General features: G+C 40.9%; 1 protein-coding gene across 1 annotated transcript; it reads left to right on the forward strand.

Annotated features, from left to right (window-relative positions):
- Positions 1-53,953: 53,953 nt before the first annotated feature.
- Positions 53,954-117,666, forward strand: LOC114649979 (neuropeptide Y receptor type 1-like). Its single transcript, XM_028799392.2, has 2 exons — positions 53,954-54,189; positions 114,785-117,666. The coding sequence occupies exon 2, from the start codon at positions 114,912-114,914 to the stop codon at positions 116,037-116,039; it is 1,128 nt and encodes a 375-aa protein (XP_028655225.1). The 5' UTR covers positions 53,954-54,189; positions 114,785-114,911; the 3' UTR covers positions 116,040-117,666.
- The last annotated feature ends 21,464 nt before the right edge of the window (positions 117,667-139,130 follow it).

Below are 139,130 nucleotides of genomic sequence, written 5' to 3' on the forward strand. Positions count from 1 at the left end.
ACTGAGAAGAGGGGCGAATGACACGGCGCGCATGCGTGGAATGAGGAAGGGGATGTTTCTGACGGTAAAGTGAACGACAGCCGTGCATCATTTGCGCGAGCGACCTGATGCTATGCAGATCGGTCTATAAATGATAACCCTGTAAAACGACTTAGCTTCACAGCAAATCTTTCGAGTGGTCATGCTTATGTTTCACAAAAAAAGTATCCTCTTCTGAAAGTTTCGACTTCAAAATATGCCAAAGGTTATTATTACCAGAAAAATAACAACACAAGGATTAAAAAGACCCGCATCTCTGACGCCTGACACTGACGCCATATTTTCATCTTCGTCAAACCAAGAGTTACATCAGGTTTTACCAACTCAAACACAGAAAAAAATAAAAAAACGCAGGTCTCGATACACAAATAACATCCAAAAGAATCAAATAAAAAAAATCTTCTGAAAAGAATCCTACTGTGCATCGAGAAAAACTTTGAAATACGCTGGCGTAGATTTAAGGGAAGATTGTTTCTCCCATGGTCAGTTTTACGTAGCTTGCTCACGCGTAAGTTCACCCACGAGCCTGGTAATATTAGTGCCGCCCAATAAACAAACAAAAAATATTGTTTATAAAGAAATCCTCTAAAAACCAATTAAATATTTACACTCCCACGGCGTCAGAAGTTCCATGCAAATAAATTCACAGGCAATAACTATAACTTCATATATATATTTATGAAAAAAAAGTATATTAAAAGAGTCCCGCGCGGACGAAGTCGCGGGTAAAAGCTAGTTTTTTTATATGACAGAATACATTTTTCTTTCAGTCACTGTATATTTTTCTTGGACTCTGATTTTACTTTTATTTTTGTTTTGTGTTTGTGACGATGCAGGTTCCACTTCATGCTCCCATCTCCTTTTTAGGAGCTCTTGAACCCGACATCGTCGGTAATGTAACCATATGAGCTGGACAGTGAAGACATCATGAAGCAAGGGGGTGATGCAAAAAGGTGCAAAAGTGCTTTAATTTAAAATGTCAAAACCAAAAACAAAAGTGTTCAAATAAATAGTGCAGTGTTCACAACGGTATTAAATAAATAATCCATAAAAACAAATAAAAATCCCAGGCATTAAAACAAAGCTAAAATGAGATTAAAATCCTGCTGACAACATTAGGGTCAGACCAGCCAATCTTTGTTCCTTCCCAGTCTCTCCAGCTCACCCAAGGTATATTCAGCAGGAGAGACTTCAGCCTCCGCGGTCCTCATTCTACCGATCCCCTTCATGGCTGCCTCCGCCGGCGTCTGCCTGACTGCTTGGGGTCGGTTGTCCTCCCATCTTCCTTCTCACACTCTAAATCGTCCCTCAGATCCCTAGGGCGGACTTTTCCCTGATCGTACTCACTCCTCTATTAACTCTGTGGGTACAATTCTGTCCCACGAACGCCGATCACTCGCTCCATCTGGGACCCCTGACCGCGCTGACCTCTCTCTTTCACAGCGGGCTGGCTCATTCACTCTCTTTCCCCCAGTGCTGCACTCTTGCTCTCCACCTCTTCCTTTCTTTTACCATTTTCCCCCTTCCGCCTTGCGCTTCTCCTATTTATTACGGAGACGTGGCTCAGGTGTGGCGATTAGCAGCTCCTGGCTTTAATTATGGATGCAGACAATTCCTCACCTGTGCACATAAGTAAGGAAACGCCCGCCTCACGTAGCGTCCAGGAACCGCTCTGGCCACAATACCACGCGCCCCTCTTTAAGCCACTATTATTTATTTAAAAACTGGGCTTTTATTCTGAGCCGTGGATCCGCTTTATCACAGTATTGTTGTTCACAACACTATCTTGTTTTTCTTTTTGTTTTTTTTTTTCATGCCGAGTTGAAGCAGAGCTGAGAGAGGAGTAAAGGATAAGAAAATGGATGACCAAGTTTGTAGTCAATAATCAGCAAGGATTGGAACCAAAGGTTAAAAAAGTAAAGTTTAGATACCAAAAAGTTAATTAAAGAAACAGGCAGAGATGCTTTCTTCCAAAACATTATCCACAAACTCCCATGAGGGATGGCTGCCAGCGCCAACTGATATACCCTGTCAAATGTCACGCCCTCCATGGCCACGCCCCCTGGAGTTGTGTCTTGGCAACAGGATTTATAAAACTGCGGCCTTTATAAAACAAGTCACTAAATAAAATGAAGCCGTAAGGAATCAAACAACCCAACAAGTTCCTTGGTAATCCAAACCAAGAATAAACTATACATAAAACTCAGGTAAAAATATGTCCAAAGAGAAATTATACTGTTAAACGTCCCTAACCATTATACCCATGTTGCATGGCAGCTAATCAAGAAAAGGATTAAGACGTTTTATTTCTTTTGACTTTGAGTATTGATGATGTGCAATTCTGACTTTCTGGTTTTCACCTTCTCCTGCTTAAAGGTTTTGTTTTTGTTTTGCCCTTTGTGTTATCATCTCCTCATCCATCTTGTTTTTGCTTGTCTTTCAGGACGTGATTTTCTTCTATTAAATCACAACACAATCGAGCATCCGACTGTGAGGGTGTCTTTTTCACAGCAGGCTCTCTCCATTTCAGTCTTGCTACAGTGACACAGAGAAACATTTACATGAAGAAATCTCCATTAGGTTAACATTTGTTTATATACATCTCATTAGCATGGCTTCCCTAAAACATAAGCATACAAGATTCATTTTATTTAGTACCATTCTATACTGGCAACATTTTGTAATAATTAAAATAAATAATCAAGTTGTGCCCATCATATTTAAAGGATGTCATTGCATACTAACAGATCACATGGCCGGGCAGTTCAGGGGAAGAAGAGGACTCACACGGTGTGGTAGTGGATGCCAGATGTGTTAGCACAACTGTGTCCTCCCTTGAAGGGTCTTCACATATCACATGTAACCAGTTTATGAAAACAGGGCCATTCACACTGGGTATTCTCAGGAAGGGTGGCTTGGTGGCTACAGAGACCCCTTAAAGGCCATGTCACACAGCATGATTTTTCCAGGGAAGTTCAGTCACAGACTTCAATTGCATAACCTTAATGAGTCCAGGCAGTCATGGTGCACTCCTGTCAGCACAAGTTGTATAATTTGGCATTTTATGGCACGATCCGACTAACTCAAACAGTTTTATTTTATCTTAAGTCATAATGGCAGGCTCTATGTGCATGACAGCAGACAACCAATCAGCACTGAAAGTACAATGTATAAAGGTACAAGGAACAAAAAATGTGGGTGTTTTGGACCACGTGAACAGAAGAGAGGTTCGTCTGTGTGATGTCTTGTGTTTTACATACACAGAATGGAAAAGGGCAGAAATCCCCATACCTGTAAACGTTGCGGTCAGGCACCATGTTATTGTCTATCAGAAAAAGTGTTGTTTGTCATCTTCTGTGATTGCTGTTGTAACACTAGGAGTCGCTGTTGCTCCTCTGACCCAACAGCCAAATGCTCAGGACACCAGGTAAAAGTACTAAGAAGAGTTTTAATTCTTACTCTTTGTGTTAATATTATTCTAAGCACCACAGCCACCATAAACAAGTAAATAAATAATCACAATTCTCTCCTCCAAACCTCCCAATCAAGCTCTGTCCTCTACCTCCCAACTCTGGCTCCCTTGCTGGGTTCCCATCAGTCGTTTAAATAGTCCTTGATCCGGAAGTGCTTCTGTCCTTCCAACCACGTGACTGGCTAGCACTTCCGGGTCTAATGAAGAAATGACATTTTCTTCAGCCTGGAAGTACTTCGGGGCTTCCGTCCTCATGACTACCTTGTATTTCTGGGCTATAAGTAAAGGATAAGTCCCCAGGTCCTTCAACAGCTCCACCTGGCGACACCCACGGCACCTAACAGGGCTGAGAAACCAAACTCCCAGGATGCCCATCCTTCTCTTCTTTGGGCGTCCTGGCCGGGTTGAGCAGCTGGCCGACCGCCACACTAGTCATGTAAGCTCACATTCTCAAGGTGACGAATCAAATCAGACATCACCTCCAGACAGAAGTCATGTAATGTTAGGCTGGCTTGAAGCTGAAGGATGAAATCCTACCTCTGGTTCACTTTTCATCTGAATTTTCACTATGGTGATGGGTAAGTTGTATAATGATGTCTACATATTGCAATAATAGGATGGTAATCATTTTGTAAGGTCCTTTAGATGGTAAAGATTGATGTAAAAACAAAACAAAACAATCCTTCAGAATTTAAATGAAAACAGGAAGTCCACTTGTTGCCTCTTGGACGGAGCTCTCCAGCACAACAAATGATCTGTACAGCTATTAGTAACCGTTAGGCCTTATCTGCTGATTCATGTCCGGTTTGAGGCAGAGATGCACCTGGTCAGCATCTCCGTGTTTAATTAAGTTGAAAACACTCTATTTATAGCTTTAAATTGAATAGAGTTTCATTTGGTATTTGTTGTACACAATTGAATTAAGTGGTCCATTGTGATGCATTATCAGTACTGAGCTCTCAGTCAGGGAAGTTTGGGTCTCACGTAGATGAGTTCAGCCACCTGCTTGAAAATCTAAAAATAGGGTGTGAGGGTGGAAGTGGGAGCCTCAGCTATGGAGACGGATTTGGGTTTGGAAACAGGAGTGAGTGGGTGGAAAGAAAGAAAGAAAGAAAGAAAGAAAGAAAGAAAGAAAGAAAGAAAGAAAGAAAGAAAGAAAGAAAGAAAGAAAGAAAGAAAGAAAGAAAGAAAGAAAGAAAGAAAGAAAGAAAGAACTAAAACAGCATGTAAATGAAGGACCCCCTAATGATCTTTCAGTTCACTTTTGAAGAAGCCTTTGCAGATCGCTTGTCCTATTTCAGCATTTGTTGACCAGTCTTTTCCCTCTCCCCACTCCAGGCAATGTGGTCCAGAGTATAAGGCACTGAAATTTGAACTCCAAGATTTGAATCTTAGCTCTCGCTGTGACTTCATGTGTGACCCCGAGCACAGTCACTCAGGCAAACAGACACCTACACAATACCTCTTTAGCTTTTACATTTTAAGGCTAGTTGGTCCTTGACTGTCATGCCTACATGCTTTCAGAAAGTCAGCACACTGACATTTCACAATAATACTAAAATAAAACTACAGAAAGGCTCCTGCTTTTTACTCTAAGAATGTCTAGGATAGCAACAAAGGTTATTTGGTCTGCCAACATTTGTGGAACACTGGACTCTGTGAGTGAGTAAATCCGGGTACTGTAATGGCATTAACGCGGTTTGTAAACAGCATTCTGATATCCTCTGATGAAGGAAACTCCACTGTAATTATGCTGTTAGACTTTAAGTGCAGCATTTGACACCATTGACCATTCTGTCTTACTGCACAGGCTAGAAAATGATGTTGGGCTTACAGGCACTGTGCTCGCTTGGTTTAGTTCTTATTTATCAAATCGATTCCAATATGAACAGAAATGTGCTGACAGTACTCCATCATTATACACAGAAATTAGATATGATGTCCCGCAGGGCTCAGTACTCAGGATCTTTACTGTTTTCACTTTATATGCTTCCACTGGGATCTCTCATTAGAAAACATAATGTTAATTTTCACTCGTATGCAGATGACACCCAGTTATACCTTTCTTTTTGATCAAATGAAGTTTCTCCAATGTTGTCTTTAATTAGTTGTGTTAGTGAATTAAAGGAGTGGATGGATGAGAACTACTTGTCTTTAAACACAGATAAAACAGAGATGTTAATTGTTGGAGGGAATGACGCTGATCACAACAATATTTTGTCATCATTTAACTCAGTTGGAATCCCCATTAAATTTACTGAATCAGCTCGCAATCTAGGAATTATCTTTGACTCTAGCATGTCATTTAAAGTGCACATTACAAAGTTGTCCAAATCATGTTTCTTCCATCTTTAAAATGTTAGAAAATTAAGGCGCTTTCTAAATAAACAGGATTCTGAGAAATTAATTCATGCATTTATTTCTAATAGTACTGACTACTGCAATGTTGTGTTCACTGGATGTTCAGATTGTTCTCTATACACCCTCCAGTTAATCCAAAATGCTGCTGCAAGAATTATTACAAGGACAAGAAAATACGAACACATAACTCCAGTTCTTAAATCCTTACACTGGCTCCCGGTTAAGTTTAGGGCAGATTTCAAAATCCTCCTTTTAACATATAAAGCATTAAATGGCCAAGGTCCGGCTTACTTGTCTGAACTCATCATGACTTACAAACCACAGCGCACATTAAGATCTCAAGATGCCGGTCTGCTTATGATTCCAAGGATTAATAAAATAACAATGGGAGGTCAAGCTTTTAGTTACTGGGACCCTAAACTGTGGAATGGTCTGCCTGCTACTATAAGAGATGCCCCTTCGGTCTCAGCTTTTAAATCCCGGCTGAAGACTCACTACTTCAGTTTAGCATATCCTGACTAGAGCTGCTGATTAACTGTACAGACTGCATCTCTGTTGTTAGTCATTAGATAGATAGATAGATAGATAGATAGATAGATAGATAGATAGATAGATAGATAGATAGATAGATAGATAGATAGATAGATAGATAGATAGATAGATAGATAGATAGATAGATAGATAGATAGATAGATAGATAGATAGATAGATAGATAGATAGATAGATAGATAGATACTTTATTAATCTCCAAGGGGAAATTCACATACTCCTGCAGCAGCATACTGATAAAAATAATATTAACTAAAGAGTGATAAAGACACAGTGCAAGTTAAAAAGTGCAAGATGGAGAGTGTGAGGCAGGTATAACAGTCAATAACTTTGTATAATGTTAAACTTTAGGGTGGGATTGAAGAGTCGCATAGTGTGGGGGAGGAACGATCTCCTCAGTCTGTCAGTGGAGCAGGACAGTGACAGCAGTCTGTCGCTGAAGCTGCTCCTCTGTCTGGAGATGACACTGTTTAGTGGATGGAGTGGATTCTCCATCATTGACAGGAGTCTGTTCAGCGCCCATCGCTCTGCCACAGATGTCAAACTGTCCAGCTCCATGCCTACAATAGAGCCTGCCTAAAACATAAGCACTAAAACATAACTAACATGATAGTTATACTTTGTTACTAACCCTCACCTATTCTGTTTCTCTTCTTGGTACTCAAATGTGGCACTTGGTGCCATGGCCCACCTGCCAAGTTGTTTTTCCTGCCTATGGTAAAGTCATCCCTGATGGAGGATCGCAGGAATCGTGGAGTAGAGGGGTCCTTTCATCGGATTGGCTGGCCCAGCACTGGCCAAATGGGGGAGGCAGCTTGATGGCTGAGGTCTCCAGGACTCTAAACAAATTCAAATCATATTATGTGATATCATCTATTGTTAAATTCAGCTCTGTACTTGTCAAATTTTTATTTTTATACTGTATTGAGGATTACTTGTGTTCTATTCTGTGTATTGTATTGTATTGACCCTATTATTATTTTTGACACCCACCGCATGCCCAACCTATCTGGTTAAGGGGTCTCTCTTTGAACTGCCTTTCCCAAGGTTTCTTCCATTTTTTTCCTACAAGGGTATTTTTGGGATTTTTTCCTAGAGAGTCAAGGCTGGGGGGCTGTCATGAGGCAGGGTCTGTTAAAGCCCATTGTGATTTTGGGCTATACAAAAATAAATTGTATTGTACTGTAATGTATTGTATTTCTTGCCTTGCACCCAGTGCTGCTGGGATAGGCTCCAGTCCCCTGACCCTGAAATGGATTGATTAAAGGGTAACTGTTGGGAGGAAGAGGCCAAGGCCATGTGAGAAAGACAGAAATAGAGACAGAGATGGGCAGCAATACAGGACAGTATAGCCCACCTCACCACAACAGGCAGGTGTATCGTTCATTTCATACTTTGAGTTCTTCTCTGTGCGTTCCTAACAAGATAAAACACTTTGATTTGATATCTGTGATTTTCTTGGCATTACTCAGAATGTGGAGAGACGCCACAAGGGCACTGTACGATGACAGCTCACTTGTATTCCTGCAAAAACAAAATAAATCAATCCACTCAATAATTCATAAGTTTGTCTCTTCAGCATTTTGCAGAGATTTTTCTAGTTTTCATTTAATGATACATACAGTATATACACTTTATATCAGCCAGGGAGGTCAGCCTGACTGGCAAAGTATTGTTAGGGTCAGAAGAAACACCAGAGTGGCATGGACCAGGAGAAGGTACAACAGGGGTGAGAAAAACAGAAGACAGCCTGCAGGGGTAAGTGCTGAATCTATCTTCATCCTTTGTGCTATGTGTGGTAGGAGGAACCCTGCAGCTCTAAATGGGTGGGCCCTTTAAAAGTCACTCAGGGTCCAGAGTTTAGAGACATTAGGAGTCAAAAAGGACCCTCTGTTCTGTTATCTTTGCAGCTTCATGGAACCACCACAGAATCTGAAAATGATTCTAAGATCAGACTGGAAGGAACTCTGGGTTAGCAATCTATCTATCTATGTATCTATCTATTGTAAGAGATGTCCGGACACAGACAGACACACAGACAAAAAATGTTTCAAAATACACACTTTTACTGCTGTCTCCTGTACACAGCACCAAACACTGCACAAATCAGCGCACAGTCCTCTCCTTTCTCTCTTTTCTTCTTCTTCTTCTCTGTCGCCCTCACTCCTCCTCTCACAAGCTCTGTCTTCTTCCTCCTGACTCCGGCTCAACTAATGGAGTGAGGAAGCCCCTTTTATAACACCCCGAATGTGCTCCAGGTACTTCATAATGATCTTCCAATGCACTCCGGGTGTGCCTGGAATTTCTTTTGACGGCACTTCCTGGTGTAGTGGAAGTGCTGCAGTCCAGGGCTCTGTAATCCTCTGAGCGCCCCAGGGTGGCTGCCCTCTCATGGTCCAAGAGAGGCATTGTCCCTCTCCCAGTCCTTCCAGGCGTACCATACCATATCTATCTATCTATCTATCTATCTATCTATCTATCTATCTATCTATCTATCTATCTATCTATCTATCTATCTATCTATCTATCTATCTATCTATCTATCTATCTATCTATCTATCTATCTATCTATCTATCTATCTAATGACTAACAACAGAGATGTAGTCTGTAAAGTTAATCAGCAGCTCTAGTCAGGATATACTAAACTGAAGTAGTCTTCAGCCGGGATTTAAAAGCTGAGACCGAAGGGGCATCTCTTATAGTAGCAGGCAGACCATTCCACAGCTTATATACTATATTATAATAATTATAGATTATACTATATTATAAAATATAATCACAATATTCTGCGGTGGGTTGGCACCCTGCCCAGGATTGGTTCCTGCCTTGTGCCCTGTGTTGGCAGGGATTGGCTCCAGCAGACCCCCGTGACCCTGTGTTCGGATTCAGCGGGTTGGATAATGGATGGATGGATGGATCACAATATTATAATAGGCTGACTTTTATATAATGGCTCTGCAATCTATCTACCCAGTGCAGTATATAGTGCCTTTCCTTTCTACCCCTCTATCTATTATATAGTGCCTTTCTTATCTGTCTGTTTATACTTTTTACATACAACAATAGAAATCTATCCTCTATTGCAACCTACTCTTGTCTGAGACAGCAAAAGTCATCTTTCTTCAGAAGCAATTTTTTACATTTGAAATAAAAGAATGGTTAAATCTCAAGTTTTATTTTTCATAAATTTTATTTCACAAAATTTGGCAGAATCAATGTGAACTCATTTAAGTTAAAAGCCACTTTGAACTGGTGATCACTTATTCTCCATCTAAGTGAAAATCTAATTTGAGTTATAAATGATATAATTTGATTTTTTTTTTTTTGTTTCTTTTTACCATTTGAGCATCTTAATACAATTCTCTCCATTGGAAACACACAAGGTCATCGTTGTTGCAGAGAAACACACACTTGAGTAATCTTTTAAATCTCCGGCCACATTTCAGCCCTGACGGATATAATTAACACCACATTCATCGGTTAGTGACAGTGAGAATGGCGCTCGCCTTCTTGTAGCCGGAACCAGACGGCCGTTTGGATCATCGTGAAGGATGTGGTTTATCGAGTAGAATGTCAGCCGGCTAGTGCTCAAATTTAAAAATGCTGGGGTGGTGGTTATTTATTACCTGCTGGGGAAGCAGCGTCTAAGTAAAAGCATCAGCACATGCAGGTCTTCTGTGTTTTGTTGCTTTCAGAAATTGTATTCTGTTTTAAACAAAAGCGATATGGTGATCACACTCAACATTTCTATAGACAAGCTTGGGCAAAATATCTTATAAATGTATTTTAATGTGAAACACAAAATCTAGCCATATAACAGCTTTAATTTATTTTTCAACACTGACATTTTAATTTTAAAAATGTAATTGTAAAAGACGCAGTAGCAGAAAATTCAGCACTGCTGCATCGTAAGTCCAGAGACCTCTATTCAAATCCAGGACCACTCACTGTGTGGAATTTGCAAGCTCTTCCTGGGTCCACCATTCTTTCCATCTGTTATCTCAAAAAAATATTAGGGTTAGATTTACTGGTAAAAGGTTCTCCCTCAAGTGCCTTTCCAAACTGTCCTGGCCAATGTTATTATGGGTTTGCATGGAAAGCAGAAGCTGCTGGGTGGACAGCTGTCCTTGTGTCCCTGATACAAATGGGGAAAATCCCCTAGCCTGGAAAACATTCAGAGAGAGCTGGGAGAGACCTGCAAGTGTTCAGCTGTCTGAACAACCTTTCTGGCTATATACACTTTGGGCCTGTTATCAGGTGGATGAGGACTGGCATAAAATATTAGGAGTGTTTAGTTATGTACATTGTAAGTAAGGGTTGTAGGCACTATGTGGGCTAGTCAAGAGGCTTTAACCCATATAAGAATACCCACTTGGGCACAGGTTATTGGTTTTCTCTTTAATTGTGTGTTTAATCCATTGAAAGGTTGGTTGGTTTGTTTTTTCATCTCATACAATAAAACAACACTTTTTTGTGCCTTTTGGTTTTCTTGGTACTTTTTAGTTTCAGGGCCACCTCCAGTGTGCCCCCTACAGGCTACTTTAAATTATCCTTAAGCTCTGTGCAAAAGGGAGCCCTGCATTGGAGCAGTGTGACACTCAGGATTGGTTCTGGTTGCACCCAGAAGCCATCCAGATAAACTTGACCCTGTAGTGGATTTAAAAATTTAGAGAGCCAACCAATGGATGGATATTTGTATTTGTGTCTATCTATAAACTTGTCACAGTGCTCTGCATCTGCACTCACTGAAAAGTGCTATATAAAGATAAACTGATTTGAACTGAATATTATCTTGATGCATATGCACTAAGAGAGCAAATTATTAGGAGCGCAATCCTAATACTGGGTAGGGTTTTCTGTTGCTCTCAAAACAGCCTCCATTCGCAGTGGTGATAGATTCAACAAGATGTTGGAAGCATTCCATTGAGATTCTGGTCCTTGTCCACAAGATTGTACCCATGCAGTTTCAGCAAATTTCTCAGCTTTACATTCATGCGGCACATCTCTTGTTACACCACATCCCAAAGGTGTCTTGTTGGATTCTGATCCAGTGACTGGGAAGGCCACCGAAGAACACTGAACTCATTGTCATGTTCATGAAAAGTCATTTGAGATGACTTTTGCTTTGTGACATGGTGCATTGCTGCGCTGGAAGCATCCACTAAAAGAAGGGTTAATTGTGTCCATAAAGGGATGCACACGGTCAGCAGCAATACTCAAATGGACATTAAGGTGAGGATTGGTTTGTATTAATGGGTCCAAAGTGTGCCAAGAAAACATTCTCCACACAATTACACCACCAGTCTGGACGCATGTCAGATTGGACACATGGATTCATGCTGTTGCCTCCAAATTCTGACCCCATCATCTGTGTGCCTCAGCAGAAATTGAGCTTCATCAGACCAGGCTATTTTTTCCCAGCTTTTAGCTGTCCTATTTTGATGATCTTGTGCCCACTGCAGCCACAGTTTTCTGTTATTGGCTGACAGTAATGGAAGCCAAGATGTTCCTCTGCTGTTGTAGCCCATCTGCTTCAAGATTCAACATGTTGTGCATTTGGAGATGCTTTTCTACTCACCATTGTTGTACAAAGTGGTTATCTGAGTTACCATAGTCTTTCTAACCAGTCTCGCCATTCTCCTTTCATCAATAAGACATGTCTCTTTGCAGATCCGTAGCTCACTTGATGTTTTTGCACCATTCTGAGAAACCCCTAGAGACTGTTGTATGTGTAAATTCCAGGTGATCATCAGTTATAGAAATACTCAAACCAGCTTGTCTGACACCATCAATTACTGCACAGTTGAAATCACTGAGCTCACATTTCTTTCTCATTCTGGTGTCTGATATGAACTTTAACTGAAGCTCCTGGCTTGTATCTGCAGAATTGTATGCATTGCACCGCTGCCACATGATTGACTGATTAGATAATTGCAGGTGGACAGCGGTTCCTAATTGTTTGCTCCTGAGTATATTTATCAAATACCACAAAACAGATTGTTGCCTGTTTACTACACTCAGTAAATCACCTTTACCTTATATACGGTAGCACCTTTGAAACACCACAATATCATAATGTGCTTTATGATTTATGTTTCATTTTCTACTTCTGTTCAGGCTTTACTTTTTACTGCAACAGAGAATTGTGACCCATTATTGTGACAACAGAAACCCTTCGATATAAATTCATTTAATTTATTATTAGGTACTAGCTGTGTAAGCCCGTGTTGTAAAAAGCATGGGGTCCCAAAAACTATTGAAATCATCAGAAAAAACAAATTAAATGTAGAGATGTCAGGTAATTGAAAGGAACTACTCTGAGCATGTCTGTCCTAGGAGGATTCATTTTGCCAACGTGCTCGCATTGCTTTTGCATTAGTGGCTAAGTGAGTGTGTCTTCCTTCAGAGGTTTCATTTTGCCGATGTGCTCACATCGCTTATGTATTAGTGGCTAAGCGAGTGACTCTTTCTTCAGAGGTTTCATTTTGCCGATGTACTCACCTCGCTTCTGTATTAGCGGCTAAGCGAGTGACTCTTTCTTTGGAGATTTCGTTTTGCCGACGTGCTAGCTTCGCTAGTGTATCCTCAGAGGTGGAGCCCTTACCCCGACTCCACCTCTCACTTCTGGGCTGGACAGACAGACACACACACTTCCACGCATAGACATTTATATATAAGATAAGGGATTTTCAAAGAGTGCTTTAAACATGTAAAAACAGCAGTAATATTCCATGTTTACTCTGAAAGTGTATAAAACCTGCGTGTATCAAATATTTCTTATTAGACCTATTTGATGCTTTGCACATTTCTAAAAGAGATGGTTTAAGATGAAGGACACCCATTTTGTCATCTTGACTCCACGTAAAACTAGCGATTCCTTCATCACTCCAACTCCAGAGGTGTTGTCCAGAGACATCCTGACTTCATTTCTGCTAGTACAATTAAATTTGAAGATGAGATCATATATAACATTTAACTTTATATTTTGTTCTCTGACAATAGTTTACATATAAGAAGTTTTATTACATTTCACCACATATTTATCTTAATAAGCAACTATTTTGGGATTTTACATAATACTTAGATAAAGATTGATATTTTTCAAATCAAAGTTATTGCTTCACAAACATGCTATATATGCATTTGCCATAAAACATTGTGTTCTAAAATTAAGAATTTTATATAAATTTAAGAAACTATGTTGCCACACTGGTGCTTTACCCTGGAGGCTATGGGGCACAAAATCTTAAAAATGTAAGAAATACGTCCATTTTTCATGCTAAGACAGTTGTCATATTTAGGACTCTCAAGTAACTGCAGCCCATCTGACCACAGTACCTGAGAGCCCTGATTGCTAATTTTGACTTTTACAAACAAAAGACATACAGTAAGTGAATGTAAAGGACCTGGAAAAATCACTAATGCAAGAAAACAGTAAACTCATGCAACAATATGGGAATGTAAATAAACTATAAAACTGACAAGAAAAGAAAATAATTCAAATCTAACACCTGCAAAGAAATAAAAAATGACAATGCTGTGGTTTTGACATCTTTAACAATTTTTACTGTTAATTCTAATTTTTAGAACAATTAGTTTTCTTTATGTAGACTCTATTTCTTTCATTATGTTTTTGGTGTTTCAGACTTTAATTCTGATGTTTATTTTATATTCTCTGTTTAATTGTTGTCTGTTATTTTAGGCCATTTTGCATAATGTTTTGCATTCTTACAATCGCTGTTATTTTGGACTCCCGTTGTCAAAGCAGCGTCCCGCATTGTTAAAGTTGTGACCTCGAGGTTGTTGACCTTCGGTTAATGTCGTGATGGGTTAACAGGTCACCCTAGTATTCACTTCCTCATTTGGCTGTAGAAAACTAAGCCCTTTTTCTTACAATTTTTTGCTAAAATCTTCCATTTGAAACTTCCTGTTTTTCTGAATTTTTCACTTGAAAAATTTTTACTTTGGTTTTTGTCTCTTGTTTTGGGTTTGATGCTCATGCTTTTTGATCTCTCGGTTTTGACTTTCTTTTCTCTTTAAATGTCAATTTCCTAGTTCTATCTCAAATCTTTGTCAGTTTGCTGATATAACAGATAGCAAAGATTGTACACTTTCTAAAGACAGAAGTGTAATTTGATCACTGCTTGAAAAAGTAAAGAAATACAAAAAAGTGTAGGGATGTAGTGTAATGCACGTTAAACCAGTAGGTTGCTGGTTCAGTCCTCAGCTCCATCTTTCTACATGACCCTGCGCAAGACATTTAACCCATCTTTGCTCCATTTATGTGGAAGCAATTGTAAAGAGTTCTGATATTGTACATTGCTTTAGATAATGGTGTCATTCATATATAAGTTAACATCATGGTATCTTTACTGACTAACATAACCCGGCCCTAAGCTTAACCAGTTTGAACATATTTTTTGGAAAACACAAAGGGCATATTTACATTTTATCAATAATTCAATAAATAGTGCTTCAATGTGGACATAGTTTGCCTCTCAAAATGCTTAATCTTAATACCCACCTGCACTTATCATGAGCCTACTAGTCGACACACTTGAAATAGGTGAACACAGTCTGTTCAGTGGCCAGATCACAGGCAAAGATGAGAGCTTCATGGAGAATCCTATGTCACAATAAGACAGGGGAAGCATCAAAGTTTTGGGGAAGCCACCCGTATAATATCTCTAACTGCAAAATGGGTATTTTTTAACGAGTAATGAATGGTACAATGTCCAAAACAGAATTTGTTAGTGAGAACATGGCAGGTCAGTACAGGAAGTGACGTCTTCAATAGCACCGGACCTGGAAGTAACGTTTTTGGGGACCAGAAGTGACATCTTTAATGGCTCTGGTACAGGAAGTGATGTCATTAATGGAGCAGGTACCTAGCGAGATTTCCTGTGGATGGTCTGCAGAGGATTGAGAAAGAGAGAGTTAGTGCAGCTCGCCACCCCCTGGTCTGGTGTGGTACTACTATTAGTCAGGCTGTCTAGCTGCCTCCCAATCGCACATGAATGACACCTATTCCAACTATATATGGGTGAAGGTAAGGATAAAACTATATGATCAGTTAGTCGACCTCCATCTGTTACAATACACAACCTTGTCTGAAATCTTTGTCAGCAGTTTTTTTCTCTGGATCACTGTAGGTATAGTCAGGGACACAGAAGAAATAAGGCAAAGACAAGTCAAAGCAAGACAAGAAGCCACCCGTAGGTTAATGAAAGACTCTAATACAGTAAAATGAATATATCGATGGATTGACTTTTCATGAAATATATTCAGAGTATAAGACACCATACAGGAAGGTGGAAGGAGCTGAGCAGGCCATCTTTTACCTTTGCCTCAGAGCGCCCTTGCCCCCTCACAGGCTGTCTCTCCTCTCCTAGACTTTGTAGAAAATGTGTATTGGGAGGCATCAGCACTTACAAAAAATGTCTTTGTTTGGAGAGCATGCTGGAGAGTCTGAGAGCAGGCAGCGGTGGTATAGGCAGGTCACTCCAATGCTGAATTATTTTCAAGTGTTCTTTTTTCTAATTCATTGCATCGCAGAATTCAAAGGACCCAATTGCGTCAAAGATGTCTAATTTGTGGCTACTGCCTCACAGGTTGTCTTCTCATTCCTAAATAAATCTCAAAGGTTTGCGACAGCAGAGTCCTGTATGATGTATGGGAGCCTTAACTTGTTTTTACTGACAATAGTCCTTCTGCTACATTCTTCACTAAGAATTGTTACTTTCCTAGAATAAAAAATATTGTACTCATTCTAAGGTTCAAATAAATAATGACACACGGCACAGATGCAGACTCACTACAAAAGTAGAGCATAATTCTCGTTCAGCCAGGCAACAAAAGAAAATCATCCATCTTTTGAAGTTTTTACCAGTGATTGTGCTTCATTGTGTCCTGTATGACAACACAAACTCCAAATTACCACCTCTTCAAAATCCATAAAGTCAATATTCCTCATTTTTAGGAAGATATGCTATAACGGTAAGTGGAATAATAAATAATATCTGTAGGTAAGTGTATAAAAAAGGGAACAAAATCTTCACATGAATGCTGCATTTTCTTTGTGAGTCATTCTAAAACCCACAAAAAAGCCATGTTTTAATAATTAGTGAGTTTTGAAGATTTGTTGTTTAGCCATTACTTATTACCCGTCCATTAATTCCTTTTATTGCTAACAATTTATACTATTTTCAGTCTGTTAGTCAAGGCTTTTTTGAAAACACACTAAGTGTATTGTATATAATTGTATATACAGTATGTGTCACTCTAGCTACGCTGTTATCAAGGCCAGATTAAGACCCCCACACGCCCCCAGGTGACTTAGCTCTTTTAAAAAGTATTGATCATACTCTTAAAAATGCAATGTGTTGACACTGAGTTGTGCAGCACAATTTTTCTCAGTTTTGATTTTGACGCACATATATTCAAATGTTTTATTAAGTGAGGGAAAGGGGGTTGTGCCCCCATTGATTATTTCAGCATGCAGATCATGGGTGGGGGTCCCCCTTAGATTTAGATTATTATAGTGGGTGCTGTAAAAAAGAGGAGGTGCCACTAAGACACACCACACTAAAGAGTTCCAGGTGTAAAATAAAGGTTATTATTGCACACAATACCTTATTTCCAGGCCAATTCAACTTTCAATACTACTTTTCCTCTTCCAAGTAAAATTGCCTTCTGCCTCCCAACTCATTGTAGGAGGCTTGATGGCTCGCTTTTATGTCAGACCCAGACGTACTTTTGGTACCAGGGCATAGCCCTTCAGAAGCACTTCCAGATCAGACAGAACGCTCCTGGAACAGGGAGTCCCTGTCCCTGCAGCACCCCCTGGTGGCACCCTCGGACCTCAACAGAAATGTGCTTCACACTACGACTCCCATACACCCCTGCAGACATCCCCACTGGGTCCATGCAGGTTGAGCACGGCCATCTATTATACTGGGGGAGGAACTGCCCTGCATGCACAAGCTCTCCCACATTATCCATTAAGTTATCCCTTAGTATGGGATTTTGCTTCAGTTTCATCCCAGCCAGTAAAGGGTCCAGCACAACAGTAACAGTGGATAATCCATTGTTTCATTGAGTTGAATTAGGGAAAAGGACGCTGCTCATCATGAGCCGCTGGGCGCAAACCCAGAACACACTGACAGTAGATCCGCCCCTGGCTGTAATTTATTTTGAGTGTTTTTGGTGTTGTATTACTACATGAAAGAATTTTATTTTATTGTGAGCCAATGGCAGTTTTGGCATGAACATTCTGGTGGAGCGCATGATGCCCTGTGCTACTTAACCCCAGTATGATTACACCTTGGGCATCTTGTAGTTCATTAACAAGCACCAGTTAGGGAGTGAGATATACAGACCTCCACAAAATTAGCACAAAAAGCATTAAGTTCTATATTGTCTTCAGTGCCAATGACCTTCTTCACAAGAACTATAAAAAAGTCATTAGTGACACATTCAAAAATAGAACAAATATAAATGTCTAGATATGTCTAGACATATATCAAAAGTACAAAACTATTAAAAATCAATAAGCTAACAATCTATCTGTTCACCTCTTCCTTGGCTCATATTCACTCAGAGTCAATACCAAAGCATTCTCTTGAGACTAGTTCATTTCTTCATCTTCTTCAGGTTAATCAGAAGACTAATCCCCAATATGCTTTCTTATCTTCATTCCTGTTCCCCCACCTTGACCAGATCCAGGGCCAACCTCCAGCTACATCACTCACATAAATTGAAGGTTGGTTCATGCATTCCTTATCTTCAATACTTTCTCCGCCATGTTTAACAGATTTGACTTATCTGACAAAACTGGAACAACTTGACAAAAACCTGAAAAGAATGAATACAAACTGATATGCTTTCATACAAACATGCCTTTCTAGTACTCATTCATTCCCTTCGACTCTCAATTGTCACGGCAATAACTCACATGCTAGAATACTTACGACAAGCCTTGTCTCTCACCAGCACCCACACAGACTCATCAGGGCTGGATTAACCATTAAGCAAAATAAGCATGTGCTTAGGGCCTTAAGGGAAGGGGGAATCCAAAGAAATTTTCTGTTGCCGGATTTACCAAGGACCATATGGTGCAAAACTGCAAATGGTACAGTAGAACCAGGTTCCAGAAAAAGGGGCTCTCACATTAAATGAAAAAATTACATATTATATATATATAATATATATATTGTGGAATATGACCCGGACACAGACAGGCAGACACGTTGTAAGTACCCCACACACGTTTATTATGGTCTTCCATCTCTATACACAACAATGCTCTCTTCAACCCCAATACCCCACAGTTTGGGCCAACACAATGCCTTATCTTCAGACCGCCTCCTTCTCTCCTCCAGAGACCTCGTCCACTCTTCTCTCCTGATATAGGCCTATATATAGGCACCCGGATGTGCTCCAGGTGTGTCCCCGGCAATCTCCCACCGAGATGCCCCAGTGTGGCAGAAGTGCCGGCTGTATCCCCGGAAGCACTCCGGGTGTCCCTGCTTTTCTTCTCCCCGGCACTTCTGGGTGTGGCAGAAGTGCTGAGGTCCAGGGTCCTACAGGTATTGGGGTGCCCCCTGACGGTGACCATGGGCCCCTACAGGGTCGAGCTTCCCAGCTCTGTACCCGTGGCCCCCAGGGCAGTCGCCCCCTCGAGGTCTGGAGGAGGCACAAGCCCTCCTCCGGTCTTCTTGGGCGTCCCGGCTGGGTACCACCCCCATCCGGGTACCACTATATATATAAATATATATATATATATATATATATATATATATATATATATATATATATATATATATATATATATATATATATATATAATAATAATAATGAAATAGTAATAATAGAAGTTAAAGATACTGTACAGTGATCCCTCGCTATATCGCGCTTCGCCTTTCGCGGCTTCACTCCATCGTGGATTTTATATGTAAGCATATTTAAATATATATCACGGATTTTTTGCTGGTTCGCGGATTTCTGCGGACAATGGCTCTTTTAATTTCTGGTACATGCTTTCTCAGTTGGTTTGCCCAGTTGATTTCATACAAGGGACGCTATTGGCAGATGGCTGAGAAGCTAGATTGCTTATTTTTCTCTGTCTCTCTTGCGCTGACTTTCTCTGATCCTGACGTATGGGGATTGAGCAGGGGGGCTGTTCGTACACCTAGACGATATGGACGCTCGTCTAAAAATGCTGAAAGATTATCTTCACGTTGCTATCTTTTGTGCAGCTGCTTCCTGAAACGACATGCTGCAAGGTGCTTCGCATACTTAAAAGCTCGAAGGGCACGTATTGATTTTTGACTGAAAAACAAACTCTGTCTCTCTCTATCTCTCTCTCTCTCTCCCTGCTCCTGACGGAGGGGGTGTGAGCTGCCGCCTTCAACAGCTTTGTGCCGCGGTGCTTCGCATACTTAAAAGCCAAACAGCCCTATTGATTTGTTTGCTAGAGATTGTTTTCTCTATCTATGTGACATTCTGTGCTCCTGACACGCACTCCTTTGAAGAGGAAGATATGTTTGCATTCTTTTAATTGTGAGACAGAACTGTCATCTCTGTCTTGTCATGGAGCACAGTTTAAACTTTTGAAAAAGAGACAAATGTTTGTTTGCAGTGTTTGAATAACGTTCCTGTCTCTCTACAACCTCCTGTGTTTCTGCGCAAATCTGTGACCCAAGCATGACAATATAAAAATAACCATATAAACATATGGTTTCTACTGCGCGGATTTTCTTATTTTGCGGGTGGCTCTGGAACGCAACCCCCACGATGGAGGAGGGATTACTGTATATATTAATCTTGGAAATACAACAAAATTAAAATCTGGTAACTGCCACACGTTCCACTGAGGCTTACGTCATCGTTCTTGTCTTGGTCATGTTGGCTGTCCCATTCAGTCATCCACTGAGAGTGAGTACAGCTCATATATATGGGGGCACCAAAATGTTTTAAGTATTTAGGGCCTCGAAAGCTCTTAATCTGGTCCCACCACTAACCCATGTACACCTCCATGCCTGCACGACCACACCACTCTCACATTTAGGCCATTTATTATCCATGCTCCATGCCACGCCGCATCAAATCATGTCACTGCTTCAATGTCAGAGTAACTTCCTGCATCAAGGTAAGTGTACATCTTAACTATTTACACCTCTGTCTCTGTTCTATAAATACTTAAGCACAAAACTCAACCGACTTTAAGCTATTCTGTGACATTCTGTCGCAGGGCCATGTGGACATTGAAGTCTGGGGTGGAGCCTCCTAAGAAGCCTTTGCAGAGAAAAAGTGAAATAGAGAGAGAGATGATTAAGCACTTAAAGAGCACAACTCACTAAAGGGAATGTAAATGGTCTCAACTCTGAGCACAAGTGTTCAGTGTGAGGTGGAGCTGGCAGCATGAATGAGCAAGCAGTGGAGGTGGCAGAGAAAAGATCCTCGCATCCATGGAAGGAACCTTGGAAGATCAGTCATGTTATCAAGCAAGCAGCAGGGTTTCACAATGTATTAAGCTGCTAGTACCAGTGATGATAAAAAGGCAGCAAAATAATCAAAAAAATTGGAGATCCATATTTTCATCACCAAAAGAAAGCATTAAATATATCACAACATCAACTAATCAACAGCAAATCAGAATTGAATATTCCTAATAGTCCAATTTCTTTTGAATTGTATTATACACAAGTAGATGCGCAAAATTTCCCCTAAAATTCATTTTGCATACATTTTTGCAGTTGCTAATGCAAACTCACTAGAAATATATTTTGCAATTTAAACATTTTTGACAGTTGAAAAGCAAGGAATATTGCTCCCTAAGGGTTAATCTCTAGTTGATACCTTTGGCAGCTCTCCCATGCTGCTGCTGCTGCTGCCCCAGTCTTTCAGGACTCCTTCCATGAAGCCTCAGATGCTCTTGTTTACCTCTTGCACTACCTGCCTGCTCATTCACAATGCTGATTCCACCTTGCACAGTTTATTTGAGGTCAGAGTTAACACTATCTGTGCTTAAGTGTCCTAACACTGTGAGCTGATCTAAGCCAGGATCATTCTGGAGATTTTCTAGTAGCCACATACCAAGGCAAATGTATTTTAGCAACAGAGAACACCTCCAAAGTGCCTGTGGGCAAGTGCTCTCTACGTATGCTCCTACCCCTCCTTTAACTCACTCTGCACCACACTACTTTACCAAGATTTTGTGCATGGAGAAGAAGATGCAGATGAGATGAAAATACATGTGCAAAAGCCACAACCATTTTGTGAAGTAAAGCACTACATTTTGCTACAAATGTAATTTCTCACAAATCATTTCTCACATCACTAATGAGAATAATGATGACTACTCCAAAATAATGAGATGTAACAAGTTCATGTATGCGTTAAATTGCGTCACAAAAAAATTGTCACGTGTGCTCATTTGCAACTTGAATTCTTCTGTTCCACTTTGGGGCTTGAAGGCTAGAGCCCTTTAAGTCAGCCATTGATTCATTTTTTTGTGAAGTAGTTTAAGGGGTGCATGAACTTCAGCATCTCACTGTTTTGGAGTTGTTGTCATTGTTATCATTAATTACATTGATTGCTTATATATGCAAAAATTGGAAATTTATGAATATTCATTTGTGTTTCTGCTTTCACTGTTGAATATTTGATGATGATGTTGCGATATCTTTAAAAATACTGCTTAGAAAAATAAAAGGAACACTTTTTAATCAGAGTATAGCATCAAGTCAGTGTTAATCAGTTTCAGCTGCTTGGTGTTAATGAAATTAACAACAGATGCACTAGAGGGGCAACAATGGGGCGACTCCCAAAACAGCAATGGTTTAACAGGTAGAGGCCACTGACATTTTTCCCTCCTCATCTGTTTTTTCACTAGTTTTGCATTTGGCTACGGTCAGTGTCACTACTGGTAGCATGAGGTGATACCTGGACCCTACAGAGGCTGCACAGGTAATCCAACTTCTCCAGGATGGCACATCAATATGTATCATTGCCAGACGATTTGCTGTGTCTCCCAGAACATTTCAAGGGCATGGAGGCAGTTACTCTAGGAGAGCGGGACAGGACTGTAGAAGGTCCTTAACCCATCAGCAGGACCAGTATCTGCTCCTTTGGGCAAGGAGGACCAGCATAAACACTGCCAGAGCCTACAAAATGACCTCCAACAGGCCACTGGGGTGAATGTCTCTGACCAAACAATCAGAAACAGACTTCATGTGGGTGGCCTGAGGGCCTGACGTCCTCTAGTGAGCCCTGTGCTCACTGCCTGGCACCGTGGAGCTCAATTGGCATTTGCCATAGAATACCAGAATTGGCAGGTCCACCACTGGCGCCCTGTGCTTTTCACAGATGAGACCAGGTTCACCCTGAGCACATGTGACAAACGTGAAAGGGCCTGGAGAAGCCGTGGAGAATGTTATGCTGTCTGTAACATTGTTCAGCATGACCGGTTTGGTGGTGGGTCAGTGATGGTCTGGAGAGGCATATCCATGGAGGAATGCACAGACCTCTACAGGCTAGACAACAGCACCTTGACTGCCATTAGGTATCGGGATGAAATCCTTGGACCCATTGTCAGACCCTATGCTGGTGCAGTGGGTCCTGGGTTCTTCCTGGTGCACGACAATGCCCGGCCTCATGCAACGAGAGTATGCCGGCAGTTCCTGGAGGATGAAGGAATTGATACCATTGAATGGCCCCCACGCTTGCCTGATCTAAATCCAATAGAACACCTTTGGGACATTATGTTTTGGTCCATCCAACGCCGCCAGGTTGCACCTCAGACTGTCCAGGAGCTCAGTGATGCCCTGGTCCAGATCTGGGAGGAGATCCCCCAGGACACCATCCGTCATCTGATTAGGAGCATGGCAAGACATTGTCAGGCATGCATACAAGCACATTGGGGATATACAAACTACCGAGTACGATTCTGAGTTGCTGCAATGAAATTTCGGCAAAATGGACTAGGCCATATCACTATAGATATCCAGCAAGATTTTTTTTCCACATGAGATCTGATATGTTTACAAAGTGTTCCTTTAATTTTTTTGAGCAGGTCACTTTCAATTATTGGTTTGTTGTACAGCCAATGATTTATTGATTACAATAATTTTGTCATCTCTGGGGTTCATAGTCTAATGGATTGTGGAATGCGTAGCTTTTTCTCACACAGTGTTTACTGGAGACCTTATCCTTTTTCTGCTGACCCCCAACACTGGTGCTGCTGCATTTATCTTCCAAGGCTCCTTCCATGCAACTCCAATGATCTGTTTTTGTCGTATCCACCGTCTGTGCAATCTCACACAGCTCACATGTGTCTGAATTGGACCAAGTAAGTGTCAAGAATGAGCCTGGCTTCTGCCCAAGCCTCTCCTTTGTGTACTACTAACACCTGGCCTCACCCATCTCTGTGTCTTAGTAAATTAAAATAAATATTGTTGTAGCCAACAGAAATTGTGGGTTCTGAGGAATAAGCATCCAGAGTGGAAGTTCACCCAAACCTGGGATCCTGAGATCTGCTGCTAGGTTGGTGGGGGGGTTGCCATACAGCCCAGAGAAAAGGCCACGTGAGTTTACCACCTGCAAGGTGGACAGTGGAGGAGATTGATGAGTGGAACATACCCAGAAATCAAATAAAGTATTCATATTGTCAGATTTAATGTTATTGAAGACAGCTAATAACAAAGAACACTCCAAAATAGGCAACATCTGGTGTTTGACATTTCAAATCTGGCAACAACCGTGTTTAGCAGAGACTAACAGAGGATTTGTGTGCATTTAAACCCATCCTGAAATTGAAGGAAATGATGTGGCACAGCAACAGACAAAATACAAAAGAGCAATAAGCAAAAATGGACTAAATATTGACAATGCCTTAGAAAACTTGGAAATTATAAGTATGGTATAATTTAAGGAGGAGATTAAAGAAAGGTTAAAGCAATAAAGGAGATATGAAAGTAAAGGTAGGCATCACATAATTAAAGTAGTGATAAATAGTAAAGACAATTTCAGATAGATTTAAACTACAGCAATGTTGTTAAAGTAAATATCTATACAGAGGTAAAATGTTAAAAAGAACTTTGACTGCCAGCCATACATATATCATTTACCTATTCAAGAAAATGAAGCTCTAAAGAATGATTTGTAAGAAAGCAGATAATACCATATATATTGTCACATACAGTAGTTCCTTGGTATTGGCAGGAGTGACTCACTTACAGGGCAAAGGGATGCCAGTACAAAGTGTTACATCAGCTTGAGTGCCCACAGTCAGCGGTAACAATGAAGCCTGACACTATTAATGTCCATCGCGTCCTCTGGTGTTATGGTGCTCTAATTCAAAGTATAGTAGTTGTTCACATCTACTGCAAAAAGCCTGTAAGCAACCAATAGCCTGACATGCACAGTGGGCACTAGACTTCGAGGCAGGCAATGTGAGTGGCACCTTAAACAGTACACAATAATAGTCTTCATATAGGTAGGTATATTAATCATTACAATATAAAGAAAACTTTAGATTTAGTTACATGAAAAATCTTGTTTCTGAAATGTAATTTGTACATAACTAGTGATGAGCAAAACCCGTGGAATTCGCATCGTTTTGAGTTTGGTGAAAACATGTTTGGGAATTTCTGCAAACTTAAAATGCATTGAAGTCAATGCTAATTATTGTGGCCAAAAATTTGACCTGAGCTCTAAGAAAGCAAAGCTAACAATTGCACCACCATGCCTTCCTGAGATGAAATTATACTCCAAGTCCACAGCACTCAGAGTCCTTTATCTTTCTAGAGTCTCCTGAGCACCTCTCACTAGGACTAACTGACACCCACAGAGCCTCTGATGCAAAGGATCAGTGTTATATAGTTGGGAGGCTGTCCCTGTCACAACTAGATCTGAACTACGCAGATCATAACATGCTTAATCCAGCAGTGAAGACACAGCTTGCTAGGAATCTGTAAAGAACAACAAAGTATTTTCAAAATGGTCAGCTAATGTACCTTGTGGCGGACGGCCAGGTCCCATGCCCGGCCGAGATACCTCTTTGTCACTAGATCCAGGGGAGCAGCCATGGGAGCCACACTACATCCCTTGGAACCTTTGTTGGCAGCCCCCCTGGGTTGCGTCGGGGTCACTTTCATGGAACACCGGAGCTCATCTTGGTTGGGCTCCGAGGCCTCTGCCAGGGGGAGCTGCATAGAGCTGCACAGCTTAACGAGCCCATCTGGGCAGGAGCGTAGCCACACCCGGAAGTGCAGCCAGAAGTAGGTCAACAAGCACCTGCAGCACTTCCAGGTGGGCTATAAGAGGAGCCTGCAGCCACTACTGAGGGTGCCAGAGTCGGGAGGAGGACGACGACAAAGCTGCACTGGGAGGAGTGGAGGAGAAAGAGTGTGTTTTGGGGTGATTTTTCTTTGTATTTTGGGACTGTGTTGTGCCTGTGGGGTTCACGGGGAAGACCTGCCCCACAGGTGAAGAAAAAATAAATCTTTTTGTTTGTTTTACATGTGCCTCCGTTGTCAGTCTGTGTCTGGTTGGCACCAACCAAGCGCCAATATCACATCCTCTCAAATGAAAATATTACAAGGTTTTTTTTAACATATGTGAGGTGCAAATCAAGTGCCAATCGAGTGACATCATGCATGCATGTATACGTCATTAATTATTCATGCATGTGCAAAGCCGATCAGGGAAAGTGTGAGGTGAAGTAGGCTTACAGCATGCATGCATTAAACTTTTGAACATGTGCAACACAAATTGGGCAGGTAGCACAGATTGGTCAATGAGATTCCCATCCAACAGCAATGTAATGTTGCACTGACCTTGCAAAACATCATGGGGCACTGGGAAAAAAATTAATCTAAGCTGGCCATTTTTCAGAGAAAACTTCAGCAAACATGTCAGAGGCAAACCTAATAAATTCTGTCAACATTATACCTAACATGCTTGGAAAACTCAAATTTTTTGCAATTAAATTGCCCATTAAAATGCATCTGTATTTGACGGATTCATTGAATGGGTGAGTGTTGGGTACAGAAATATCTCCTTAACTATGTTAGGGCGGGTGTTGACTTATGTCGACTCATAGGCTCAAAGGCAGATATAAATAGTAATCGGAAATCATCCGTAAACGTTGAGAAAACTCTCTGTTACGTTATAGGTAGACGCTCTTTGCTAGAAGGAAAGTTAGCATCATTGACTTGACTTTAAATACCTGTGCGTGAGTGAGTAGTAAAGAGCAAAAATGTCTAAAATGACATTGACATCTGGCAAGAGAGCGAAGCGAACGCGCAAAGCAAAATACTCTGTGCATATTATTTATCTTTTTTGTGTATTATTGTTGAATCAGACTCTGATTTATTGGACTATGATTTTGATGCAAGTGATATGGAGATCGAAAGTGAAAGTCAGCTATCTGTGTCAGCTCAGTAAGTGCCTTTCAGCTTATGAGTGATGAGACAAACAGGTATGTAATAAGTATGTGAATTCAGATACTGTAGAGGCTCATTTATGACATTTGTCATAAATAAATATTTTATGTTGATTTATGTGTGAAACAATTGCTTTGTGTGCTTTTCAGAAAACAGAGTGTTTTGGAAAAAATATTCAGCCCTTTCCAGAATGGAAAAAACAATAATAATTAGCCCTCAAAGAGTTAAATGACCGGTTCATAACTCACCATCAGCCTCCTTAATGTCACAAAATCACAATCTTTGTTGTTATGTTATAGCCTGGGCTTATATGTATTTTTGTTTTATTGTTTTTGTTGTTGGTATTTTTGAATTATTATGTTTCTTGTTTCTGTGTAATTTCTGTTAAGTTTGCTTACTATCTTTAAATGAGAGGCAGGGCTACCATGGCGTCACATATGTGACGGGTTGTCATTTAGTGTCATTTTGATTTAGTTCTGTATTTTTTTATTCTCTGATTTTAGTGTTTTTTTGCTCTTTTTCTTGGATTCTTAAAAACAGTTTGCAGATTTGTACTTGGTTTGACTTTTAAAGCATACCTGTTTTGCCCTTTAATTGCATTTTTGTAATTAATTTTTATTTATAAAGATTCTTGTTCTGCACTTGTCTATTGTTAAAGAGCATTTTTTGAATTTGGAACTATTTAAGGATATTTTGAAATTTTAAAGCCTGCTCCCAATTTGTAGGCTCATGAAGGCTACAGTCTGCAGGTAAGAGTTGAGGGCTGGCTGATTTATGGTGAGCCTTAACTTTGTAGGCTGGTGAAAGTCGTGTCCTGCTTTGAGGAGCATTTTGGAGGCTGCACACACCTTGTTCCCATGTTCATGTCACCTCCACTTGTTGTGACTACTCACATGAAATATCTAAAGTGGTGTGAGGTCTTCAAAAATAGCCAGGGAAACATCCCTGACTCCCACCAGCCAGACCAGAGGTGGTGCACCATAAGGCAGCCTAGTTTTCATTTGAGTGGCTGGCTTTGGCCTCCTTCTTCTTTATGTACCATGTCCTCAAAAGACTTTGGAAAACATTCTGGTCATCATGTTTTTGTTCACCAATCAGTGTCAATCCTTTCCAGTCACTCCAGTTCCTCTGTCTAGTGTCAGACACGTGCTCTTGGGAGACATCTTCAGAGCTCGTCTAAATTTATAGTTCCTCCTAGGTTGAGGGTTGGTGCTGTCATCTAATGTCTCTCAATCTTCTTTTACCATTAGAAAAGAAGATCGATGGCACAAAGAAGCCTGATGTCACTTCCAATCTGGACACTCTGAACTCACTTCTTCTGCAAGTTTAAAAGTTCTCCTCATGTTCCCATTGGTCAGTCTAAATGTGGATTGGTGACGATAAAGTGGTTGTGCTTTGAATGATTGGATAATTGTGTCAGTAAAGTATATTAGATGCAGCAGAAAGTGAACTCCAGGAGGAAATATTACTTTTAGTTATGAAGTAAGAAAACTACAATTAGCTGCATTTTTCGTGTCCTGTTTTTGATTTTTATTGAAGCAGGGCAGTGGTTTTCACTGCTGCCTCACACTCCATCATTACCTGTGGGAAGTTTGCATGTTCTCCCCAAGTTTGAGCGGGTTTGCCTCTGGTATTCTGGTTTATATGGCAAAGATGTGTGGCAAATCTAAACTGGGTAAACATGCATGAGTGTATCCTGAGCTGGACTGTCACCCCACTCATGCCCACTGTGACCCTGAATTACAGTTCCTATAAAAAAGTTTTTACCCTCAGGTAAGTTTTGATGCTTTTTTGTTATGCCATATTGAATCACATAGGATTTTATTTGTCTTTTTTGTCTTTAATATTAAAATGTAAACAGATCTCTGCAAAGTAGTCTAAATGAATTAGAAATCATTAGAATGTGGAGCTCAGTTAAATCAATCATGAAGAAATGGTAAGAGAATGGCACAACTTTAAATCTGCTAGAGCAGGCTGTCCAGAAATAATGAGAGATTATGGAAAAAGAGCACTAGTTAGGAAGGCCAGCAAGAGACCTATGGGAACTCTGAAGGAGTTACAAGCTACAGCCGGAAGAAGGGTCTGTGTGGTAAGAATAAAACTCAGTTTTTTGGCCGTCAGACAAAACGCCATGTTGCACTGCGTATCATCCTCACCATGAAGCACAGTGGTGGCAGACTCAAGATGTGGGGGTGCAGCAGGCCCTGGAATGCCTGTCAAGGTAAAGGAGAAAATTAATGCAGCAAAATTCAGGGAAATCCTGAAGGAAAACACTGATGTAGTCTGCAAGAAGCCTCCACTTTGGGAGAAAGTGTGTTTTCCATCAAGATAGTGACCACAAGCATAAAGCCAAAGCTACAAAGGAATGGCTTACAAATGGCAATGTTAATGTCCTGGAGTGGCCAAGTCAGAGTCCACATCTCAATTCAACTGAGAATTCCCTTTCCCATGCAGCCTGACCAGAAATTCAGTAATTTTGCAAAGAAGAATGGGGAAAAATATCCAGATGTGCAAAACTGCCAGAGTCCTGTGCACACAGCCTGAAGGCTGTCATGGCTGCCAATGGTACGTATATCTGCTAAATACTGACTTGAAGGGGGTGAATACTTAAGCGATTGTTTTGTGCTTTATATTTGTAATTAATTTAGAGCACTCTGCAGAGATCTGTTTTCACTTTGACATTAAAGAGTCTTTTTCTGTTTATCAGGGTCAAAAAGTTTAATTCAAAGTTGTATAACAATAAAATTTGGAAACTTTCAAGGGGATGGAAACATCCATCCATCCCTGTTCCAACCCGCTGAATCCGAACACAGGGTCACGGGGCGTCTGCTGGAGCCAATCCCAGCCAACACAAGGCACAAGGCAGGAACCAATCCCGGGCAGGGTGCCAACCCACCGCAGGACACACACAAACACACTAAGCACACACTAGGGCCAATTTAGAATCACCAATCCACCTAACCTGCATGTCTTTGGACTGTGGGAGGAAACCGGAGCGCCTGGAGAAAACCCACGCAGACACGGGGAGAACATGCAAACTCCACACAGGGAGGACCCAGTAAGCGAACCCAGGTCTCCTAACTGCGAGGCAGCAGCACTACCCACTGCGCCACTGTGCCGCGGATGGAAACATTTTTTTATATATATCTATCATTGAAGATAAATAGATGGATGATTTTTTTTAGCTTATTTGATACTTTATGGTAGTCTTATCTGCTCAGTGTGGAATATGTGATGGTGCTTCATGTCAATGGTGCTATAAAAAGGAGGACTTTGAAGTGAAATGTCTTCTTTTCTGCATTCTCTGTGAAAGGAGCTATAAAACATCAAGACCTACTAAAGTGTATCTCAAGGACCTCTTTGAAGAAGACAGCTGCACCTCAGCAGTGTCATGCTATTTACATAGCATGCTTGTTCCATAGTTAGGAATGTTAAAAATTCATTTTATTTATTTCAGAAACAGGATAGAACGCAAGCTGCAGGTGTGGAGTCTCCCTCATGGTAAGGGCTCAAGTGTTTTTCTGTTTTCTGGCCTGTTTTCTGTTGCTTTAATCAGTTGCACTGGGGTTTGCTCTTTCTCATTGTTCTAACAGGGCCAGGGTCCTGGAATTCTCCTGAACTCCTTTGTTTATTTGTCAGGAAGCCGTCCTGAATGGCAGCGGATTTTCCTTTTTCTGATGGATTTTGCCATAAGACATACAATCACATCTGGCTAACTGCCATTGCAAAGATTCAAGTGCTCATCCTACTCTCAGCAAAATCCAGTCTTCTACATCTCAGCCGTTTATCCTATTGTGTTGTAATTAAAAATGAAATCATTATCTCTTTCGGTTATGATCTGCTCGCCATGCCCTTAGGTTGTGCTACACATTAGAATAGAAAGGCTTCTCAAAAACAATGCCGGAGAGACTTACAGGGCAATCGGCTTCGTCCGCAGCCCTTGGAGACCCCTCAGGCTTTTTTTTATAATTGATTCTCTAATCAGAAGTCAAATCCTGCTTTTAATTGCACTCTTATTATAATTAAACACGTTATTTGCTTCTCAATGTCTGCTTTGATTGTGACAATCCAGAAACCCCCAATAAGGTTTATTCGCTCTTCAAAGGCTTTTCACAGGCACCTTTCTCTGAACCTGCTTTATCCAAATTTAGTATCCTTTAAGGTCATTTCTGAAAGCCCCTGATGTCAGCCGTTTCATGTCAGTAATCAAATGATGTGATGGAGTTTAGGGATCAGGCATAGAGGTCAAGGCACTGGACATTAAAGTATGAAGTTTCTGGTTCAAGGCCACTATGTGATCCAAAGCAAATCGCTAATCCTGTCTGCTCTCCAAGTGTAAATATAAATGGAAACAGCTGTCATGTATAATGATTTCTCTAGTTTCCCTTGAAGAAATAAGTATTCAGTAATAATTCATTCTTATCTTTTGTACAAACTCAGATCACGGTACACTCAGTACCAGCAGGGTGGTATGAATGGCGTCACAAATACCAACTGCAGCACTCCAAGCAGAAAGGCTCCCATATTGTAAACGTCATGCTATTATGAATTATACTGTGGAAAAAATCACTGAAGAACTTACAGTAAATAACTGGCCAAAAAGTGCCAATAATACACTGTAAAATTATTGGTAATTACTGTAAAAAGAGCTACAGCTTATGACTGGACTCAAATTTATAACTTCTTGTCAGTAAAGTACAGCTCTTTGTTGTTAATTGAACCAACACATACTGTGTAAGCAAACCAAGTGCTTTTCAACACAAAGAAGTGGAATGTTCTTCAATGGCCAAGTCGATCAACTTGACTTCAACCCAACTGGACATGCATTTCACTTGCTGAAGATAAAACTGAAGGCAGAAAGTCCAACGAACAAGCAGCAGCTGAAGACAACTGCAGTAAAGGCCTGGCAAAGCATCTGTAGGGTGGAAACCCAGCACTTGGAGATGGCCATGGGTTCCAAACTTCAGGCAGGCATTGACTGCAAAGGGTTTTCAAATAATTATTGAAAATGATTGTTATATTATGATTATGTTAGTTTGTCTAAATACGTTTGAGATCCTGGAAATGGGGGGACCATACCAAAAATGGCTATCATTTCTAAACGGCTTGTACAATACTTTTGTTAAATACCTTAAATTAAAGCTGCAAGTCTACATTTCAATCACATCTTAACTGATTCATCTCAAATCTGCCAAATTAATGAAAATTGTATCGCTGTCCAAATATTTATGGACGTAACTGTATAGTAGCTGGTAAACAATTCAATTCCACCAATGAGCACTCAGATAAAAGGTACATTCTAGCAATACCCCTCTGCCATTAAATAACATCCAAAGGTCCCAAAAGAGTTCATTATTAAAAGTCTTCTTAAAACATTTGATTTACAGAATAAGACTTCTTATTAAGTAAATGGTTATTACAGAACAAAGCACAAAGTTAAACGTTATATACAGTATGATCTAATTTCTTAATCTGTAACATTCCAGTACAAATGAAGTCATGATGTCTTAGCATAACAGACAGGCAGTCTGAAACACTTTTTTCTTTTCTCTGACCATCGCCCTGCCTTGCACCCTATGCTAGCTGGGATGGGCCCCAGCCAACTCCACGACCGTGGTCTGGAGTAAGCGATTTAGGAAATGACATAATAATAAGCAGTGATAAAGACAGAGATTTGCCAACACTTCCACAGAAATGAAAGAAGCCTTAATGCTTACAAGGCACAAAATCTCCATCCATTCATCCATCCATTTTCCAACCGCTGAATCCGAACACAGGGTCACGGGGGTCTGCTGGAGCCAATCCCAGCCAACATAGGGCACAAGGCAGGGAACCAATCCTGGGCAGGGTGCCAACCCACCGCAGGACACACACAAACACACCCACACACCAAGCACACACTAGGGCCAATTTAGAATCACCAATCCACCTAACCTGCATGTCTTTGGACTGTGGGAGGAAACCAGAGCGCCCGGAGGAAACCCACGCAGACACGGGGAGAACATGCAAACTCCACGCAGGGAGGACCTGGGAAGCGAACCCGGGTCTCCTAACTGCGAGGCAGCAGCGCTACCACTGCGCCACCGTGCCGCCCTCTCTATTATAAAAAAAAATCTTGGTGGAAGGGAGACCAGGGAGATGAAACGTGATCTTCTCGGAAGGCACTTTAAAGACCCACGAGATGAAAGAGATTGGCCACGGTGTGTCTTGTGGGGACCTTAAACATGAGACTTCCTGCCAAGAGATTGCAATTTGACGTCCCGTGAGAGACACTTTAACGTCATGCAAGACAAGGTAGTGAGACAACATTTCAAACAAGTTCACGGACATCTAACCAAGCAGTTGTTGGAATGCTTTTGGCAGACAGACATCATGTGCTCCCAGTTCTTAAAACAACGACAAGTGACAAGCAGAATACGCAGCTCACCAGCAGCAGCAGCAGGAAGCCCGCAAATGATCTGACCGCTTCTCCTTATCATGCGTTCAGCCCCCCTTCACAACGCGAGCGTCAGAGACGCGAAGTGGCAAAAGGACAGCTGCTGTACAGGCTTTGAAATGATCGACGCAAAACGCGACAAGCAGAAAACGCAGCTCGTCAGCAGCAACAAGCCAGCAGATGATCCGACTGCAACTCCTTTGTGTCCGTTCAGCACCCCCTTCACAACACAAGCAGCGTTATATGTCCTGCGAGAAAGAGATTTAACCAAGCCCGGGGCCGGAAACAAAGGACAAGTATTGTTTTTACAAAAGTTTTAAAGTAAAAGTGAAAATAATGCATGTGTAACAATTCCCATGAAAATAACAATCTCTTTAAATTGTATATCCGGTAAATCAAACCTGGGGGTGGGCGAGCGAAGCAAGCAGGGGGCAGAGCCCCCTATTATTTCAAAAGGAAAAATCTTTCATGTGGTTCCTCACTTTGAGAATTGTGCATGTGTGTAGTCATTCAAAGTCCACTAAGCATCTGAGGACAGGACACACATGAGGGTTGACCAGGTTCTTCTTTTTCTCAGAGACCTTCCCACTTCTTTTGCCCACAATTTTCATGGTTGCCATCCTGGTGCCAGTGGTTGGGATAATACCAAAAAAAAATCTGAACAAAAATAACATGATAAGTGTGTGCACATCTGCACATTTTACTTAAACCAATTGATTTATACACTGTTACATGCAATATTATAATTCACATTTGTATTTTTCTTCAGAATCTGAAAATCAGTTTTGTAAAAAAATAACTTTTGAAAACATCTTAACAAACACATTCAAACATACAAGTTGTCTGTTCCTGTTTCTGGTACAGCATATTGAATTTGTGAAAAGATGAAAATAAGGCTGCAGTATATTACTGAAAAACAGCCAAACTACATTCAAAACTGCCTGTAAGTGTCCTCAAGGTTTGTTGTGAAAAATGCTGCTTAGCTACTGAATTTGTATTGTGAACCCATGGTGCTCTAGGACAAGTGAGAATTGAACTTGCTTGGCAGTCCTGGTAATTAATCAAATCATTTGGTTAGGCCCCTTCTCTTTTTTCCTTACATTTCTCTGTTGGATTGGGGAGTCTCCGGCCATTATATCAAGGTAACTGAAGCACAATCATTTTAAGAAACAGAATAATGCAATTTATTGATAAACACAAGGATTATTGAAATATGATAGCTGCTGTGGGACATGGCCGGCCTTTTATCCCGGCCAATACCCCCAGGCCGCCAGGTGGAGCCCTTCATGCAACATAGAGGTGCCCCGAGTTCCAGTAGGGCATCATGGACAGTGGAATTTTTCATCACAGCCCTGCTGGATACCAGGGGAACCTCCAGGGGACGCTGCAGGAAGGCCCAGAGACTATTATGTGCCCTATAACCCGGAAATACGTCGTAGTCATAGCGACAGGAAGAATGACGTGTTTCCGGGGTGAAGAAGAAGAGTTTTTATATGACCCGGAAGTGTTCCTAGTCACATGGACAGAGAGGGCGAAACACTTCCGGGTCAAGGACTATAAAAGGACTATGGGAAATCCCAGACGTCGAGCTGAGCTGGGTGGAAGGGTGGCAACGCGTCTGGGAGTGTGGAGGATTGTAGTGATTGATTATTGGTGATTTATGAGTATTGTGGAGTGGAGGGTGCTTTGTGCACGTTATTGTTCAAATAAAAATAATATTTGGACTTTTACCTGGTGTCTGGAGTCAAGTCAGAGGGTTCAAGAGGACGACAGCGCCCTCAATCTGTCACACTACATATTCGTATTGACATATCAAACAGGACGCAAGGCATACAAGGGAGACAAACATGTAACAGAGAACATGCTGGCTGTTTACTGGCTATTTAGAGTTCTAATTTATCTTAGCACAGATGAACAGTTACAGTATATGATGCCAAGTCTTTAGGATGATATCCGCTGTTGTATGGAGTTGTTGCTGTTGTTGTTTAAGTGAAGGATTCTTCTTGCATTGGAGTGCACTCTTTCTCTTTGTGACGTGGTCCTTTGTTTGTGGTGTGCTGTGCTTTCCTCAGTTAGACTCTTTGCTTTATCATCTTCAACTTCACAGAGAAAACCATTACTCTTTCTGTCTCAAGATGCTTAGTTTAGATGCTGAAGTTCCCTTCTAGAAGTAATGGCTGCTCCTCAGTCTGCTCAGACTGGGTTTTGTTGCTGTCACAACGTTTGGTTTGACAGTGAATCTCAGATTTCAGGTCATCGAAGAGAAGAGATTGTCAGCTTTCAGCTCCCCCAAAGAGAGAGTAGCTCATCAGCTTTTAGGTTTCACATTTTAGAGTGTGCAAGAGGTCCTTTTGTAGAGATCCCCAAGAGAGATGTTTTTGAAGAAAGGTGTAACCTCTTATGATTGGATTAAAGTCACTTAAAGTTACAAAATCAGTGCCTGCTCATTGGTGTTGTCGCAGTTTGAGGCCCTTGTCGTCCTCTTGAACCCTCTGACTCGACTCCAGACACCAGGTAAAAGTCCAAATATTACTTTTATTTAGACAATAATGTGCACAAAGCACCCTCCACTCCACAATATTCATAAATCAATAAACAATACACTAATCAATCCTCCACACTGCCAGACACTTTGCCACCCTTCCTCCCAGCTCAGCTTAGTGTACTGGTTTCCCAGAGTCCTTTATATAGTCCATGACCCGAAAGTGTTTCTCCCTTCTGTCCATGTGATCATGAACACTTCTGGGTCGGATAAAAAGCTCCTTTCTTCAACCCGGAAGCACGTCGTTTCCTCTTGTCATGTGATCATGACGCACCTCCAGGTTATAGGGCAAGTAAGAGTCCGGCAGCCTCCCCACAGCGACTCCTGGTGGTCCCCATGGTATCCAGCAGGGCTGTGCATATAAACTACAAAGTCCATGAGGCCCTGCTGGAATTCGGGGAACGTCCACGCTGTTGGGAGAGCTCCACCTAGCGGCCTGGGGGTGAGGGCCGGAATATTTAGCCGGCCACACACCACAGTGTGTTATTTTGTCCATCACAGTTGTCATTCAGTGAATTGTAGATCTTTGTTTGGACATGGGTGTCCATTTGGTGCCTTCTGGTCTGAATCACTCTGCAGAGATGTCAGCTCAACTCTGATTTACACCTTTGTTATAAGATAAAGTACAGGGATGAGACTGGTACGAAGTGCAGTTCAGCCACTTTCTGGAATGCAAGTGGGAGTTTGGTACAGCTGGATGTCTGCATCTCTGTTAAATCTGCTGTCTGGATTAAGCAAACATACCATGGTTGTTGGTGCAGGATGGGCTGATCTGAGTATTTCAGAAACTGCTGATCTACTGGGATTTTCATGCAAAAGCATTTCTAGGGTTTACAGAGAGTGGTCCGAAAAAGGGAAAATATCCAGTGAATGGCAGTTCTATGAGTGAAAAAGCATTGTGAATGTCAGAGGTCAGAGGTGAATGGCCACACTGGTTTAAGCTGATAGAAAGGCAACAGTAACTCAAATAACCAAGGTATGCGGAAGAGCATCTCTGAACACAGAGCATGTCAAACCTTGAAGAAGATGGGCTACAGCTGAAGGAGACTACACTGGGTGTTCTAGTCCTGTCAGCTAAGAACAGGCAGCTTAGGCTACAATTCGCACAGTCTAACAAAAACTGGACAACAGAAGATTGGAAAAACGTTGCTTGGTCTAATGAGTCTCGATTTCTGCTGCAACATTCAGATGGTAGGGTTAGAATTTGGCGTCAACAACATGAAACCATGGATCCATCCTGCCTGGTATCAACAGTTCAGGCTGGTGGTGGTGGTGAAATGGTGAAGGGGATATTTCCTTGGCACACTTTGGGCCTCTTAGTAATAATTGAGCCTTGTTTACCACAGCCTATCTGAGTATTGTTGCTGATCATGTCCATTCCTTTATGACCGCAGTGTACCTATCTTCTGATGACTACTTCCAGCAAAATAATTTGCCATGTCACAAAGATCAAATTATCTCAAACTGGTTTCTTGAACATGTCAATGAGTTCACTGACTCAAATTTCCACCATAGTCACCAGATCTCAATCCAATAGAGCACCTTTGGGATGTGGTGGAATGGGACATTCTCATCATAGAAGTGCAGCAACTGCATGATGCTATCATGTCAATATGGACCAAAGTCCCTGAGGAACGTTTCCAGCACCTTGTTGAATCTGTGCCATTAAGAATTACAGCAGTTCTGAAGGCTAAAGGGGGTCCAATCTAGTACTAGCAAGGTGGACCTAATAAAGTGGCCGGTGAGCGTAGGGAGAGATTACTTTAACTCTACCAGGAAACTGCTCTGAATGCCCAGCTCTTCAAATGTCCCCATACAATGTGCATACAGTAGATAATAATCTCCATTCATCAGATTTTCATTACTGAAAGGCTATTAATGTCTGCCCTACACCATTTTCTGTAATAGTTTGTCCCACAAAGATTGTCGTGCATCACTTGAACTCTAATTGTTCCTTAGAGAAGAGGGTAGGACATCTCTGTGCCTCTTAGCAACCATTAAAATAGTGTGTCTATTTAACAGAACAGAGCGGCCTCACCCTTTCAGTCTAATAAACCCGAAAACACAGAGGAACATTAGGATCCAATTTGTGCATTGCAGAAGAAGCCAGAGGGAATGCAAACTTATTAGTTCTTGATTTTCATTGCTCCTGTATACAAAAGCTGGAGAGGATGCAGTTTTGCAAATTATTACCGCAGCCTTTGGGAAGCATAAACTTGTTCTTTGCTTTGCAGTAAAGGTTTCAACAGTCTGAGCAATGTAAATCTGATCACAACTCTCTATTTGTATTTGTTAAGTTTGGACTGAATATCAATTCATGCTTTTTGTAGGAGACAAACACTTTGAGACTGGAATAATAAGAAGCAGTGATTTACATTATGAAATCTGACTCGCCCAATTTGTCTAGTTAAACAAAGAACTGGTCATAAGAGTAGTGTGACCTCATGCCCTAAGCTTTGGCCAAGTCAGTGCTCCAAATGAGGAGATATATAAATAAAGAGACGTTTTTCGCTATATTTCTTTGCATAAACACCTTGCATTGTCATATTACAGCACTCCATCTATTTACTAAGCCCATTTAATCCAATAGAGAGCTGCTTGAAGCCAGCATCAGGCCCATGACAGGGACAAATCCCTGATCACCGCAGGGCTAAAGTCTTGCAGGCATTCAGAATGTGGGTGGAAAACAGAAGTCGCCAGTGAAAAAGGCAAATAAAAATAAAATTTAAATAAGATAAAATGTACAAATAAGATAAAATGTACAAACTCCGCACAGATGGTGACCAGCCTCCAGAAGCTGAGAGGCAACCAAACAATTATTCAAATATAAGGTTAACATCTCTCAAGACCACTAGCATCTGTGAGATGTAAAAACTTACAAGGAATTCAAAACTAAACTTTTGACAGAGTGTTTCTTATTTGAGAATTGTTGATTTAAAATGGTACACTGTGGAAGGATTTTGATGTTACACTCTCCTATCCACATCTGCAAGAAGAACTTGTGTCTCCAGAAGACCCCTGGCATTTCCTTGAACCTGGTCTCGTCCCTGACATAAGAAATATGACAAGCAACAGGAGATCATTCAGCTTATTTGTTTAGCTAACAGCTAAGCTATCTCATCCAGAACCTTTGTAGAGGTTGTCAATGTTCCTGCTTCAACTACATGTTTTGGTAGTTTTTTTTTCAGATTCCCACAACTATTTACATAAAGAGGTGCTTCATGGCTTCAGTCCTAAACGCACTTCCCCTTAATTTTCTCTGATGCACTCGAGTGATTCATATTTAAGTTGACAGAATTCTGCTGGTCTACTTTATTAACGCCTTTGAGGATTTTGAAGATCTGGATTAGGTCTCTACACAATTTCCTCTTCTCATGACTGAACAAGAGTCTGTCAGAGCAGGACATGTCCTTAAGTTCTGGGATGTACTGTACTTGGTTGCTCTCCTCTGCACAACTTCAAGTGCTGCTATGTCTTTCCTTTAGTGTGGAGACCAAAAATGCACACAATACTCCAGATGTGGTCTCGCTATAGTCTGAGCATAATGTCCCTTGATTTATATGTAACCATTTTGATGATCTAACCTAACATTTCATTTGCCTTTTGAATTGCTTTTTCCCATGGCCTACACAATAAGAACGTCGTGTCAATATAAACACATAAATCGTTTTCAGTTGTTGCTTCCTTTAAGACAGTGTCTCTTCCATCTTTTACTTATATCTTGACATTCCTTCTGCCCACATGTAACACTTTTCTATATTAAGCTACATTTTCAAGATGTTTGGCCAGTTTTACAGAGTCTTAAATTGTTTTTGCTGCCTCCATAGTGTCAGCCATTCCTCTAGTTTTAGTGTCACCTGTGAATTTCACACGTTTACTAAAAATACTGAAATCTATTTCATTAATATAAATCAAAAAAAGTAACCATCCAGGGTTCTTCCTTAAAATTGACCCATGCCCCCTCCAACTATGGAGCTTACGGTCATTCACCAAACAGCTGAGCATCAAGCCACATCAGTACTTTTTTCAAAAAGCCAAACTTCAGCATTAAACAGAGTTGCCTGCGGTGCTCCAGTTGTTTTTAATGTTTTCATGTGCTTCATTACAGCAGATTCAGTATGGTGGAGCACTGCCATTCAATGAGGGCTTACAGCTTCATTGTCCTAAGTTGAAGTCTTGGCCCAGGCATTGACTTTGTGGATTTTGGTACTTTACTTGTGTGTGGGTGGAGCACGACATGCTATGACCGATAAAGCTGTGACTCTCACTGAACAGTCATGCTTCATCTGTTGTATTTAATAGATTGTGAGAGGAATAAGTCTTGGCATCCCTTCTAAAAAACAAAAATAAATGAAAATAAAAAGGAAACAATAAATCATAAAAATGGTGTCTTTATTGGACAAAATAAACAGAAGGATGCATAAACACAAGAGCGGCGTTTGGGGGTGGCAAGTGGGGCCCCGTTTTTGAGGTCCTCGTGTCCCGTTCGAGTGGATTTGTCAAGTTATATTCTCTGGCTATATATATATATATTTGAGATGCTTCTAAGAGGAACCCTTTTAAAATCCCTCTTCTAGGGCAAATTCCGTACATGTATGTCTTTGAAAACATTCCATAATCTACTTTCATTGCCTGAACAGGGTCGCCAGTATAATCCCATCCTAAAATACATATAGCCCATTAGTCTCTGGGTTGGCTTCTCCTATCTATAGAAAAAGAGATTGCATCCAGATTAGACTAAGAAGATGTCATCAACGACTTTTCCAATCGGAAGGCAAGAAAAGTGAATTTTTGTCTCTGAACCTGGAAACCGGTAAGAGATATGATGATGACATGAGGATACCTCTACTTCCTGTGGAAACACTGAAACTCACATTTTATTTGTAGACCATAAACATGTCCGAATATTAATGCATAAAAACATGTATCGCTAATGATAACCGGCTGACATGATATCAACATCAGTTATGACTATGACATCCTGCATATCAAGACTCAGATTATACTTGCAATTTGGGTCCTTTTCTAGAAGAGGCCCAGTTAATTTCTGCATGACACTGCATCACATTTCACACTGTTGTGGTATTGTCATGAATTATGAATTGCACTTTTTAAATAGATTATATCGTTATATTTTGATAAAGTCCGGTTGTTATCTTGCAAAAATGTAGCTGAATACTGTAATGAGAATGTTAACATTATTTTTATTAAATTCATACCGGTAGCAGTGTTTGACGTAACCGGCCCCGGGTGGGGTTGGTCAGCACTAGGCCCTGCACACCCCTAAGGCTGCCTCTGCATAACAAAAGGGAGTAAATTAAAGAAGAATAAAATAACAAAATATCCTGACTTTCTGGGCCTGATTATATACATCACATATACAAACTGGCTGAAGAAGGGGCCTGAGTTGCTTTGAAAGCTTGCATATTGCAATCTGTGTATTTAGCCAATAAAAGATGTCATTTGTCTTAACTTCTCATTGAAAGCATTCAGAAATAATTCTCATGAACTCAAAAACTATGTGAAAATTCAAGTGACTTGAAGTCTTTCAGTGAAGGCCATTCACCATCTGCTATGCTTATTTGCTAAATGTACCCGGTACAAAATGGCTAGCGGAACTAAGAATCACCCAGGGAATCAAGTAATCTCGTTGTACTACTTGCTGTGTTTCAGTGCTGTATGCAGCAGCACATCTCTGGCTATTGAAGTTAGACATCTTTTTAAACAGTTGGGTGCTACCTGTGGGGTTTGTTTTTGGTACCCAAAAAGCAAAGTATGTAAGAAATGTCTACACTCTATCATTTCACAAAAAGTTCATAAACCCTGCTATCAATGATTTGAGAACTGGCCGAAAAATATTTGAAAGACAAAGTACACAAAATGACGAAATAAGAAGAAATAAAGCACATTAGTCATTCTTTGCAATGGTGGGAGATCTGCTTATATTTTACATGGATGTGAGTCAGCATTCTCATGTCTGGTCTCTTTCTTCATTATTAAAGATTGACATTTAATGAGTAATTCCTACAGCTGCTTGGGTTCAAGTTCAGTTAAAACTCAACCTCCACTGGAGGAGTGCCCCTTTTAGTATTCCATCAGACATAATTTGTATTAGAGAAAACAAATTAACTTATTACTCATCCAAAGTGCCAAGATATGAGGATCTGGTTGACATGTCAGAATACAGGCAGACAAGTCTTACTGGATGAATGATACTCAAGACCCCATCTCCAGGTCTTCAGTTTCAAAGCGATCAGTATAACCTCCTGCACAGAGAGTGCACAATGCCAGAGACACTCAGCCTGGAATGATCATGATGAATATTCAACTGCCATTAAATGCATGCATGATGTGCTGCTGAAGTAGAAACACCTTTTGATTCTACAAGACATAAATTATTATGTAAATCACTTTACCAACAGTAAATCATTATGAAACAGGCAGGAAAAAAACTGACATGAAATGAACGAAACCAGGAAAACATTATGACATTGCCGGAGCTGCGTTCAGTGGTGCCTGAAATGTGCCAAGAATTCACAAAAGCATTCTGTTTTATCTGCGGCAGCTGGATTCCTTCTGAGAGTCTTGCTAAACTGACTGTTAAAATCCTCTTCAGCCTTCCGGATCTTCACCCTGTCTCCTCTAATAAATGTACTGTGCTTTTTTAGCCTTCTCACTTGACCTTTTTCCACTAATTTGAATTAACAAAAATGCAAACCTTCTCTGTTTGGCTATTTGTCATTAGAACATTAGTGTCAAAAAATATCAATTTGCCTCTTAATATGGGAAACTGAGAAAATCAGGCAGCCATATTACTTACGTGTATTTGTTATGATAAAAAGGGTAGATTGCAGCTTTTTGTTATTTTTTTTTTCTCTTAACTGTCTGCCAGTGTGGGTGGCACAGTGGTGCAATAGTAAACCCTGAGTGTGAATCCTGTGCCAAGTCCTTGTCCCTGTTGTCACACGTGCACATTGGGAGCAACTTCAGGGTTCAAACTAAACGATACCACCACAACCTGAGAGGAGGTGCTGTCACTAACCATTCTTTCTCCTCCATCTGAAGTTCAGGAAAGAACCCCCCACCCAACAATTGATCCTACCTACTGTACCCAGAGAAGGCCCCACCCCTTCAAGTTGGGATGAAATATAAAGGGGCATCACCATAATGTCTCTGTCTAGACCCAGACGTGAATTGACACAGAGCTTCTAAGCTATAAAATCACACACTGTTATTGGGGAGGCTGGCTTGGCCAAATTTGATGATTTCAGGCCTGCAGGCTCATGTTTTTTGTTTTGTTAAATTAAATGATGTTGCCCAGCTGGCTTCCCAACTGTTGTTCTGGATTCCACATGTCCTTTAGGCATTGACGCAGAATGGTTTGCATGCTTTCAGTGTTTATGTGGGTTTTCAACCTGGTTCTTCAGTTTTCCTCCCTCATCGCCAAAGATGTGTTTGTTGGGTAAGATGGTGAATGACTGTATGCAGCAGACTTGCGTCATGCCTGGAGATGGCATTTGCCTTGCACTTGATACTCGAGTCTGAGAATGTCTTCTAATGATGGTGCATATGACTACCAAATGAGCAGAACTCTAAACTTGAAAAGAAAAATGCAGGAGGGCCCAGCAAGGAATCCCTCAGCTCCATTATCTGAGTTTTGTTCTGACATTAAATGTATGCAGCAATCCTTTGCTTTCCTTTGCTCCACTGGGTGTTTTCAGTCTGCATTTGTCAAAATACCACCTCTGAGTCTTTTGCAGAAAACAGCCTTGCCAAGCTGTCAGAGTATAACTCCTCATGAGATCAGGCTACATAAAAAGACATCCTATAACAACACGGTGCCTTTCAAAACTGAAAATGCTTTACAGAGAAACTGACTTGTAAGATGGATGAATCTTTCTTACAGAACTGTCAGTCACCCCAGCACTTTGATCTCCTCACCCCACAGCTAGCTTGTTTGCATTGGTTTCAAGGTCTTCAAAAATCTCCTACTGACTTTAAAGCTGTTTGTTCCAGCACTCCATAATACTTATCCACACTATTTACATCATGCAAATCTGTTAAGACATTCAAGATTTTTCTGACAGACATTTTTACTGCCCCCGAAGTGCATTACACAACCCTCACCAAATGTTCACTCAGCTTTGTAGCTGTCACTCTCTGAACTCTCATTCACAGTCTGTTCATGACTGTCCTGATGCCCCACTCCACACTGAAACCTAACCAGTCTTCCCTGGCTTTAAATTTGATATCTCTTCATTCTCAAATTCCAACTATCTGTCCTGTTCATTGATCCTAACCCTGACTGCGAACAGTGGAAGTTCTACTGATTATGCATTCATTTATCTCATAGTAGATCATGTTGAGGAATCATGAATCCAGCATGCATGGTAGAAATCTCATGTCTGGTGTAGGGAGTGGGCAGCAAGGCTGACAAGAGAAAGAGAGAGAGAGAGAGCCTGTGGATGTGTAATATGATATCTTCCTCATTGCATTAGAACTTTAGGAAGATGTTGATGAGAACGGGCCATTCAGCCCAACAAACTCATTTATCTGATCCACCTAATTTCTCCAAAATGTCATCAAATTGAGCTTCGAAGGTCTCCAAAGTCCTACTGTGCACCACACTACCTGGTCATTTATTTCATGTGGTTCTTTGTATGAAGTAAAAGTCAAGATGCCAAGTTGTTCAGCTAAACACTTGAAGTTCCCTTTAACATTTGCATCGGACTAGGAAGCCTTGGAGTCACAGCTTGCCTGTCTGAGTGAAGATGAGAAATGGAGAAGGAAAAGACCCTGAATGATTTCTCACCAGTAACACCTGCTATTTGCTGAATGGAGTTTGCAGGTTTCACCCATGGGTGTTTCTCCAGAAACTTTGTTTTTCCTCTCATATAACAAACAGGTGATCAAGAAGGTTAATGGGATATTGGGTGATACAGCACAATGTGTGGAATACATGTCAAGGGAAGTGAGGACTGAACCATCTAACTTAATGACTAGGCCTCATCTGCCATACTAAGTGATGTTTTGGTCTCCAGCCTACAAAAAACACACAGTAATGCTAGACAACATCCAGACAAGAATGACTAGGCTGATTCCAAGACTGAGAAGTACAACTTGTGACAAGGAACTGAAGGAGTGGAACACTAACAGATTAAAAAATGGAGATTAAGAGGTGACATGACTTAAGTGTTTAGAATTATGTATTTGTACATGTATTTCAATTGTTTTTGTACATTCATTTGTTTCATTTCATGGCAACATTTGCAATCTTTCAGATAATATAGTATGCCCTGCCTTGGCCTTCTTCTTGATTTCTTTCCCTACATTGTCATTTTTGGAATTAGCATAGTGCATGCTTGCTGTTACTTTAAGACCAAGAACATGGGGGCATGGTTAACTTGTTAAGGGTAAATATCACAGAAATGTTAGAAAGTTTTTCTTCACACAAAGGGACATTGACACAAGAAATAAATTACCAAGCAGTGTGATGGAGAGTAGGACTTTAGGGACCTTCAAACCTCGACTTGATGTTATTTTAGATAGTCGAGGTGGATGAGCTTGTTGCTCTGAATGGTCTGTTTTTAGTCACAAGTGTTCTGATGTTATAATTTGCAGGTCAAGGTAACTGCTAATTCACTAAATTGACCATGTATGGATGTTTAAGTGTGGACCCTCCAATGGGCTGGTGTCTTCTTGTCTTGCTCTACCAGGATAAGCTCAAACATTAATATGGATTAAGCACATTTGACAATGTTCTGTTATGTCATTTTTGCCAAGAAAACTTCCTCGTCGTTTTTTTTATCATGGCTGTGTTGATTTCTAAGGTTCCTTTGAGCCATGTGGTGCATTGGTGTCCTGTCCAGGGATCTTTGCTGTCTTTTGCCCAATGCTTGCTGAGATTAGGCAGATAACTAGTCTTTCTTTTATATTTTGTCTTCTGCTCTTCTTTTCATTTCTGGGTATAATTTACCATCTTTAAGATAATGTAACATGTCCTGTCTTAGCCCTCTTCTTAATTTAATTCACTCCAGCACTGTTTTCATTAATCCCCCTTCCTCAAAGCAGATGCCCCATCCACTTTTGTTGTCTTCTTTTCACTGTTTCAAGGATACTCCTATCTTTACCCATCCTTTCCAGCACTTTTTAGATAATTTATCTGTCCTACTGATCTTTTCTAATCCTTCATCATAGCCACAGTTCAAATGCTCCTAATCTATTTACTGTATATCTGTTTTTCTCATTTTTCTGTTTATTATTCTTTACTTCAGTGTTCTATACATTCTATTTGTTAGCCATTTTCATTTTGCATTGACAGTTGCTTTTCCTATTGCTATGCACATTTGTATTTCTTTTTCACTTCTTCCATCCCTTGACAGCATACTGTTCATTTAAAGCTGTCCACTTCATCCAAGGTGCTTGCTGGTTCTTTGATATACACATCAGTTTTTGTTTTCATTATATTGATCTTCATTCCATAGTTCTTACATGTGGAACCTAATTTTTACATTCATTTCTGTAGTCCTTCTTCGTTGCTTGATGTTATTACTTTATTGTCTGAAAATCTTACCAATTTAATCTAGCCATTGGACAAGTAAAAGAGGAAAATCTACAAAATTTACAAGTTGGAGTGACTGTTTCTAAATTTGAAACAGTAAACAAATCTGTAGATTAAGTCTAGTAGAATGTTTTTTCTGTGTTAACAGATAAGTTTACAAATTCACCAGTACTTTTTAAGGGGCGAGTTTGAAATTTCAAAACTTGCACAGCATGCTCTACTTGAGATATCTTAATCAAAAATTGAACTTTTCTCACACATTTCTTTGAAGAGTGAGTGTGTCAGATTACAAGAAGTTGTTTCATGTGAACAGACGGACAGACAGACAGACATGGTGATCTCAGTAGGTGCTTTTTTGCATTAGAATTCATCTAATCATCAGTGTGATCTGCTCACCACAATGTTGAGCTTGGGCACCATGAAGAACTGGCCCCCCATCTAGGGTCTGGGCCAGGACAAATTTAACAGGGGAAACTGGATTTTCACGGATGGTTGGGGGTGATGTGTGGTTACAATATAAACTAAGCCCACTTTATTTTTGATATGGCCGAGAGTCCATAAGCAGCAGATTATATGAGATCACCACACGATTGCAATGTAGTAAGCCAAAAACAGGACACGTTGATCAAACACGTGTTAGGTGGCAACAGCAAATGCTTGAGCTCACTTGCAATAAAAGGGCAACTGTACTGTCTGTGCAATTTATAGTGCAATATTACGCTCAATCCATTTGAAAAAGTCTGAAGTGGCCTCCGTCCATAGACCAGCATTAAGTCGGGCAGTTTTTGGAATTGAATGAAAAGTCTGAGCTGTGTGGAGTGATACATTACAGTTGGAGTTGTACAATGATGCTCCAGAGTGATGTCTTTGAAGATCCGATGGGAAATATAGAAGTTTGCTTCCTGCAATTGAGAAGTTGCTTTCAAGAAGTTATTTTTCAACAAGTTAATCATCCTACCCACACTGCAAAGACCACCAAGAAGTGGCTTAAGAATAAGTCCATCAGTCTGATGTTTTGGCCTTTTCAGAGCCGAGATGTAAACCCTGGTATAAAAGAAGGCAGAAACCTATAAGATTTGGGGCACCCAAAGGCAAACCTTTATAATTGAAAGAAGAAGATAAAAAAAGTGTCGCACAAATGACATTAGAAAAAGAATGTCTTTCCAGATGCAAGTCTAAATGATAACTGCCCAAGATTGCGGATCTTCTGACTTTAAGCACTTCTATCCTGGACTGGTGGGTCAAGGTGGACGGACATGGACACTGGATGTGATGTCATAGATATTAAAGCTGTCAATCCTCCGGTCTGCAGAGGGAGGAAAAGAAAAGGCATTAATACACAGTGCCATCCTGTGGAGTGGAGGGGAATTACCATCTCCAGAGCCTTTAAGCTATCCCCTATGCTCACACGCATGACACCCGATTGAGAAAGAATATTTGCCTTGCATTAAATACACACTAGCAGGGAAATGCTTTTCCACCACAGACCAACAGTTTGATGACTTCAAAACTGAGTGGACCAAAGTTGTCTCTTCTTTCTGCAAAAAGCTATCTACACCTTGTGATGGTTCAGGTCGGCTCCACACTACTGGTTGCATCCCTGGATCCTCTTGAACCCGCTAGTGCTGAGGGATAAGCCAGCAAATGAGAACACTCATTCAAAGCAATGGGTGGGTACAAAAATGAACTGTGAGCAAAATAACAAACAGTGTCCAATAAGTGCAGTGCATTGAATAAATAAATAATCCTTAAAAACAGGTGACAATCTTTGAGATTAAAAATCAGAATTAAAAATGAGAGTAAACCAACAGTCATCGGGTCCTTCATGCTGTGTCAGATGAGCCCAGCGCAACACCCTCTTTGTCTGCCCAGATCACCCATTGCTTGTTCAGTTGGCAGAGACATTAGCAGCTATGGTCAATGCTTTCCGACCCTTGTCTTCCTTCTCGCTCTCCTGGCATACCACAGATCCCTGTGGTTGGACTCCCTCTCGATTGCACCCACTCCTCACCAATATTCAGTGGGGACAAGGGGCCCTTAGAGTGCCGATCCTTTGCAGGGCTCACACCCACGCTGCCCTTTACCGCACTGGCTGGCTGGCTCATCCTGCCTCTTCCCCATGATGTTGTTCTCACAGCTCTGTTCTTTCTTTTCTTTCTCGTTTTTTTTTCCTCTTTTCTCATGCTGGCTTCCCCTTATATTCCTCCGTGGGCTCAATGGAGCAATTGAGACAGACTGAACCCTCACATACAGGTGTGTCTCACCCCAATTACCTCACCAACCTCCTGGTGCTGCGCCAGCACGCACACCCACAGAGATCGAGCCAGCCATTCACATTGTTTAGTTATTTTAAAAACGAGGCACTAAAATGTTAAGCAATGGACCCGCTATAACATACAGCTTTACCTAGAAGACCTCAACAATGAAGGAAATTGAAGGGAGAAGCTATTCCACACTAGGTTATTTTATCTATTTGTTTAACTTTTATTAATTTCCAGATTATTGATTTGTTGTTAAAACCATGATAAACTAAATTTCTTCCAATTTTTGGCTTGGCCATTTTTTTTTTGCCTCAGAGTGTGTGTGTGTGTGTATATTGTCACACACAAGGGCTTTGGGAGGCTCTGGTTGGGTAAGTAAATGGGGGAAGAATTTCAGTGATGCACAGTCAGTAACATGCATATCTCTCTCTTTCATTCTTAGAATGCAGGGAGATGTACTGGAGAACCACAGATGTCATTTCCACCCCACCTTCTTATAACCAGACACTTCCATCTTAGCCAAAAGGAAATGTTCATTCAGGACCAAGCTAGCTAAGAAGAATGATACTCTCATCAGGAAAACCACATCTGAGATACACTGTGACTGAATCTGCACTGTTTAGTGTTATTCTAATGAGATGAAGGGTGGTGTCCTACGGGACACTGCAGTATTACAGCAACTCCAAATCATCCTCAATAGTTTGTATGGCCCTCACATGCTTGTATGCATGCCTGACAATGTCGGGGCATGCTCCTAATGAGATGACGGATGGTGCCCTGGGGGATCTCCTGCCAGATCTGGACCAGGGCATCACTGAGTTCCTGAACAGTCTGAGGTGCAACCTGGCGGTATTGGATGGACCGAAACATAATGTCCCAGAGGTGTTCTATTGGATTTAGGCCAGGCAAGCATTGGGACCAGTCAGTGGTATCAATTCCTTCATCCTCCAGGAACTGTCTGCATACTCTCACCACATGAGGCCGGGCATTGTTGTGCACCAGGAGGAACCCAGGACCCACTGCACCAGCACAGGGTCTGACAATGGGTCCAAGGATTTCCTTCTGATACCTAATAGCAGTCAAGGTGCCGTTGTCTAGCCTGTAGAGGTCTGTGCGTCCTTCCGTGGATATGCCTCCCCAGACCATCACTGACCCAGCACCAAACTGGTCATGTTGAACAAGGTTACAGGCAGCATAACATTCTCCCTGGCTTCTCCAGACACTTTCACGTCTGTCACATGTGCTCAGGGTGAAACTGCTCTCATCTTTGAAAAGCACAGGGTGCCAGTGGTGCACCTGCCAATTCTGGTATTCTATGGCAAATGTCAATCAAGCTCCATTGTGTTGGGCAGTGACCACAGGGCCCAGAGGACGTCAGGCCCTCAGGCCACCCTCATGAAGTCTGTTTCTGATTGTTTGGTCAGAGACATTCACACCAGTGGCCTGTTGGAGGTCATGTTGTAGGCTCTGGCAGTGTTCATCCTGTTCCTCCTTGTCCAAAGGAGCAGATACCGGTCCTGCTGTTGGGTTAAGGACCTTCTACATCCCTGTCCAGCTCTCCTAGAGTAATTGCCTGTCTCCTGGGATATCCTCCATGCCCCTGAGACTGTGCTGGGAGACACAGCAAACCTTCTGGCAATGATACATATTAATGTGCCATCCTGGGGAAGTTGGATTACCTGTGCCACCTCTGTAGGGTCCAGGTATCACCTCATGCTACAAGTAGTGACACTGACCGTAGCCAAATGCAAAACTAGTGAAAAAACAGATGAGGAGGGAAAAATGTCAGTGGCCTCCACCTCTCAATCCATTCCTATTTTGGGGGTCGTCTCATTGTTACCCCTCTAGTGCATCTGTTGTTAATTTCATTAACACCAAGCAGCTGAAACTGATTAACAACCTCCTCTGCTATGTAACTGACCAAATCAATAGCCCAGAAGTCTAATTGACGTGATGCTATACTCTGATTAAAACGTGTTCCTTTTATTTTTCTGAGCAGTATATTTAATGATAGCGCAACATCATCATCAAATATTCAACACTGAAAGCAGAAACACAAATGAATATTCATAAATTTCCATTTTTTGCATATATAAGCAATCAATGTAATTAATGATAACAATGACAACAACTCCAAAACAGTGAGATGCTGACCTGATCAATAGCCCAGAAGTCTCACTGACTTGATGCTATACTCTGATTAAAAAGTGTTCCTTTAATTTTTTGACCAGTATATAAACAGTATATATTTTAGTTACACTTATTTTGTATAGCACTCTTTATTGAGTACAGGCTCAGAACACTTGCACTAATTAACAGTTATAATGTTGCACTAATAAAACATACAAAGATTGTGATCATTTTGCCTCTATGTAAATTTCATACTTTGTTATCCATCCATTTTTGTTGCTTACTCAGTCCAATACAGGGTCACCATCAAAAGGAAACTAGACAGACAGCATCAGAAACAAGGTACGTGACAACTCGGTACAGGACACCAACTCATCTCAGGCCATACAGTCACCCAGTCATACCAGTCCACCTCACAGTGACCAATCATAAATGCCATTGGGGTTTGACAAGAAAATTGAGTATCCAGAAGGAAAACACATGTGGACATGAAAAGAATGTGCAGACTCCAGACAGACAGAGCCCAGGCCAGGAACTGAACTCAAGTCCCCGGAGCTGTGATATGGCAGGCCACTGGCACGCCCCACATACAGTACTACCACAGGGTCAAATAATAGCTCATCTGATGTAAACATTTCTTGTGCTTTACATTTAGCACGAAAATTAATAAATGCAACATTATTTTCTGAAACTGGTTACCACTGCTGCCTCAAAGCGCCTGATTGCCGTGTTCAAATCCCAGTCCGGTAGAATGAGACAAATATGCTCAGTTGCGTGTGATCAGGGTGGTGGTGTTTTATTGCTTCTGCTTCTATTTTCACCATGTCTTTTGTAATTATTTAGTACATTCTAAGACTAGATTATGAACACAAGGCATTTGTGAGCTTTGCTGGTCGTAGGCAATGACTACCTGCTGTGCATGATGCAGTCTACCATTTGCTTTGACACACTGCTAACAGTGTTATTTAGGGGAATACATGAATGATTACAGCTTTATCACACTTACAGAAATAGCAACAATTTAGTGTGTTGTCTTCCAGTGATACACAGCATGTTATGAACTGGAATGAGTTCATAGATTCATCATTCCTGGGAAAAAAACATAATGTTAATAAAAATTCAATGATGTATGTGTCTGTTCTCATATGTCACAGTAGGGCACAGTGGTAAAGACTTTGGACTTCAAACCCTGTGGTTGTGGATTCAAATCCTGCTACTGAAAGTGTGAGATCTTGAGCAAATCACTTCACCTGCCTGTACTCCACCTGGAAAACCAAATGAAATGTCACCAATTGGATCTCAGATGTTGTAAGTTGCCTTGGATAGAGGCATCTGCCAAATAATAATAAATATAGCATGTCAAACCTTATTTATTTAACTTAAGGTCCTGGTGGAGCTGGAGCCTATCCTGGCAGCACTGGGTGCAGAGCTGAAAACAACGCTGGGTGGAATGGCAGTCGATCTCAGGATCTGCTGTTACAACACATATATAAAATCTAAATGGCACTGTATGATAGATAGATAGATAGATAGATAGATAGATAGATAGATAGATAGATAGATAGATAGATAGATAGATAGATAGATAGATAGATAGATAGATAGATAGATAGATAGATAGATAGATAGATAGATTCCAACAACATCAACACCATCCAACCTCTGCTCCTTAGGGACAAGCTGACAGAGATGGGAGTAGATTAATACCTGGTGGCATGGATCGTGGACTATCTTACAGACAGACCTCAGTATGTGCGTCTCGGGAACTGCAGGTCTGACATTGTGGTCAGCAACACCGCAGGGGACTGTACTTTCTCCGGTCCTGTTCAGCCTATATACATCGGACTTCCAACACAACTCGGAGTCCTGCCACGTGCAAAAGTTCGCTGACGACACTGTTATTGTGGGCTGCATCAGGAGTGGGCAGGAGGAGGAGTATAGGGACCTAATCAAGGACTTTGTTAAATGGTGCGACTCAAACCATCTACACCTGAACACCAGCAAAACCAAGGAGCTGGTGGTGGATTTTTGGAGGCCCAGGCCCCTCGTGGACCCCGTGATCATCAGATGTGACTGTGTGCAGAAGGTGCAAACCTAAAAATACCTGGTAGTGCAGCTGGATGATAAATTAGACTGGACTGCCAATATTGATGCTCTGTGTAAGAAAGGACAGAGCCGACTATACTTCCTTAGAAGGCTGGCGTCCTTCAACATCTGCAATAAGATGCTGCAGATGTTCTATCAGACGGTTGTGGCGAGCGCCCTCTTCTACGCGGTGGTGTGCTGGGGAGGCAGCATAAAGAAGAAGGATGCCTCACGCCTGGACAAACTGGTGAGGAAGGCAGGCTCTATTGTAGGCACGGAGCTGGACAGTTTGACATCTGTGGCAGAGCGACGAGCGCTGAGCAGACTCCTGTCAATCATGGAGAATCCACTAAACAGTATCATCTCCAGACAGAGGAGCAGCTTCAGCGACAGACTGCTGTCACTGTCCTGCTCCACTGACAGACTGAGGAGAGCGTTCCTCCCCCACGCTATGCGACTCTTCAATTCCACCCTTGGTTGTAAACGTTAAAATTATACAAAGTTATTGTCTGTCTGTATACCTGCATTGTTATCACTCTTTAATTTAATATTGTTCTTTATCAGTATGCTGCTTCTGGAGTATGTGAATTTCCCCCTTGGGATTAATAAAGTATCTATCTATCTAATAGATAGATAGATAGATAGATAGATAGATAGATAGATAGATAGATAGATAGATAGATAGATAGATAGATAGATAGATAGTGCCTTTAATATCTATCTATATACTAGATAGATAGATAGATTTTAAAACGATTTTAACTCCTCTCCTCCAAATGGAGACTGTTTGTACAATTTCTACCTTCAGAGCTTTCTTTATTTCCCAGTCTTCATGACTGAATAAGAAGTTCCAGAGTGACCATATATTGAATGTTTCTAACAGATTACAGTTTCCTATTAGGTATGTTTTATACACTTCAGGGTGATTTTTCTGTGGATAGAGAAAAAACTTCCAGAAAACAACTGTATTTGCGGTTGCTTTTCTTGTTGTTTTTTTCCCTCGGAGGTGTGTGCGGTGGGTGTGCCTCTGACTATATAAGACCCTCTGTTGCCGGCTACCTGGTTCTAGTAATCGGAGGCTTTATATGCGGAGAGCTGGGCGCTGGGGATCGCAGCGTTTGCCTGTGGGGCGCCAGCTCGCGCACAAGATACGAGAAAGAGAGACGAAGACACGCACACACTTCTACATACACGCACACGCGCACACACAAAGCGATCTCTGCACAGGCGCTGTGTACCGCTGCACCGATTGCACAACCAAGAGATCCAGAGCTTCGTGGGGATGCACCCGACTCTCTGCTACGGTAAATACTCATTTTGTATTGCATGATTTGTTTTTCCCCGAGTCGAATCCCTATTCCCTACTATGATCACTAGGGCATCTGTTTTACCCTCCGATGGTTCTGTGGTTTGGGTTGTTTCACCTCGACTTACGGATAGTATGGGATGGGGGTTGTTCGAAAACATTTTGGTGCAGATTTGCTTTCAATTGTTTCTCTTCATTATTATTCCTCAAGTGCCCGGCTCTGCACTAGTATTGTTCTGTTACAGCTGCAGTCGGTTTACAGTGCATCGCCGGCGAAAGAGCCAAATTCGATGCCTCTGAAGACTTCTTTGAAATATTTATATCAGTTGCTTCATGGTATCAGCCTTAAAAATTCCAGTGTCATTTAAATTAGTTAATATTAAAGCGCTCCCCGACATACTTTGGCAAGTATGTTAGGAAGAGTGATTTGCAATATTCACGCCTCAAAAACTGTAGCTCGGTGTAAACGTAACGCACTAAACGAAAGAAGCGAGTAGTACTACTGTATAGTGTAACTGTGCATGAATAATCATTTCCATTTACGGTTGTATGTTCAAGTTTATTGCATTAGCTTGCCAAAACAGGTTTCGTCTGTGTGTTAGTTTCTTGTACCTGACGTGAGTGCGAGGCGTCCCGACGGGTTCGTACTCCTGTGCTGACCCCGTGACTGCCGACCCAGAGTTGGACTTCACGTAACCCAGCGCTCCTGAGAGGGAAAATTTAATGGAAAATGTTGGATCAGAAGTCGGATAAATAAAGTGTTGAAAGATTTGCATTCCAACGTTCCGATCTGCTTTCTAAACAGAATAACAAGGTGCTAAGTGTTAATGTTAATTTTCCCTGAATAATAAAATGTCAATTTCATTCAATGTAAATTGGAACCATTCGATTAGGCTCGCTTTGGCGCTGGTCATGAGGTGTCTAAAGCTGTGCCCATTGAAAGAATGTGCACGGCTTTGTGATATACAGTATAAATTATTGATGCCGGAATGATTACATTTCCATAACTGTAGCGAAGCCGAAAACGAGAACGTAGCGTACAACCTGCATTTTTTTCCTCTTTGCGTTTAGTTGGCGGGCGCTGCAGATAAAGCAGCATGCGGGTCTTTGTTACGCTTGCATAAGATCGGGCTCAGAGCCGTACAGCCACGAATACTGATGACTGATGACAGCGGTAAGCCCGACTTTGCAGATCGCTCATCTTCTAAGATAAAAACTGTGAGGTGCATTTAACGGCCTCGTGCACAAGAACATCTTGCTTGAATTGCTAATGAGAATCGAACGCAGCCCGCCTGTTGCTTGCAGAAGTAGCGGACTGGAGTAGCCGATGATCTGGACGGTCTCCAAGTGCCTGCGGTGTGCTTTCCTACAAATGTAACAATCTCAGATAGTTCGAATCGAGGTGGACTGCAGAAGTCCGCTTTCTTCTGAATCTTAATGTTTCAAAGCACCTGGCGTTGAGACTGTAGCATGATACACGTGCACTTGAACTGCCGAGCAGTCCCTCATCTCGCCGCTGTTTATCTGGGCAACGTTAACTGACACGTGTTTTATTCTATTTAATGCAAGAAAACGGTTTAATAACATCTCAACCCTTTAGCGATTCTGCGATTTTCAAGGAATCGAAAAGTTTCGGGGCAAGCTGGTGGTCCGCACGTTTCGAAAATAAGCAGGAAACTCTGCCCAACAGCGGTGTCTTCAGTTCTTCAGCGTGTTCTGCGGGGCCGCGGCAAATGTCAGTTATAATTTGGAGTTGATACACTGGTAGAGGAGTAGCAGGTGGCCCCGTCCTCATGTAATTGGTCTTACACAATTCCCGAATGACATTTTAGCGCAGCTAATTGAACTTATTCTGGAGCCAGAATGCTCTTTCTTTGCTCATCGAAATTAACTGAGTATCTGAAACTGCAAGGACAGTCAGTGCTTGAATTACATGAGGTACTTGGGGAGCGGCAGCCTGTCCGGTCTGCACGGCTTGATGCAAATACTATCATTAGTGAGCCGCTTTCCAGAAATGTACAATTTAAATTTAGATAGATATCACTGTAAAAAATGTTTTGTTGGATCAACCTAAATAAATTAATTCACAAGGTAACAAGCAATTTAATTGATTTCTTTCAAATTTTAAAAAGTATTTGAGTAAACATAAGTTTGTTTTAACCTTTTTAAAAACTTGAATAAAAGCAAAAAATGTATTTAGCTCAAACCAAATTACTTTAAAAACTCAAATTAACTGCGGTGGGCTGGCGCCCTGCCCGGGGTTTGCTTCCTGCCTTGCGCCATGTGTTGGCTGGGACTGGCTCCAGCAGACCCCCGTCACCCTGTAGTTAGGATATAGCGTGTTGGATAATGGATGGATGAACTCAAACTAAAATTTTGTCCATTATTGTATTCACTGTAATGCCAACTTAAATTCTTAATTGGACTCAACTAAATATGTTCTTTATATGGTGTTGAATTCACTGTTTGTTAGGGTGATATTGTTTTTAATAAAACAAACCACAACAATGTTTTGCTTTAAACAATGGAAGCAAATGTATTTTAAAATTAGTGCTACATTTTGTACAGTGCCTTCAAACATGAAACATGTTTTTAAACTGATCTAATGTTGGTGAATGTTACTGAACCAGCTATAGCAAAACTCTTTTAGATTTATTACTGAATATTTGCAACACAAAAATCAATATTTTGATCATTCCTTGAACATGTTTTTTCTGTAAATATTCAGAACAAACATTTCACAAAAAATACATATATATACATATTAAATACACAATATATTTTATAAGCTTATCACAAAAAATGTTTATAAATTATACATAAAATATCTATTTGAAATAATTATATATACATATATTAAATACACCTTATATTTTGAACATTACATAACATTATATTGTATATATAAAATGTATATCACAAACTCGAGACAGAGTCATATAAAGGTTTGGGGAAGCCACCCATATAATTTGAGTTGCTTTTCAAAATAATACAGCACTGATGTGCACAAAACCGAGTCCAAACAGAATTGAGGGAACAGGGAAAAGGTGGAGGCTTTTAAAGGGGGAGACAGGAAATGAAGTCAAAGGGGTCGGGCTCATGTAGGTCTTCTGCCATTGGTGCGAGCCTGGACGTGACATCACAGGGGTCGGAGCCGGCAAGGTCTCCAAAGCGATTTTTTGCTTTAGAGTAAATAGAAGAAGTTACAGTAAGCGACAGCAAGGTTTTTCAATTTGAAGTAAGGCAAAAAATTACGTTAGGTGAACAAACATATTAATATAGTTCATTACAACTACTAAAATGACCTTAAATCAAAAAGAGCCCTTTTTCTCTTTTTAGAGTGTAGATAGATAGATAGATAGATAGATAGATAGATAGATAGATAGATAGATAGATAGATAGATAGATAGATAGATAGATAGATAGATAGATAGATAGATAGATAGATAGATAGATAGATAGATAGATACTTTATTAATCCCAATGGGAAATTCACAGTACAATTTAACTCTCCTATCTCTACACTCTTAAAAGTAAAAATGTCTAGTATCATACATTACAACATGTAAGCATCAGTCTAGAACTATACTCTTTTGTTGTCTTTTTAAATAAATCTGTGTTGTCATGTGTGCTCATTATGTAATTAGTCATTTTTAAAGTTTGTATTTGGATCTGCCTGTGAACTTATTATAGCACTCTACACCTGCACTTAGTGAAGTGTGCTATTCAAAAGTAAACTTAATGGAATTGAAATCCTTTACCGTGGACCACCTCACTTTCACATACTATATCGTTACAGACAATGCACTGTTGTACTATTAAAGCTCAACACCACACATGTAAACACTCATTGTGTCACTCTAAAAGCTGGATTTTGATTTTCCAAACTGACAGACCCCTGCATGTGCAAACTGGCAGCATCTCTTCCTCCATAGTGGTCCTCAACACAGGTATGCCCCAGGGTGGTTTGCTAAGTCCTCTTCTCTATTCCTTGTTCCCCAATGACTGCGTGGCCAAACAGAGCTCCAACTCTGATCACCCACATTCCGAGATGGCTAACGAAGGACAGATTTGAGAAAAGTGCTATTAGGACAGGGAATTCACCCTCAGTGTCAGCAAAACCAATTTGCTGGTCGCAGACTTCAAGAAGCAGACCACGCTAACATTTATACTGTAGAGTTTGATACAGTGACTGCCACTTTCTTTGAAATCACCATCATGGATGCCCTGAAATAATAATAATAATAATAATAATAATTCATTACATTGATATAGTGATGGGCACAACACATATCAACTATTGTGAAGAAGGTTCATCAATGCCTTTATTTCCTCAGATATATCTGAGAAAAGCCTAACTTATTTCCACACATGTTCACCAATGTCTGCAAGTGCACAGATGAATCCATACTTGTTGGCTGAACAACAGTCTGGTGTGGCATCTACTCATCGGAGGCTCTCAAAGCATGGTATTGTGAGGTACAGTTGGCACTCAGTATCACAGAGCTGCTTTCTGTTCAGGACATATTCAACACACACTGCAATAGGAAGGCAGACAGTGTCATTATGGACTTGAGCTACCCTGTACTGTTAGTGATGATCCTCCCTCATAAAGGGTCGTTAAAATTCACGCAGGTAGATTCAGAGAGGGGTTTTATCCCCAGATTAACTGCCACTCATATTTTCAAAGGCAAGCTCTTCAGTGTGTTATGTTGAATTGATTGTCTTCTTTTGTCTGTTTTTGGTATTGTATTGTTGTCACTAGTCTGAAGATTTTTATTGTGCTTTGGACTCCTTTGGTACTGTGTCACTCCGGAGAATTCTTGGGTACTGCTGGTTTGACTTTGTGTCGAATGAGTGGTTGCTCATGGAGTCCCGAATGAGGCACATTACCTGCATTGTGAGGGAGCGTCAGTTACAGCACTATGGCCACGTGGTGCGTATCCCCGAGGGTGATCCAGCTCGTAAGATCCTCATTGTTGGGGACCCGAGTGGCTGGACCAGGCCAAGGGGTGGCCACGTAACATTTGGCTGCGGCAGATAGAGGGTCATTTCCGAGGGTGGGACTGGACTGCGTGTCTGCCTGGGGGTTTGCCAACTGGGATCCTGAGCTGTTTTGTCGTGTAGTGGACGTGGCAACACACTGCGCCGGTGCATACTCCCCAACTTGACTTGACTTGACTTGAACACATGATAATGAACTTGATCTTGAAGTAGATCTCAACATAGAGTGTACGCTTGTAAAGTGGGCCTGTAAAGATTATTCTGAATGAGGCAGGGTTTAGGTACTTAACTCTTAGAAGTTTGACATTTGGGTATGGATGGAAATAGATTTTAGCACATACTGCTACCATGCAATATTTAAAAAAAAGAAAAAGAAGATGCAAACAAATACATTAAATGACGACTGATGATTTCACAATCATTTCATTTGTGTTGTGTATTCATTTCAGGGTTAAAGGGCTATAGAGCTAATGTTGACCTCAGTCCATTACTGAGGATGTGAACTATTGACCATTTACAGTTGCCAATTAACTTAACATGCACAGAATTGTAGGCCTAATAGCATTGAGCTTTGGGGCAAGTGGCCACATATGCCATCCCTGAGCAATATTAAATAGTGCAAGTGAAGTAGGCTTTGGCCCAGTGCGTGAACATGCCAGTAAGCTATTGAGCAGGTAGACGAAACCACTGCAAGGGACAATTAAGAATTAATTGAAGAACAGTGACTAATGACTGTAAGGCTCAGACCAAGCGAACTGAGACTTGACAACATGGCTTTCTGTGTGAAGTGCTTTTTTGGTCTGCCGATTTCATTCAGTCACTCTGTCAGAGAGCGTCTGTTTCACATATTTTTTTTTTTCCTAAATCACATTTCTCACTTTCCTTTTTCTAAAAAAAGAAGCAAATAATCAAAAATGTTTTACATTTCAAAGAACTGTGGGTAATGACCGAAATAATGAGATCGCGAGTACAGTCGTCAGAAATGAGGTTTCTTCACAGGGTGGCTGGGCTGACACTGCATAGCAGGATGAGAAGCTCAGTGATTCAGGATCAAGAGGAGCCAGTGGAGGTGGTTTGGGAATGTCATAAGGATTCTGGGAAAATAAGATGAGATTTCAAAGACGGATACAAAGCATGTTACGCATGTTTGATAAATAATGATAATGACAGTAAAGGATTTGTACTCATTCTCTACACCAGGGGTCCTCAAGTTCAGCCCTGGAGAACCACAGTGGCTGCAGGTTTTTGTTTCTTAATTAAAACTCAGACTGAACTTACTTAATTTAATGTCAAGTTTTTCTGTTTATTCTTCCATTCACAGTATACCGTAGATGTTACTTTCCTGAGAATTTCATCAAAATGGTTCATGGTTCAGAGCAGATAAGCAATTCTCAATCCTTCATTTTTGTTCTCTTCTGTTTCTCTCTAAATATGTTTAATAAAAATACTTCATGATGAACACCTTCAGGTGTAAATGGGCCCAAATGACATAATGACCTTAGGGCATCTTTGCTAATTGCATTGATTTGTTAATTGTCATCTGGTTGATTAATGCAAACGTGTCGTTACGGATTTTGCAGGTACTAATCCCACTACTGCCTCACTATGATTTTGAAACTCGGAAACATCCCAGTTTGTAAAGTACTGTATATGAACAGTGACTTCAGTGAAATGTGTGCTTTTCAGAATCCTTTTTAGTAATCGTTGGCTTTAATTTTCCTGGCCTATTTAAAAGAGCAACTTGATAAATGCAAATGGTGAATATAAATTAAATTCTGTTCAGAGAGTGGGAATGCCCAGCACACCACTGTTTGGACTGCTTGCACAGAATGACAGCAATTTTGAGAGAATGAGAATGAAATCAGGAGATGACATGGACAAAAGAGAATTCAAGCAGGGTTCATAACCGGGAAGACAACATTAAAACAAACTAAGATCAGGACGTGTAGCCAGAATTGTGATTAAAGAACAGAGCTGAAAGTTGCAAGCCAAAAAAGGAGCCAAAAGAAATACATGAGAAGTCATTCGTAGTCAGAGAGCAGGAAAAAATTCCCATGGCCAGAATTTCAGAAGCTAACAATAAGATAGTTATTCATCTGGGAATCCAAATCTTGGGACGACAAGTGAGTGTAAGACGCTAACTATTATAGTAATGACGTCGTGCGTCGCATACTTCAAGTCATCAAGCCTAGCAACCGTCAACAACGCTATACCCAGAATGGAGGCACCCATAAAAAAATAAAATAGCACCACAGGAGAATTTGAATCATATTTAACACTGGTAAAAACGCATGGGAGCGAAAAATAGCAAAGTTTCAATTTCTGTAAGCCGCCCTAATTCAGGGTGTTCATAGAAAACGTAATGATTTACTGAATAAGATAGAAGTACATAATAAACAAGAATAGCTGCATCAAATATTTGAAATATTAAATGCGTACATCAGTTTAAAAAATCCCAATTATAGTAGAAATTTGTTATTTTTCACCCACTCATTGAGGTCCATAGAGGACTAGATCCCTGGTAATGGATCAAAAATCAAAAATAACACCATATTCACAATCGCTGACCTGGAAATAGTCTAAAATGACCCCCCTCATGCTTTTGTCTGAAATCTATCATTTTGAACCTTCTGAGAGTGGAGGACTAGGACCACTGGTAAAGAATTAAATATCAAAAATATTAGCATATGCATGATCAGTAAACTCAAATAGTATAAGATGACACTTCCGATTTTTTTAAAAGAACTAACTTTGACCCCTCATATCCCATTAGCGGGTGAACCCCTGGGGTTGGTTGATGTGGAACGCACAACTTCAAGTTCTTCTGATCACTTTTGATGAAGACAACTATTGGTTTACTTTTCAAGGTGTAATTTCTTGCACAGCATATGATCCAATAATGGCCTAAAAGTAAGAGGGCCAGAAATAGGCAGTATCCTAAAAAGGTTGATGTCTTGCACAATCAGATATCAATGTTGTAATATATGTGGAGGTTTTCTCAGACTGCTGAGTCAGGAGGCACCAAAACCCTGAAAACCCTGAATTTCAAAGCATTCAGAAGTAGTGAGAAGTCAAGCAAAATGACACCTTTTATTGGCTAACTAGAAAGATTACAATATGCAGGCTTTCAAGGCATCTCAGGCCCCTTCCACAGGCTAATGGCTAACACGGTACAACATCCTAGTACTACAAAGCATTCAGAAGTAATTCTTATGAACACAACCATCCATCCATTATCCAACCTGCTATATCCTAAATACAGGGTCACGGGGGTCTGCTGGAGCCAATCCCAGCCAACACTGGGCGCAAGGCAGGAAACAAACCCCGGGCAGGAGGAGGAGTATAGGAACCTCATCAAGGACTTTGTTAAATGGTGCGACTCAAACCACCTAAACCTGAACACCAGCAAAACCAAGGAGCTGGTGGTGGATTTTAGGAGGCCCAGACCCCTCATGGACCCCGTGATCATCAGAGGTGACTGTGTGCAGATGGTGCAGACCTATAAATACCTGGGAGTGTAGCTGGATGATAAATTAGACTGGACTGCCAATACTGATGCTCTGTGCAAGAAAGGACAGAGCCGGCTATACTTCCTTAGAAGGCTGGTGTCCTTCAACATCTGCAATAAGATGCTGCAGATGTTCTATCAGACGGTTGTGGCGAGTGCCCTCTTCTACGCGGTGGTGTGCTGGGGAGGCAGCATAAAGAAGAGGGACGCCTCACGCCTGGACAAACTGGTGAGGAAGGCAGGCTCTATTGTAGGCATGGAGCTGGACAGCTTGACATCTGTGGCGGAGCGACGGGTGCTGAGCAGGCTCCTGTCAATTATATAGAATCCACTGCATCCACTAAACAGTGTCATCTCCAGACAGAGGAGCAGCTTCAGCGACAGACTGCTGTCACTGTCCTGCTCCACTGACAGACTGAGGAGATCGTTCCTCCCCCAAACTATGCGACTCTTCAATTCCACCCGGGGGTGGTAAACGTTAACATTATATAAAGTTATTGTCTGTTTTTACCTGCATTTTTATTACTCTTTAATTTAATATTGTTTTTTTTTTTTTTTGTAAGATGCTGCTGCTGGAGTGTGTGAATTTCCCCTTGGGATTAATAAAGTATCTATCTTTGAGTACTGAGAAAAGCGCTATATAAATGTAATGAATTATTATTATTATCTATGTATCTATCTAGCCCACCTCAGGGCACACACACACAGCACACACTAGGGACAATTTAGGATTGCCAATGCACCAAACCTGCATGTCTTTGGACTGTGGGAGGAAACCCACGCAGACAGGGGGAGAACATGCAAACTCCACACAGGGAGGTCCCGGGAATCGAACCTTGGTCTCCTTACTGCGAGGCAGCAGCACTACCACTGCGCCACCGTGCCGCCTGCATGAACACAATATTGCCAATTTATTCTTTGACCTTCAAAAGTCTGTGAACTATGTGCAAATTATTTTTATACACCAATGAGCAGTTTAAAAAAAATAAAATCAAAGCCTGATCATGACAATATCTTTTTCACAGAATTAGGCAAACAGGAATGAAGGAGCGTCTCACTTTCAGCCACAATCGTAAGTGATAAAATGAGATAAGGTATTATTATCAGTTTTGCTAGATCAAAGACATAAAAGAAGAAGTGTAACTATGCCTGGATTCCAATTAAAGTGAAACTGTCAACTCTAATAACGAGCAAAGTTGGAATACAAATTAAATGGCCATTGCAGCTTCCCAGATATGAGTATGGCACCCCTTCTGGATATAGAAGCTGAAATCCACTTCCACAGATATTCCAAGGCAGGTGCTCCACCTGGCAATATATGCATTTGTGTAACTGGGCATCTTCATAAGAACATCAGAAATTTAACAAATGAGAGGAAGCCTTTTAGTCTATCAAGCTTGTTTGCTTAGTTAATAGCTGATCTCTCCCAATACCTCATCCAGATACGTCCTAAAGGCTGTCGAGGATTCTGTTTCAACTGCATGGCTAGGTAATTTGTTTCAGATTCCCACAATTCTTTGCATAAAGAAGTGCTTTCTGGCTTCAGTCCTAAATGCACTTCCTCTTAATTTCCACTGATACTCTTGAGTATCTGATTCACCCTTACACTGAAATAAATCTCCTGGACCTCCTTTATCAATGCTTTTGAGGATTTTGAAGATGTGGATTAGATCCCCACAGACTCCACTGCTCGAGACTAAACAGGTTTAATTCTCCAAGTCTGTCGGAGTAGGGCATGTCCTTAAGTCCTGGGATGCACTTGGCTGCTCTCCTCCGCACAACGGCAAGTGCTGCTATGTCTTTCTTATAGATTGGTGACCTGAACCACACACAATACTCCAGATGTGGTTTCACTAACACATTATGTAGTCAGAGCATAACATCCCTTGACTTAAATTCAACAGTTTTTATGATACAATCTAATGTTTTATTTGCATTTGTGTTTCCTTCTGCCTATTGCTTTGATGAAGAAAACGTTCTGTCAATATAAACCCCTTAACCCTTTGCTTCCTGTAGGACAGCATCTCCCGTCTTATTTATAATTGATGTTCCTTTTGACCACATGTAGCACTTCACACTTGTTAAACTGCATTTTCAAGGTGTTTGCACAGTTCTGAGGCTTGTCCAGGTCTTTCTGAATTCTTTTCAGTGCCTCCACAGTGTCTGACATTCCTCCAATTTTAGTGTCATCTGCAAATTTGACAAGTTTATTTACTACACCAGAATCTATGTAATTACTAGAAATCAGAAAACATAGTGGTCCCAGGACAGACCCCTGAAGGACCCCACTGATTACCACATCCATGTATACTCTTCATTGGATTCCTAGGGCTTCAGTATAAGTTGATCAAAGCTCAGACAGGTGAAGAACAAACATTATAGTATTAATATGGAAGAAATGGCGTGGCACTTACGCTTGTCATGCACACAGCTTTTCTCTGTCATTTCCAAATTGGATGCAACAGGCCAGCCATGAAGCGTGTAGTTTGTATTTACAGCTGCTCCTTATATCGTGACTGGGACAGATCTGAAAAATACATTTTAAATAATTGATGAGGTAACATTAAGAGATAATGACAAATTTTGATCTGTTTTGCTTGATGTACCTCACAGGAGAAGGCTGGTATGATTTACGGTTATACCTGGCATAGGTGATAGATTTGTAAAAGCTTGCCTAGAGCAGGGCAAGGGGCTACAGCTTTGTATTTGTGCATGGGGAGCTAAAGGTGGTGCAGTAAACACATTTAGGTCAAGTTGGCACTGTAGCCATTAGTGGACTTTGCATCTCCTTTAACACCCCTCACACTTGGCAAAAGTTACAAATAAGTAAATAATACATAGATGACTTCAAAGAAGGATAATTAAGTTGTTATTTAAATGAGCAAGATACTTGCACACATACAGCGTCCAACTGGCAGTAGGCATAGCATTGCTGGCCCAGCAATCCACCAACTTAATCAGAACATTGGGTAAGACAATGAGCTACAGTAGCTGCCAATGTTACATTAATTTTTGCTTCATAGTCTCTCTCTTAATGGGCAGCATCAACGTATAAAATATATACATTTTATTGTATAAAGTTACATAAACTATCTGTTGCATATACAGAAGGTATGTGGATGGGTGTGTGGCTGGTAGAGGCACCATCAGGTTGGCACAGGACAGGCATCAGTTCTTCAGAACAGACGAAACCCCACTGGTCCCTGCATATGCCAATGCTGCTAGGGGATGGTAAACCCTGCATGTGTACTGAGTGCCTCACAATGGGCAGGGCACTGGCACATATGAAGGGGAGCGGCACCCTACACTGAGTGTTCCCAGTAGCTGCCAGATTTGCCTGAGGCTCATGTGAAAGAGGCTGAGATGGCATAAAGTGCACACAGCCCCAGAACAGAATTATGTTTAATAGACAGTGAGGGCACCTGGAGAAACCTGGGTACGTACCTTTCCTTATCACAATAAGAAGAGAAGGACTGTAAGCTTTACTTGGACAGAACAACCCTATGGCAATACAAAGCACAAAGTGAGATGAGAAAGTTCAGTCAACAGGGAATTGTACTGCCTGAAACTGGAATGGCAGGGAATGTGGGAACAGCACTAACCACAAGAGGGAATTCTAACTTGGGGTCCCAGGGGAAAACGAAAGACCTCCCAGACCTTAGAAGTTATTTCTAAACATGACTGCAAGTCACCCCACAAGGGTATTAAAGTCTCTTCCATTGCATACTCATATGGAGTGAGAGTGAGTATTAGAACGGTAAAAATACACTGCTGGTGGTAACGAAAGATGCCAAGATCTACAGAGAGAAAAGGCAACATGTAAAAACATGCTTTTGTGGTAGGAAGCCAATGGTGTAAGACCTGGTTTAGATGTTGGAATGTGCTTCCACTTTTCTTGATGCCCTCATGACTGAGGAGGCTGGCATCAGGGAAAAATTCTCTGATACAAGAAGTTATAAGGTAAAAAAAAAAGAGTTTAAGGTTATCGCCATGCTGAAAAGGGAAGTGTAAAGATGGAACTTTTTGTCTGTATAGCATTCATCAGGTGTGCAGCTTAAAAGGAAAGAGCAAGTAACAGAAAAGGGAGGAGAAGGAGGGAACAAAGCCAGGACAGATGAAAGGAGAAGATGAGAGAAGGTGAGCAAAAGCTTCCATTAGAGTAGATGAAGGGAGAGATTAAAAAAGGTAATCGGTTATTAAGACCTGGAGAAATATGTGATTCCAGTCTGAGAATGAGCTTTGCATCTTCTGAGTTTCTTTGAAACACACAAATGGGAAGATCAGTGTGGCTCTGACTAAGGGATGTGACATGTTTTCTACAATAGGTGGTTATAACTGGAGATCGTACATCAGCCACACTGGTTTTGAACACAGGCATGCCACAGGGCTGTGTTCTCAGCCCAGCACTCTTCACATTATTTACGCACAACTGCTCCACCATCCATGCCACAGATATGGTTGTGAAGTTTGCGGATGATACGACCATGGTGGGTCTTATATCAGACAATTATGAGACTCACTACAGAAGGGAGATACAACACCTAGCACTATGGTGCTCAGCCAACAACCTCATCTTGAACACCAGCAAGACCAAAGAGATCATTGTGGACTATAGGAGGTCCAGAAGAACAGAACATGCTCCTATATTCATACATGAGGAGGCTGTAATGTGTGTGGACAATATTAAGTTCTTGAGTATCCATATCACATCGGATCTGACCTGGTCTTTGAAAACATCTCACCTGGTAAAGAAGGCCCAACAAAGACTCTTCTTCCTCAGGAAGATGAGACGTGCTGGATTCTCCTCTCGGCTGCTCACAAACTTCTACAGATCCGCTATAGAAAGCATTCTCTGTCACAGTATGACAGTGTGGTACGGCAACTGCACAGCACAGGACAGGAAGGACTTGGCACAGGTGGTGAGAACAGCACAGGAGATCGTGGGGAATCCTCTCCTAGACCTGGACTCTGTATATACTGGAAGGGTACAGAAGAGGGCCAAATGTATAGCTGCGGATCTCACCAATCCGGGAAATGGACTGTTTGTACCACTGCCTTTGGGAAAGTGGTACAGAAACATAAAAACACGTACCAGCAGACTGAAAGACAGCTTTTTCCCCAGAGCTGAGAAGTCCATCTGCCCCTGCTGATACACACACATACATCTACCCCTAACCTGCCCCCCTGTAGACATGCACGCTCACTTTCCCTCGTAATCAAACACACACACTAGTATTCCTCCCCTGCAGACCCACGCGCACAGATCACTGGTCTCTGCAGGCGTACTACCTCGGGAAAAGTCTGGACTTGATGATGTTTTATTGCTGCTGTCTTTTATACTTGTTATGTTTATATTATTATTTAAGAGTGTATTGTGTTTAAGTATTCTGCCTTGAAGCCGAGTCCTACCAACAAAAAATTTGGTTATGTGTATGCATAATGACAATAAAGAATTCTATCTATATGCTTAATGAGATCTTTGGCTCAAATGTGCTTCCTGAAACAGACTGCTAGCCATCTCCCTGTTTCACCTATGTAGATGGCTGGACCGTCTCTACAAGTAAATTAGATTTTTAGACTGGCAAAAGGCCCGTTGTTTAATATTAAATTTAGCAGAGTCACCAGGGTATTGTTGGTGACATATTTTCTAGTAACACAGCTGCTTCTGTTACAGCTCAAAGTGCCTGGTGGGGAATATGGCTCTCTTCTGTAAAGTGAGCTGTGGACGAGAAGTTTGCGTAGGTTAGCTGATCAATAGGAGTAGATCCAGAGAGGGTTAGGAATAAAAGATTCCTGCGGAAGGATCAGTCTGACCTGTGGGAGGGTAGAAAGTTAGTGTGGAATGGGAGTTATAGGGTTATATGAAGTAAGCAACCTACAAAGACATCAAGTGGGTGTTGGGGATTTTCCAGTTTCATAGCACCTTTCGAGTGTAGCAGGGTCCTGAGGATGAGTCTAAATGGATAAGGTAACCATGAAAGAAACATGGGGTCATTACTCTGACAATTGCTTTGTGTATTTTCTGTGCCTTATGTAACACCACTGTTTGAAAAGCAACTTTGAAAGAATGTCCAATATTTTTCTTACTTATTTAATCCTCTTGGTTGCCAGTGAAGCACAAGGCATCTAATACATGGCTCCAATGAACTCATCTGTCCGTGGTGCTGACACTTGTGGCATTAGGTTTGTCCCACACCTAAGGTTAACTCCCTGCCCTAGACTATCAACTGACCACAAGCACCCTGTCCCACCCATGCTGCAGATTTAAAGTGCTGACCAGTTGTATTATGAGCAGCACTCACAATGCAAAGCACTTTTATCTGCTTGTTATGCCTCTTCTGTACATCAGAGTCTCTTATTGTGCATGACAGACTAGAAGTTTACACCAAGTCCCCCCTTTCACATTCACTTTGCTACATTAGCGGCGTATTGTTTTTTTCCTCTCAGTTTTGTTAGAGACTTTTTTGTTCAATTCTTAAATGTGAATGCCTGTTTCCCACTTATATCATCATTTCTCAGCAAAGCAGACACATGAAACATGTTACTAGATTTCCCCAAAGCAGATCACAGATGCCAAAGAGATGCAGAAGTCAGATGAAGTGCCTGGGAGGATTTCAATCAAATCTGTGGATCGTTTTCAGATTTGTCAAACTCATTTAGTGTTAGGGAGAAATGTTATGTGCTCCTCTGAGAGAATGTGGAATATTTGTGCGCTGTGTGGGGGAGGATGCTGAGTTTTGAGGGATGAAGAGGGTTAGGCTGACTCCATCTGTATTCATATTTTCAATAGGAACATTTCCTTTTTTGGCATTGGTATATAACGAGCTTCCTTTTTGAAAAGAAATATTCTGCAAATTAAGTGCTCTCCACCTATTTTCAACAGCAGACATGTACTGTGTAATTGGTGTGATTTAACGCCCAGGCAGGTTCTTTCTAGAGACATGATGTGCAAATCTGTCATCTTTCTATTCCCCACAGTCCTCCTTACAGCATCAGTGAGGTCCTTATTTCAAAACAACACAATTTCAAATCCAGTCATTGGGAAGTCCTGGATTCCATTTCAATCAATGTTTATTCCTTTACTTTAAACTCATGACAGATTACTGAATTTATATTTCCGTCAATTTTCGACTCTGCTTTTCCAAGTTCAGGCACAGGGAACAACTCTGATTATGGGGCACACCACAGGTTAGAGTCACCAGTCGATCAAAACACACCAACCTGAACTCGGGGAATGTCCGAGCCCTGGACGCTGGATAGAGACAGCAGTGCTAACCATGGCGCCATTAAATTATTGCAAATTATTACTAATAGTAGTAATATCTGTTAAAATAAACTGTATTATATATACCATAATTTTCTAATGAACATAATACAAGGGGGAGTCAAGCTAAAGTTAGAAAATGGGATTTATGAGAAAATGGAACAAACCATGACAAAACTGACCATGTCATTTCTCAATGGCGCCTCCACCCTTCTCAATGTACTTGGAAGTGCCAGGATTCCAGCAGAATAAAAGGTTTTGTCTTGTCCTTACAACCACTTGTGCACCGCTTTCTTCATGTCAACATCTGTCTTGAATCGATGACCACCCAGATGTTTTATTAGCGGTCCAAAAAGGTGGAAATCACACTACGGTGCCAAATCTGGCGAATACCTCAAATTTCAGTTTCTCCAGACAAGCCATGGTGTTCTTAGCAGCGTGTGAGCTGGCAGGCATTGTCTTGCAGCAAAATGACTCCCTGAGACAGCAGTCCACGCCGCTTAGATCGAATAGCAGACTTCACATTGGTCTCCAGCAAGTCACAGTATCTTGCACTAGTGACTGTAGTACCCCTTGGCATGAAGTGTTCAATAATAACTCGGAGTGAATGAGTGGCTGCGAGGACAAGACAAAACCTTTTATTCTGCTGGCACTTCCAGGCAGGTGGCAAAAGTGCGTTGAGAAGGGCGGAGACTACATTGAGAAATGACATTATCAGCTTTGTTAAGGTTCCTTCCATTTTCTAATAAATCCTATTTTCTAACTTTAGTTTGACTCTGCTCGTATTATTATAATCATCACCTTCAATCTATCACTTGTCTAAACCTACCATTCCCATTAGAGCAGTGGTTTTCACAGTGGCGGCCATTGACAAATGGCAGTCTGTGAACATGGTGGTCCGTGGGGAGACCTAGCCAACTTTCTGGCTGATAAGGCCACCTAAAATGATTCTAAGAGCCAACATCTGACTTTCTTGCAGACAGCAACATCTTTTAAATCTATACTACTCCTTTCCACTATCATCCTGCATGGCTGTAGTGATTGTTTTCTCTCTTTCTACATGTCCTCAAACTCGCAGTCACTCTCCCTTCCAAACTAACTCATTTAGGAGGTCTCCAGGTCTTTGACTATGAATCTCTTTCTTACACTTCTATCTAACCACAATTCTTTGCAAAAAGAAGTGCTTTCAGGCTTCAGTCCTAAATGCACTTCCTCTTAATTTCCACTGATACTCTCGAGTATCTGATTCACCCTTACACTGAAATAAATCTCCTGGACCTCCTTTATCAATGCTTTTGAGGATTTTGAAGATGTGGATTAGATCCCCACAGACTCCACTGCTCGAGACTAAACAGGTTCAATTCTCCGAGTCTGTCGGAGTATTCCAAACTAACTCATTTAGGAGGTCTCCAGGACTTTAACGATGAATCTCTTTCTTACATTTCTATCTACTCCTTTGTCAGCTGGCCATAGTTCTACAATTAATTAATTGAGATATATTGTTGGTTTCGATTTACGTTAATCAGTTTCTACTTTGTTTGCTTGTGTATTTTAACAAATCTGTATCTTTGTGTGTGCTAGTTCTGTATTTAATGATTGGTTTAATTTTTTCTTGTGTTTTGCCTTGGGAATTGTCATGGTGCTCTGCGTTTGCACTTAGTGGGGACGGCTGTTCAAGGACAGATTATATTGTGTTTTTATATTTCTGAGGTGGCAATAATAGATTGGCCATCTAGCTCTAAGAAGAGGACTACTTGTATTCTGTTTTGTGTGTTATATTATAATAATAATTCATTACATTTATATAGCGCTTTTCTCAGTACTCAAAGCGCTATCCACACAGGGAGGAACCAGGAAGCGAACCCAAAATCTTCCACAGTCTCCTTACTGCAAAGCAGAAGCACTACCATTGCGCCACCTGTGAGGATGATTATCTCATTTTGACAACCATTGCACACACAAACTACCTGGAAGGTGGTCTCTCTTTGAATTGTCAATTTCATGATTTCTTCCTCTTTTTCATGCAAAGTATTTTGGGAGTTTTTTCTTGTCTTCTTATGGAGTCAAGGCTGGGGGCTATCAAATAAACAGGGTCTGTTAAAGCCCATTGATGCATTCTTGGTGTGATTGTGGGCTATACAAAAATAAATCTTGTTGTTGTTGTTGTTGTTCACCTTGACATCCACCTCAAGTGCAGATTCAGGCTGGTTCTGATGTCTTAATTTTCTAAGTCTTTGTACAGTGTCACTGTGTTCAATGATTTGTTATGGATCATCTTGGGCTTGGTTTGAATGTTAGTCTTGTTGTGACGACATTCCTTCTAGGTGGGCAGAGTCGAGTATCTAGTAAGCAAGAGATTCAATTAGGGATGATGTACGCCACCCAGACGTGAGAGAATACATCAGGTGAGAGGTACAAACCTGTGGGTAAAACTAGCAAAAAGGAATTAGCATGGTAGCTCATAGAGTAGTAGTAGTACTAGAAACAGTACAAGAATTAAACAGAGTTTCATTTGAGATTTTTGTTTCCTCCCTTAGGGCTCCTTCCAAAAGCATAACAGTGGGAGCAATACAGGCACTTAAATGAAGAGGGCGTTTTCCAATAGACAGCCTTACCACCTCTGTGCCAGCTCTTCTTCTTTGCACCTCAGGTTGTTACATTATTTTTCACATGAGTATGTGACAATGTGACAACTGTAATGCTGAATTTGTGGTAAGAGGTGGCTGTCATTATCTAGTCCTTCATGTATTTGACTTTAAAATGGCGGTGCTTGGTGCAGAACACTTTCAGATTTGATGAATGTGGCAAGTCACAACCCATCTACATTTGAGAATGTTATGTTGTGTTGTGCCACCGAGTATTGTTTAATGCCTTGTTCCTGGCACTGCTTTCAGTCCAGCTACCTATGCCAATGTAATACAGACACATTGGATGGATGGATAATAACAATAATAATACAATTTCCTGATAGTGCTAGCTATAAATGGTAATGAATAAAACATAAAATAGATTGATGGATAAAGTCACTAATGATGATGCGAATATTTTCCTAGCTATATCATCACATATAATAAAAGATTAGATTTAAGGGAGGAAACAACCCTGAACTGAGCAGTCTCCATCCACAGGCCCATTCCCCTCACATCTGAATATATAAAATAGAATATCTGTATGTTTCTTATGCAATACTACACCCTATGACTGATCTGGACCAAATTCCTTAGGACCATACAGACAAGACAGACTACTTTAGAACCCCCAACTTCGACCCTACGGGTCCTACTAGATTTTTTTCCCCCTGCATGCTACAGTCCGCACACCAATTCCACCTTCTGGCTGAGAGCAAGTTAAGTCAGACTAGCAGACAGAACGACCAGAGCTTACTTAACATTACTTACCCAATAAACACCATATGCAGAGCTGTTTCTGGGCATGGGAGGACTAGGCAAGTGCTTAGGGCGCCATCTAGTGGTCAGGACGCATTACTTCATCCCCATGTTGAGAGACAAGTCAAGTCAAGTCAAGTAGAGCTTTATTGTCATCCTAACAATATACTTACAGTACACAGTGGGACGAAATATCGTCCTCCAGAGTCAAAAGGTGCAGTACACAAGATATATATATATATATATAACTAAAAAAACATATACAGTATTAAGTAGTATTATGTAATCCAGAGAGTGTGTGGAGTAAAGAGTCCAGTGTGGAGGAGGGCAGCATGGTGTTCAGGAGCTGGACTGCTTGGGGAAAGAAACTATTGCACAATCTCGCAGACCTGCTTCTGATGCTGCGGAGTCGTCTTCCAGATGGAAGAGGAGTAAACAATTGGTGGGAGGGGTGGTGGGGGTCAGCCATGATGCTAGTGGCTTTATGAAGGCAGCGTGAGGTGTAGATCTCCTGCAGACTGGGTAGAGAGCTGCCAATGATGCACTCAGCAGTCCGCACAATCCTCTGAAGGGCTTTGCGGTCGGAGGCATGGCAGTTTCCATACCAGACTGTAATACAGCTGGTCAGGACGCTCTCTATGGTGCCTCTGTAGAAGGTGGTAAGTATGGGTTTAGGGAGGTGCACCTTCTTCAGTCGTTGCAGGAAGTAAAGACGCTGCTGGGCTCTTTTTGTAAGATAGTTGGTGTTTTTGGTCCAGGACAGGTCCTCTGTGATATGAACACCGAGGAACTTGGTGCTCTTCACTCTCTCTACTGTGACGCCATCAATGTTGAGTGGGAGATGGACAGCCTTTGTCTTCCTGAAGTCAACAATCAACTCTTTTGTCTTTTCAACATTAAGAGACAGATTATTGTCTTTACACCAAAGTGCCAACCGTTCCACCTCTTCTCTGTACGCTGCATCATCGTCGTTCTCAATGAGTCCCACTACTGTAGTGTCATTGGCGAACTTGATAATGTGGTTTGTGTCAGAGTTGGAGGTGCAATCATGGGTCAACAGCGTGAAGAGTAGCGGGCTCAGCACACAACCCTGGGGGGCACTTGTGCTCAGTGTGATGGTGTTAGATCTTATATTCCCAATCTGTACTGTTTGAGGTCTTTCAGTGAGAAAGTCCAGAATCCAGTTGCAGGTGGAGGTGTTGAGTCCGAGCAGATCCAGCTTACTGATCAGCTGCCTGGGAATGATAGTATTGAATGCTGAGCTGAAATCAATGAACAGCATTCTTACATGTGCATTGCGGTGATCCAGATGTGACAGGATCAGGTGGAATACCATTGAAATTGCATCGTCAGTTGATCGATTTGATTGATATGCAAACTGTAGAGGGTCCAGTTTGGGGGGCAGCTGATTCTTTATGTGACTCAAAACTAACTGCTCAAAGCACTTCATAATGATTGGAGTGAGTGCCACTGGGCGGTAGTCATTGAGTTCCGAGGCTGTAGCTGTCTTTGGGACAGGTCTTTATTTTGTTTAGAAAACACAAAGACATGTTTATGTTGTGCACCTCAGCAGCGCCTGCACTGTCTTCACTATGCACACCACAAGCTGTTGTACAGAAACGGCTCCGGGTGACGTGATATTTTTTTAAGCAATATAAACCTGCGAACATTCGGACTCAAAACGAAGTGACATATATATTATTTACGCATACTAGCGATGTTTGGTCTTTTAACGTCTGACGACCAACACAGTCCAACAATAACACAAACGACAACATCAGTGATAATGATGTTAATAATAATAATCCTCAAACTGTAGCATGGAAGAGACAGACATTGCGAAATAAAATTAAACAATGAAAATGGCAACAGTACAGTAGCTCTTGAGTGAATTGCTAAAAGCTGATTTAACCCAAACTAGGATCGTCTCTCAAATGGACATACATTAAAACTTATGATAAAACTCAGCATCCTCACCACCATTTGTGAGACTCCCTTTGGACATGCTAAAGCAGTTGTGCGTTTTTTCGGATAGGTAGATTGCATTATTTGCATACACGAGCATACGGTAACTAGGAATTGTGGGTAAAGATTCCCAGTTAAAATCATCATTCTACTCTCAGTTTCACTGAATGTTGTCATTATGTTAAGTTTTCATTTTATTTTATTAATTTAAATGTCATGTATATGTTACGGTAATATTGAAGTTAAATATATATATTTATATATAAAAATAAAAATGTCACCATCATCAAAATGCGTGCGTTTAGCTTGTGGTTTAAATAATTAACTATAGATGCAAAACTCCAGTTTTAGGAGTTGCTTATGGATTTAATGATTTATTTTGACAAAACGATAAAAGCAATGAGTAGAATCTACTACAATATAGCTAGATTCCCCTTTTTTTTCTGAAATGGCACCCCTCACGAGTGTATTTTGCTGAGACAGTCATGTAATAATAACTTCCATCCATCCATTTTCCAACCCGCTGAATCCGAACACAGGGTCACGGGGGTCTGCTGGAGCCAATCCCAGCCAACACAGGGCACAAGGCAGGAAACAATCCTGGGCAGGGTGCCAACCCACCGCAGTAATAATAACTTGACATGTCTAAATTGTGAATTCGAGGTCCTAAATACTTCGCTGTCCCCAGTCCTGTCTCCCGGTCTCAACGTACAGGTCTGGCAGTGATGATTGCTCTCATAGCAAAGGGGATGGCGGGGCGCCATTTACAACTTCACATAGGTCAGCAAAAAGCCTAGTACCGGCTCTAAACACACGCTGCTTCTATCTACTGTACTTTAAAATAAGAAATATCATGTGCTTTAGCAGGGGGTGATAGGTGTGGCCTGATCAAGACTGGAAGTGCAGGCAACACAAAGGAGCATCAAAGGGTTGTTGTTTAACTCCTGGATTGTGAGTTTTCCTCCTGTCTAAGGGACAAGTCAGAGATGACAGCATTCATGGTTATGATCCGTTTTTGAAATTCTGGAATCCAATTGGACCCAATTGGATTGATTCACAAGGAGAGACAGAATGTAAGCCTGGTACTCAAAGGGGCTGAAGAGGGTCACTCCAGCTGACCCTCCTAAAGGTATCTCAAGAGAGCTCCCTTGTTAAGTCTGAAAGTGGCAGCAGGAGTCAGAGGAGAGAGGCTCAGCGTGGTGCCCTGTGATGCCAGCAGGGGCCCAGGACTGGATCTTAAAGGCTGGCTATTGGGTGGATGTCTCCTCTGGCTGCAGGATCCCATCTCGGGTAAGCGGAGGAGACATCAGTTTTTAGAAGGATGCACCAGGGCTCGTGCCTGTCATGTGTCTTAACCTTATTTTTTATTGGATTTATCTAGTTGATATTTATAACCTCCACTTTGCACCTCATTTTTATGGATTACATCTTTTTTGAAGCACTGCACTTTGGACACTGTTTGTTTTAAATAATTTACTCCTACCCTTGCTGACTATGTGTGTCCTCACTTGTCGTGGCTCATCATCTGTCTGTGACAGAGGGACTGTGGAGCCAACCCAGACTGTCACAAACACTCTGCATTGAATTGAAGTGCTTTGTAAGCTTGTGTTAGGTTTGAAATTTAATTTCCAGAAACAACAATGTAAGCCAAGAGACAAGAAATGAAAAAAAAATTACAATCAAAACACACACTTACAGATAAGAATGTTGAGTTATAACTGTACACTGGAATAACTCAGAGGTCATCAGGCCCCTATAGCTTTTAAAATTTCAATTGCTTATGGCACTGTGAACAAAAGAGTTCTGGGAATTTAAATCTGTAGCCTGAAACCTCAGGAAGAAAAGACGGATGCTGTCTGGCAGAATCAAGTTGACCTTTTTTATAACTTGCTTGTTATACAGCTCAGTAAGAGAGGACTGCTTCACACCAATAATTTTAAAACTAATGGAGAGAAAAGAAAACAAGTTAGTATCTCAATTTTGTGCTTCACCCTAAGCCTGACTATTATGTATATGGAGTTTGCAAGCTCTCCCAATATTTAGTTTCCTCCCACATCCCAAATATTGATAGCACTGTATTAATCCCTCATTTACAGGAGCACAAAACAAAACATGCACAGAGATATTCAGCAGAATATTAAATATGAAGTGCAAGCCAATGCACTAATGGAAGGCTTAGTACTGTACATTCAATCACCCGCTGTCCTTTTAGTATCTAGTCTCTCAGAAACCCTGTCTGTCTCCAATGTGTCTCTTACAGCCAGCTGAGGTGATGACTGGCATTATGGGACACACCATGGTGGGATAAGCCAGTAACTACAATGTCAAAACATCAGGCAGTGGACAGGCAGCATTGTTCAAGTGGTTTCTAATCTTGTCATCATCCTGTTTACTTCCACTCTCTAGTGTCACTGTTGTAATAAAGTTGACTTTACTGATCAGTTCATTTAGGCATCTGGAGTTACTTACCCAGGAGACTGCATCTTCGAGAAGTAAATGTTAAGGTTAGATTAGTCAATGGGACACCCCTAAATTTCTAAATTGGTCTCAGGAAGTGAAAATGGATGTGTGCCTGCATTAAAAGCACTGGGGTCCTGCGCAAAAATGGTTTTTACCTTTACAACCACTGATTCCAAGTTAGACTCTGACTGTCATCAGCCCTAGATGTGGATTGGGCAAATTCAATACCAGGACAGATCTACAGACTTCAGTGTGGACAAATCCATTCCCTCGATAACAAGTAAAGATTTGACTTAATCTAAAAGGCTGACACATTCTGGAAAGAGAATTGTGGCATGTAGCATTACAAAATGTCCATAACAAATCAGAAGTGCATGGCACAAATCATATATATGAGGGTCTATTAAAAGGCAGTTTCCTCCCCCAGTCCAAAGACATGCAGGTTAGGTGGATTGGCGATTCTAAATTGGTCCTAGTGTGTGCTTGGTGTGTTTGTGTGTGTCCTGCGGTGGTTTGGCACCCTGCCCGGGATTGGTTCCTGCCTTGTGCCCTGTGTTGGCTGGGATTGGCTCCAGCAGACCCCCGTGACCCTGTGTTCAGATTCAGCGGGTTGGAAAATGGATGGATATTAAAAGGCAGTGGCTTTCAGCCTCTTACATTATATCAGTATACTCAACCACTGAGAAGATCTTATTGGTCTCAGGCAAATAATGAGTCAACTAGCTAGAAAAAAATTGGAATACCCAAAACAGATTTCTGCAATCTAGAACTCTATAAAATTAAATAAAAATGCAACTTTCCTGGGCTTTTCTACATCTACAAGTACATGGCAAATAGGAAAACAAGATGTGCAATGAAATAAATGTATCAAATAACCATTTCATAAAGAACGTGACCAGAATGATGTTCATTGTGCAGCAAGGCCCAGCAGGAATCAAGACTGAAACCCTTGCTTTAATCCCACCAAATGAGTATACAAACAGACAAACAGTACAATTAATTAGATAGAGGATTTGAATTAAAATGCAAAGTAGCTTCCTGCCAAAAGATGACTATTTAATTATTAATTGGAAATTGGAAGGATATAAACAAATACTGTTATTTGCAGTATTTTTTTCAGCAGAGGAGTGGAGGCCTCTCCAAGGGTTTGATGAGGTGGCTTCCAGTATCTCAAGACTCTACAAAGCGATCAAGTGGATGAAATGAATCTCTTACTGACAGAAAAACAAAATTGAGCTGCCTCTGTGGCTTCCCGAGACCCAAATGATGAAGACTGGTCTCTGCACCGCACTTCAATCATAGCAGTACCATACCATGCCATGCCAGACCAGAGCATACCATTCCATACACGCATCTTATAAGACCATGCCAGACCATGCCAGACCATGCCAGACCATACCATACCATACCAGACCAGACCAGACCATACCATACCATACCATACCATACCATACCATACCATACCATACCATACCACATCATACCATACCATATACACAATTTACAAGACCATACCATACCACATCTCACCATACCATACTACACCACACATACCACACCACACTACGTCATACCATACTATATACACAACTTACAAGACCAGACCAGACCAGACCACACCACACCACACCACATCAGACCACACCACACCACACTATATAAAGAACATACAAGACCATACCAGACCAGACCAGACCATACCACACCAGACCAAACCAGACCACGCCACACCACACCACACCACATCAGACCACACCACACTATATAAAGAACATACAAGACCAGACCACACCACACCAGACCAGACCAGACCACACCACACCAGACCAGACCAGACCACACCACACCACACCACACCACACTATATAAAGAACTTACAGGACCATACCAGACCATACCATACCAGACCAGACCAGACCACACCACACCACACCACACCACACCATACCATAATGCATGCTATTGATTGATTATGGATTTCACTCGTATTAGAGGATTTAACAGACACTAAATTCTGCTTAAAAAAGCACAAATGAAATGTGTTTTTACCAAATTAACACTTGCAGTCAAAGCATGAATAAACACATAAACAAAGCTTTTACTGTGTTTTTTTAAATGAGCTCTTTATCAAGAACACAGGAGAATTGTGTTTAGCATAAATTTCAAACAAATGTTAAAGGTTTTTCTTCACACAGTGAACCATAAACACACAGAGGAATTTATCAAATAGTGTGGTAGAGAGCAGAACTTAAGGGATGATTAGAACTTGACTTGATGTCATTTTGGACAAAGTAGGTGAATATTGGGCTGAATGGCTGTTCTTAGAAAAATTGTTCAAAAGTTCAAAATGAGCTTTCTTCATGGAGTGTGTCCTAGAGAAATTACTCTGGGTAAGGAAAACAACCATGTGGAACAAACTTCTTTACACTTGGTCATTCTTGACAGCATTCCTGAGGCCAGTGAACCTCGAGTACTTCTTCCTCAGCATTTATACTTTGGACAAAACTGAAAAATAAATAAAATAAATGAAAAGAATATTTCAAGGAGTTAAAAATTATTTATGTGTGTGACCATCTCTGAAATATGGCCGTTTCTGTTAAGGTATACTTCCTGCCAAAAGATGACCAGGGAATGGAACAAACTCACCGCAACAGCAAATGGAGTTCATTTTTGTCGAAGAAGGGGCCTGAGTAGCCTCGAAAGCTTGCATATTGTAATCTTTTTAGTTAGCCAATAAATGGCGTCATTTTGTTTGACTTTTCTCTACAACCAGAATGCATTTAATTTATGCAGAATATCTTTCAAGTATGATCATTATTTTTATTTTTTGCCCATACAAGCAGGTAGGGGTGGACGAAATGCCACTGAGCGCTGTAACTGTAGATAATCCCAGAGCACTGAGAGATCTACTGGGTATAACTATACCAGTATTAATAATGTATTGATTCTAAATTTTAAAAAATTAAGCACCACGTTTTTTTTATTCTATCCTGGCTTATTGTTAATGAAGACATGTCTGTTTTACACCTGAATGTTGAATTGAAGCATTTTAAAGTGTCATACTTCATATGCCAAGCCCATGTCTTTGTTCGGTTTTAAAATTTCTGGAAACGTGAACTGCATCAGTACCTTAAGACAGTGATTAATTATTTCAAATTTCCAATTTTTCTTTTAAGTGACATAAAACATAATTAAATTGAAAGTAAAGGTGTTATAGGAATCCAACACAATTGAAGGATGTGTAATGACTGAGTGCCATACTGAGAGCTGAGAGAATTTGAGCAATTCTGCACCTTAGGCTTCACCAACAGATATCATTCACTACTTGTGAGGCAAACAGATGCAAAAGCCAGCAAACCAAAACATGAATAAAATGGAAATTCAAAAATCGTTGTCAGTAAACAGTGGCAAATTATGACTACACAGCAAAATGTAGTTGTTAGTGAAATTTAGAAACAAAGGCAAACAAGAGAGAGAGAATGACACAGAATTGAAGTGTTGACCTGCTGTCATGCAGTCTCTTTGCTGCTAGAAGTGACTTTAGCAGAAAGATGGAGATTAGAACAGCAAAAGCAGAAGCTTGAAGAGCAGCAGGAAGAGAAGGAGAAGATATCAGAGGCACCACATGGCACTGAGTACTCGTGTTAAAGCTGTGCAAAAGAAATTGTGTCAGCAATCTTTCACTTACAGTTCTGGAAAAAAAGCAGTATTGTTATGCAGTAGATTAAAGACGATTAGCCCAGCTACAGTGGATTCAAAAAGTATTCAGACACCTTCACTTTTTTCATATTTTGTTTTGCTGCAGTCTCATGCTAAAATCATTTAAATTAATTTTTTCCCTCATCAACCAACATTTAATACCCCAGAATGACAAAGAGAAAACAGGATTTTGAGACATTTTTGCAAAAATAGAAAACCTGACACAAGCATCCAGATACTTAAGTCGGGGCTTAGTTGAAGCACCTTTGGCAATGATTCCAGCCTGTAGTCTTCTTAGGAATGATGCAACAAGTTTCACACACCTGTACTTGGGGATTCCTTGCCATTCTTCTCTGCAGATCCTCTCAAGCTCTGTCAGGTTGGATGGAGGCCGTCATTGGGCAGCTATTTCCAGGTTTCTCCACTGAGTACAAGTCTGGGCTCTGGGTGGGCCACTCAAGGACATTCTCAGAGTTGGCTCTAAATCACTGTCCTGTTGAAAGGTGGACCTTCAGCACATCCTAAGGTCCAGAGCACTTTGGAGCAGGTTGTCATTACGTATATCTCTGTACTTTGCTCTATTCAGCTTTTCCTCAACCCTGTCTAGTTTCAGTCCCTGCAACTGAAAAACAACCCCACAACACGATGCTGCTACCACCAGGCTTCACTGTTGGAGTGGTATTGTATAAGTGATGAGCTGTGTAAGTTTTCCTACAGACATTAGGCTATTCTTGGTTTCATCGGACCAGAGAATCTTGTTTCTCAAAGTCTTAGAGTCCATTTGGTGTCTTTTTTCAAACTCATGTATATTTTACTGCAGAGAGGTTTCTGTCTGGCCACTCTGTCATAAAGCCCAGATCGGCAGAGTGTTAAAGTGATGGCTGTCCATCTGGAAGTGTCTTCATTCTCCGAACAGGTTCTTTGGGACTCAGCCAGAGTGACCCTAAGGTTCTTGGTCATCTCTCTTAATAAGGCCCGTCTCCTCAAATTGCTTAGTTTGGCTGGGTGGCCAGCTCTTGGAAGAGTCGTGGTTGTTCTAAACTTATTTCATTTAGAATTATGGAGGTCACAGAGTTCCTGGGAACCTTCAAGGCTGCAGGAGTTTTTTTTTCCAGCTTTCTCCAGATCTGTGCCTCGAAACATTCCTGTCTCTAAACTCTGCAGGCAATTCCTTTGACCTTTGGTTTTTGCCCTGATACACATCACCAGTTGTGGGACCTTCTATAGCTCCAGTCCTGGAGGTCCACAGTGGCTGCAGGTTCTAATTCTAACAATCTTCTTAATTGGTGACCAGTGTTTGCGACTAATTAACTTCTTTTGTCTTGGTTTTAATTAACTTGACTCAGACCACTTAGTTGTTTCTTTTTCCTTAATTAGCGACCAGACAATAATGAGACACAAAGTGAGCTGACACATGACCAGCTAACCACAATACCTGAAAATGAAGAAAGGTGAAGGTCTCAGTAAGATTGATCTTCTTAGGTCACCAAAACATTTTGACGGTGTACTTAGACAAAACAGAAAATCAACAGTTTTGGAAATGTCTGCTGTGATGGAATGAGAGCAGCAACAAGCCATGGAATTAAATAACAGGTTTATTTAACAGCAAGAATTGGCTTCTCATTAAGAAACTGATTGGAGTGAAATTGGTTGGAGTCTGAAACTCCAAATTAGCTGGTCATCTGTCAGCTCGTTTCACGTCTCATTTCCACTTGGCTGCCACTTAATGAAGAAAGGAATCAATTCAGAGGGCTGAGTCCTTAAAAACAAGGGCTATTAGAATGAAAATAAAAGAAGTTAATTAACATTGAAAACTAGTCACTGATTGGGAAAAGATCAGAATGAAAACCTGCATCCAATGAATTGAATTGACCACATGTTCACTCCAAACAAGGCGTAGGAACATCTCAATGGTTATCAATAGAGTGGGATGCACCTGAGCAAGATTTCATGTGTCATTGCAAAAGGTTTGAATACTTTTGTCAGTGTGATGTTTAAGTTTTTTGTTTTTAATACTTGAGTGTTGTTCGGCGTATGGAAAAATGAATTTAAACAATTTTAGAACAAGCCTGCAACATAAACAAAATGTGTAAAAAGGGAAGGGTTCTGAGTACTTTCTAAACAATCTGCAGGTAACATTCAAGAAGGGTGTTAGATGGAATATTTGAGAAATATATTCAGAAATGGTTAATGACAAATAACACACACACTCACATGCTGCTGTCATTTCAAGTGTAGTGATTTGGTGTGCACTGAACATTAGAAAAATAAAATTAGGCACTGCATAATAAAACATCAGCGGAGAGAAAAGCTACACAGGGCTAGGGGGGTCCACTAAACCTCTAATACTGGCCTACAATCCAATAGTTAGGCCAGTGTTAGCGGAGTGTAAGAAGATGTAACCCGTTCTACATAAGGTAAGTAATGGAGAAATTGAAAGTTAAAATATTTTCTAAATGACTCAGCATCCTATTTTGCCAGTGGATATTAAGATCATTAATTTATTGCTTACAACGAATATTATTCTTGACTTTATAGAGAAGTGTTTTGTACTCTCTCAGAAAAGCACAATATATAATAAAAATGAATGGTTTCATCAGTAGGCATCTCTGACATATTGTATCCAGCTGTACTTTGTTCATGTTTTTTTTTTTGCACATTTGCTTATTGGATTAAGTGAGTTTGAAAACTGATGGATGGATATTTAAATTTCTACAGTATGTGGAGGTGTACACACAGCTGAAATATTGAACATGGTTTCACTTTGTCTGGCTAAGGGTACTGTAAATAAGCCGTGCACCCTGTCACATCATCTACAGATTGCATTTAATTAGACTCATAAATCACGCTCGCAGCGTCTCAATGTGCGCAGGCCTGCACTTTCATGTTATTGATTTTTTTTTTTGCATAATGTTCCATAGCAATCATAACTCATTTTTGGGAACAGGGAGGGCTGTAGACAGGCACTGTTTGCTCTGACAGAACTAACAGCAAGGAAAAGGAATGAGCCTGCTCTAGGCACAGGGCAGCGTTGACTAGGGAGTTTTATGGGAGATATCATTCAGCGCCTTATAGCTGTGATGTTGTTTGGAGCCAATGTTTCTGTGAGATGATGTTATAATTGAAGAATAAATAAGCACAAAAACAATGGAGGCAATAATCACAGCACGAAGAGAATGAAATATATCTGAAATGTCAGAGTCAATTATCGTCATCTTGGACAGTTCCCTTTCTCCTACTATTCCTACTGGTGAATATAAACTGTACACATACAGTGTATTTATACTTCTGTTCCTACCTTCATTTATGTGTAGTCAATGGCAGTCATACAACTGGGTTGTGTAAAATTTTTATGAGGGAAATTTCCCAGTGCACCAAGTCCAATATCACATTTCAATGTCAACAAGTTACCACAAAAGTCAGAAGTAAATGCACTTGGCATAAATTGGGGACTCATTTCCAGCAATTTTTATTACAAAAGGCTAATTAGATGTTCTGTCTGACGAACAGAGAAACATAATGTATTAACAACGGAGGTGAATGCATTCCCCAGGGAAAAATGAGCAAAAGTGATAATTAAGGCAGAGTGGGAACAAGTAAGTGTGTATTCATGAGTGTGACCTGAAATGGAATTGTGTCCTGGTCAGGGTTGGTTACTGCCCTGCACTCTGTGTAATCCTAAAAGTGGATTAAGGGAGTGCAGTAAGTGGATAGTACTGGGTGCATGATATCTGTTTACTTCCACTAGTGTGAAACACAAGGTTCTGATTTTTATAAATTATTCAAATAAACATGACACTGACAAATATCTCAATAAGCCGAACTGACATCATTAGATTTCATTCAAATTGCTTAAAGGAAATCCAATTATTTCCTTTAACTGGATCCCTGGTTTATAACATAACAACAACAGCTGGTAAAGTTTTGATACAAACAGGCTAATCAGGCAACACAGATCTCCAATCCCTACACACATAATGAGTCCAAACTGCCGTCAAGTTAATATTTGATGTGCACAAAGTGCTGCCTTTAATGGCTCCATGCATCTACAGTGTTCTGTGAGAAGAAACGCTTTCTACAATTGGTGCAACATCTTCTCTTAACCAGCTTCAGCTTCAATCCTCATATCACCGGCAAAGAACACACTGTATTATAATATAAAAGGTGGCATCCCATTTGCTTATTCCATATATACTTTAGGTCTTAGAATCATGTTATGTCATATGCTTGGTTTATTTAAAATCAAGTTATTTAACTTTCATCATATCTTATACTTTCCAAGTCTGAAATACAAGTATAGTGGTGCCTCGTACTTCGAATTTAATTTGTTTCAGGAGGCCGTTCAAACTCGGAATTGTTCGAAGTCCGAATCAATTTTCCTTATTGAAAATACTGGAAAGTGAACCTAACCGATGCCCTTTTTTCATAAACTTTCATAAACATAATTTAAGGTACAAATAACACAATTAAATGCCCTAAATAATAAATTAAAACATGAAAACAATAAATAAAATACACAAATAAGGTTTAAATGAGGAGTGGTGATGTCCCTTTTGGTTGGTGGAGAGGAAGAGAAAGGTTACTGCTTGGCAGGGGAGCCACCTTTCTTCATCACTCCAAATAACTGTACTTCTGGTGTTCTCTCTCCTTTCTGCCTCTTAACACTACCGATTGAGGACCACCAGATACACCACACGTGTACTGCCTTCATGGTTCGATTTTTCACCTCAATTGTCCACACTACAACCTTCCTTATAGGCTTTGTTGCTTCCGCACTCTTCTTGGATGCCATGGTTAATAGATAGGGGTTATACAGTACATACTATATAACATAACACACCAAAAATAAAGCAAAAAAAGCACTGAAAACACACAAGTGTAATGCAAGAAATGCTTTCTCAGTGAGAACAAGAGATGACTTGGGTGCACGTAAATGCCATCTGATGCTGCATTTTGTCACTGCATGTGCAGTTCAAACATGGAAGAATCATTCGAACTCCGGATCAAATTTCTCTCAAATTAAGCATTCGATCTCAGGAATGTTCGAAGTTAGAATAATTCAAAGTACGAGGCACTACTGTATTAGCTTGTTCTTGGGACTTTTCCTAGTTCTATGATGTTCGTTTAGTTATGCTGAAATCAAAAATGCATCTGAAACTACAGATGTGGCCCCAGCTGCATACAATGAGATATAAAAAAGTGATTTAAATTTACATCATTACTGTATGCGGTCTAGCTGTGAACAAGTCTAATATTCTCCAAAAATATTTTCAGTTCCAAACCCTTCATTTCAAAATTACAGTGGCAACAAAATAAAAAGAATGTGAATCCTTTGGAATGACCTGGTTTTCTGAATTAAGTGGTCATAAAGTGTGATCTGATCTTAATCTAAGTCACAAGTGTAGACAGACACATTATAATAATAAATCATAAACTATTATAATCTTTCATGTCTTTATTGAACACAACCATCAAATATTCACAATGTGCTGGGGATAAAGTAAGTAAATCCTTGGATTTAATAACTCATTGAACCTCCTTTCTAGACAATAAACTTCTAACAAGTGCCTCTAACACGGTAGCTGCAGATTAGACCTGCACAACATTCTGGAGTTAATTTGGACCATTCTTCCTTATAGAATTGTTCAGGTTAACTGCATTCTTAGGATGTCTGGTATAAATAGTCCACTTGAGGTCATTCCACAGGATCTCCATTAAGGTGTGGGCTCTGAATGGGCCACTCCGATACAGCAGATTTTCATTTTTTTAAGCCATTCTGTAGTAGATTTACTTTAATATTTAGGGTCATTGTTCTGCTGCATCACCCAACGTCTACTGAGCTTCAGCTGATGGACAGCCACCCTAGCATTATCCTGTAGGATACCTTGATAAACTTAGGAAATCCATTTGCCCCTTGATGGTGATAAGCACTCCAAGACCTGAGAGAGCAAATAATTTCCCTTCACCGTACTTCATCATTGCAATGATGTTTTCATGTTGGTGTGCTGTGATGTTTTTGTGCCATATGAACTCCTGCATATTCATCCAAAAATATTCACCCATAGTTTCATGAAATAACAAAGAATTTTCCCAATAGCATTGTGGAGTGTCAGGGTGATCTTCAGGAACTTCGGGTATGGAGTGATCTTTTTTTGGGGAGCAGCAGCTACCTCCTTGGTGCCCTGCCATGGGCACCATGCCTTTTAAACGTTTTGTGCTTAGTAGACTCATGAACAGAAATGTTATCCTGTACCAACGATTTCTTCAAGCCTTTAGCTTTTACTCCGATGGTTGTTTTTGTTATCTCACTGAGTATTCTGTGTTGTGCCTTTTGAGTCATCTTGGCTGGGAGACCACTTTTGGGGATTGTAGCTGAAGTATTAAATCGTCTCCATTTATACACAGTTTGTCTAACTGTGGACAGATAAATATCTACATTCTTTGAATTACTGTGTAACCCTTTCCAACTTTATATAAATCAAAAGTTTTTGATCACAGATCTTCTGAGATCTTTTTTCCAAGGCATGTTTCACATCAGCAGTAGCTTCTTGTGAACAGCAAACTCCTAATGTTTCATTCTTTGTTGACAAGTCCAAGTATCTCTAAAGCACACCTCCAATCTCATATCATTGGTTGGACTCCAGGTTTGCTGACTCAGCTTAAGGGTTCACTTACTTTTTCCAGTCTAAACTTGTGAATATTTCAATGATGTATTCAATTTGTACAGGAATGATACAATAATTTGTGAATTTGTAATTTAAAACAAACTGTGTTCATTATTGTAATTTAGATGAAGATCAGATTGTATTTTAAGATACATCTTCTTATATAATACGCTACCGTGGCTGTCCGTTTGTCTGTCCAGGATTTTAAATCACCTGTAGCTCGCAAACCGTTTCACCCATTGACCTGAAATTTGGTACACATATGCTACGTGACGTCTACTGTCCGCTTCCAGGGTGATGATTTTTATTACTCTTTTTATTTTTATTTTATTTTATTGTAGAATCAACTCTCAGCAGCAGGTAACAGGGCAGGTGTGCAGCGCATGCCTATGAACACCGTTCTCATCCCTACCACCTTCACCGCCACTTCCCCTACCTCTTCATATTTTAAATCATTCTTGAAGCATATTGAACACTTAAGTGCAAGCTTAAGTGAAAAATTACAAAAACGTACTAAGTAATTGCAACACAAACACTGACTTAATCAGTTTTAACGCGAAAAGATGCCAACAAAAGAAGAGAAGAAGCGGGTCGCTATGGTGGAGAAAAGAAGAGCTGCTCGGGAAGCAGCAAGCGCATCAACGTCTGAGCAAACCAATGCTAAATGTACAGAGAAAGAGGATGAAAACTATAAATACTCAAGTCAAGTGTATTCACTGCACGTTATTGTGCACTCCACTATTACTGGTTTATATATAATTGCAGTAATTTCCGTATTTATTCTTGCCATTGTAGAATATTTCAAGGCCATTACAGGACCCTATTAGACCCTAGCAGTTTTTTTTCCTTTCCTTTTTGTTTCTGACTGTATTTGTGTTAACCCCATTAAGATGTTTAAAGGTATAGTATTCACACTCTCCACTTAAAGAAAGTAATCAGTAGCCTACCAAAATCCTAAAAATGATTGTTGTCATTAAAAATGTATGCGTTTTTCCTATACTTGTCAGAGGTTTTATTTTTATTCTTCAGCATAGAAAATGTGCAGCCCACTACACCAACTCTTTCCATTTAAACAACTTTCAGGAGATGGTGCCTTAGGGATCTCTGATGATGTACATACAGAAAATATATTTACACATTGTAATGCTTTTAAATGTTTGCCAACTTTAATCACAAATACTAAATTGTCTCATATACATGTCACAAAGTTGAAGATGGGGAATAGATATTCAAATTTCATATGGGACACTTTGTAGACATCATCAGCCCCCATTGGCCGAGGGCCTTTTATTGCTCCTACTCTTCTTACTTCCACTGGGAAAACACAAAGCCAAATTCATTTTTAAAACTAATATTGTTAAACTTGACTTGCTTGTATGGAATGTTATTTAATTTTAATAAAATCAATAAAATGCAAAAAAAAATTAATAAAACTGATTAATCCCAAGGCAATGTTAATATGCCTGAGCTATTTAAAGGTTTTGGAGAGATAACAAACATTTAAAAAAGAAAAATATGGCTGCATACCAACATACACTTGTTAAGGAAAAGAAAGCAATCAGGCAGGCATGAAACAGGCAGAGTTTCCATGTTAGTAGCGTTTCTACACTGAGAACCATTAAAGTGTGACATTAAATGTTCAGGTTGTACACATTAGGTTTAAAAGACAACTGAGATAGGTTCTGTATTTAATCCTTGCTCATTGTTTGTCACTAATTATTTCTCTGTATTAGTAGTGTTAATGTTCAGAAGTATTAACTAAGAAATACTCACTGATTTGTAATTTATTTTTCAAAACTTTGAAATATGTCTCAATTTTTACAGCTCCAGGGCTGATCTTTGATGGCTCATGAGACTTAAAAGATATTCTCATTTATGTTTCATTTAAGAATCAGCTTTGTCACAGATGTTTCTCCTAAAATTCCTTAGGTAAAATAGCTTTAGACAAAAAGGAGACGATAGATAGATAGATAGATAGATAGATAGATAGATAGATAGATAGATAGATAGATAGATAGATAGATAGATAGATAGATAGATAGATAGATAGATAGATAGATAGATAGATAGATACTTTATTAATCCCAAGGGGACATTCACATACTGCAGCAGCAGCATATTGATAAAAAAACAATATTAAATTAAAGAGTGATAAAAATGCAGGTATAACAGACAATAACTTTGTATAATGTTAACGTTTACCCCATCGAGTGGAATTGAAGAGTCGCACAATGTGGGGGAGGAACGATCTCCTCAGTCTGTCAGTGGAGCAGGACGGTGACAGCAGTCTGTCGCTGAAGCTGCTCCTCTGTCTGGAGATGATACTGTTCAGTGGATGCAGTGGATTCTCCATAATTGATAGGTGCCTGCTCAACGCCCATCGCTCTGCCACGGATGTCAAACTGTCTAACAATAGGTACAACTTGGGTAGAAGGATTCAAATTTTAAAAAGCACATAACATGTTGTGAGGTCTGTTTCTAGTTTTGTTTTAATCTGTTCCCCAACGTCATATTTTCACTTATTGCTGTATTGATACCATTATCCAAGATGACTTACAACATTTGGAAACATTTTGTTTTTCCAGTTAAAGCACAAGCAGATGAAGTGACTTGCTTATGGTCACACAGGTGTCAGTATTGGGATGTAAACCCACAGCCTCAGGGTTTGAAGCCCAAAGCCTTAACGACTACATCACACTGCCTGCCTTTTCTCCCTGCCTGAGTGTGTAGTTGTCTAATGTCTAATGTCTAATTGTAGCACAGCGACATGAATTACAGCATCTAATGGTATTGTAGCAGCGGACGATGCTGACACCCCAGGAGGCTCTGCAGCACTGAAACTAAATTTAGACTTTTAATTATGATTTCTTTCATGTTGGATTTCAAATAGTTGTTGTGTTTAATTTTGGTTTGTAGCTTTTGGCAATGGGAGTGTTTAATTGAAGGTGGGGGGGGGGGGGGGGGGGGGGAGTAGAAGCAGATACCATCACAAAACGATGATACCTCAAGTATGCATGCCTGTATCAGGACTAAGGGGTGGAGGCTTAATGTTAAATGTTACCATTTGTAGTGGTTATCTGCATTACTTCAATGTACAATGCTATCAAGAAAACTGTAAAGAAAAACTGTTTTTCTTGTAAAATCAAATATGTCTTTTTGTTAAAGTATTATTCAGAAGCATGACTACCATTTTATAATCATAGTAAAGTGTTTTATTACTACAAACAACTGCCCTTAAAATTGAATCTTGTATACTGAGCACACAATGCAAATACTTTCAAACTGCAAAAAAGAAAAAAATGTCAAGACACTACTAGGAAAATCTGAGCCCATTGTGTGACTTTACTGAGATCTCTACTGAAACCCAAGAGGAGATACTTTTAATGATATCGGGGCATTTTCTGATCTGGAGAAAAATTCTGAGACGCATGAGATAAAAGAAAATGCCTCCATTTTATTTCTTTCTGATCTGATTATTATCTAGAAGAAACCAAAAAGATTTTACAGAGATCTTCTTTTTGATTCTTCATTTCTATGGGAGTTCAAAGATTTGTTCTGTGGTGGATTGTCAGCAACGAGTTGTAAACCCACAGTCTCCAGCTCAGAGTAGAACACCTTGCAGTGTGGGCTAAATGGAGAGCCCCTTTAGTCAGCCGCACAGAGCCCGTCCCCGAACACTGTGAGCGATGCGCCTCCTGGTGACATCAGTTGATTTCTCTCTCTAACTGCACTCCCCGTTTTATAAAATAGCAGCTTAATAGAAATCTTTTTCTGGATTCTTTCCACAATGTACTTTAATAGCATAGATAACATCATTGTCTTGATTGGCCATGCAGATAGGCACTATATAAAATATTAAAGCCATGTCACATTACATAACTTTTCTGGCAGTTTTTAGTTGTAGGCTTCATTTATATAATTTTAGTGAGTCCCTGGCAGTCGGCGGTGTGCTTTTGTGAAGCTGATTGCCTAATGTGGCAGGTCCAGCAACTCATTCCAACTATCGATGACAAGCTCCAATAAATTGGGCAGGTTTGATTTTGTCTTTAGTCCTGAGGGCGGACGATTGTGTGCATGAGAACTGACAACCAATGAATGCTCATTCAGAAGTGCAATGAATAGAATGCAGCAACAAAGGAAAGGAACGTAAGTGTTTTGGATCTCACAAACAGAACAGAAGACTTGTATGTCTGATTGTGGTGTAGCGGGTCCACAGCTCAAGTCAAAAAGGCCACTTTTTAAATAAATAGTCACCGTACTCACGGCTTAGAGAGGGGGCGTGGTAGTGTGGCCGGAGCGGTTCCCGGGTGACTCGTGATGCGGACGGTCCTCGCTTAAGTGTACAGGTGAGGTATCGTCCACATCCGTAATTGTTGCCGGGAGCTGCTAATTGCCACACCTGAACCACGTCCCCGTAATAAATAATAAAAGCGCGAGGCGGATGGGGAAGAGAGAGAAGGAATGGAGGTTAATGGAGAAATAGGCGGCAGAAAGGAAAAGAGAAAAAAGAGGAAGAGAGGAAGAAAAAGAGAATGGGAGGTTAAAGGAGAAGGAAGCAGGAAGGAGAAAGCCGGTGCGTGAGCGAGTGAGAGTGCTAGCAAGAACAGGCTCTATTAAGGTGGAAGGCAGCTGGTAGGAGAGCCCCAGAGGAGTGTTTGACCAACTCTCGGAGGGGAGCTGTTGGAAGCGGTCACTCCAGCTGAGCAGTTTAGAGGAGCTGGAGTGACCAGCAGAGGAAACGACTCGGCGCAGAAGGTAGCGGGAGTCATGGAGGCTTTGGGCATGTTGAGCCCCAGCATGAGCGCCCTGGCCGCTGGGGAAGGAACTCAAGTCTCGGTCTGGCTGGCGCCCGACGTAGCCGGGGATCGGAGGGAGCCGGACCAGAAAAGAAGGAGCTGCATTTGCTGGTAGGGCAACTCCCCTGTTGCGGTGCCCGAATGGGAGAATCAGGGGAGCTGCCAGTAGAAGAATGTACCTGGCTTTAGTTTTAAAGAAAGACTGCTTCCAGCCGTTATTTTAACCTCAGTTTTTAAAGGATTTTTTTCTAGTGTGTTTTTAACCTCCACAGATTCACCTGTTTTATTGGATTATTTATTTAATGACTTATTTGAGAGACACTGCACTATTTATTTGATCACTTTGATTTTGTTGATTTTTTAATAAAAGCACCTTGCACTTTTTGCACCATCCCCTTGCTTCATGGTTGATGTCTTCACTGTCCAGCTCATTGGTGACATTACCGACGGTGTCGGGTTCGAGGGCTCCCAGAAGTAAGATGGGAGAGTGGAGAACCTGCATCATCACACTGATATCTTGTTTTTTATGTGTACCATGACAGAATGGAAAAAAGGAAAAAAAATGTTAGAGATAGGGCCAAACTTGCAGTCTCATTAACCCTTCCTAAGGCGTCAACTCCGTCAGGCAGCACTGTCAGAAAAAGACGCAAGCACGACTGTGCTGGAATGTTGGCATGCAGTTGGTAAATGTGACATGCTCACTTATTTTCACTTGTATAAGCTGACATGGCCCAATGATGAATCAACAATAGCAGTCGACAAGTATGACATACCCGACAAGTATGTGACATCGGCTTTTAGCCACCTGTAATAATACTCCTGATTCTTTGAACAATGCTTTTGATAAATTTTATTGTAGAATTCAACACAGAAAGTTTAATTGAGAATCTTCTGTACTTTTTTCAGTGCTTTTGTATAATGAGAAATATGGAAAGTGTTATATCCAATGGTGATTTACTCTTCTTCGCAATGATCTTTATGTTGTATGACTTGCTGTATCTTATTTCCATCTGCAAGGCTCCAATCAAAGTTGCTTGCAAGTTACTGTTGTATCTGATATTTGTCTTTTTCAAGTGTATGATAATATATATTTTTTTACTTTAAATGTTTTTGGTCCCATTCAGTATGTGCCTGTTTTTAAATTCTTTCCAGTAATAGCTTCTTCCAATCTCATTGCTAGTCAACTGTTAGTCTACTACAATGTAGCGTTTCGTATAAATTTATGTCATTTGTAAATGTCTATCCATCCATCTTCTAACCCGCTTATCCAATTAATTTAAATCTAAATCATTCATATTTATTAAAAAGGAGCAGTGGCTCCAGCTCTGCTCTGACCTTATCACCATCAACTCCATGACAAATGAAGATGTCAAAAACATTTGACATGGTACACTGTGTGACATGAGCAATTCTAGCCTTGGGGTCAGAGTGATGGGAATAGTAAAGTGCCTGGCAGGAACACCAGGGAAGGAGTGCCACAGCAGCCCCGAATTAAGCAGAACCACACAAGGATACAAATGGCACTTGGCATGCAGAGTAGGTGGGTTTGAATTCAAGTTTATATTAAAAGAAGGAACTCTTTGGAGAGCAATGGTAGGCCTCTACGCTCCCCAGATGTGTTATCTGGCACCTCCACAAATGTATTCATTTCCCTGTGGTTTTGTTTTTTTCCTTGTTAAACAAAAATAATGTCAGGTCATGCTGACTTTCACTGAGCGAGAAGAAATAATCAGGCATAGCGTGTGCCTCCAGATATCTAAAGCTGAGAAATATATATTTTAAGAAAAAAGAAAACATTCACTTTTAACCATATAGAGTCTTTAATAAATAAGTTGTAAACAGACCACAGCTCCTAGATTAGGGGTGGGCAAAGTCAGCCCTGGAGGGCCGCAGTGGACGCAGGTTTTTTAAGACCAACCCAGTATCTTAATGAGAAGCCACTTTTTGAAGTTGAAGCTCTTATTGTTGAAGCAATATTTTTAGATGTCATTTTTGTTGCATCCACTGTTTTTAATAGCTCCGTATTAGCAATAAGATGCACTTTTAATTGCTTATTTTAGTCCCAAGCAATTGCATTCACTGTTTTTAATGGCTTCTTATTAGCAATAAGATGCAAATGACAAAGGAACCAGCAGTTCTCCATCTAACTTACTGCAATTGCTACCCCTGTGTTTTCAGTGTGAACTCTCTTGTTCAATAAAATATTTCAAAGGAAACTGAAGATGAAAATCTGAAAGACTAATAATTACTAATCCACTTCAGGCTACAAATGATTTGGATGATATCCTCAGAAAGGTGAAAATCTACAATATAAAAATGACCTGACATGGCACAATGAAAACACCAACCAACCATAAAAAGAAACTTGTTATTGCAGGAATTAGTGTCTAATCAAACAGTTAGGTTGGAACAAAAACCTGCAGTGACTATGGGCCCGGAGGACCAACTTTGCCCACCTTTGCCCTAGTCCACCAATTCTGGGGAAATGATATATAATGATCAACTGTAACATTTACTACTTTACCTCAACTATTCACACAATAATTACAGGTTAACAGATTAAAATTACCTTTTCGATATCTAAAGAATAATTTTACTGGTCAGCAGATGCATTTCATCATTATTTGTCCAAGTTGAGAGTTTTCAACCATTGATGCTTTTTGTTACAGATGTCAGGCATTCCATTTTGAGTTTTGATAATTAAAATTAGGAATGTTTTCAAATACATTTTGACTAGTTAATGGTATATGCAGCATTAGATATGTCATTAATTGAGGTGCACTAAAGATATCTCTAATTCTGACTAATTAAAGTGTAATTATAGACATGTTTAACTGAAGGCTCCACAGGCGTCAATGAAACAATCCATCATTTAACTATTAAAATCAGAACGACATTTATCTGAAATTGAAATTTTAATGGGTAGCTGGAAAACACACCACGATCCAAAGAGGAGAACTATCTTTATATGCTCGCAAGCAACATCATTCACAAAAGATTCTTCTTCTTTTTCTTCTTTTGGCTGCTCCCATTTAGAGGTCACCACAGCGGATCTATCCCTGCCTTTTACATCATTTTCTGGCACCCTGACTGCCTTCATGTCCTCTCTCACCACATCCATAAAACTCTTCTTTGGCCTTCCTCTTTTCTTCTCGCCTGGCGGCTTCAATCCTCAACATTCTTTTCCTGATGTACCCCTCATCTCTCCTCTGCATGTGCCCAAGCCATCGCAGTCCAGCCTCTCTCACATTGTCACCCACCTATCATACCCATGTTCTCCCTCTAATATACTCATTTCTAAATGTTCTCCCTCTAATATGCTCATTTCTAATCCTGTCTACCATCGTTGCTCCAAGCAAAAATTGTAGCTTCTTCAACTCTGCCACTTCCAGTTGTGCCTCCTGTCTTTTCATTAGTGCCATCGTCTCCAATCCATGCAATATATCTGGTCTCACTATCGTTTTACAGACCTTCCCTTTCACTCTTGAATTACTCTTCTATCACAAATCACTTCTGTCACTCTTTTTCAATCAGTCCACCCTGCCTGCACTCTCTTCTTTACCTCTCTACTGTACTCTCCATTGCTTTGGACCTTTGAACCCAAATATTTAAATTTGTCTACGTTCACCACCTCTGATCCTTGCACTCGCATTACCACCTTCCATCACATACTCTGTCTTACTCCTACTGACTTTCATTCCCCTTCTCTCCAATACCTCCACTTCTCCAAGTTCACCACAACTTCCTGTCTACTCTCGCTACAGATCACAACGTCATCTGCAAACATCATAGTCAAACTCCATTGCAAACAGGCAGGGCCGGATTTATATGAAAAGAGGCCCTAGGCTATTCCACTTATGAGGCCCTTTCACCTTCCATTTTTAAGTTTGTAAATTACATGAGAGATAATAAAATACGTAATACACGTTGATCTTAACCAATACATTTTTATGTTTGTTTATTAGTCATATGTGTAGAATTTCTCCTTATTTTCGGTTCAGTGTTTTAGTGTTCACTGTTTTTAGAATAGTGTAATTTTAATTTTGCTAACAATTTGAATGTAGGCCCCTCTTGATCTTGAGGCCCTAGGCTGAAGCCTAGTTAGCCTATAGGAAAATCCGGCCCTGCAAACAGGAAAGGTCTCAGAGCTAATCCTTGATGTAACCCCACTCTCACCGTGAACCTGACTGTCATTCCTACCACACACCTCACCACAGTCACACTGTCTTTATACATATCCTGCACCACCTTCACATACTTTACTACTACTCCCGACTTCCTCATACAGTACCATAATTTCTCTTTTGGCACCCCATCATACACTTTCTCTAAGTCCACAAACATGCAATGCAATTCCTTCTGACCTTCTCTGTACTTCTCCATCAGCACTCCTAAAGCAAACATCACATATGGCATGAAACCATCTTGCTGCTCACAGATCACCACCTGCCCATTCAGCCTAGCATCCATCCCTCTTTCCCATATCTTCATGGTGTGGCTGATAAGCTTTATACCCCTGTAGTTACTGCAGTTCTGCACATCTCCCTTATTCTTGAAAATTGGTACTAATGTACTTCTTCTCCACTCCTTGAGCATCTTCTCACTTTTAAACATTTTGTTAAAAAATCTAGTTAGACCTTACTAATGAAGGATTGCTTGTTTTTATTTATCTTTGTATCTATGAAGAATCATGTCCATTTAGTGTATTAGTAATGCTTTAAAAAATCATGTTTTTAAATGTTAATGTGATTCAGAGAATGAGCAGCAGAACGTGAATGACAGGAACATGAGGTGAAACTGAAGGTTGAAGTGAATAGAAAAGGTGTGGATTGAACATTGGATTTGGAGAAATAAATTTTAAAAATCAGAGAAAAGGAGAGTCATCTATTCAATAATAACAATAATCCACAAATCCACCTGTTTTCTAGTTTGCTGAGGTGAGGAAGATGGAGTTTATTTTAGGATAACATGATCAAGTCTGGAATTGCAAACCACACACAAACATTATTACACAGGGCCATAAAATGAGATTTCATGGCTTCAGAATTGAAGAAACTGAAGGCCCAATAAGACATTCCTGGGAAAAAAAATAGAAGAAAGGCTAAGAGGAGTCACTAGTCACTGCACCTCTGGCCTACCCCACTGTTATTAACATAAATCAGTAACATTAGTTTAATAAATCTTTATTTTATTTTAAAAGATCACAGTCAGCTAGAGCACACTAATGGAAAAAAGTAAGAAATAACCAAGGAAGGACCATTTCTTCACAGAACACACACACTTTCACATCCAGGTCCATCCACTAATTAACTGCACTTAATCCCAGTTAGGGTCTTGGGAAGTTGTAGCATATTCGAGTGTATCAGAAATAAGGCAGGAACCGAATGAGAATGATCTTTTGGACTAAAGATGTCTTCATTTCTTGTCTTAGCTACTTCTTGTTTTCTTAAACAGCTGCCAGTTGACAATGAGATACAGATGACAAAGGAACCAAAAGTTCAACATCTAACATTTTCCCAAGTACATCTATGTGTGTTCATCATGAAATATTCATTTAAATAAAATATTTGGAAAGAAACTGAAGATAAAAGTAACTGAAAAGTATTGACCTGATCAGAGCCACAAGTCGTTTGAATTTAAAAATGATCTGATGGGGCAGGACGCCATTCCATCACACAACGGATGATATGATGATATGATATGATAACACTTAATTCCATTTACTTTTGTTTAGCATTCTTCTGTGAGTACAGGCTGATAGTGCTGTAATAAGATTACAACTGTAATTTACTGGACATCATTTGTAGATTACAAATTAAATTAAAACATTCATTCAGTAGTTGTTTGTTGTAGTAAGCACAGAGCACAGAGAGTTCAACCAACAAGTGACACAACACCACTCCCCGGTAGCATGAGTGCATCCAAATCAATGAAGGTGTGTGACGATGCGGGTTTGCTGCATACTCCTATCTGCTGTCCGGGAGCCCTTAACACCATCGGTAATGTTACTGATGAGCTAAGCATTGAGGCAACAACATAGCAAGGGGATGGTGCAAAAGTGTCAAGTGCTTTTATTTAAAACAACACAACAAAATAGTGTTCAAATAAATAAAGTGCAGTGCTTCAAAAAGACTCTTAAAAAAAAACAGTAGTGAAAATGTGGAGGTTAAAATCATTAGAAAAAAGTCTTCTTAAACACAATGAAGTTAAAATAATGCAGGAAGCTGCCCTTTTAAAAATCCAGTGCATCCTTCTTCTACTACTGGTGGCTCCCCTGCTTCCCGTTTGGGCTTCTCAATAGAGGAGTCACCCTAGCTGCAGCTGACCTGCTCTGCCTGCTTCGGCTGTTCGGTTTGCCTCACCAACTCCTGGTTCCGGTAGGCTCTTCCAAACAGCGACTTGGGATTCCCCAACGACCAGGGCTCTCACACTGGGGACACTACATCCCAAGTCCTGACTCCCTTTGCCTTCCACGGCCTTACGCAGAGGAGTCATCCGCCTTTCATCACTGGGCACTCCCGTGAACATGATCACTCAGCGGGAGCGACCACTACTACTACTCCCGGGTGTCAGCCCAACACCCGTTCTACCTGCTCAGCGGCATGCGAGCCTGCACTCGCTTGCTCTCCTGCACTGGCTTTCTTTCTCTCCACTACTTCCTGCTTTCTCCTGCAACCTCCGATCGTTTCTCTCCTTCTTCTTTTTTTTCTCCTTCTTAGCTGACTCGCGCTTCTATTTATCAAGAGGGCATGGCAGCTGTGGCAAATTAGCAGCCCCAGGAACAATCACGGATGCAGAGGATTTCTCATCTGTGCACTTAGGTGAGAAACACCCACACTGCAAATCGCCCTGAGAACCACTTCAGCCACACTACCACCATTCCCCCTCACCAAGCGCGCGGTGATTATTTATTTTAAAAATTGGCTTTAGAATGGAAGCTGTGGACCCGCTATACCACAAGGTGGTCTTTCCAAACCAACATTCCTTCCACCTCCAGTCACAGACATCTGTAGCTGAAGCAGCCAAAGAGGGATCTGTTGCTGGAGGTCTGTAGCCAGACCTTTCTTGTCTGAATACAATTTTTAGATATCATTGAATAGAAAACATAAATTACCTCAACTCATGTACTCAATTGTTTCCATGCCACTTGTAAAATTTAACTACTGCATAACTGTACAGCACATGGCAAGAGTAAAACATGCAAAAATATATATATATTTTTAACTACAAATCACATGGACCGAAGCTAGATGATCGACTATATAGGCAATTCCAGTAGGACATCCCAGTATTTAACTAATGACCAAGTGAAAAAATCTCTTTTCTTAAAGTTGTTGCTTTGGTCCTCAAATTATATTTCATTATGCAACTGGAAAAAAATGTAAAATACTGTAGAGAGAAAATGTTAATTTTATGAAAAACACAAATAAGTGCAATTACAAGTCAGCTACCAAATCTGTCACGTTTTAGGGTAACATGGAATTGGTGTCTATCCTGGCTCACACGCACCAGCTCTCTGATACCCGGTCAGTTAAGAGTTTCCAATTAACCTAAAACACAGTGAAAAGGAAGTACCCAAAGAAAATCCACAATGGTGTAGGATTTGAAAAAGAAATTTCATCTTGGATGATTATCAGTTATGCCTTAATTCGGCAAGACTCCTACTTTATTTACCTTTCCTTTCACTGCTGTAGGAGGAGGGTCTCCAGCCTTTAGACTTAAGTCAGAGTCACTAAGGCACACTCATTTTACTGTATGAAACAGAATAAGACAATTTATTAATAAAAACAAGGATTACAAAAGTATGATAAATGCATATGTATATTGACATATAAGCCTGGATAGAGAAATAATAGATGGATGAATATAAAACATATAGGATAGCTCTTTATTGGTATTTAGAGTTCTACTTTATCTTAGCACAACTAAATAGTTTTATGATACCAAGTCTTTATGGATGATGTCTGATGTTGTGTGGAGTTGTTGCTTTGTTGTTGCTCCAGGTTCACGTGGAAGAGTCTTCATGTGCATTCTTATTCTTTGCTGCATGATCCTTTATTTGTGGTGTGCAGTGCCCTTTTCTGTGTCGTCTGCAAGTCTTTCTGGCACGAGAGTTTACTGTACATGGTGAAGTTCACTTTAAAACTAATGGCTGTTTCTCACCCTTTTCAGCCCACTGGCTCACTGCTTTGGTTTGGCAAACTGGATCTCTGCTTTCAGGTTCACAAAGTGAAGAGATTGTAGGATTTGGCTCTCCAAGGAAGAGCAGCTCATAGTGTTTTAGGTTTCAGAGACCAGGTTTCAGAAGGTCGTTTTGCATATTTCCCCATCCCAGAGAGAATCCCAGAGAGGGTATCCCGAGAGACTCCATAGTTGAGTTCAGTGAGTATCCAGTGAATATCCCGAAGGGCTTCATCCTCTCTTTTGAGAGATGGAGTGCTTGTGGTTTTAAAGGAAGGTTGAACCTTTTCCTGACTTAATTAAAGTCACTTCCAGTTATAAAATTAGCGTCTTCTAATAGGTGAGTTCTTCTGTCCATCAGAGTTGTCATTCTTTGAATTGTAGCTCTTGTTCTTGCATGAGTCAATTTTGTGCCTTCTGGCTCAAGAGGTCTGCATAGGGGCCACTGGAGATGTCAGTTCAAATCTTATTTACACCTTTGCTTTCAGATGAAGTCAAAGCAGATCCTGGTACAAGCTGGAGTTCAATCACTTAGTTTGGAATGCAAGAGGAGGACAAGAGGGGGAAGGCATAGCTGGATGCCTGCATCTCTGTGAAATCTACTTTCTTATCAGGCTTGGTGGTCAACTAAAGCCTAGCAGAATGGACATTGCCCACTTTGTCCTACAATGGAGAAATGGAGTGACTGATTGGGATTTGAACCAAAGTATCTGAATCCAGAATATCAAAAGAGATTGCCACTGGCAAGTGGCATATTGATTTCCTGGCACTCAAACTGTGGACTTCATGCTGACCAAGGTGTATTCAAATTGGTGATCTCTCTGGAGACAATTTGAATTTTGATTTCTAAATTTTGGTGGGATTTTGCTGTTTTTTGATCTGCACAGGAGTCAAGTTGGTAGATAAATCAAGTGCAGTCACACGTGCAGGTGCTTTTATTAGCTGTCGCATACTGTGGCTCATCTACTGCCTACAGAAGAAGGGAAAGTGACAGAAGTGACAGGGGAGGTTGTTATTTAGCTCACTTTCATTGTAAATCCCTATTATGAAGGTCAGTAAAATTCAATGGCTCATTCTAATAGTTAGTGTAAAGATATCACAAGGAATTTTTGGTTAAATAAAGTTAACTGGTGTCTGTTCAGTTGATACCTGACAGTTGGATGTGGTGAGCAGCAGTGTTAGCTCAAAGTCAAAATGATAAATTATTCCACAGTCAAGATGGTTGGAAACTTCATAGGTAATTCCCAATACCTAGCAGGGTTTGAAGCATTAAGGGAATTCAAGCTTCTCAGCAACAATAACCAAGCATGGTGCACAAAGACTGGTGGAAATCAAGCCGAGAACTTAATGGCAAATGACCAAGTGTTTTGAGTACAGCTACATTGAGTTTCTGGAGCTTGAACAGAGTCACATACTGTAGGGACACTATGGAGCAGACACTGTATATTCATTTACTCAGAACTCTGTCAGATTACTGGCACATTCTACATGACTGTTTCTGAGCATTTCTATTGGTTTAAAGAAATACTCCACCCCAAGATAGTAATTTTTTTATTTGTTACTTACCTTGCATTGTTTGTAGTAATAGATGAGAAAAAAAAAATAATTTGTTGCTTTTATGGAGAACAAAGAAAGCCCAACTCCAGATGTAATAGGCTTTTAAGAGACCAACATTGAACAAACAGCAAACAATATTAGAATCTCCATTTACTCATTTTTCACAATCCATATGTTAGACATCTAGTTGTAGGCTCACAACATCCCAAATACATGTATTTTGGTTAAAATATAGTTAAACAAACCAATTACAGAAAATCCTCTTGTGAATAGTTGAGGAGCTCACTCAAACAAGAATGGCATTTCAAACTGAAGAAGCCTTCATTCTCTGTTTTAAAATGCTTCTCGTGTTCTTAAACAGTTGCCAATTAAAAATTAGGCGCAAACGACAAAGGAATCAGCAGTTCATCATCTGACTTAGTCCAAATTACACCTGTATGTGTTCATCATAAAGTAGTTGTTTAAATGAAATGGAAAAAAATAGAAGAGAAAGAAAGGAAAGACTGAAAAGTACCAAATCGTGTGGATGATATCTTGGGAAAGGAACGCTTTCCAATATTAAAATGGCCAGATAGAGCAGAATGGAAACAGTAAGAAGCCATAAAATTAAATAATCTCTTTTATAAGCAAGGATTGACTAATTAAGAAGTTAATTTAAAAAACCCGCAGCCACTGTAGCCCTCCACGACTGAACGTGAGCCCCCTTTGAAGTGGCTAGTACTGTAGTTGCCTGGCCATACTACAAGCACTTGACGAGTATGGGGACTACTAAAATCATTCAAAAAAACGCTGACTACAAAAAAGTACATGTTATCCATAATAGATAAAAACAACAATAGGTATGAATTGTTTAACAGAAAAGAGTTTTTTCATTTTTTGTGATCACAAGTTTATTTATTTATTTATTTATTTATTTTTATTAGAATAAAAATAAACAATCAAAAAAATTAGAAAAGCAGTGATAATACTGCTATGACAAATTTCCATCCTAACCAATAAATATATATATATATATATATATATATATATATATATATATATATATATATATATATATATAATATATATATATATATATAATCCACCATCCCCATCTCCAACATGAAATCCTAACTACAAAACAAAATTAGCAAAAAGAAGCCCCCTACCACCTCCCACCCTACAGAAACTCCAAAGGTTACTAATTTAATGATTAATTAAGTAGAAATGCTGCATAATCTTAGTTTACATAAAATCTATGTTTTTCAAAAAAAAAGAGTATAATATTTACATGCAAATTACACAACCATATTAGAAAGTATTTCTCAGAGAGAACTAGATACTGTATATGACAAAAATGGGTGGATAATAATAAAAAACAGCAGTAAATACTGAAAAGCTAAAATAAGCTAAACACGTAACCCAACAAATGGCAATGTCCACGAATGAAGCTAAGTTCCCACATGGGAATCTAAAGGAGAATAAAAATGCACAAGGATGTTTTTTAAGACTGTAAAACCAGAGAGAGAAAGAGAAAATGGCTAAGGGACAGGAGTTTAAGGAAAAGGACAATGAGGGGAGGTGCTGTCAAATGACTAAAAGTTCATAGCCTAAACATAGGGTTTACTGTGATTAATAGCGATTAATTGAATATTGTAAAATATGGTCAAATGAAGTTTCACTTAAAGGGATGAGTTTAAAAACCAACCTGGCTTTAAAGATATGGAAAAAACACACTTACTCACAAATGTTTTATAAATGACAAAATAATGTTTTACAGGGGGTCTCTGTCAGTGAAAGGAAGAAGTGTCAAATTTGAAGTTTAGTACAGATGGTTTACCTCTATATTCTCCATCATGTAACCGGGAGTCCTGGATGTGTAAAGATTTCACTGCCATCAATCAAATTGCAATATCAGCTATCTTCTCCTCTGAAAATTAGCTTTAATGTGGTAATCAGTCAGTGCAATTATTTGCAATTACAGTTGCAAGTCAACCCTTTGAAGATCAAACAGAATGACAGCCTGAAACTGAAAGGAAATTTGCGGCAATACAGCTTGAAAGCACACAATATTTACCTGATGTATACAATATACATTTTAGTTTCAGAATTAATGATCATGAAAAATTCACCTTTATGTTTCTGGTCATATTTATCATTTGTATATACAGTACATGTAATGGGGATAAAAAATGTGTTTTTTACAGTTTACTAAATACGACACTTAATATTTAATTTATGTGTGTGTTTATTTTAGGATTGTTTAGATAAGAAGTTGCTTTTAAGTGAATAAACCGAGTGTGTTCTGTAACAGTAACAGGAGGCAGGTGCAGAGGGGGCCACATGATCAATGACTCATAGGATATTTGTCAAGAGATAGGAGTATGCAAATAAGATTTGAAATATGCAAATGTAAAGTGAATAATGTACTAAAAACAGTGTTAGCATTATATCTATGTATATGTTTAAACTAAGATAAACCAGCCAGTGAGTATATGCTTCTTTAAAGATGTGAAGCAGAGGATTGGGACTGTGCATTTAACATATATTTTCACAGTTTGCTAAAAGTAACTTAACTGACAAGTACCCAGACAATGGAAAATTATCAGTTGTCCAATTTAGACTGATATACCATATACAGTATACTCACATATAAAAATCAATCATATAATCAGACCCCGACTTATACGCCCATTCTAAAATGCGACACTTAATTTTTTTTTTTTACATCTTCTTGCCTCCTCCAATCTCGCATCAGTTTTTCAGACGCATCTAATTTTGCTGCAGCAGTGCAGTTACCAATTTCTTTCTCTACTCCAATGACATTTAATTTAAAAGCAGTTTCATATTTTCTTCTGATTGAATGCTCCATTGTAGGTAAGGGATGCTCTTGCAATAAAGGTGTATGAGGGTGTGAGATGCAAAAAACACAAATCAGTGAAAACATCGCTTCGGAATAGTTTGGGTATTACTGTGTGGTCACGTAGACACAATTGAGAGAGAGAGAGAGGTTAGGAGCATGCGCTAATACAGCACATTGCCGCACCCATATAGAAAAAAAAAGCCATTGTGCTCCGTGGTTACTCTCTTAGGTAGGATATCATAATCTCTTGGACCAATAGTGTAAGTTTTCCGCATTCAACTTATACAACCAACATTATAAAATACCAGAAATTATACTGTAAAATCAAGTCCCAACATATCCGCGGGAGAACTTATCTGCGAGTATGTACAGTAATTAAATTCTGCTATAATCATACCAAGGTCCTATATTAAAGAAAGGGTTTTGAGAGTATTTGATGACACAGAACTTTTAACAAGAGAGAAGAGACATGGTGTTTGATACTAAAGAGGTGAGAGAGGGGGTGCAGGAGATATGTGAGTGAGGCAGCTGTAAAGACGCAACAAAACATCACTCTGTCAGAGGACAAAAGTATAGCGCCACCTACGAAATGAAAATGCACCGCAACAGAGACAAGCATTAGGAGGGAAAAGGCTGTGCAACAACTAATATTTATAAAGAACACCTCAGCTGGATTCAGAAGAAAGATCTTTAATTTATATGGAGATGTAGTCTCTAGATTTTATTGAGATGAAGGTTGTAGTATGGACATTGATTTGAGTCACTCAGGTTGTATGTTTTCTTCTATTTTGACTTCAAGTGTTTGATATGCCTGGCTTCTCTGCAAATAAATATAAGATTAAAAGAATAGAAAACAGCCTTGATTACTGACATCAGCAATTGTACCGCAAGCGACCAGTGTTAATATAGCAAGCTGAGCTCACTCAGATTAAACTCTTTAAGAGGCAGTTATCCAGGAGCTAAAGGATATAGATAACTGAGCAAGGGCAGGCTCTCCTGGTCTCTGTGTTTCATGCAAGTCTTGTAACAGTAGCCAGTCCCTGCTGGGCATTTTTGTTCAAAATCCTTTCAAAGATAGCAATCTAGGAGCAGGCTTTTTTCTGTAAAAGCTGAAACATATACAGTAGGCTTCTGGCCTTTGTTAACGTTTTCTGAGGTAGTCCTCCCAAGGGTAGCTATCTGGGAGCTAAGGGGTATAGGCAACCCAGCTGGAGCGGAAGGATATAGCTGAGGTGTTTCAGAGGTTTAATATGGACTTCACTGGAGAGTGTGTACAAAGTAATTTAGGCATTTCTAGGATTTTCCTGGACCAAACGACCTTTGGAAGTTAAAATGCTTTCTAGATAGATAGATAGATAGATAGATAGATAGATAGATAGATAGATAGATAGATAGATAGATAGATAGATAGATAGATAGATAGATAGATAGATAGATAGATAGATAGATAGATAGATAGATAGATAGATAGATAGATAACTTTATTAATCCCAAGGGGAAATTCACATACTCCAGCAGCAGCAGCATACTGATAAAAAACAATATTAAATTAAAGAGTGATAAAAATCCAGGTAAAACAGACAATAACTTTGTATAATGTTAACGTTTACCCCCCCAGGTGGAATTAAAGAGTCGCATAGTGTGGGGGAGGAACGATCTGCTCAGTCTGTCAGTGGAGCAGGACATTGACAGCAGTCTGTCACTGAAGCTGCTCCTCTGTCTGGAGATGATACTGTTCAGTGGATGTAGTGGATTCTCCATGATTGACAGGAGCCTGCTCAGCGCCTGTCATTCCGCCACAGATGTCAAACTGTCCAGCTCCGTGCCTACAATAGAGCCTGCCTTCCTCACCAGTTTGTCCAGGCATGAGGTGTCCCTCTTCTTTATGCTGCCTCCCCAGCACACCACCATGTAAAAGAGGGCGCTCGCCAGAATCGTCTGATAGAACATCTGCAGCATCTTATTGCAGATGTTGAAGGACGCCAGCCTTCTAAGGAAGTATAGTCGGCTCTGTCCTCTCTTGCACAGAGCATCAGTATTGGCAGTCCAGTCCAATTTATCATCCAGCTGCACTCCCAGGTATTTATAGGTCTGCACCCACTGCACACAGTCACCTCTGATGATCACGGGGTCCAGGAGGGGCCTGTGCCTCCTAAAATCCACCACCAGCTGCTTGGTTTTGCTGGTGTTCAGGTGTAGGTGCTTTGAGTCGCACCATTTAACAAAGTCCTTGATTAGGTTCCTGTACTCCTCCTCCTGCCCACTCCTGATGCAGCCCACGATAGCAGTGTCATCATCAAACTTCTGCATGTGGCAGGACTCCGAGTTGTATTGGCCCAATTGTATTGGTTGTATATAGGCTGAACAGGACCTGAGAAAGTACAGTCCCCTGCGGCGTTCCTGTGCTGCTGACCACAATGTCAGACTTGTAGTTCCCAAGACACACATACTGAGGTCTGTCTGTAAGATAGTCCATGATCCATGCCACCAGGTATGAATCTACTCCCATCTCTGTCAGCTTGTCCCTAAGGAGCAAAGGTTGGATGGTGTTGAAGGAGCTAGAAAGTCCAGAAACATAATTCTTACAGCACCACTGCCTCTGTCCAAGTGGGAGAGGGATCAGTGTAACATATAGATGATGGCATCCTCCACTCCCACCTTCTCCTGGTATACGAACTGCAGAGGGTCGAGAGTGTGGCGGACCTGTGGCCTCAGGTGGTGAAGCAGCAGCCGCTCCATGATAAAACAATAAATAAGTAAAATTAAGTTTTGAAAGTTTGAATTTGTATATGATATCAATTTTTCAATAATTTACAATTCATTCCTGAAAAATCTGCCTTTTATTAATCATCCTGTGCATTCCGATAACTGGAATGAATCAGCCATTCTTTCTATTTAATAGACTAAATTTGTTGTCTTGAAATTGAGTTTACAATTAGTCTACAAATTATGGCAGCTGGTCAGTCACAGTTTGTCTACAGATAGCCATGTCTAGTCAATTCACTCTACTAAATGCAAAAAATCACAGCCACAGGATGACAAGGAGTCACAGCCTGTCCCAGTAACATCAGGCCCATTGTATAGCTAATATACCTTAAACAATATTGAAAACAGCCAACTATAAAGTTTTTTTTTTCTCAAGGCTGGATTAAGACCACTTCAGGCCCCTGGCTGACTTAGTTCCTTAACAGAGTAATGCTCATGCTTTTAATGCCGCACAGTATTTCTCACTTTTGATTTTGGTGCCAGACTTGACCATTTTCTTGAGCAAGGTGGGGTTTCCCCTTGATCTTTTCGGCCTGCAGACACTGCATTGAATCATGGGTTTGGGGTCTTTGTGTTTCAGGTGGGGATTAGTTGTTTCTGAAAAATCCCATGCTGGCATCATGATGTTAGATCCTCCCCTGCATATTCTAATATCATGTTGCCTTTCTTGTGATTTATCTGAAAATGGATATTAAAGACTAAAATCACAAATGCTTTTCTTTACTTCTTGGGGATGGGGAAGAATGCAATGACTGTTGTACTTAGTCATTTTCAGCTGTGCTAGGCTGATTTAATTTTCTTCAACATATAGTCATATAATAACAATTGACTGTATTTTATTAGATGTTAGCAAAAAGAATAAGACAATAATATACTGGAGTGACAGTAACAATATTTACAAAGCATCAAAGAAATTTTAAGCATTTGGCTTGCTCTTTCTTCCAGATAGGGAGCAGCACTGCACATTTAAACTGAAATCTTTTTAGTGAGGCATTTAAACAGCTACGTTTGTTTACTAATGGATGTTGGTGACACAGATGGTGATTGTGATTTTGTCTGTGTGAGACCCAGCTGTCCACACCAACACTTCCATCACATTGGAAGTCTGACTACTTGTAAAATGTAAATAGTAGTAGCCAATGTATGAGAAGGCTTGCTTCAAAATACTTTATCACAGCTCCTACATAAATGTGCACCTAAAAAGTAATTGTTACATATGAAAAATGTTTTGTCACACATGTGCATCTAGGGGACACCTTCAAGGGTCTGTTGATGTAAGCTGTTTCACTCTAAGACGAGAGGGGGCACTGTCGCTAACCATCGCTCCCTTTTCACCTGCAGCTCTGAGCAGCAAACACCCAAATATCTACGACCACACCCCCGCCCTTTCTTCAGAAGCCCCGCCCCTTCTAACACATTCACTATAAATTTGGATGCTGAAAAGAGGAGGGCATTCATTCTGAAGGACCCACTCGAGGATTGTTTTGCAATGTGTGCTGCTATTTTTGTACTTTTTTGCGTTTGGTTGTTGCTCAACCTTTGTTTTTGCTACTAATAAAAAGGGGAGAGCCAGGATGGTACGGCAATCCTTGCTTCCATGTTTGACAAACCATTGTCAGTGTCTTTCTTGGTCTGGGTCAGTGGTTTTAACACAGCGTTGCAGAAGTGTGTATCATGGAGGATGAGGCTCAGTGTGCAGGTAACAAGTGACAGTGTAGGAGAAGGTGGCTATTCAAGTCACAACATGAAAATGACAGAATTGAGAATTATGGAAGAATTGCAAATTGATTTAATTTAACAAAAGAAAAACAATCTATATATATAAAATTCTTTTCGCATTTGAAACGGAAATTACGTTAAAACCACGCGATATGGAAATTACGTATGAAACGGAAATTACATATGACCACAGAACATATTTTAATACAGGAACTAATTACTTCATTTGTGGACGCCATTTTTATTTCGTCTTTATGAATTGTTATTATTTGTGTGAGAAGTATTGAAAAGAAGTAAACATAAACATGCCGATCTATCCCATAGAAGTGCGCCCCGCGTCACCATCTCCCAGCCCTCATCTCTGGACTACAGCGCTGAGCCGTCCGCCGCCAGGCGCGTTCTGACATAGAAGTTTTATTTATTCGTCCATGTGACTATCGCGGAAATTGCCACATTGTAACTTTTTTTTGTTGCCAGAGCTTGATAGTAGAAGAGATGAGGAAAACAGCTTTGTGTCTTTCTATTTTTTAACTGTGCCGAGCTGTAAACAATGTGAAGACAAGACCGCCTTCAGCGAGAACAAAGTGGATGCTGGGAGGCGTGGAATGTCAGGCTGCTCCACCGAGTCGAGAGCTTCACAGTTTCGGGCAGCGTCCTCTCTTCTTGCACTGTTTGTGACACTTCAAGTGCCCAGTCAGCTCCTGTGAGAGTGGAAATTAGTACTACTTACCTGTTGTGTTATAGCGCCTTTAAAATGTAGTTTACCCGAAACCACTCCAGTAGTGCTCAATGTATCTTTAACTTCTTAAATGTTAATGTTTTACTGTTTAATAACTTAGACTACATTTTATTTTTTTCCCTTGCACTGTGAGCAAAGCCACTGGGTAATCAGCTAGTATTTATATATTAACATTTTAACTTTGACTATTCATCTCAAATATAAGGAGACATTGTTATGAACTATGTAATTAATAACATTCTTAAACCCTTTTAATCCAATTCTGACTCATGGCAGTAACAGCATCAGACACAAGGCAGGACTCAGTCTTGCTTTGTGCTGGTCCATTATAGTGCCCACCCACACAGGGCCAAGTAAGAATAGCGAAGGAATCCAGTTCACATGTCTTTAAGTGTGATATTTAATGACAAATCTAAGTCTAAAATGATAATCAAAAGAGAAGCCTCATCATCTATCATTCAAGATCATTAAATAGAGTAGCATAGCACATCACCACCACTGCGCCAATTGACATAAAATAAACAAACGCAGGCGGGCTTAAATGACCTCTGGTACCAAGATTTGCCTGATTTTTATTTTGCTACACAACAGCAGAGGGATCACACTCCTCAGCATCCTAGGTAACGTATATGCAATGGTGCTGAAGGGAAGATCCATAGATACAGAAGGAACAATGAGGATTCCATACTGGCCATGGAACAATAGACCACACCTTCACATGGCACAGTTGCTGTATTAAGAGTATGAAAAGCCAGCAGGACTTGAAGTAGGCTGGTACTTCCAAATTTCTAGCAGAGTTTGGCACATGCCAGCATTGTTTTTATGCAGCCTTTCTATTTGAATGAATGTCAGCATATGGCAGGATTTGAAACTCCAAACGAGACCATCACCCCACATGCTCTTTGAACAGCTGTATCACAGAAACGCCAAGGGGGATCATAGTCCCCCACTCCACGACTGAATGTTAGTAAAGCAAGCTGGTCAATGTGCCCACTTTCTTCTCATTAACTAAAACATTGAGTGCTGGCACTTACAGTATTTATATCCACTGTGAACCAGTATACATGTGTAGATTTGGAAAAAGCAATTATTATGTTTATGCTAATAATATGCTAATATTATGATTATGTCTGTCCCTCAGCATGTTCCGTGAGCGGTGCAGCAGGAATGTAGGGTGACAGGGCCGTTATTACATCCTATTCATTTCCTATATGAGTGCAGTAACAGCAGTGTCCGAATACTTGCCGTTAAGTTGGATATGTTCATTTTGGGCATCGGGCTCTGTCACTGCTGTGTCTTGTCACCACTACTGTTTGTGGCTTTCATGGACAGGAAATCAAGGCACATCCAAGGGTGTGAGAGTGTCCATTTGGGGAGGTGAAGGGGAGCATTGTTGATTTATATAGATGATGTTGTCCTCTTTGCCTAATCTGACTGACTTCAGCATGCAATCAAACAATTTGCTGCAGAGTGTGAAGCGGTAGGGATGAGGATTAGCTCTTCCAAGTCTGAGGTATTCTCTTGCAAAAGGAGTGGAATGCTCTCACCAGCTGAGGGGGAACAACTGCCCTTAGTAGATGAGTTGAAGTATCTTAGGATCTTGTTACAAGCAGATTGGAGCAGCAACAGCTGTTTTGCAAGTGCTATACTGGTCCATAGTAGTGAAGTGGGAGCTGAGTCTAAAGACAAAACTCTCAGTTTGTTAGTCAATTTAGTCTCCTGCCCTTACCTATGGTCATGGGTAATGATCAGAAGAAAGAGATTTCAAGCACAAGTGGGAGAAATGAGGTTTCTTTGCTGGGTGGCTAGGCTGACACCCCATGATAGGGTGAGTAAGCTCAGCAATTCGGGAGAACCTCAGAGCACGGTCCCCACTCCAGTTAAGATGTTTTGGGCATTTCTACTAGAGCTGCTCCAGGTATGTCCTACTGGCCAGAGTGTCCGCAGCAGAACCAAGACCTGCTGGAGAGGTCATATTTTTGTCTGACTTGGGAACACCTGGGAATTCCACTGGAATATCTGGAATGTGTAGCTGGAGACAGGGTAGTCTTGGCTGACATGCTTGGATTGCTGCCATTGTGACCCTTACCAGGAAAATGAGATGAAATGAGGTCTACACACTCATAAAATGTTGAGTAAGGTTTACAGACCTGGCACCTGATCCAAATCATAGGACAGTCAATTGATTTTTTTGGTGGGGTAGCTTCTAACCACAACTAGCCTCTTTAACTAATAGATGGATGAACTAGCAGACCTATTCAGAGAAACACATTTTGAAATTGGCACCTGACACTACTTGCTTTGCACTTTTAATTGGCTTTAACCAACCAAATATCATATCAAATATCATATTTATAGACTTTGGCAATTTTATTCAGAAAATGAGAAAAAGACCAAAACAATGCAACACGCTAACACAGTTGACCAAGCCAGAAAAAGTCAGCTCCATGGCAAGGGAACTCAGCCACTTACAAAGTGATGCATTACAACAAATCCATCAGTCCTCTATAATATGAGCACTGGTGCACATGCAGGGAAACTGTTTATAATGTGTCATGCATGCGCATCGGACAATCAGGCTCATTGGAGGTATGCACCCCCACTCCAGGACAGGAGGTGCCACTAAGAGTATTGTCTCTTTTCTCATCCACCGCACACCATGAGGGAAACTGACTCCATCCATTTTGGTCAGAGTCCTATAATAGCCCATCATCCCCAGAAGATGGAATCTCACTTGGACCAAAGTTGACAATAGAATAGAGCCCCTCCATGTCAGACAAACTCTACTAAGCAGCTTTAATTTCCATGAAAAGCAGCCATTGTTTGCTGTTTCATTTTGGTTTTGTGCCATCACACGCTCATTTCCTTTCTGTACTTCAGGCATCATATTAATTGGGGTGACCCGGCTGGCACCCAGAATTTTTTGGGCTTCCAATGTCTTCCCTTGACCACAAATGACAACCCAAAGCACATGAATACAAAAGAAATTATCAAAGGCTAGATGAAAACCCACACTTATTATGAAACATGTATAGATAAATTGAAACTCAACCTGACTAAGGCTGGAGGAAGTGCTTCTGAAAATGAAACCGTCTTATTTATTTCTCCATCCATTCATTATCAAATTAGAAATTGTGTTCTTCTTGGAGATGAGAAGGTTGTGGTGAACCTAGTGTGTGTTCACTATGTTAGCCAACCTTTTTGAGTGTGGCAAAGGAATTTCCACATGTTGCTCTCAAGGCACCAGAGCTGTGGCTTGTGTCAATACATAGGGCATCACTTTGATTGTGACATTTTTAGTGCTCATTTACCTTTTTTCATAGATATTTAATTTCCACTCAATGGTTTGGAGAAGAACTCATGAGCAACTGCATAGTCTGATTTAACAATTTCAGTTCATCCATAAGACTAAAATGACATGTTAGTTGTTTTAATATTGTCCAACTGTTCCTTTTTCTACATATGCATGAAGCCCTGTGGATGAAATGGAAAAAAGAATTGGTGGTACTCCATGTGGCTTCAGCACCTTTGTCCTCCTCCTACATATATAATGTTTTTGATGAAATGTTAATATTACAATGCCCCCCTTGGAGGTCTGAAAGTGCTTTGATACACAGAAACTCTTTTGTAAAGCAGGAGTGTGGGGTGGTTGGTGCCACTTTCAAGTGTGAAACCCCATTGAAAGAACAGCCTTTTTGTTCTACATAATGCATTGTGAGTAGTGTTGGTACACACCAGTACATATACACTAACTCCCAGGACTCCTAATGGGAGAATTGGGAGGTAGATGATCCACTTCAAGCAATGATGAAGCCCCAAAAGCCTGTCATAGATTGAAAAATCTAAACAAGGTACGGAAAGTCAGAATATTGATGTTGACTGGACATCTTCACTGTGGAAAGTCCTTTTATTTTTCACCATAACTGTCTTAATGGACTGTCCTCTAAAAATGAGTCACCCAGTTCCAAGTTAGAAATCCTAAGAATGACTTTGGTTAAGAGTTATGATAGAGTTGTTTACTCCTTTTCTTGTTTTTCCACAGCTTGTACAATGAGACTCTCAGACGGAAACTTCTGCAAGCCCCAACTCAGAAGCTAATCTGCCCAAAATTCTGACATACGCTGTCCTGCTGGTTTTGTCCTGCTCTCCTCTTTCCGAGTTCAAGAAGTATGGAGCAGCTGCCAAAATTTGTTTATCTCAACAACAGTGGCCAGTGGAACAATGTTCCTCCGTGGGATGAGATATTAAAAGATGACTTTTGTGGCTCATCTGTGGGAGGGACTACCTTCTTGATTGTCGCCTACAGTGCAGTGATTGCTGTTGGTCTTTTAGGCAATACCTGCTTGGTGTTTGTCATTTCTCGTCAGAAGGAGATGCAAAATGTCACCAATGTTCTCATCGCCAACCTCTCTTGCTCTGATATTCTCATGTGTATAGTGTGCCTGCCGGTCACAGTGATATACACTCTTATGGACCGATGGATCTTGGGTGAGGCCCTGTGCAAAGTTACTCCCTTCATTCAGTGCATGTCAGTGACTGTCTCCATTATTTCTCTAGTCCTTATTGCCCTTGAGAGACACCAGCTTATCATTCACCCCACAGGCTGGAAGCCAGTGGTGGGCCACTCCTACCTAGCAGTGGCTGTTACGTGGATGGTGGGTTGCTTTATTTCTTTACCTTTTCTGTCCTTCAACATCCTCACAGATGTCCCATTTCAGAATCTCAGTCTTCCCTTTGATCCCTTCGCTGATCACTTTGTGTGCATGGAGAAGTGGCCCTCAGAGAAACACCGTCTTGCTTATGCAACTTGCCTGCTTCTCTTCCAGTACTGTCTGCCTCTTTTTCTTGTCCTGCTGTGTTATCTTCGCATATTTCTTAGGCTTAGAAGGAGGAAGGAAATGGTTGACCGTGCAAGGGATGGAAGCCAGAAATCTGGTAGGAACAGCTACAGGGTCAATGTGATGTTAGCATCAATTGTTGCAGCGTTTGCTATCTGTTGGCTGCCACTCAACGTCTTCAACACCCTCTTTGATTGGAACTACCAAGCAATCCCTCCCTGCCAGCACAACCTGATCTTCTCAATGTGCCACCTGACCGCCATGGCATCCACCTGCATAAATCCCATCATCTATGGGTTTCTTAATAGCAACTTTCAGAAGGAGGTGAAGTCAATTCTGTATCGTTGTCGCTGTGGAGGCACCCCTGAGAGCTATGAGAACTTCCCACTGTCCACTGTTAGCACGGAGATCTCCAAAGCTTCCTCCCTCAGAAATGGATCAGTCAGCCTTAATGCTTAAAGGGAAGAAGAGTGTGCCTTGAAATGGCCGAGGTCTGCTTATCATTGCAGGATCTCCACTAATGCAACCTCACTGCTGTATTCAGACTCTCTCGCCATTTAAATATGTTCAAGCCCATTGTTAAGCCAATGAATGAAATTCAATGGAAAACCTACTGGCTGTTTGACCATGGATTCTTGTACCCGATTCTGTATTTGTTCAGTAATACAACCCAATATCGGTGAATCAATCAAGACTATGTGCATTCTTCGGACTTTATTCAAAAGTGAATAACATTGCTGGTATAATCAGGCATGTTGGCTGCCAAAAAATCAATAGATTGAGCATCACCTTTAACATATTCTGGACCAGGTCTTCAGCACCCATTATTATAATTCTTTATTTCAACTTCTTTATTGTCATCCTTTTAATACTGCTGGAAAAGAAGTTGACAAAGGAATATGTGTGGAAACATTGCTGGGAATTTCACATGACACTTGTACATACCATCTATGTTGAATTTTAATGTTTAAATATACATATAGGACAATCACAACTGTAATATGGTATAGATAAAGATGAACTGTGAATCAGACTAAAAGAAATATACAAATGATCCCAAACTTCAAAGAACGAAGGGCTTCTGATAGGTTCAAAGGCATCTGTAATAAATTCAAAGAAATATTCAAGATCAGTAGTTGCTGTATGAAATATTTTGTTTGGCTGATTCATCAAAGGAGCTTCAAGTCCAGCCAAATATTTATGGTTTCTGTGATGAAAGTCCAAAAACACTAAGGAACTTCTACCCAGCAGTAGACTGGCTAGATCGGGTGTTTCACCTGCATAAACACTTTCTGCCAGTTATAACTCCTCTTTGTACATTTTGAAGTGAATCATCTGATCAAAGGTAAAGGTATTGCTGAGGTAAAGACAATGTTTGGTAGACTTAAGGCTCACCAGCACAAAATCAGAGAAGCAAGTGATGTGAATTCTCAACAAGCTTCAGGAAGGCAACGATTAGGATTAAGAATTAACCAGAAGCATGACTGAGATGATCTGATGATGGCAGGTGGATTATTTTGAACTGGATAATGGAATGGTAATTGAATTCTGCAATACTTGTGGTTGTGAATGCTACCTTTAGAAGCACCTTAAACTGATCTCAAGCAACTGAGTCCTATTGGAAGAGTTTTTCTCCTTCTTGCCTTTGCTACTGATTTCTTTTGCTGATGTTTGTAACCTGAGTCCACTGCAAAATGAGTTGACTTATTCTTGGGATTGTATCCCTAGTTATTCTGGCCTGTTTGGTCATTTTTCTAGTCTTTGTCCTGCTATAAAATGGTCCTTTGTAAAAAGTTTCCCCTGCAGTAAATTTTGTATAGACACAATGTATTTTTTTTTTCCAATTGCTATGTAAAATGCAAAGTATTCATAGTATATAAGATGTTTTCTTCTTGCAGATGCACTTTTGCATCGAAACACTGGCCGCAGCCTCTGTCCAAAAATGTTTTACTCAAAATAATACAAATAGGTTCTTGTCCTAAATGGTTTCAGTAGTGTCAGCTCTAAGCCTTGAATAAATAAATGATGTTTATTTGTAAAACTTTATAAATTCTGCAATAAAGGAGAGCAATTTTAAATTCTGGAATTATTTTGAAAACAAAACATCATGTCTCCTCATCCCTTCGAGATAAAGGCAATTATGTGCATTAGCACTGTACTGCTAAATTTTTAAGAAAACAGAATATTTTATAAATTATTGTGGTTCCTGCATCCAAAGTAAATTGAAGTGATGTAAAAGAAAATAAACAAACAACAACCTATCATTTATAATTTAGTAATTGCCTGGGTTAAAGAATGTGGATAGACTTCAAAAACCAGCAGATGACTAACAAAAGATGTAATAATAATAATAACAATAATAATAATAATACTGCGGTGGGTTGGCACCCTGCCCGGGATTAGTTCCTGCCTTGTGCCCTGTGTTGGCTGGGATTGGCTCCAGCAGACCCCCATGACCCTGTGTTCGGATTGGATGGATGGAAATAATAATAAAGATGACAATGATGATGATAATAATAATTATTTACATTTATATAGTGTTTTTCCCACTGCTTAAAAGCACTTTGCATTGAGAGTGGGGAGCCACTTCAACACCACCAACATGTAGCACCCACCTCGATGATGCAATGGCAGCTATTTTGCTGCCAGTATTCTCAACACACATTAGCTGCTGAGTGGTGAAGGGATGAGAGAGAGATACAGTTAGGGACAGGGGATGACTAGGGGGCCAGAATGATTAGGCTGTGGTGGCAAATTTATCCAGAACATAGGGGTGCACCCTACGCTTTTCGAAGGATGCCCAGTGATCTTTAATGATCACAGAGAGTCAGGACGTCGGTTTTACGTCTCATCTGAAGAACGGCTCCATATTTACAGCACAGCATCCCCATCACTGTACTGGGGCATTGGGATCCACATTCAGACTACAGAGTAAGTGCCCCTTGCTGGCCGCACCAACACCTTTTCCAGCAAAGACCCAAGCTTTTTCCTAGATGATCTCCTCTCCAAGTACTGGCCGGGCCCAAACATGCTTACCTGTTGTGAAGTGCAGGTGGTACAGCTGGTTGAATTCAGTCCACCCTTAAGGTAAGCCAGTGTGACCATACAAGACAATAGAAGTGAACATTACCCAGGCATTCATTTTCTGTATCTGCTTTTCTATTATACAGGGAGATTCACACAAAAGAGGCCCTGAATATTCTGTTGTAACTCCCATTAGGATGAATCAATATGAACCAAAAATAATACTCTATATACCTTGATGTATGTGTAGTCGATTGCATTACATGCGATGCTGGAAGTGGTTTCCATTTTCTGCCAGACATATTTCGACACAGCTCCATGTTCCTGAACGGATTGGCAAGCATCTCTAGGGGAATAGCAGCAATTTCATGTTGCATGTTTTCCTTCAAATCTTCCACAGTGTGAGGTTTGTTCCGATAGACGTTTCCTTTGTGCAGACCCCAGAAGAAGGAGCTTGGTGGTGTCAGATCCAGCGACCGTGGTAGCCAAAGCCCCTTTGAAATCACCCTGTTGCCGAAGAAGGACTCAATTTCTGCCAGGCTCCTTGATGATGTGTGACACATTGCTCCATCTTGCTGGAAGTAACCTTCCATTAACTCACGATGATCCAATTGATTCTGACATCGCTTAAATTAATTCTTTTTTTTTAAAATTTTATTCATTTTATTGAAATCACACAACATTCCATACAAATAGATCAATTTTACAAGAATAGGATTGAAAACAAATCAACCCCCACCCCTGAGAAAGAGAGCATGGGCAACAGAATAAAACTTAAACCAAGTAAAAATAAGTAAATAGATAAATTAATAAGTGAATACAGATAAATGGAGAAGAAAAAGAAATGGGGAGAGAATCTGCTTCCTCAGTGCTTTAAGAGCTTATTCTAAGATGTTTTTGATTAGATCCTGCCACGTTTTGAAAAATTTCTGCACAGGTCCTCTAAGTGAGAATTTGATTTTTTCCAATTTCAAATAATATAAAACATAAGTTACCCACTGACTTAAAAGGGGAGAGTTATGATTCTTCTAGTTTAACAGGATAAGTCTCCGTGCCAATAGTGTAGTGAAGGCAATCACAGTTTGTTTGTCCTTCTCCACTTTAAGCTCATCTGGGACTCCACCAAACACAGCTGTTAATGGGTTAGGAGGGATTGTGACACCATGGCTGTCTGAAAGGCATTTAAAGATTTTGGTCCAGAATGATGTTAATTTGGTGCAGGACCAAAACATGTGACCCAGTGAGGCTGGAACTTGATTGCAGCGTTCGCAGGTTGGATCTTGCCCTGGAAACATTCTGGACAATTTTAAACAAGACAGATGTGCTCGATATGTGATTTTGAGTTCAATAATTGTTTGCTTTGCACATATGGAGCTCGAGTGAATTCTCTGCATTGCTACCTTCCATTCCTTTTCTGAGATGTTGAGTCACGATGGTGGAAAAAGGTGGTACTCGTGCAGAGGTGCCACAGATAAAATATTCTCTATTTCAAAATGCTTCCTACATTGTACTCCACCATCATGATGAGAAGTCGAGTGAGTGAGTGAGTGAAGAGGTACGGGCGGTATGCACCCAGAAGTTGCAAACAGAGGTTAAACGTCACGACGGCTGTCCAGCGTCTACCTCATCGCTCCGACACAGGGGAACCTCCATATACTGAGGAGCACATTGCACGTTGTTTTGTTCAGATTGCTTTGTCCTAGTGGGAGTTATTACAGAATATTTGGGGCCTCTTTCAAGTGAATCTCCCTGGCACAAGATAGGAATCCCTTCTTAATTGGGTTAGGTTAGAGATGTCACTTAAACAAGGTAGAAAATAGAGTGCTTATAAAAAATCACACTTCACCCATGTGATAGCCAGGGTTTAAATTTGGGGGACTTACCATTATTGAATGAACCACCATGCTGCCATTGGTTGGAAGAATATCCATCCATTTTCTGAACAAGTTTATTCTAACTTAATAATGAGGTATGACCCAGTGGGCAAATCATTATTCACACTATACTAATACTGGATAAGGCTTCCTTTTGCTCTAAACACAGCATCAGTTGTTCATGGAATGGGTTCCACAAGATATTGGAAACACTCCTTTGAGATTCTGGTCTATGGTGACATGATTGTATCACACAGTTGCTGCAGATTTCTCAGCTGCACATTCAGGCTGTGAATCTCCCGTTCCAACACATCCCAAAGGTGTTTTGTTGGATTCAGATTTGGTAACTGGGAAGGCCATGGAAGAACACTGAACTCATTGGTATGTTCTTGAAACCAGTTTGAGATGATTGCTGCTTTCTGACATGGTACATTATCATGCTGGAAGTAGCAATCAGAAGATAAGTAAATCTTCTGAAAGTCCGAATGGGAGGACCTTGTATTGCCAGTGCCCACTAGGGGTACTAAATGCTGTTTTTTCTCTTGCGGATGCTGTTAAGGGAATTTACCAGTATCCCTTTGTCATGTCAAGAGTAGTCAAATAATGGGCCGTCCCCATCCGTTCGAGGGGCTCATCCACACAAGGCATGGGGTAGGCATCAAATTTGAGACTTGGTTAAAATTTGCAAGTCATTGCAAAATCTCCATGACCCGTCAGGCTTAGATACGAGGACGATGGGACTGGACCAGGGACAATGACTTTCCTCAATGATGTCCATGTCCAGCATGCGCTTCCAGTTCCACCTCTACACGTTTCACCTCCGGGGCATTCCCTGACTACCACCCCCGGGTCTGTGACTATGTCGTGCTGAATCAGCGAGGTACGGCCTGGTGCTTCACTGACCACTTCCAGAACAGACTCGTTGCTCGTTCAAGCTCCTGTCACTGGAGGGGTGTCAGATTGTGACTGAAGTTAAGGTCAGCTGTTTTTGAGAAAAGGGAGAGGGCAGGATCTTCCTTATCCTTCCACAGCTTTAGGAGGTTAACGTGATACACCCTCTCGCTCGGTCAACGATTTGGTTGGCTTACCAAATAGTCGACGAGCCCTTTTCTTTCCTTCACCTTGTAAAGGCCAAGCCAATGTGCCAGGAGTTTTGAATGGGAAGTGGGCACAAGTACCATTACTCGGTCCCCTGGTTGAAACTCTCGTAAGGAGGTGTTTCTATTATAATTCTGTGCCTGTGCTGCTTGAGCTTTTGACATGTGGTCTTTTAATAAAGGTCTGATTTTTCCCAATCTATTGCGTAATTGTGTGATACATTCTAATATATTGGTGGAGGGAAGTGCCTCACCTTCCTATCCATCCTTTAGGACGTCCAAAATGCCCCTGGGCTGGCATCCGTACAGTAACTCAAAAGGGGAAAACCCCGTAGAGGCTTGCGGCACCTCCCGATAGGCGAAAAGTACCGGGGTAATAGCTGGTCCCAGTTCCTACCATCCACTCTGACTACCTTGTGGAGCATCTGCTTAAGGGCTTGGTTAAAGCTCTCCACTAACCCATCCGTTTGAGGATAATAAACGGATGTCTTAAGATGCTGAATACTGAGTAACTTGGCAACCTCCCTAATCGTATCCGAAGTGAAGGGCGTACATTGGTCCGTAAATAATTCTTTGGGTATGCCCACTCGGGAGAAAAGCCCTACTAATTCCCGTGCAATATTTTTCGTGTTAGCAGCTCGCAGGGGAACCGCTTCTGGGTACCGGGTTGCGTAATCGACCATAACCAAAATATATTTATGGCCTCGAGCCGAAGGTTCCAGGGGTCCTACCAGATCAACACCGATTCTTTCAAATGGAATGTCTATGAGGGGGATCAGAACTAGAGGAGCACAACCCCTACGGGGTATCTGACATAGCTGGCAGGTCTGGCAAGACTGACAGAAACGTCGGACCTCCTCATTTACTCCGGGCCAATAAAATTGGAGTTTTACTCGCTCCAATGTTTTTTTGGTCCCAAGGTGGGTGCCTAAGAAGTGGGTGTGAGCCAGTTCGCAAATCTCCCGCTGGTAGGTTCGTGGTACTAGCAGCAGTTTCCACCTCTCACCTTCATGTTTCGCAACTCGGTACAGCAGATCGTTGTCCAAAACAAAGTAGGGCTCCGGTGGTGTGGAATCCACGGACGGTATGTCGTCTACAGAAACGATGGCACTCCTGGCAAACTTCAGGGAATCATAGTTCCACTGCTCTCTTTTAAATGACGCCGGTGTAAAGCGAAACTGATGATCCATGCCGGCGAGCGGGTCAGGTGGGCAGTCCAAGGGCATTCCTGTCCAACTCTGAGCCCCACCCAGCTGTACTTCCGGGTCAGGGTCCGTCGCCAAAAAGGATTCCACCCGGCTGTCCACGTCATCAACAGTCGCCAAAGTGCATGGCGTGGGAGCAGCCGGGAAAGCCCCTTGACCCTCCACAATCAGACCCAGGCTAGGTGTGGGAGTGGTTTTTGTTCTACCGCTGTTACTCTCTGACCAGTCTTGTCTGAGTATAAGCTGAAAGGGGGGCTTGGGCAAAACAGTGACGAGCAGTTGTTTCAGCGTCCCCTTGGTCTCCCTGTGTACACATGTCACGTTCAATCTTTCAGCCACCCATTGTCGCGGTAGAACATAACGGTGAGCAATAATGGTAATGTTGCTCCCGGAATTATACAGTGCCACCACCGAGTGTCCGTTTACCAACACCACTCCCGTATTAGGAACCGCCAAGGGATGAAACAGAGCACAGTACCTCTTTCCTTTGGCCCAGCTGCAGTCAATCGGCTCTGCAGCATTGAGAGGACAGTTGGGAAGGAGGTGTCCCACTTCGCCACACTTGCAACAGCACGGCGCGGAGGTCCCCTCTCTCTCGGTCTCAGTTGAGGCTCCACCATCCGATGGGTGGGCTATGGAGTGGCGATGCGTCCGTGTTGGACCCCGTGAGAAGGCTTCTCTTACCCCCTGAGTTGGAGAACCGCCAGTTGGCGCTCCAGGATGTCCAAAAGACCGTTCATGTCCTTATAGGAGTGCCATCGGACCTGCTGAGCAAGAACGTCCAGCATGGCGTTTACCAACTCCTCACAAACCACCTGCTCCACTACCTGGCGGGCCTGGTTCACATCTGGCCTTAACCAGTGCCCAAGCTTGCCCCAGAACTCGAATGCCTGGGCTCTCGCCTGGCCGTGAGGGTCAAATTTCCACTGCCTCCATTTCCCTACCTGCTGGCCTGAGGTAACGCCGTAGCATTTAAATATTTCGGTCTTAAGGAGGTTGTATTGAGTGGCATCCTCCTCAGGGAGATCATGATAGGCACGCTGCGTGGGCCCCTTCAAATACGGTGCCAGGATGGAGGCCCAATCCGCCCGCGGCCATTGATTCCGAGAGGCGGTCCTCTCAAACACCAACATATAGGACTCGATGTCATCCGCCTCTGAGAGTGGTACGATGGGAGGTGGTGGAGGCAGAGCGGGCTCAGGTTTCACCGCTTCTGCTACAGCCAGCCATCTTTTGATCTCCGCTAATTCTATTTTAGTGGCAGCCTGGTTCACTTTTAGAGCCTGCAGCTCGTTAGCCATTGTGGTCAGGACCGCATTCAGCTCCTGCCCTTCAAATATTTCGGGCGTTTATCCTGCCGGCTACGCCACTGTTCTAAAGAAACACACACAAGTATAAAGGTTTGGGTTTTTTAGGCCCCATATACTGTAAAGCAAAATGAAAAAGAGCGTCAGTGTTTTCTTCCCAGTACAACAGACATTAAATTGAAGCAGGTCGGACAATTTATAACGGGGAACAGGAAGTGATGAAATAATGATGGGGAAAATCGTGACGGATGATGGGAGAGCAATGTCATCATTGGGGGGCCGGAGGTTAAAAAGGGCCCCGGAAGTGGGTGGTGCCAGGAGACTTCCGGGTTTGTTTATGGCGGCAGTGCTTTGGTCTTTCTGAAGGAACAAGAAAAGAGAGGTTAGTACCCTGCCATTGTCACCCAGAATGGCTTGTCGCGGCACCCGTCAGGTCCTTAAGCCGCTCCCCATGCGCATCACTTTTTCCACATTTTGTTATGTTACAGCCTTATTCCAAAATGGATTAAATTCATTTTTTTCCTCAGAATTCTACACACAACACCCCATAATGACAATGTGAAAAAAGTTTACTTGAGGTTTTAGCAAATTTATTAAAAATAAAAAAATTGAGAAAGCACATGTACATAAGTATTCACAGCCTTTGCCATGAACCTCAGAATTGAGCTCAGGTGCATCCTGTTTCCTCTGATCATCCTTGAGATGTTTCTGCATCTTACTTGGAGTCCACATGTGGAAAATTCAGTTGACTGGACATGATTTGGAAAGGCACACACCTGTCTTTATAAGGTCCCACAGTTGACAGTTCATGTCAGAGCACAAACCAAGCATGAAGTCAAAGGAATTGTCTGTAGACCTCCGAGACAGGATTGTCTCGAGGCACAAATCTGGGGAAGGTTATAGAAAAATTTCTGCTGCTTTGAAGGTCCCAATGAGCACAGTGGCCTCCATCATCCGTAAGTGGAAGAAGTTCGAAACCACTAGGACTCTTCCTAGAGCTGGCCGGCCATCTAAACGGAGCGATCGGGGGAGAAGGGCCTTAGTCAGGGAGGTGACCAAGAACCCGATGGTCACTCTGTCTGTGGAGAGAGGAGAACCTTCCAGAAGGACAACCATCTTTGCAGCAATCCACCAATCAGGCCTGTATGGTAGAGTGGCCAGACGGAAGCCACTCCTTAGTAAAAGGCACATGGCAACCTGCCTGGAGTTTGCCAAAAGACACCTGAAGGACTCTCAGACCATGAGAAAGAAAATTCTCTGGTCTGATGAGACAAAGATTGAACTCTTTGGTGTGAATGCCGGGTGTCACTTTCGGAGGAAACCAGGCACCGCTCATCACCAGGCCAATACCATCCCTACAGTGAAGCATGGTGGTGGCAGCATCATGCTGTGGGGATGTTTTTCAGCGGCAGGGACTGGGAGACTAGTCAGGATAAAGGGAAACATGACTGCAGCAATGTACAGAGACATCCTGGATGAAAACCTGCTCCAGAGCGCTCTTGATAGCCATTCATGTGTTTTATAATTCACTTGAATATTGGGGAAAACTTTTTCTTGTAGCTGCTGAACACTTGGAACAATATTGGAAAAGGATTTTCAAATTCAATCAGCCCGGTGTTAGTATGTATAGGAATCTTCCCATCTCCTAGCTTAAGCAATTGTTTAGAGAACAATTCAGCAAAGGTGTCACGACATAAATGAACTGTCATGTTTGTTGTGAGCGAAATGTTTCTGACGTATTTCCAGAGGTGCGATGCTTTAAGACATGCATTCAGCTCATCAGCAGGTGCTGATCTTGGAATACTCTGGATTCTGTCTGGTGTCGCGTTTCAGACACCCTTGAAATAGACTTTTTTCTGACATAGGAAGTGAATGTTCCAATTCTACGTGTTTTTTCGGTGGCATGGGTATATTAGCTAAAAGCAGGACAATCATAATGTGTTACATGGAATAACGTACGGAATAAGCACCAGAGTGAGATGAATGTACGTTATTTACAATACGTCAGTAAATGAACCAATAGCACCAGTCAGGCAGAAAGACCAACAGTGAAATGGAACTGTGAGTCAGAAAGCGAGCAAAGAGCACCACAAATACGGAAAGCCAGTCAAGCGCACTGGGTTGTTCACGTTTTACATCCATACGGCAGTTCCCCTTCACCCGATAAAAGTGTTACGGGCCCCACTAGTGGGCCACAGCAACAGAAATGATGAAAGTAACAAATCCCGAAGTGTACATGAACTTCGCCTCCACCAGAGGATGAGCTACGTCAACCAGGTCTGGAACTGAACTCCACTGGCCCTCAATGGTGACGTAATCCAGATCTTTGGCCCTGTGAAATAGGTAAAGTGGAGCAGCAATGAGAGCACACTGCTTTCAGTTTGTTGTCCAAGTTGCATCTCTTTATTCACATTCAATAAAGTCATTATAACCCTGCATATATATATATATATATATATATATATATATATATATATATATATATAGATATATATATATATATTTGACAATTTACATTTACATTCTCAGGTGTGTTCCCAATACCTCTTCATTCCACCAACAGTCTCAATAAACAAGATCACATACACATGTATATACAATAAGCAATCCCTAGCCACTAGGGTAATATAGAAAAAGATTACAGAAATACTGTATTTAAATCATGCTATGTGCTGTATTCAATTACATGCAGAGGCACAACTTATCTCTTCATTATATAACCCTTTTTTTTAAATAACATTTCTAAAGGTACGAAACATCAGCATTAGGAATTAATCAAAAATCTTCAATGCTACTCATCATATTTCAAACACTTTCATAACTACCTGTTTCATATTTATACATGTGTAACAACATAATAACCATTCATCACAACATTTCAGCCATTCTATAACTTATTTACACCTAATACAGTTTACAAAATATACATTTAACAAGAGTACCAAGTGTTTAGGTGCCGAGCAACTATTTTAAAAGCCACACTCTTGTCTGGTTAATGATCTACAGCACCATCGTCTATCTACAGCGCAGCGATGCGGTCTCTGCAAACAAGCAGCTTGCCGCCTGCATTTAGCGAGTTTTAAGTTTGCGCCTCTGTAGCAATACAAATCAGCATACTACTGTCATGTTCTGAGTATACTTGACTCTCAGTTAAAACGTAAAATACTCCAATTTATTGTACACTGACCTGTGAAATAGGTAAAATGGAGCAGCAATGAGAGCACACCGCTTTCAGTTTGTTGTCCAAGTTGCATCTGAGGGGCTGGCCGAAGTTCGTCCCTTTACTGCAACCCTGACGGAACCACTTCAGTGTGAAATACGTTCCTACCAATTACTGCTCATGCCACAGTTCGTTTTCATGGTCCAATCGACAATAGGGACCCTTTGTTTACCAAATATTAATGTAATAAATCGCCAAAAGTAAATACTAAGAAAAACTATTGTGGCCACTCTTTTTTTTTTTTTTGAGTGTGCCACAAAAGCAGTCGGCCTCATACCTGGACACTTACAGCATCTCTTGGCAATTTAAAGAAACATAAGTAAGGAACAATACACAGGGACCAAACGTGCTGCTAGATGGCAACGCCGTTAACGTCTGTTGCAACGTGTGGCCATCTTGTTGATGATAAGTACGGCCACCTGTGCCGAACTTTGTGTCGGTGAAAAGGTGCTCTGCGCTTCACCACGAACATTTTTCCCAACCAAATATACCCCATGACCTCCTCCTGGTCACAAAGGAGCCTCATCCCCAGTTTGGTGGCGAACAGACGCCCGGTGCAGATTTGTATGGCAGACAAACAAACATACATATATCGACTCCACTTTATATATATACGTATACGTATATACAAGGGTTGTCTGGGTTCCGCGTGGAATTTTATCGTTTGTAGAGTGTCAGCCTGTCGAAACCTGTTCTGCTGTGTACAGGGATTATTCAAGTGGTTGCATGTTTTTGTTCAGATGTTTTGCTCCCTCTCTTCCTTCAGAATGAACACGAGAAGCAAACGAACTGAGAGTGCGCAGCCGGCGCTAGCGGCGAAGCTCCCGACTCCGTGCGTGCGTGACTTTCGAGTGATGATTTTTTACGACTTTTCTGATGGTTTAACAGCTAAAGAGTGCTGCCAAAAACTTTCTCGCATCTTCAAGAAGAATACTCCAAAGAAGACGATGGTTTTTAAGTGGTTCCAGCGCTTCAGCACAGGCCACTTCAACTTTGACGATGAAGAACGTGAACCGAAACCGCGAAGTTCGACTGATGGCAGAAATGCTGATCGTGTGAAGGAGTTCCTGGAAGAAGATGGTCGTGTGACCATCAGGAAAATTGCCCTGGAACTTGGGATGACCCGGTATGCTGTCGACACCATCATTCGACGACATCTTGGCTTTTCAAAGAAATGTGCCTGAGGGGTTCTGACTGTGGAACAAAAGCAAGCTCGCGTGGAATGGTGCAAGTATTTCCTTGACAAGTTCAACAATGGCCAATCGATCTTGAACCATGTGACTTTTGGCTCTTCCCGAAGGTGAAAGAACCCCTGCGAGGCCACAACTTTGAAACTCGAGAGGAACTGATTGCAGCTGTCAAAGAACAGCTGGACAACCTCCCAAAGACAGCTTTTCGCGAGTGTTTTGCGGCGTGGGTCAGAAGAGCCCAGAAGTGCATTGATGTTGGCGGTGAATACTTGGAAAAATTTTAAAAAGGATTGAAGTACATGAGAAAAACAGAAAAAAAAATCCTTGGCTACTTATTTCGAGTGATTCCGCGCGGAACCCAGACAACCCTCATATATATGGAAGCGAAGGTTTGTGATACGGTTTGCATATTTGTAGTTGGAGATCCACCTGGCACACACTTCTTTATCATCATGGAGTGTCAGAAGGAGCAGCACGTATCCTATCCAAATCAGGCATCAGAATAGCACACAAACCTAGAAACAATCTGCACACTGTCCTTTTTAATGCCAAAAACAAGAAATCGGCAGCAGAGACACGAAACGCAGTTTATAGTATTCCATGCAGTTCTTGCCCGGCAGTATACATAGGACAAACTTCAAAAAGAATCGCAACACGTATACAAGAGCATCAAAATTCCGTCAGAAGGAAGGACTCACGATCACTGATTTAGCACACAAATTCAACTGGACATACTGTACATTTAACTGGGACAATGTAGAAGTAAGATTTATGGCCAGTACAAAAAGTACCAGAGAGCTGGCTGAATCTTGGCTATCAAATGAAAACGCCATTAACAGACATTTGGACATGAACCCAGCATATGCAAACTTAAGAAGAAGAACATCCTCATAATAAATAACATTTTACGACCAACACCCTCCTAACCCCATCTCTCTACCTAATTTTGCTATATACAGTATTGCCTTTGATTCTTGTATGTCCAATCATTATCCTCTGATGATGGCTCCTGGCAGGAGCTGAAAGCTCAGAAATAAAAACTACTGTTTGTTATGTGATTTATTCTCTCCCTTTGTGGATCTCCAACTACAAACATATATATATACTGTATATATATATATATATATATATATATCCATTCATCCATCAATCCATCCATTGTCTCTCGCTTATCCGAGGTCGGGTCGCGGGGGCAGCAGCTTGAGCAGAGATGCCCAGACTTCCCTCTCCCCGGCCACTTCTTCTAGTTCTCCCGGGAGAATCCCAAGGCGTTCCCAGGCCAGTCGAGAGACATAGTCCCTCCAGCGTGTCCTGGGTCTTCCCCGGGGCCTACTCCCGGTTAGACGTGCCCGGAACACCTCACCAGGGAGGCGTCCAGGAGGCATCCTGATCAGATGCCCGAGCCACCTCATCTGACTCCTCTCGATGCGGAGGAGCAGCGGCTCTACTCTGAGCCCCTCCCGGATGACTGAGCTTCTCACCCTATCTTTAAGGGAAAGCCCACATATATATATGTGTGTGTGTGTGTGTGTGTGTGCTTATACATCTAATTAAGCAGCTACTCAGACATTAAAATGAAAAGCTAATTAATGTTATATATGGTATTTTCTTAGATATATAAAAAAATTATACATAAAATTTTAATTATGCAAATGGATTGAAATGTAAATTTTTGCTTCTATAGGAATAATTGTTTCCAGTCTCCTTGGGGTGCGTTCAGCCTCCCTCTTCACAACGGCACATAGCACTGGAGGGGGGGGTTGGTGAATGAATATATATATGTACTGTATATGTATGTTGTCACAAATGTGCGCATGGGAGGTAGCTAAAGGCCTCAAAATAGGGTAATAGCATGTTGGACCAGGGGGAAGCAGAGTGCACTGATCCTTTCTGTCTTTCTTCTGCTGATATATTGCCTGTGGTTCTTGTATGTCTAATCATTTTCCTTTCCTGGTAGTGGTTGAAATCTTAGAAATTAAAAACTATTTTAAGATACGTGCCTAAAAATATGCAAACCACATCCCAGACCTTCACTTCACTTCTTTATCAGTATGCTACTGCTGGAGTATGTGAATTTCCCTTTCGGATTAATAAATTATCTATCTATCTATCTATCTATCTATCTATCTATCTATCTATCTATCTATCTATCTATCTATCTATCTATCTATCTATCTATCTATCTATCTATCTATCTAATACTGGCACAGTGGGTTCTGATGTTTGGACTTGGTCCTGGTGGATTTGTGTGCTGTCTTCTGTGACATTCTGCCAGGTCAATTATGGCATCTAGATAATTCAAGTTCTGCAGGATAGACTGTTATTCTCTCTGTGACAGAATCTTACCTTACTGTTATTGATAACATGCTATTTCAATCCTAATTAATCAGCACTCACACACGCAACTAAACTCTCACTGGACCAATCCGAACACATCATATGATAAACAAAGAAGTAGCTGTACAACAAAGCTGCCAGTTCATGCCATATGTCTGACTTGGTGTGTGTGACCCTTAGCATGTTACTTCACTGCAGGCCTGTTTAGAGTCACCAATTAACTTCAAATAAATACACATAGGATGTTGGGGGAAAGGCTATTAAGTTACAGAGAGAGAATAAGCAAACTGCTCACAGTAACTGGTCCAAGATTTAAAGCCGTTTATCTGATGACATGGCCATTTAGCACTTGGCATGGAACCACCGTGCCTGTCTAAAAATGGAAAACTCAATACAAGAATAAACAAGAATCATAATTATTTCCTTTAATTTAGCAGGCATTATTAAAGTGGATGACTTACAGAAATACACTTGAGTGCTTGCCAAGTCAGTGCAATTTTGGCAGCCCATAATTTGCTCTTGAGAAGCATTAAATTCTCAACCCCTAGGATTATGGTATTGGCATCATGGAAGGTTTGAGTGCCTCAGTGGTTCTGGAGATACGTGCTCCAGGTAGTCTTACTCACAACAAAATGGTCTAAGGAGAGGGGACAAAAACAGAACAACTCTCATAAATCTTCTTCCAAAAACAGTCATGTGAAAAAGTAAGTGCACCCCACAAATGTTTTTTTATTATTTAACATATCTGGATATATCAAGATTTGAACTTCCTTTATGACTAAAAAAACAATAAACAAAAGTTGACTTTGCATTAATTTTACTCAATGTAAAATGAACAGGCGTGCCATTTCTGCCCGTTGAAAAAATAAGCCCAACCTTGGCTCTAATAGCTGGTATTTTCTCTTTCAGTAGGCATTTCCTATATCTGTCTATCAGACTCTGTCACGATTTGGGAGAAAGGTTTTCCAACTCCTCTGTCCAGAATTCTCTTAGCTGTGCGATGTCTGAGAATCCCATTTCTCATCCCCCTACAGCATCTCAATGGTATTGAAATATGGGATTTGACTTGCCCCTTTTTAGAACTCTCCATTTCTTTCTTTTCAGCCATTACTTGGTCAGTTTACTGGTATGTTTAAGTTCAGGGTCATGTTGATCCAGTTTCAGTTGAGTTTTAATCTTCTGACAGATTATTTGACACCATCATTATGCACCTTCTGGTACAATGAAGAAGTCCTAGTGGATTCTGCAATGGTGAACTACCCAGGGTTTTATGCAGCAAAGCAGTCCTATCTGTAACAAAACTATAATATTTCCCTTGCTCTGCTTTATAGCCTTCATCTTCTGGTCAGATGCAGTTTTCAACTTTTACTCAACATGTATTTTGATACTGTGGCCAAACAGCTATACCTATGCTTCATCTGTACCAAGCACCTTGTTCCAGAAGTCCTGGTATTTGCCTAAGTGTTGTGGATGACAGCCCCCCCCAGTACACAGACAGACAGACACCAAATGTCCAAAACACACACGTTTATTGCTGTTCTCTCTCTATACAACACCACACAATGCTCTATCAGTCAAACTCAGTCCCTTCTTTCTTTCTCTATCCTCAAATCCTTCTGCCGCCTCTTCTCCTCTCCCCACAAGCTCCGTCTTCCTCCACCTGTCTCCAGCTCATCTACTGGAGGGAGGCAGCCTCTTTTATAACAACCCGAATGTGCTCCAGGTGCTCTGTGATGATCTTCCGGCGGCACTTCCTGGTGTGGCGGAATCACTCTGGGTGTCCCAAAAATTCCTTGTGGAATTCTCTACTTGGAAGTGCTGCCAGAAGTGCTGCCATCCAGGGTTTCATAATTGTCCGGGCACCCTCTGGCTGCCCCCATGCAGACCAGTGTGGCTGCCCCCTCGTGGCCCAGGGGAAGTATTGTCCCTCTCTTGGATCTTCCAGGCGTCCTGGCTGGGTAAAGTTCCCAAGCGTCTGCCACACTGCCCCTCCCTCAGCTGAAGCCCGCGAGGGCTGGTTTTCTCCCACAGTGGGGTGCCGACATACTTTTGATCACGGTCCAGTCCTGTAAAAAAGCAAGAACAGGGTGCGGAGATGTCATCCTGACGCCACCTACTGGTATCTTCCATCACGCTGTAGGGATATCTCCACAGATGACCGGCCCCATGACACTTGTAACATCGGCATCCCCTCTAATTTTCCCATGCCCTCCGGACCTGAAAGCAGGACGGGAACCCCCTTGTCTTCATCTCCTCAGCCAAGTTCGAGGCTTCCCTCTGCCCTTGCAGAGAGCGGCCCTTCAACGTACGTGAGCCGGCAGACCCACGTTTCTCATTGTTGGGATGGCCCAGCTTTCCTCCTCCGGGTTCTCCCCTTTTTCTGGGGCACTCCGATGGCCTGGGTCTCCCTATGGAAGAAAAGAAGATCCCGTGGCATCTGCGCCCCTGCAGAGCGGCGCAAGCCTGTCATTGGCTCTTGGAGCGGGGCGCTTTGACATACGGCACTCATCAGCTGGTGTCTTATCTGTGCCCTTGCCTTTCTTGCCCCTACCAAATGATCAGCACTCACCTCTCGTCCACTGTAGGCACCCAGAACTGACTGATACCGGGGCCACTTCACTCGACACTCCTCTTTCGTTTATGGTACAGATGTGGCTTACCTGCACCGCCGTGTCCCTCCTGCTGGAGAATCCAGTGCCGCACCGTTCTATTCATTCCTGCAGTGCTTTCAGAGGCATGATCTCCTTCTCCTCCAGCTTCTCCACCATCTCATGGAGGACACAAATTATCTGGAGAAACAACTGTACAGGCTGAAGGACCCCCTCCAGCTCACATACAGTCGCAATCAAATCCAAAACATCAGCTGTCTGCCACAGTGTTCACAGGTAAAAGGTATTCTTACGCTTACGTTCTTTCTGGACAGCAAATGTGGAAACAACTCTTAATGCAGATCTCATGTGTGTAGTCTCTCTTTAATGGTAGACTAATGCACTTTGGCATCAACAGTGACGAGGTGTTTTGTCTTGGTAGAGTTCTATATTACTCTACTTTCCCCTTTTGTATTATTAATGTGTAGCCTTTGTCAGAATGCTTCAAATCTCACAGACTTACCACAGTTTATAAGGTATTGTGGTATATAATTTATCCCCATCTTCCCTTCTACGTTTATAACCTCAGGCAATTAGGTGTAGTAAAAGAGAAGCAGGAGTTATGTTACACTTTAAATAATGTATTATTGATAATATTCATAAATAATAACCATAAGCAACGTACAAGTGAATATTAGCAACCATACAACCTGATAAATGGTGATGTGTAGTTTCAGGTGGCACGCAGACTTGTTTGTTACTTAAAATGTTTCTAGTTAAAGCATCATTTTTGGTCATCTTTCTTCAGAACACACCACATGCCTGTCTCAATATGGCTGCCGAGCTGTGCTCTTCATTGTGTTGTCCTTTTCAGTTCATGGTGTGTGAGATGCTACTTCATCAGATGGTGTATAAGAGAATAGGAGGAGTAAAACAAGCAAAGTTATAGATTCTCTGTCCAAAAACTGCAGCCAATAGGGCATCATGGTACTTAATGGCTTCTGATTTAAAACCAAACTGGCAACTTTAGACCAATAGAATTCTGGTATTTCACAATCGTTTCACACTGGCCCCCAATACCATTTGTTGAGCTGATGCTTGCCAACTAGGTAATTTTTCTTTCTTGTGTTGGTTGATTGAGAGAGCCCTGCAGAAAATTACTTGGCAAACTGGTTTTAGGCACTTCTCCCGATTCCTGTCATAAAATTACAAAGACTCAGTCCTAAGGGGGAGTCGGGCATCAAACCATTGCTGTTCTTAATATTACATTGCTTTGTCTAAGTGAAAAATAAAGACATACAAAATATTTATCAACTTTTATACAAAATTTCACACTACAATCCCATAATGAAGTTATATAATGAAGTCCTTAGAGACTTCTTTCAGCATCTTATGTTCTGCTTTCGGGCTGAACTTAATGGGGCGGTCTGGCCTGGACAAGTTGACAGCTACTTAAAATCTTGTAGAATGGTTGATTTCCAAGTCTTCAGGGATTGTTTTAAATCCCTTCCCGGACATAATGCATCCACAACCTTCTTTTTGAAGGCCTCAGAGAGTTCTTTCATTTACATTTACTTATTTGGCGGATACCTTTATCCCAGGCAACTTAAAACATTTATGATACAATGGGTTACATTTCTTTTCCAATTGGAGCACAGGCAGGTTAAGTGACTTGGGCAGGGTCACACAGTGTCAGCAGCAGGATTTGAACCCACAATCTCAGGGTTTGAGGTCCAAAGCCTTAACCACTACACCACACTGCTTGAATGTTCTTTCAATCTAAGATTGGTGGTAACCCAAACAAAATGTCTGAAGTTCTAATAAGGTAGGTTCAGCCAAGATAATCTCTAATGATGTTCTAATCATTTATATCTGATCTGGTGCAATTGATTCTAACTTTAGCTATTTGCGGTAGTGATAAATGTAGAAATGGATTTACATTTTCCACATGTGAAATTTACATTTATGTTTTTTTAAATTATACAATGGACTTCAAAGTGAAAACATGGCATGACATCATTACCACCTTTATCTATGGATACTATTTAAATTAAGATCAAATTTTGATATGTTCACATATGTCAAAAAACAAAAAAAATTCATTTCATGTGCTGTGAGAGTATGGAGTATTTTTCTGTGTGATTTAGTTCCTTTTATTCTTTTTCTAAACCAAGATCTGTGTTCACATACAGTATGTGACATTACTATGCGTCTTTTCTCTTTGCATGTTTTTGATTGCCATAGACAGGATGTCAGGATTCAGCCTAGGTTTGTAGATTATCCAGTTTAGGGTTCCATCTTGACTGTTTTACTATTTGCTTATGATGTTGTCCTCTTCACCTGATTAGATTGTGATCTCCAGGTTGCACTGGAACATTTCATAGCTGAGTGTGATGCAGTTGAAATGACTATTAACACCTCTAAATCTGGGGTTATGGTCCTCTCATGGTAAAGATTGGTTTGTTCTCCACAGGTAAGGGGTGATAAACTTCCCCAGATGGAGGAGTTCAAGTATCCAGAAGTGTTGATTTGAAGGGACAGGAACAGGCTATTGACCAACAAATCAGACTAACAGCTGTTTTAGTCTGTGGTAGTGAAGTAGTGTACTGGTCTATATCTCCATTATTACATTTGGTCACAGGGGTAGCAACAGAAATGACGAAACTACAAGCAAAAGTGGTTGAAATGGATTTCCTGCATGGGATTAGGAGCTCAGCAATATGGGAGGACCTCAGAGAAGAACTGTTTCCTTTCATGATATGGAAAAGTTGAGGTGGTTTGGGCAAGGCATTAGGATGATGCCTGAATCAAGAACAACAAAATGAGAGGAAACCCAAGGGCCATGCCAGGATACACAAGAGGGATTACATCTTTCAACTGGACTGGAAACAATTAGGAGTTCATTAGAAGGAGTTGGAGGAAGCTACTAGAGTTAGCATAGCCTGTTCAATCAAGCTCAGAATAATACCATTGCAGCCCTCTCCAGGATAAACGAGTTAATGTGAAGTAGAGACATCAAAATCTCTAGGTGTCTTCTTTCCAGAAGTCTACTCAAGATTTGAACACTCTTGTGGAATCAGGATACTGAGAAGCAGCTTTCAAATACAAGAAGACAAACTGACACATCAAAGTACAGAATAACGACACCTCAGACTGGTAAAGAAGGCTTCTGTAGGCATAGAGAACTTGATAAAAAAAAAACAATCCTTATTTTACATAGCACCTTACAAAGAACACACAATTACAAAGAACACAAAATTCATTTTAAAGTAATATAAAAGTGAAAGATATGATATGGTTCTTCATTTTTGTGAAAGATCATGGGGATTAAAGCCTGCAAAAGTTGTAATGAACAGAGAATACTGATGGCATCTTAGCAGCTCCCCAAAGCACTCAAAATAACATAGTTGCTATCTTGAGAAATATCAAGTGAGAATTAAACAGCAGTGCCATGTTTCAAGGTAGAGTGAAGAGGGAACCTCACAGGTTTTTTCATTTTGTCTTTTATTTTTGAAACAACAGTTGGAGTTTGGCCATGCACAGAATAATAGCACTGGAAGTGTCAGTGTAGCTCTAAAAAAAGATGGAATACTTTCAAGCAGATGGTCATTAATCCATGTAACCTTCTGTCAAGAAGACACATGAAGAGCTTTAATCAGAGTCGATCCTCCTGCAAAGTGGGTGCCATGCTTCCCTCTTCTGCTAATAGTCACCACAGCAGATAAGTTAACATCAGTCCACTTCACTAGTGTGCCTTACATGGAAAACACCACCATGAGATTGTAACTCAATCCAGTTCTTTTATTATGTATTTGCAGCAGAGAGAGGTGGAGAGGCTTGGTGTAACTAAATACAATACAATACAATTTATTTTTGTATAGCACAAAATCACACAAGAGGTGCCGCAATGGGCTTTAACAGGGCCTGTCTCTTTACAGCCCCCCAGTCTTGACTCTCTAAGAAGACAAGGAAAAACCCCCAAAAAACCCTTGTAGGGAAAAAATGGAAGAAACCTTGGGAGGCACTGTCCACTTTCAAGATTAGTTTTTCTGTAGCCTAATTGTTTTTCCATTGCCTTTAAAATGACATTTGTCAGTCCGTTTAACTCAAAGGCATTCATTTCTTCACCATAATATCATTTTATGATGATAGAAGTCACTCTCCTAAGCACCTCCTAAGGAATACAGAAAAACTGAAATGCTTCCACTTAGTATTCTGGTACAATTAGTCCTTACTGTAACAAAACTATGTTTTGACATTGTTATCTATGCATCATATTCAGCATTTTCTGTTTACTTAAAAATAAAAGATCCAGAACCCTCTGTCCATCAAGAGGTACCAGCTTCTGCTGGCTGCCTGATTGGCACAAACTGGATGCCAAAAATAAGACAGTATGCACTGTATTTTCTGCTGAATGAGCACAAGAATGAATTGATTTCACTTTGCACATTTTTGTATAAGTAAAACTTAACGATTAAAGAACTCACTAAATACCATTTTGGCATTGCTGGTAAACAATAACCAAATCGGGATGGAATGAGTGCCCATCTAAATTATTATTAGATCATACAATTGGGGTGAGGCTCATTTTTTTCTCTTGCTTAATGTCTTCCATTTCTGCCTATCCCCCTGTGTTTTTGTTCAGCTTAAATTGTGTGCCATTTTCTGCATTTTACCCTTAACTCACATTTTTGGATCTACTTTAAAAACACTTCCAATCAATGTCCAAAGTTTCAAGTAGTAGTAGTAGTAGTAGTAGTAGTAGCACTGGGAAGACATAGCCACAATATCATTACTCTCAGATGATTTCTATTAAGAGACATCTAAGTATCCAAGAATTATTGTAGGAGAATAAAAACTAGAAATGTGCATATGTACAAAAAATTAAAAATGCATATAACTGTGTAAGCAAGGTTCTACGCAGTTTCCCTTTATAAACCCCAATCAACGTGAATTTTAACATATGGGCACAAGCCTACAGCTCCACCCCAACTCCTCCCAGACTAATGTCTATTTGAATATACAGATCAATACTGTTTTGTTAAAAGACAATGGTAAAAGCATGTGTAAAAAAGAAGAATTTCAGTGAATGTGAAATGGATGTCCTGCTCAGTGAAGTGGAGCCAAGGAAAAACACACCATTTGGTGGCTTAAGCAGTGGTATAAACAACAAAAGGAAATTGTGTGAGACAGCGTGACAAAGTTCAAGTTCAGAAAGTCACGCAGTGCCTGAAATAAAAAAGCAGTGGTCAGATAATCAAAGTAAATGTGAAATGGTGAGTCACAATCCAATTTCTGAGTGTCATAGGGCCACAAAGAAGAAAAAAAAGGGACACAGTGAATGGAAAATAAAGGTTTATTTCGAGATTAAAGTAGAAATGTCAACTTTCATGTTGAATTTTTCACTTTAATCTCGTAGTTTGTCATTAAAGTAGAACTTTATATTCTTTATCTTAAAATCAAGGTTTTGTTTAGCACCGTTTCTCAAACCCCATCGTAACTAAAGTAGGAAATTAAATGTTTTGTATTCCAAGCATTCCCTGACCTAGTCATTAATTGCTTGTTTTCTCTTACAGGTTTTCTCTTACATCTACAGGTGAAATTCTTCTTCCATTTTTTAATAATATCTCCATTTGATGTCAATGTATTCCATCTCTTTCAGAGAATATTGCCTGAGCCACATCCCACTTACCCTTCCTGAGTCTTTA

Source organism: Erpetoichthys calabaricus, chromosome 1 (genome assembly GCF_900747795.2).
Source record: "Erpetoichthys calabaricus chromosome 1, fErpCal1.3, whole genome shotgun sequence".
Taxonomy (NCBI): Eukaryota; Metazoa; Chordata; class Cladistia; order Polypteriformes; family Polypteridae; genus Erpetoichthys; species Erpetoichthys calabaricus.

Coding starts and splice junctions, on each gene's coding strand:
- LOC114649979 (XM_028799392.2), top strand. CDS start 114,912: ATGGAGCAGCTGCCAAAATTTGTTTATCTCAACAACAGTGGCCAGTGG.